The following is a 143,771-nucleotide window of genomic DNA, read 5'->3' as shown; positions in this document are numbered from 1 at the left end:
CCAAAGTGTGTAAAGGTACAACCAAATGTGTGTTTTTTGATTCAGAAAAGACTCACTTTTTGTGAGTGTTATTATTTTTTTTAAGTTAAGTGACACTTAACTTAAAAAAAATACACTTTTGTAAACCTAACTTTTGTGACATTCCCAGTGCTCTTTGAGGCCCTCTGCTGGAGTGGAGCTCTAAGCAACTGCCTAGTTCTCATTTGCCGTGGGTCGACTCGGCACTCACTTTGCCAACAGTAAATTTAGTTCCCTACTTAGGCTAATCACAACCTGCTAGGTGGTTGCTGCATCATCAAAACTGCCTCTAAGTGGTAGCTGAAGGGGCCCACAGAAGCCTAGGGTCTCCTCTTGGTCTCAATCAGACACATTGTAGCTCCAGATTGTTGAAAATATGCATTCGGAGACGTTCAAATAGCAGTCAACCAGTTTCACGGCTATAGAAAAAGATTTAATAACAACATGTCTTTCACGTTACTGAGCTGAAAGTTCAATTTTCAGTTCAATTTTACATTGATTTCTGCGTGCATTATGAGGTGAATCACCTTGAGGAAATGGAGAGGTGCATCTCTCCCTCTCTCCACTCCCCACCGTTTCCCCACCCTGTTCATCCCCTTTCTCTGTAGCAGTGGAAGGGAAAGCTCTCCCTGCAGATTCCTATCAGAAACAGTAACAGAGATGGTTCCAGTAATATAAGGGAGATGCAGAGAATAGTTATAGATTTTAGGGCTCTCAGGTGCATTAGTCTGTATTACAGCCTCCCCACAAGACTACTTAACACTTGCAGTGGAAACAAGCAGGCAGAAACAGAGCATGTATGTATGCATGGACACATGCACTTGTTGAGAGCACTTGACCACTGATGCACACGTTTGAATCATTTAAAACGTGCAGGAATGCTACGTTGCTGGTCTGAGGTCAACACACTTATCAAGGACATAAATATCAAAATAATTTGGCAATTCTAATAACTTATTTGAACTGATGTGTTTTTCCTTGATGGAAACGGTGATGGACTAGTAGACATCCTGGATTTGCGTATAATTTGTAAATTTCCACTAGGGTTGAGAACTGGGTCATAGCAGAATTTATAGTCAGCTTACTTTATCAATTTCCAATTTTTAGTGTGTTTTTGGGATAAAAATTCCTATTCTAGGTTTCAACATTCTAGCTGTTGATTAAAGCTGAGTTTGTAACATTTGGAATGTGCTTCTTCTTCATTACTTCTGTCACTTTGTGTAATGCACCAGTTAAACTGGCAGTAAAGCAATCCCTCAATATCATGCTGCCCCCATATGTTCTTAATTTGGAGAGCTTCGCTATGACTCCTTCAAATATGTGTTGTGATTGTGGCCAAAAAGCTCAATCGTTATCCCAGAACATGTTATCCAGAATACGTGCAGCCTTTTCATTTGGGGCTTGTGCTTCTTTTTTTGGTTGGTACCCTCTCAGTCCATGATGGTTAAGACAATAACACTGGTCTTCAAGTTTATGTAAGGCTTTTGCCTTGCTTGTTCCTGGGCTCTTTTCATTAAAGCACCCTATTCTCTTTCATCTGAAGGTGACAGTTTGGGTCTCATGGTCGAAACTTAGTCGTACCAGAGGTTTCAACAGGAAAAACACATGTTAGAGCTGGGTTTGGATTGGATTAGGCATAAAGCTTTTGGCTATGCCCACAACTATCACCCCCATAAGAAAGATTTTTGTTTAGGTTATTCAAGAACACAGGAAGCCCAAACTCTGAACTATTATAGCCTTGAATGTGCTGGAACGCCAGTGTCACTCTCGAGAGTGAAGTGAACGTTTTCATCAGCGTGGACTGAGAGGTTGCTGATCAAGACAAAAGAACCTGCTCCAAAATTAACGCTTTCGATCTTGACTGAAATTTGCAATTTGCTTCACAGACAAGTCAAATTGCCCTCTGGCGAGAGGTGTTGTCAGATGAGACCGACAGGGCTATTTAGCCTTAGTGTCAATAAGTATGCTTAGAGGAGTCAAATCACGGTTTCCAAACCTAAGAAGACTGTGCCAGCTATCAAGCATGGTGGTGTTAGCATCATGTCATGGAGCTATTTTGCTTTCAGAGGCACTGGTGCACTTCACAACAGGGAAGGGATAATGGAAGGATTACCTCAAAATTCTTCAACAGCAGCAGGCTTAGACACAACTGGACATGAAGCTTGTAATGACCACAGCCTGAACCATGTTGAAAATTTGCGTACTATGATTAAACATCAGTTGGGTGGCAAAAGTTGATGATGTACTTGAGCTTTACAACTTTTAATAAGAAGAGAGGGTGAATATTGAGCCAGAATTGTGCAAAGATCTTGCCGATCCCTAAAAAATTATTTGGGGCATTTATCTTAACATTGGTGGTGATGTGAGTAAATAGTTGCACCTTTATGCTTTTGACCCTGTGTAAAATAGAGAAATATGCAATAAGTAAAGTTCTAATTTTCTGCTGTATAACCTACTTCTGCAATAAAAGTTCAAATGTTTCAATAATTGCCCAAAAACAGTATGATTTTCATGCCCATGAGTAGGTATGATTCTGCCACTGTATATAAAAATACAGCAATTACTTCTGCTTAAGCATGGAAAAATCACCAATTTGAGCTCATGCAGAATTTACCATATAAAGCAGGAATGAGCAACTCCAGTCCTCAAAGGCTGGTGTCCTGCAACTTTTAGATATGTCCCTGTTCCAGCAAACCTAAATCAAATGGCTGAATTACCTTTTCAGTATGCAGCGAGTTCTCCAGAGTCTTGCTAATCATAAAATTATTTAATTCAGGTGTAATGGAGCACGGACACATCTAAAGGTTGCAGGACATCTGCCCTCGAGGACTGGAGTTGCCCATCCCTGATATAGAGAATCTGTTGGAGAATGATTGACTTTGCTCACCGTGGTGACGCTGTTGAACCATGGAGGCTCCCTAAATGAAGAAAACAAATGGAGAGGAACTGAAAGACGATGGTTATCAGATCCCATCAGACACCTGCGTGCCTTTTCTTCAGAGGCAGGAGCCGCTCTGAGGACATAAAGTAGTTTTTCAGGGGGGGAGTGTTGACCGGGCCTCTAAAGTAGGGGATCTATTTATAATGGCCTAGTGCTGTCTCTGGAGCTGTCCAGTGCTGAAATGGATGGGGATTCATGCTGTTTCATTTCAACCACATCTCTTTTCTTCCTCCTCCGCCTCTTCCTCCTGACTGAATAATTTCTTTCTGATAATACTCAGATTCTTTATATTTCTCACCCCTTTCTTGTTTTCTTTTATCTCCTCCCCTCATTTCCCTTCCATACTTTTACTCTCCTGTGGATTCTTATTAATTTGGACTGATTTCCTCCCCACACTTTCTTTGATTCAATTCACTTTGTTTCCCTCTGCAGACTCGCTCCATCTTCCTCTTCCACCGAGGACACATTGCAAAAAGTGGTCATCTCAGTTTTGTGGCTCTCTCCAATTATGTTCTTGTTCACAAGATATCCTTCGGGATGCATGAGTGCACACACACTCGAGACTTGAGGGCAAGGCAACATGTCGAGAGGAGAGGAAGACATGGATTGTTCTTCTTCTCCACCAATCCACGGATGTCCTTTAAAAATCTTATTAAAGCTACATGTTGTTCTCATACTCCTATGGGTCCCTGAATGCATGCTTAGGTTCCTTTAGGGGTCTTCACCGGCCCTCCCAGTGTTTTGTTACTAAGGAGGCTCAGGCATGATAGAGAGAGGAAGAAGGACATGCAGCATTCTTCTAGTAAAAGGAGTGCTACGTTTTTTACATTTTGACATACTATAGTATACTTGCAGTCAGACTATGTTGGCAGATTAGTGTACTTAATGTTATCTATTTTGAAAGAACCATTTTTGTAAAGTATATTTTAATTTAACTTAAATTGTGGTATATTTATTTATTTATTGTAAATTTTTGTGTGCAAAAGTGGATCAACTGCAAACATAATAAAGTAGTAGTGCATGGCTGTTTATTTAAATATCTACTTTTTTCTACTGTTACTCTTGCTTTTAATTTGTAAGAAATATGCCTTGGCAGCACTTTATTAAGGTAATAATCTAGCCTTTTATACCTGCACCTCATTCCAGTTAAAGTAAATTTATACTTCATTACCTAATTACTGATACACTTCATTACTTAATGCATTATTTAGAGTTTAACAAAAAATATTACCAGTACACTAAAGCCAAATGGTACAATTTCCCTGCCAATATGATGTATAAGTAGCTATTTGCATACTCTATGCATGTGTCTTGAGACAGTAGTAAGTGTGCTTTTTAAAGTAATACATAATTCTTTAAAATACAATGCTGTGAAAAACTAGTTACCTCCTGACAGATTTCTACAGCATTTGCTTTTTTGCTATACATGTAAATAAAAAAAAATGTATTGTCAGACAACGATAACCAGAGTAAATGCAAATGCAGTTTTCAAATTATTTCATTTATCAAGGGAGAAAATGTTATCAAAACCAACTTGACTCTGGGTGAAAGAATTATCAACCCCATTGTAAAAATCACGATTTTTGCTGTGATGAACCACATGAATTAAACTTTCGTTTAATTTTATTCACTTCAGTGAACCACAGTAAAATACATTATCCACAAATGAAAAAAAACATGGAACAAAGGTGGTGAATCTACGCAGAAGTGGCCATTGTACAAAAGTAACTGAAAGAGTGTAAAGATGACTTATCAAGGGGATCTTAAAAGAACCCAGACAAAAATTCTGAGGTACTGAAAGCCTCACTTGCATAAGTCAGAGTTCATGATTCAACCAATCTGTTTAATGATCTGAAGCATTTAACTGTGACAATAAAGCAAAATAGAGGGCATTTATCAGGAGGCAAATACTTTTTTACAGCCCACTATGAAGAGTAGTAACAACAGTATGTATTCTTTTAAATATACCGAAATATTCTTAAAATACACTTAAACAATTGTACAGAATTTTAGCTTAAAGACTCTTTGCAAATATTTTAAAACATAATACAATTACATTTTAAATGTGTTAAAGCAGATTTATTTTCAATAGGATTTTTCTATAAGAATAGAAGAAAGCAAGTAAAGGAGGAGAGGGGCAGATGGAGGGAGGGGAAATAAACAGACTGGCTGTGGGAGAGAGAAGACAATGAGCAGTGGGCATTTGAGGTTTCATGAGATGTGGAGGAGGATGAGGACGGCCAGGAGGGCAGGTGGTTCTGTCATTAGCTCCAGATTAAAGCAGAGGGCAACTCCAGAGGACTCACCTCTGATTCACACAGTAGTTCTGCAGGCAAGGACAAGCCTCCTGGGAGACACTGAACACATGAACACATGTGAGCGCACATGCTGGAGACGCTGTAGTGATTCATAGGATTACCCACAGGCCCATGATTACACACATAAATACACACATATAGCTACAGAACACCCCCTCCTCATTTACACCGTGACTCACAAGAACATGTTGACTCCCACACACACACATGATCTCTCACAGACACACACATCATTGCACCACTTAATCAAATCTCCTGTTTTAATTAGGATTCAAATCAGTTGCCATGGGAACCTTGCCCCCTTGGAGTCTGAAAGGTAAGGCTCTGTTGTTTTTTCCCCCACCGCCTCCAGTGACTCTGCGAGAAGCTGTCCGAGGAGGGGACGAATACATAATATCTACAGTGATTGAGCCGGCTGCGTTCTCCAATACATTTTGCACACGGACACAATTTTTCTGAGGGGGCCTGAGGTAGCAAATCTGAACTTCAATTTGGCCTCAGTCACAAAGAGGTGCAGAGGAATGGGGGAAAAATACACGGAATTACGATGGCTCACGCTGCTATTCCTGATGATACAACATATTCGCTCATGAAAAGGGCATGCGCTGGCATTAAGAAGAGGAGGGTTTTGGTTTGCAGAGGCTTGTCCAATCAATCGGTGACACTCTGAAAGTTTTCACATGGCAGGGCAGATAAAAGCCTTTTTGCACAGCTCATATAGGTTGGTTTTCCTTCCTATTACAGCAGCCATGCTTTCAACAAGCTTTGTGCTTGCATGCATGTCCTACAACTTGGCTCTGCAAAGTGTGAGAGGCTTACTGATCAAAAGAATGTGTTTGACAAAACCTTATACAGTTCACTTCAAGAATATTCACACAGTTTGAACTTTGAACTAGAGTGTTACAAATTCAATTTTTTGTGTATTTTTGGGGGTTTTATGTGATAGATATACATTAAATAGTGTGTAATTATGTTGTGGAAGGAAAATTATTTATGCTTTTCAAAGTCATTGTTCAAAAATTGGAAAATTGTGACATCCCTTTAAATTCTGATTCTTTTATTCTAGTAGTCCTAAATAAAATAAAGTCACTGGTTGCAAAGCATTCTTTTGATAAATAAAGCTGTTTTGTGAAGGCCTCAGATCAAACATGATGCCACTGCATTCTGCTGTGGGGATATTTTTTTCTGTTCTTCATGGAAGCTGGTCAGAGTTATAGGAACATAAATTCAGCTAAATAGTGGGCAATCATGGAAGAAAGCCTTCTAAAAGCCCAAAAACACTTCAAACTGGGCAGAGGTTCACCTTCCAGCTGGATAACATCCCTAAACATCCAGCCAGAGCTACAATGAAATGATATGAATCAAATCACATTCATGTGTTAGAATGGCCCAGTCAAAGTCCAGGCCTAAATCCAATTTAGAATCTTTGGCAAGACATTTGATCTTCACAGAATCTCTTTAGCTAATCAGACTTAGCTTGAGCAGTTTGGCAAAGAAGAGTGGGCAGAAATTTAAGCCTTTAGATGTGCAAAGCTGGTGCGACATACTCCAAAAGGCTTGCAGGTGTGAAACTTTGTATTATATGATATCTCTTTAGCTTGTCAGCAGTTCTAACATTCGTGTTAATATTAATCAGACTAAGGAAATATTTATTCAGTGACTAATGCCAGAGCTCTGTTTAAAGCGATGTGGAGGCTTTAGTGTTAACACTAGTGTTTCATCTCACTTGCTGATAAGACGAGCCAGAGGCTTATCGTAAAAAGACTGGATGAGAAAAGCTCAAAGTGCAGCCGAGCCGTGCCACCTTCATCCGTCCCGAAAGCCGTAATATCAGCTCAGGTGAAGGCTGGACGTGATGAATTAAACGAGGAGAGGATGCCAAGCGAAAGCCATTAGGATACAAGAACTCGGGCGTTTGTCTGGCTTGCCGGTTGTCATGGTTGCAGTGTTTATCACCTCTTTCTGCCAACACCGGCCCAGGGGCAAATCAGATTGGCTTCAGACTGAGAGAGGGAGAGAGAAGGAGACGGTGAGTGAGGGGGAGGACATATTGGCACAGCAGAAGGGTGAAATGCCAACACTCTGCAGAGTGAAGGCTGAAGAAGAGCACTGGACAAATGTCAATGTGGCTCATTCATGATAAGAGTGTGTTTCCATCCATTTGACTCAGATTTGAGGATTGAGACACAATTTGTTTACTACCCCAAAGGCTCTTTCCGTTTTGCTGAATTAATGCATTTACAGATCTTCAGCAGATGTGGAAACGCTTTCTGGAAGATCTTGAAGTTCAATGAAAAACAGCATTATTAACCTATTGTAGATGTACAGAGAGCAATCTAATAGGAAAATAAAACCTCCCATCCCCTGTGGCTTATGCCTGCCACCTACCGGCCAAAAAGCATCCAGGCCTAAACCTTTGACAAATGTAAGGAAAAGGTCTGGAACAGAGCATAACTGTCAGTTCCAACAGGGGAAATCTCACAACAACATTAATATCATCTTCAACTCTCCCAAGCTGATTCAGATTCCTAAAGGATCAATTATAACATTAACCGGGAATGACAAGAGGCCGGCAGGACATTTTCAATCAGGCATCCATAATAGGTAACAGATGGCATCGCCTTGTCGCCGCTGCCTGTCCCATCTCTGAGCACTACAATGACACCACTGCTGACTGCCAGGCGCACACGTGGGAACACATTAGCCACGCCCCCTTTATTCTGTAAAGCCAATCGGTGTACGTCGTCAGATGCTCTCAGCCAATCACAGCGCTTCTTATTGAACAAACCGGAATTGACATGATGCCGACATCCTGCTAACAGCAAGGAGGAAGGTATGGATGCCTTATCAACACGCTGGCTTGGTTAATCGTATAAAAGTTCTTATTACTGGCCAACAGTTTTTCCAGTAGTTTTTTTTTTTTACATCTGTTTAGCTTTCTCTCCAAGCAGAGGTGTTGCTTTTGGTACACTAAGCTACATCTCCTGCTCTGTGTTGTGTGTTTTTGTAGCGCAGAGGTGGGTGGTTTGTTTCAGGGCGGTCAGGCTGGGTTGGATTTTAGCTGACATCAAATTGAATAGGGCGAAAGCACCAGACAGCCGCTTTGAATAGCTGAATTGTGCTGGTAGGTTTGGCTTTGTGTATGTGAAAGTCTAGGTTTCCACCTTTTATCTCTTATGTCATATCAAACGTCCCGTTAAATGTTTCTGTTTACATTATTTTTATTTGTTTGTTATTTTTTTTTTAGCTGAAGGGTCTTCATCATTGCCCTGTCCAGGCTGACACGGCTTGTTGCAGCGTTTAGAGCTAAATCCCAGTTGACAGCGAGCTGTCCTGTTGTTTACAGCCGCGCTCTGCTGTCAGCCCGCTGTGCCAAAGCCTCGCCACCTTTGCCGAGGATGCCGCAAACAAAGAAGTCAAGAAACAACCCGGCGGCTGACTCTCCGGGCTTGGTCCAGGCGGAGGCCCTGGCTTGCCGTGAGGAGAGCGGGGCTGCAGGGGGTGATGGAGGAGGAGAGGACAATGTTGGAGACATTGAGATCATCAAGTCACCCAGCGACCCTAAGCAGTACAGGTACGAAGCTTTTCTGTGACGTTTTCTCTTAGTGAATTGCAGCATTCCACATCACCATAATGAACCTTTTCCTATTTTTGTCGTGCTACAACCATGAATCTCAATGTATTTCAGGGCATAGACCAACACATAGTGGTTATGCATTTGCATTCATTAAGGAAAAGCAACCCACAGCATGATGGTGCCACCCCTATGTTTCACTTTGGGGATGGTGTCTTTAGGTAGATGTGCAACATAGTGTTTTGCATAAAAGTCAAAAAGTTGGTCTCATCTGACCAGAGCACCCTTTACATCTGTCTGCTGTGTCACCAGCATGGCTTGCTTCAAATTTTAACTAGGACTTCTTAAAGCTCTCTTTCAACAAAAACTTCATTCTTGCCAGTTGTGCTACTTTCTTCTGTTCAGTCCATCTTTTTCGACTGATGGACTGAACAGAGCTGTGTGGGATGTTGAAAGCTTGGGATATTGCTTTAAAACCTTACCCTGATTTAAACGTCCTCAAAACTTTCTCCTTGACCTGCCTGCTGTGCTCCTTGGTCTTCATGATGCTGGTGGTTCTTTAATGCTCTCTAACAAGCCTCTAAGGTCATGACACCTGTAGTTATTAGATTAAATTAATTAAATGGATTCTACTACCTTAATATGTGGCTACTGAAGGTTGTTGGTTGCACTGGTTGCATTTTATTTATGGCTAAGAAGTTAAAGTGGCTGAACACAAATAAAAGCCACATTTATGATTAATATTTTTTAAAGAAATAAATAATTTAATCTCTCTCTCTCTGTGTCTCTCTCTCTCTGTCTGTCTGTCTCTGTCTCTCTCTCTGTCTCTCTCTGTCTCTGTCTCTCTCTCTCTCTGTCTCTCTCTGTCTCTGTCTCTCTCTCTCTCTGTCTCTCTCTGTCTCTGTCTCTCTCTCTCTCTCTGTCTCTCTCTGTCTCTGTCTCTCTCTCTCTCTGTCTCTCTCTGTCTCTGTCTCTCTCTGTCTGTCTGTCTCTGTCTCTCTCTCTCTCTCTGTCTCTGTCTCTCTCTGTCTCTCTCTCTCTCTCTCTCTCTCCTATCCTATATTTTGAGGTGAATCACATCAATGCTGTGCTTTAAACAATTTGTCCTATAGACAGGACGTGCAAATAAGCAAAAGAAGATTTGGTTTGGGCTCAGCTGACTGACCTTTTCACCCCATGATAGTAGTCTGCCCTAGGTAGTGAGCCCAGACCTCACACCAAGCACTGCCTCTGTGTATAGCTTTTAGGGTTTTAGTCTATTTCCTGTCACAATGTTTAATTTAGTTTTATATTCCCTAAAATCTATCAAGAAGTGTTATTTTCTCTGTTCATAAATGTATTGACAAAATAACCCAGGTCTAACCCCAATCCACAAATGATATTCAGCTTCTCCTCCAGCTGGATCAGTATGTTGTTATTATTGTTCTCTGATGATCTGATTTCATGCTTAAAGCACACATCAGTGCCCCAGGCCTCCATAGTGCATAGTCTGAAAATGTGCTACTGAAAAAAAAGTGCCGAACAACCCTCAAAGGGTTCAAGATGCATCCTTCACAGTAATACATGATTTAACAGCCAGCTCAAAATCTGACAAGAGAAAAAAAAAAATCTACAAAAGCGTTGATGCTGTAGTTCCTCAAAGGTCGTTGTGTGGTTTAACCTTTTAGTTTTATTCTCCTCAGATACATCGTTTTGGACAACGGCCTGCAAGCTCTGCTCATCTCCGATTACAGTGGGCCTGTGACATCAGAAGATGATGACTTGGATGAAGAAGAAGAGGAGGATGATGAAGAAGAGGAGGATAAGGATGAGTCTGGTGGTGAAACAGGGGATGAGAATGATGAGGATGAGGGCAGTGAGGTCGAGGAGGACTTTAAAAAGAAGAAAGGAAATGCGGAGAAACAGGTACTACACTGGTGTTTTGCTGGAGAGCCTCTGTTAGGCTTTAGCAGGCTGAACAAATGCTGAACATCCCTTGAGTTTTCCTTTAAAGGGCATATATAATTTTACAACTCTTTTCAGCTTAGTTTGTGAAAAACAAGTGTGAAAGAGGAAAAACTGAGCACAAGCTAGCAGAGAAGACAGCTGAAAGTTGAAGGGGACTGGCAAAGTTTCGCTTTAAATGCCAAACTCGGGCAGGAATGCATAATACATAACCCAAAACTAACGTGGTGAAACCAAAGTCTCCATTTTGAATTAGATTTTATAAAGATTAGGATTTATATGACAGTTCATCCAGTGATGAGGATGAAGACAGATGTTGTATTAGCATTAGCTTGGATACCTAACAAACCGGTATCCTCTGGAGGGATTTAAAAGTACCCTGTTGCTAGTCACTAACTACGGTGCTAAATGACAGCTTGTGACAACATTTCTATTTTGATCTGGAATCTTTCAAATAGATTAAATTATTTTCCTTTTCTGACCAGTGTTGTTTGACTGATGTGCAAAAGGATGCATTTTCATGTTCACTTAGCGAACCATGCAGTGATTGTGCAAGTCTCACTTTTCTCCCCCTAATTAATTCATGTTTTATTCATGAGAGTTAGATGCACTACAAAATGTAGTTATTAAGTCATTATTCCAGCGACGTCTCACACACCTCAAATCCTATTAGTCCATCTGGAGTTAGCTTAGGGTATATTCACACCAGGAAAGTCCTTTGGTCCGCTTGTTAGGTCCGGACCAAAAGCGAACTTTATTTTTCTCATTTGGTTCGGTTTGTTTTCACATTGTACTTTTTGCAAGTGAACTATTACTTGTAAACAAAGCCTTGCGGGTGACGATCATTGTTCCCATTGGACAGACATGACGGGGGCGGGACAGAGCACAGACCTGGAAATTTAGGAAAACAGCTGTAGATGTGTACCTCTGTTCTGCATATGTATGCTGTTATTACAGCTGCAATATTATTGTGAGAGTCCAGAGCAGCTCATTCAACTCAGACTTTGAGACGTTCTATTTATAATTTTGGAACCCCGTCGGAGAATGCGTGCTGAATGCCGACGTTCTCTACGTGCCTTGTCCCACAGCAAGCCAGTAGCGTTGCTAAGCAACACACAGCTTATCAGGTATGATTACCTTACAACACACACCTTTGCTACCAGCTACGGTGGCTTTAATTTTATTTAATTTCCCTTTGGGATTAATAAAGTATTTTTGAATTTAATTGAATTGAATTTTTATGTCCACGCTTTTTGTAGTTGGTTCGGATCGGGGCCGGTTTGTATTCCGACCATAAGCGAACCGCACCAGAGTCCGTTTGGAAGCGGACCGAGACCACCTCAAAACTTGGGTCGTTTGGTCCGGACCAGGGTTCGCTTGAGTGTATTCACACCTGCACAAAAGGCCCGCACCAAGGGGGGAAACGAACTCTGGTCCGTTTAAAGCCGACCAAAAGTGGCAAGTGTGAATACACCTTTAAGCACATGTCATTTTGCCATAAAAGTTCACATAAAACTGAAGCTACACATGTGATGGGAGAAAGGGAAATTAAAACACTGCAGTCAAAAATGCTCTCCTTCATTTGGCTCAGACACAATGGGAAAAAAAGACTCAGTTGAAGCTAAGCAGTTAATTAAGGCCAGAGAGATTATTGATTTAAGATAATCTATGAAGACGTTTTGTACCACATACTGTTTACTTCAATCTCAAGCCACCAATCCTCGCTTACCCATAATTCCTGTATAGATGACCTTAGTATTAAAAAATGCTCACTCCATCCTTTTCCAGTGTTGCGCAGCCAGTGAAAAAGATCATTTTGTTTTTGATCTAGCAAACAGCTTGTCATTTGAACAATAATCAGATACTCGGGGCATTCAGATGACACACCATCATCCATATATGGTACTACCTTTCTTCAAGAGAGGAGGGGCTTCAAGGCTGTTTTCTTATAAATTTACTTATCTGCTTTAAAAAAACAAAACAATGGGAAGGCTGATTATGATTTATTCATTTTTTATGTTTTTCATAGGTTGTTTATTCACAGGTTTTAGGGCTCTTAAATGTAATATTTACCCATTTAAAAATATGTATTTTGAATAAAATTAAGAACAGACTAGAATTCATTTGACTGTGCTTATAAAGAAAAACTGTTCATGGCATTGTTGATGCAGAATTCCTAACTTTCCAACTTTTCTGCAGCTTTGAGCTCCATTCTTGTTGCTTCTTAAAGTTCACATTATATTTTTAATTCCCGCAGTGGGTCCAATTAAGGCCCCTAATGCATAATTCAACAACTCCATTTAAGTACTTGTTTGAAAAACAACAGTCAGTTCATGCGGTGCAAAATTACTCTGAACAATGAAACAAAAGAACATTGAAAATATGGTCGAAGCTCTTAAGACACAGAGATTTCAACATTTTCCAGCAAATTTCAAAAACTGATCCTTAAAAGTGAAACCTGGCAGCCATACATGAGACTAGTTCTGTTTACCCTCGGACCAACACTGCTTCCTAACTACATTTTTGAATTAATTAAAGATGCTTATCTAAAACATTGGATGAATTTTAGCAAACCAAAAAAACAGCACTTTTGGTGTCTAGCCTTAAACCATGAATATAAATTGCCATATTACTGTATTTCTTTACTTTAAGGTAAAGTCAGGCATTGGGTTTATACTAAAAATGTCACAAAAATAATACGTTTGCCTGGGATCACTTGTAAGAATTTTAACACGCTGTGTTTCGCTGACAGATGATGCAACATGTGGCTCCTTGCAGAAAAATGTTTTTTATATTTTTTTGGACCTGAACTGTTATTGAGGATTTTTCTTCTTTTTTTTCTTTAACTCATCTTTTTTTGTTGTATTTCACAGCAAAATTCAACAGGCAACAAGAATTGGGTGCACATGTTTTAATTTTATTGTAGACTTTCTCCAATGCACATGGGGGAAAAGTTTACATGCAGGTGGAAATCTGTTCATACTACACTCCCTTCATTATTTGATTCATTGTCTTTTAGGAAGTTGCAGACAAATGATGTTCTTTTTCTAGCGATCAATAAAGTTTTGGCATAGATCATGCTGGTGGGTAAAGGTCCTTCAAATTGGTTGGTGTCCTGGCAAGGACTTTGTTTTTAAGTATAGTCAACAAATTGTCAGGATGGTTGAGGTCTGGGTGAAACGGGCCCATAGCATGATGCTTCCACCACCATGCTTGACAACACCTACAGGTTTTAAAGCTTCACCTTGACTCCTCCAAACATTCATCGATTATTGAGCCCAAATTGTTTAATCTTTTTCATCTAACCAGATTTTGTTTTCTCCAGAAGGCATTTGGGTTTTGGATGGCTTACATTAAGGCCTTCCCAACTTGCCAGCCTCCGTCTCATTAAAAATGTGTTGGCTATGCTTTAAAGTTGGGTCTGTGGTAGGAAATCTAGGCTACCGTTTCTGATGGGAGGAAAACATGAAGCCAGAGTTACACTAGAAGATTGTCGATGGCTACCTAAAGCTTGTGGTCAAGTTGCAGCCTTCAAAGGGATATTTAATCAAATATTGGTGGGGGTGTATGTAATTCTTGCTGGGTCCTGAAAAATCATTCCTATCCACCGTCACTGTGTGCTTGCACAGGGTGAATTTCCTGCGAAATCAATAATTCAATGTAATCAGCTTGGCTTCTTTTTGTATGGATACCGTTTTACCAACTGGCATAAGCTGAGTTTGACTGCATTGTAATATAACTGGTCAAATTGGAATGTATGTAATTGAATTTGAATATGTCTTCATGATTGGAATGTGTTGCATCGATTTTACAGAGGGCCAAAAGGGACAAAATTAAATGAATATATCACGAAATAAATAAATGTACCATTTATTTAATACGTCATTAAATAATGAAATATCAGGGATGCACAATATATCAGCATTGACATCTTTATCGGCCGATATTAGGCATTTTTTAACATATTGGTATCAGTCAGATAAGAAAAACTGGGCCGATATTAATAACCATATATTTAATAGAAATGCATATTTATTACCATGTTGTTGATGTTTGTATAAATGTTTCTGGAGGGGGAGGCGGTTGGCCATGTGGTATATGTTTGGGCATGTGATAGTGATGCAATGCAGGACTGTGGGGTGTTTAACTGAAGCAGAGAAGCAATGTCAGTGCTGTGGTTGTTTTTTTATGGTGTTGAAAGGGTAGTGAGATATACAGGTCCTTCTCAAAATATTAGCATATTGTGATAAAGTTCATTATTTTCCATAATGTAATGATGAAAATTTAACATTCATATATTTTAGATTCATTGCACACTAACTGAAATATTTCAGGTCTTTTATTGTCTTAATACGGATGATTGTGGCATACAGCTCATGAAAACCCAAAATTCCTATCTCACAAAATTAGCATATTTCATCCGACCAATAAAAGAAAAGTGTTTTTAATACAAAAAACGTCAACCTTCAAATAATCATGTACAGTTATGCACTCAATACTTGGTCGGGAATCCTTTTGCAGAAATGACTGCTTCGATGCGGCGTGGCATGGAGGCAATCAGCCTGTGGCACTGCTGAGGTCTTATGGAGGCCCAGGATGCTTCGATAGCGGCCTTTAGCTCATCCAGAGTGTTGGGTCTTGAGTCTCTCAACGTTCTCTTCACAATATCCCACAGATTCTCTATGGGGTTCAGGTCAGGAGAGTTGGCAGGCCAATTGAGCACAGTGATAACATGGTCAGTAAACCATTTACCAGTGGTTTTGGCACTGTGAGCAGGTGCCAGGTCGTGCTGAAAAATGAAATCTTCATCTCCATAAAGCTTTTCAGCAGATGAAAGCATGAAGTGCTCCAAAATCTCCTGATAGCTAGCTGCATTGACCCTGCCCTTGATAAAACACAGTGGACCAACACCAGCAGCTGACACGGCACCCCAGACCATCACTGACTGTGGGTACTTGACACTGGACTTCTGGCATTTTGGCATTTCCTTCTCCCCAGTCTTCCTCCAGACTCTGGCACATTGATTTCCGAATGACATGCAGAATTTGCTTTCATCCGAAAAAAGTACTTTGGACCACTGAGCAACAGTCCAGTGCTGCTTCTCTGTAGCCCAGGTCAGGTGCTTCTGCCGCTGTTTCTGGTTCAAAAGTGGCTTGACCTGGAGAATGCGGCACCTGTAGCCCATTTCCTGCACATGCCTGTGCACGGTGGCTCTGGATGTTTCTACTCCAGACTCAGTCCACTGCTTCCGCAGGTCCCCCAAGGTCTGGAATTGGCCCTTCTCCACAATCTTCCTCAGGGTCCGGTCACCTCTTCTCGTTGTGCAGCGTTTTCTGCCACACTTTTTCCTTCCCACAGACTTCCCACTGAGGTGCCTTGATACAGCACTCTGGGAACAGCCTATTCGTTCAGAAATTTCTTTCTGTGTCTTACCCTCTTGCTTGAGGGTGTCAATAGTGGCCTTCTGGACAGCAGTCAGGTCGGCAGTCTTACCCATGATTGGGGTTTTGAGTGATGAACCAGGCTGGGAGTTTTAAAGGCCTCAGGAATCTTTTGCAGGTGTTTAGAGTTAACTCGTTGATTCAGATGATTATGTTCATAGCTCGTTTAGAGACCCTTTTAATGATATGCTAATTTTGTGAGATAGGAATTTTGGGTTTTCATGAGCTGTATGCCAAAATCATCCGTATTAAGACAATAAAAGACCTGAAATATTTCAGTTAGTGTGCAATGAATCTAAAATATATGAATGTTAAATTTTCATCATGACATTATGGAAAATAATGAACTTTATCACAATATGCTAATATTTTGAGAAGGACCTGTATATGATATATAATATCTGTTATCTGCCATAACAGCGATATCATCCTGAATTTTGATATTGGTGCATCGTTATTATATAATATTAAATAGTTAAATATACCTTTTTAAATAATTAAATATCTTTTTAATATAAATTCATAAAAATATATATATAATTATTTCACTCTATTTCATTGCTCCCATGCAGCACTGTCATAAAGAAACAATTGAAAATGTCAACCTGTCAAGCTCAGCGGGCGGTGCTAATGCTGATCCTGTGATCCTGTGGCAGCTTCCTCCACGCAGGACTGCAGTGAGCTCTGTCATGAACTGGTTAGAGATATTTTAGACCAAACTAGGGATATTGAAGCTGGAATTAACATGGCGTCTGTGCATTATGATTGTCTGTACTGAAACTGTAAATGACCAATGACCAACATGAAATCACTATTTAGGAAAAATAATATACGCTATTATACACAACAAGATATGTGATTACATTCTTTTTCCACGTTCACAATGCTGTTGTCTCTTTTTGTTATTTGACAATCTGACAATCAGGAGAAGTCTCTAATATAGTTTGATTTCTCTGTGTTTAAGTCTGCAGCAGCTCTGTGTGTCGGCGTGGGCAGCTTCAGCGACCCTAGCGACCTTCCCGGCCTCGCTCACTTTCTGGAACACAGTAAGTAATTAAGGCTGAAGAGTCCAGTCGAGTCTTTTCTTTTCTTTTCAGTTCCCCAGTACAAGCCTAAGACAGGAAAATTAAGGACTGATTTAGTGAGAAACAGTAAATCAGAACAGTGGCTTCTGTACATTTCATCCGCGTCATCAGTCAGGACATTTAAAACCGAAGTATCTTTGGTTTTGTGAGGCTATTATGAGATTTGGTCGATTCCGCCATATGTGGAGAAGTGAGCCTCAGTGCTTCCTTTATCAGGTTTATTTAATGTGAACCTTTCTCATTGAAGTGAAAGGTAACCCTGTCACATAATCCTTTGCTGCCACCACATTCAAAGCATTTTAATTTTTGTTCCTCCACACCTATTGGCAGACATGCAAATTAATATGGAGACTTGTGTCTACAGTTTTACTTTTGTGGCTTTTTGTGTTTTTATTTCTTATTGAATTATTATCTAGATGAAATAATTCATCTTTAGAACATATCTGTAGGGCCAACACTGCAAACCAGCATTAGATCCTTGTGTGAAATGTCAACTTCTCTTTGTTCAATGATTGCCTTTAAGGGTTTTCCTTTCTATGTTTCCTAGCCTCAATGGAACGTGTCATGGGTTTGTGGAAATATAGCACAGCTACTTGTACTTTAAGCAGATAGGAGGTTGCATCGTCTATATATTCTATAATCCCTTTGTTATGATGCCACTGACCCCAATTTTTAATTTACTCCAGGTAGATTTTGTTCCTCTATGTTGTAGTGCACCTTGTAATCCTGTTTTGTCAAGTTCAAGATCAGTTAACAGTATGTGACAACTCTCAGAATAACCCTCTCCTGGGGCCATGGTCATCCACTATAGGGGGGGAGGGTGTACGGGAGTGGGGTTCAAAGGGCATAAAATTAGCTTTCGGGCTTTTGTTGACCCACTTTTTCTGCTGCTTTTATTTGCATTCAACTCTTTAACTGCAAAAAACCAATTTAATACTCACAGATGCAAAACAATTTAGACAAAGTAAAAAAAAAAAAATCTTCATGTTTTGTTACAATTTCAAACCTCAGTTGATTATTTTGGGATATTATGTGACATGGCCAAGAAAAAAAATCTTTAAAGAGCTTTCATAGGTACAAATCTGAAAAGTGTGGCATGCCTATGTTTCATTTTCTCTGAGTCAAAGCTTTGTGAAATCCCCTTTTGCTACAATTAGTCTTTTTGCACAGAAGCTGATCGTTTTGACCATCCGTTTTTGCACAATAGCTCAAGCTTAGTCAGATTGGACAGTAATGTTTTCAGGTCTTGCAACAGGTTCTTAAGTGGATTTAGTTCTGCTGTTGGTCAAAGCACAATACAAATGCATAATCAGAGCTGTTTGCATTGCAACTTTGCACATAAAATGTAGCATTTATCTACTTTTGAAAACTCTCCCTTCTTTGCACTGCAGTCTGCTGTGGATGAGCATAGCGCAGCGTCATCGTTGCGGTTTGCAGCCTTTCTCTACAGGGTTCACCGCTGGGTCCCCCTGAAGGCTCAGCGATTTCTGCCTGAATGCCACATAATGCTCTCCTTCCTCAGCCTGTCACTTTAGGTTGAGTATACATTAGGGGTCATGTTGGCCTAGACCACACATACTCACTAACTGCTTATGTGATGGACCAACAAAAGGTATGCATAATTGTGAAGTGTAGGAAAAGTGATAGAAGGTTCTTAAATGTTGCCTTTGCAAGTCACCTTATAAAGCGTTGGCTGGATGGGTAAGCAGATTTTCTGATTGATCTTCTCTTTGCCCAGCCAACTTTAGTTTACAGCCATGTCTCTTGGTAAATTTGTCACACTCTTTCCATTTTTGGATAATGGACTGAACAGTGCACTGTCAGATTTAGGAAATGATCTCAAAAACATGAAATTATGGTCAAATCAGCAATGTTCTCTATATAATAAATCATTAATTTAACGCTAATTCTATGATATACATTTACTAAGGGTAATGGAAGCCATTATATCCTACTTTTAATGTGCACCAGCAAGACATTTTAGAGTCTGAAGAAAAAGCTGGTGTAGGCCAAAGTGCCACACATCTTTTGGATCGCTTTCTATTACGGGGCTGCCGTCAGCAGAGAATGCTGAACATTGTTCTTAGGACATTAGTCATAAAGGAAGCCCATGCTTACTTTTAAAGTTTGTCATCCAAACTGTCAACAAATGCTTAAAGCTTTATTTAGAGCTATGTGAAGAGAGACAAAGCTATCATTTTCTGAAACACATTGTCAGACTGTCTGTTCTTGGCTCATTGTCCAGGCAAACAAGAGGACCCATAAATAAAATACACATCTTTTTGAAAGCAGTTGTGATGAGTTTTTCATTTATGCTCTTTTATGTATGTATTTATTTTTTTTCTTTCATTGATGTACAGTCACCCATCACATTTGATTTCCTTGTTGTATTCCAGTGGTGTTCATGGGCAGCGAGAAGTACCCGTCAGAAAACGGCTTTGATGCTTTCCTCAAGAAGCACGGAGGGAGCGACAACGCCTCCACCGACTGCGAGAGGACAGTCTTCCAGTTTGACGTCCAGAGAAAAAGCTTCAAAGAAGCTCTTGACAGGTTTGGAAACAAGAGATTTCCTTTTGTCCCTTTGTGTTTGTTTTTTTGCCGCTGTCGCCCTTCAGAGGGTAACTTATTGAGAGCTATTGCTTGACTGACGGATGAACATAAGAAAGAGAAACAGAAAAGGAGAACATAATTCAAAGAAGCCATTTAGACACTGTAAACGGATGTTTATACATGTTTTACTACATCTACTTAAACATTGTACAAAGAAAACATATTTGTCAAAAAGCATCTAATTATACTAACCTTGAAACCAGTAATGTGTTGTCAAAGCGATGTGGCACTATCTGTGTTCAGGTGTTGAAGAGTATAAAATCTGTTGCTGTCTTGAACACTTCGGGTCATGCTTAGGAAGCTAATTTCTCCCTACGTTTGTGCAAGCTACAGTTTGTATTTTTGTTCAGTTTGCAATCTGAACTTTAAAGAAATCTAGGTTCTGAAAAAGCAGCAAGTTAGTGGAAAGGCTCCCATATGTCTGTATATGTGTGTAAAGCCAGAGCAAATAACGCCACATTGTCAAAGACCAGTGCTGTTTGTTGCACACAGATTGCATAAAATAAAAAAAAAATAAAAAAACGTAAAATCAGTTTTTATCTTCCCCTGATCTGTGCCTCACAGTATTGTAAATTATTCCTCCTATCAGAAAACTTCCCTGAGCTGTATTAAAAATTCTTAATACACACTTTATGATGATCCATCATTCCAAACATTGGCCACCCACACTCCTGCACAGTACACCCTGCTGCACAAAGCAGGGTGTACATCCACCAAAGTGAAGCCACATCCCAATCAACGCCGCACACTGCCTGGCCAAGAACCCCTTGCCGAAGCTTGGCGCCCCCCCAACCGACGGACCGGGCACTGAAGCTAGGGACCGAGATCCAAGGAAATCCAAGCGATCACGAGGGAGCCGGAGTGCCAGCCCCAGCATCAGACAACGCCCAAGACACGAACCCCAAACCCAGCCCAGATCCCAGCCTTCTGGTCGGGATCCTGGCCTCCGACCCCAAACGGCAAACAGGGGTGTGAAAAGACCCCAAGCCCACTCAGATGTGGTGTGGATGCGTTTTGTTGTAGTGTGCAACAACACTACATTTCACCCCCCCCCCCCCCCCCCCCCCCCACACCAACCCCCCCCCCCCCCCCCCCACCCTTTTTTTTTTTTTTTGCATGTTTCCACTTGTATATTAATGATTTGTCTTTGGTGATGAGTGTTTGTGCACTAATAGACACATTTCACCAGTCACCAATTATCCTTTTGTCTGTATGCCATGCACGCAGGCTCCTAATAGAAATTCTGTGTGATGTTTCTTGTTTTTAGGTGGGCACAGTTCTTTATCTGCCCCCTGATGATCCGAGACGCCATTGACAGGGAGGTGGAGGCCGTTGACAGTGGTGTGTCTTACTGCTACTCAATATTACCTGCTCTGTTCTGAGATGATAAATTGTAGCTCATCTGTTTTGGGTGGTATACATTGAAGCTCCTCGTGTAGCTCTTTTATACTCCATCTATTATTGTTTTTTTTCAACTCTCTTGTCTCTTCCTCTTTTGTGTTCTTTCTTCTTACTTTTTTTTTTTTCCTCTGTCAGAGTACCAGCTGGCTAAGCCATCTGACTCCCACAGGAAGGAGATGCTGTTCGGCAGTCTAGCCAAACCTGGACACCCTATGGGCAAGTTCTGCTGGGGTAAGTCTGAAAAAACCACCACTGGGACACTTAATACACAATGGGCCTCCTTGGAGAAATGTACAGCAATAACAAACAGGTGTGGTGAATAAAATGCCAGGTTTCTAGCCTATATCATTGCATTCAGTCTTTGCTGTTCCAAAACTATCCCTAATTGCTTGTTAACTCGTCATAAATCTAGGCAATGCAGAGACACTGAAGCAGGAGCCAAAGAAGAAGAAGATCAATGTTTATAAGCAGCTGCGTGCCTTCTGGAAGAAGCACTACTCTGCCCACTACATGACTCTGGCTGTTCAGTCAAAAGGTCAGGAAAATCCATCCCATTTATTATTCATAAAGAGCCATTTAGTTGAGAGAAATGAATTTGATTCTATATGTTATTTCATGCAGCGAAACAGATTCCTTGAAAAGGCAATCTGCAGTTTCATAAATTAAACTGGCATTCGCACAAATAAGGTTCCTCTTCATTCGTGTGCAGCCAGCTCGAGATAATTGCTGTCAGATAAAAATTATCCAACAGATTTTCAGGGTTTCGCAGAAAATGTCACGCAGGTAATTAACTACTTTATTCTAGTAAAATATTGACAAGTGTTGAATTTTTTTGTGCTTCGTACTATCATCCTCATTAAACCAATGAGTTAATGGTCCTCAGTATAAATATATTCCCTTCTTGTTGGGAGTGTTTTTTTTTCCCTTAAACTAAGGCAGCGGAAGGTGAAACAAAAGTGTCACAGTCGTCTCTAATTAGAAAAGCAGGAGATATGTGTTAGACAATAAAACACCTACAAGCTATATTGGTAAATGGTAAATGGAATGAACTTATATAACACTTTTCCAGTTATACAGACCGCTCAAAGCGCTTTACACTAGAGCCACATTCACCCAATCGCACTTACTAACGCTCACACATTCATACACCGATACGCAGATCGGTAGGCAACTTGAGGTTAAGTGCCTTGCCCAGGGGCACATCGACATATGGCAGGAGGAAGCTGGAATCAAACCCACAACCTTCTGATTGCAAGACGACTACTCTTCCTACTGAGCCACAGTCACCTTAAAATGCGAATACATTCACGTTTAAGTGTTTTGAACAAGCAACATGTTTTAATTATTTCATTGTTACGTTTGCTGCACAGCTAAATGTTTTTGTTGTAGCCTGATAATTGTATGAAAAACATGATGTTTTATTGATTTAGATATTTTGCAGGGATGGGCAATAAATTATAAATTTTACTACAAATTCTTCATAAAATGTATAGTAGTGGTGATATGGTATGACTAAACTCAACAGTGTTTTTGGCTATAAAGTGCTCACTGCATGCAGTCTAGAGCATCATAAACATAAACACACCATATATTATTATTGTCCTCATGGAAACAATATTGAAAGAATAACTCAAACAGCAAAAGTAATAATTCCAGCTATAAGGTCGGTGTGTGATTTTCAAGCATCATCAAGTAAACGTTTATTCTTATAATCTCAAGATGAAGAATTATTGTGAATGTGTTTTTTTTTATTCACTTATTTTTTTGCAGCACTAGTGGCCTTTATTCTTCGTTTTGTCCAAGGTAGGCAGACAGGAAATAGGGTGGCAGACAGAGAAAAGACATGCAGCAGAGGTCTCCAGGGATGGGACTCGAACCTGGGACGCTTAAGGGAAAGAATAGCGTAGTTATGCTGAATCAGGATTTCAACCCAAAAGAAGAACACACAAATATAATGTTTTCTTATTGCTTTTGTTAAAAACAACCTGCCACTCAGCTCCTGGTCTACTAAGTGTAAATTTAAAACTTTTACTGTAATTGTTGGTGCTTCTTTACTTCCTATGCCTCTCTTATGACTGAAAATATTTCCAAACAGTCAGATTTATTTCTTTTGAGAGAGAGAAGACTGCTGTTCCTTTTTTTTCAAGCGGAGTGACGGACGGTCTCAAGCAGCAGGTGGGGGAGGGGAAACATTGCAGTAAAAATGTCAAAGGGTTTTAAACCATTAGAATGGCATTAGGGAAACCTTTACTGGTTTTGAAACCAAAACTTTCCAAAACCTTGTCATATTGAGTGGCCCAGGCCTAATGTAAGGTAAGTACATGATATTGCTCATCAACAGCTAATGCTAACAGCAACAGTCTATAATGTTAATGGTGTTACTGAAGGTTAAAGACTGAAAGTTGGTTCAGGGAGATAGATAGATAGATAGATAAATAGATAGATAGATAGATAGATAGATAGATAGATAGATAGATAGATAGATAGATAGATAGATAGATAGATAGATAGATAGATACTTTTTAGCAGATAACAAGAAGACTGAGTGGAGTTTTGTCTTTTTAGGCTTTGAATCTTTACATGTCACAAAACATGCTGGATTTAGGAATGCGGGCAGCCTTTTAAAAATCTTAGTTAAAGCAAAGACTGTTGTTTACAGATACTAGATGCTAACATATGATGCTAACTCTGTAATCATCTTTTTCTTTCTTTTAAAACAATAGTAGAACAGCTGCTCTCTTCCACAGCTGTATGACATCGCATCTACTCTGAAGAAAAATAAGAAAATGATATCTTTTATATATTATCTTTATTTAAGAAAAATCAAAAACTGCTTAAATCTCTACTAACAGGCCAGAGCATCACCCAACGCATGATCAAAAATCTGTTACAAAACAGATCAGTACATCTCTAACTTTAAGTTTATAAAGTTTGAGATGTGAAAAGTCATGTGCTTATCCCTACGCTTTATCAGAAATGCAACAAAAATGTGATTTAAATCTTACATCATTGTAGGGTATCCACAGATTGAAAAATGTTGAACAGACTCATCCGTAGTACATGTGGCTAAAAACCCCAGAATTAAGTCAACACTATTGAGATTTACTGGTACTAAAATGTATGCCCCTTCACTCTGTGGGTCTCTTAGAGAAGCTGGACACTCTAGAGGAGTGGGTGAGAGAGATCTTCAGCAAGGTGCCAAACAAGTGAGTATCGGAGAAGAGGCTCTCAGCAACTGTGAGGAGGTGCTGTCGTTCTATAGATTGAGTCTCAATATCCTTCTCTTTAACTTGAATGTCAAATTGTCCTCTATCACTTTCTCTACACTCTTTGATTAATGCATTGGTCTTTATTTACTAATAATCCTGAAATGGATCCATTTATGTGACCCAAATGTGTTCTTATATAGTTCCAATTCTCTTTGCTTTATAAGTCATCGGCTTCCCTTTTTTAGCGACCCAACGCACGCATCGTTGTAACATGAAAGCCACATAACCCTCCTCTTTTAAAGGCTTTCATTTCGACTAAATGATGACAGGATGCTGTATTTGGCTAATTAGATTTTTTTTCCCAACTCTGCATATAAAAAAACCCTTTCATGTGATTTCAACTCTTCTGGCTGAACTAAACTCGTTTTCATGTGGCTTGAATACATGAAGACATTTTGGAGTTATGCTTTGGAGTTCTGTCAAGCTATAAAAATATTCAGCCTTTATTATTTTCAGAAAATGGTGAGACAAAGTTTCTTGGTATGTGTTTTGTTTTTGTGTGTGCACAGTGTTGGCTACATTTATTGGCTCCCTGGGTAAAGACGTGTGAATGGCCTTAAACTAAATTCAGTAGTTGTTTGGGTAACGTAAAAAGAGATGGGGAAACAAAGCTTTAATTTGACTTAAAATTCATGATGATGAATAGTTGCTTCAACGAAGTAAATAATGATGCAGTTATTGGTTCCCCTGTAGTTCATGCGCTGTACAATCCTCTATTGCAAAGCACTTGGGTTTCACATATACAGTATCATTTCACAAGGTTGGAGCACACCAAGAGGGATCTTTGATAGTTCCTGACTGCACAATCTCACTAGATACTTGGTCTTCTCAGATGAACTCTCCCTGCTCCTCACCCCACAAGGTTTACTGTAGCAATTGGATCTAGAGACCTATAAGGCTATTGAAGAAGGCTGGTTTTGTGTCTGGACCATTTCTTTGTTGAATTTGCCAGTTCAGGACCGTTATCTTTTTAAAAGACCCTACATTTTCACTGGTAGAGGCTACAATATTTATATTTAAAATCCCCTGGTCGTCTATGGGGTTTGTGGTGTTGTGTATTCTAAAATGCAGAAACGGGCCCACAGCATAACAGGTCCTCCACTATATTAAGCAATGGACAGAGTTTTCCACATATTCATCCTTTGTTTCATGCCAGGTCCACACTGTTTGTTACCGAAAAGCACACGGTTCCACTTAAAGCCAAAGTAGAGTTGAGCAAACACCGTTTGTGATGGTAGGACAGGAAGTGCTTTTTTTCTGCCATAACTCCCAAACAACTGTTTGACTTGTAGATGAAGTCTAATATTTGTTATTGAGGCTTGGTGAGGCCAAGATCTCTCTCTAGGCAGCTCCTAGGGCCTTTGGAAGACCTAACAGACCCACAACATCACAGATCCTTTATTGTACTTCATAGTGGGCATGATCTATTTTTCCACATATTGATTCTTAGTTTAAATAACACCAAACTGACCAGGTTTGGTGTTAATTAAACTTCAGTAGGGTTGAGCATATGCCTGTGTTTAAGTTTGAATAGAAAAAGGCCTTTTCTTATGGTTGTTATGAAGACCAAGATGCCACTTGTTGCTGCAGTTTTCTAAGAGTGATCTTTTTTTTTTTTTTTTTTTTCTTACCTCTCTTACCATCCTGCTTGTTATGCATGGTGGCAATAGCAATATGACTCCTCATTCAGCCTAGTGGCCGGTGGACATAAGAAATGGATTTCTATGTCACATATTCATACTCCAGGGAAACAGAAAAGTCATGGATTACCAATTTGAGTTTTCTAGGAACTCGGATCAACTTCAAAAGTAAAGTCAGTCAGTCAGTCATTTTCTACCGCTTATTCCATAGTGGGTCACGGGGGAGCTGGTGCCTATCTCCAGCAGTCTATGGGCGAGAGGCAGGGTACACCCTGGACAGGTCGCCAGTCCATCACAGGGCAACACACAAACAACCATGCACACACTCATTCATACACCTAAGGGCAATTTAGATTGACCAATTAACCTAACAAGCATGTCTTTGGACTGTAGATTATTTGGGAGTCGGTGATACTACCATTGGTGATTTATTTATTTTTTTTAGAAAAAAAAAACAAACCTTACTTCACGAGATTTTTTTTTTCCACACTGAATAAATGTAAATACATTAAATGTTAGGTTTCTTGTTAACTTTCTGTTATGCTATGAAACTGCAAAAAAATGTACTTTAAGGATTGTTGACACATTTTTACCAGGGGTGCCAATAAATGTGGTCGACACTGTTGATGTTTGAGCAATGTTTAACTAATTCTAACTTCTATATATTTACATATTTTGTGCCTACAGTGGTCTGCCTAAGCCAGATTTCTCTGCTTTGCTGGATCCCTTTGACACCCCAGCCTTCTGCAAGCTCTACAGAGGTACTGATCCACTTGGTTGCCGACGCCTGCACACATCTGGCGTGCTCTCCAGCTCAGCCTATAAATAAGTCTTGACAACTTGCGAGATAGTTAAAACAGGTTGATGGTTGACTTAATGATGGTGTGTGAACATATGCGAACCGACGAGCCGTTAACCTGCTCAGTCTTTCAGCATCTGCGTTGCTCTCTCCCATTGCAGTTGTTCCTGTTAGGAAAGTGCATGCCTTGAACATCACCTGGGCTCTTCCCCCTCAGGAGAAATACTACAGGTGAGCCCCAGTTCATTACTGACAAAGCTTTCACCTTGTTTTAGAGAAATTGCATGAAACCTGTGACTTTTTTTTTTTTTCTCACGCTGTGCTGTCTTCCTGCAGTGTGATGCATCTTCATGTAAACATAGAATTACACCAACCCAAAAATGCCATGTATTGCCCTGATTGTAGACAGATTGCATCAATGTGTGAGTGTGTTTTTTGTTTTTTTCTTTCTGATTTTCATGTTCTTTGTGCTTCTTTTCAGAGTGAAGCCTCTCCACTACATATCATGGCTGATTGGCCACGAAGGCACAGGAAGCATCCTCTCAGTGCTGAGGAAGAAGTGAGTGTTATTGCTTTGGTCTGTTTGTTTTTGTGCTTACAGGGCACTCCAAAATGCAATTAAAACCTCCTCAATTTGCCGGGTTTATGCGATCCTTTTCTTGCTCCGAGTGAGCTCAGAGCATTTGAGCCCGATCTTCAAAACTATGCAGGCCGCCACCGTCGCACTCGACAGCGTGATTCATACGTTTTCATCCTTGGATGTGCCTGCACGAGAGCAATTCAGCCTCTCGTTGCTAAGTGGCTGAGTGATTTGCCAAACCTGGTGGAGTCCCACAATACCGAGAGCCCATCCAATACTCCCCTTACCATCTGCACCGCTTGGAAAGCTCTTTGATAAAATATTCCTGTTTATTCTGTGCGCGCAGTTCACTTGTTGATAAATGGTGGCAATGAATTTTGGAGGGCACTCACTCTCAGCTTCTTGTCAGAACAAACCACTGATACAGAAGTGTGGCTGAATTTAAATGAAAAGCCGAGAGGGTGGTTCAAAATTGGGCAGATGTTGTCCTATTTATTGAAAATGAGAGAGTGGTGCATCTTAATAATGTAGAATATCAAGGAAAAGTTCATTTATTTTAAGGGATCGGTTCAAAAAGTTAAACTCGTGTTATGTAGATTTGTTATACAATAGTACATAATTTTCTGTTGATTTTGATGTCTAGACAGCATGACTTATAAAAGCCCAGGCCCTTTATAATCAGGCAAGAGACAAACTGACCATGGAGATCAGGGCAGCCAAGAGAAGCTAAAAAGCAGCTGAAGTTTGCAGATGACACCTCTGTCATTGCTCTGATCCAGGGCAATGATCAGTCTGCGTACAGACAGAAGGTGGATCTACTCGTCCACTGGTGCAGTCAGAACCACCTGAAACTTAACCCGCTCAAGACTGTGGAGGTGACAGTGAACGTCTGGAGAATTTCCCCCACACTGCCTCTTCTTACTATCCTCAACACTACTGTATCTACTGTGTATCACTTCTGGTTAATGGGAACCACCCTTCCTCAGGTCCTGAGTTGGTCCCAGCAGAGACTGTCTGTCCTGCAGCAAGTCAAAAAGTACAACCTTCCACAGGAGTTGCTCATCTTCTCCTCTGCCATTATTCAGGCTGTTATGTCCAAATCCATCGCTGTGTGGTTTGGCTCATCCACAAAACAGGACAGGTCCAGACTCCAGCGAGCAATTGGGTCTGCAGAGAGGATCATCAGGGCTGACCTTTCCTCCATCCAGGAATTGTACAGGTCTAGGGTCAGGAAAAGGGCAGCTAACATCTCTTCAGACCCCACACACCCTGGACATAAACTATTTAGACGTTTACCTACAGGTTGGCGCCACAGAGCACAGTTGGCAAAAACCAGCTGCCAAAGAGACAGATTCTTCCCCCAGGCTCTGTTTTGTGTGTTGTGTTGTCTCTGATCAACACTATGAACACCTTACAGCCTGAGTAGAAAGCTACTCTGCTGTGAATAGAACTATCACAACTTGCCTTTCTTTGTTTCTGTCTTTTTATAGAAATGGCTGTGCATACACATACTTGTAAATACAATTGTGTTTTATACTTGTCTGTTTATACTTAATTTCTGTACACTGTGAGCACTTAAACCGAAAGTCAAATTCCTTGTTTGTGCACACAATCTTGGCCAATAAAACTCATTCTGATTCAGTGCATTGTATGGGCTTTGCTTCAAATCCTCTCCAGGGTACTGCTATCTCTCTTTCTAGTATACCTTTTTTTTTCTTCTGCTCAACTTTCCATTGATAATGGATGGATCAGCTGTGTGAACAGTCAGCTTCTTTAGCAATAAACATAGGGACTTTCTGCCTTTGTGGAGGGTGTCTGTCTGCTGGACAGCTGTGAAGGCAGAAATCTTCCACTGCCATTGTTTTAGACATAATGTGCACGTAATATTTAGGCATTAAATATATTTTTTATCAATTTATGTAATATACCAAATTTTAGGTGTAGCCATAATTATCTCATTAACAGCAGTACATACTTGAACTATATCACTCTCTGTGTAATGAATCTTTTTCCAAGTTTGAAGTTGTTTTCCAATTTTCACTGCTAATAAAATCCTTCCCACTAAGAAGGGCGAATAGATAATGGTATGACACATCAACTGTCTGAATTTTTAGGTTGTTTTTTTTTTCCCAAGTCTCCTCACTGCTCCTGCAGGAAGGCAGCCAGGAAATGTGAAGTGATATTTCTGTCACTTAACACCCCGCACACATTTCAGCACTTAATTTGATTATTGTCAAAAAGCTGTTTGCAGCTCTGTGTGAATGTGTGCCCGACATTGTGTCTCTCTCGGTAGATGTTGGGCGCTGGCTTTGTTCGGGGGAAACAGTGAGACTGGCTTCGACCAAAACACCACCTATTCCATCTTCTCAATCTCCATCACCCTCACTGACGAGGGTTTCCAAAACTTCTATGAGGTAAAGAAAACTGCCTGTTTTCGCACGTTTTATTTCCTGGAATAGAAACGCTGTATTTAAGACATGCATCTTCAGTTTCTTGCTTTTGTTGTCAGATCCTCAATTTTGTTTCTATGACACCAAATTGTTGAGATGTTCATATTTAAACCAATAAAACAGCAGGAACATGGCCCTGCTGCCTTGTTTGTCTTGTTTCCACAGGTATTCTTAAGGAAGCTAAATGCATTATCAGTTGCTATGACAACTAACCTGTTAACCTCAGACAAAGTGGATAGTTGTTTAGCAAGATCACTGTTTTCCTCCCTTTCTTTATAAAAAGAAAATGTATCAGGCTGCAAACTTGCATCAGTAACTGCTGTGTAAAAGATAAAACAACCTTGGTAACATTTATTTTCTTACTTTGAACGAGTAACACTTCATTGTTCTTGCCTGGTTAACGCGACTCCTGTTAATGACATAGTTTTAATGTTTTCCTCACCGAGGCTCTCTTCATATTTACAACCCCCAAACTTAACCCATTTGTTCATGTTATAACCACAAGCTTTATTAATTTTAATGAGATTTATGTTAAAGACCAACGCAAAGTAGGAAACAGTTGTCACTTTGGAGTGGGAATATGGTCTGCATTTCTATTCAACCCCTTTTACTCTGATGCCTCTGAATAAAATCCAGTCACAGTATAAACACAGCTGTTCTTTGAAAGCTTCACAAGTTTGAAAGAGAATATTAGTCAATTAACAAATAAATGGGTCAGGGACAATGTTGAATTATCATTCAACTTTTCACCTGAACATTGGTGTGAAATTTGGACAAAAACAGGATGTTCTGGTCTACACAATCTCTGGGGATCAGGCAGCTGTTAGTAGGGAAGTCCCAGTCCAGCTGCCCGGTTGGCTTAGCAGCCAGACCAGCCTGTAAGCGGAGCTCCACTGCTCCGAAAACTCAAAAAAAGCATTTTCATGTAAGATCATTCTGGATGAACTGACTGCACAGATGAAGTTTCTAGGTCAACGTTCTCGCTTAAAACATCTTTAAACTACTTTTTGTGACAAAATAGTGGTATAAAAGCAATTAATTTGTATAGTAACCTCTGCCTTACTGAAACTGCTGGTGCTAAGCCTCACTGCACCCTTTAATAAATCCCAGGTAAATCTGAAAAGACCTACACCAGAGTAGGACCATTTACCCATGAAAGCCCCACAAAAGCCCCCGGGAAAGTGAAATGAACCGGGTAAATTTGTATCGAAATGCTTTGCAAAAGCCTAGGGCTTTCTACAGGCAATGGAAAAGGGCTATTTTAAATATGAATATTTCAAGATCCTGTTATGCTCTTTGTACCCACCCACAAATGGGTTGTAACTGGTGCTCTTTGTCCATGCTTTCACTCAGTGTAATTACCGGCACCCCGATGTTTCTTGAGTCTGCAGGAACTCATTATAAATATGGGAGGTTTCATCAGTTGTCATCAGTTTCTGCCTTATTGTTGATAGCTAGAGACACCATTAGTATTATCAGATTATTAGCAGAATGAGAAGATGCAGCTGAGGGATGAGAGCGGGGAGTGGTTCTGTACAGAGACCTCTGAAAAGTTATAATCATCACAAAATGCTGCTTGGACTTGTTGCTCCTCATCATATTTTAAATTTGAGCAGCAGCTGAGGAACTTGCAAATTCCCTTAGGCTCCCAGCAACCTATTTGCGCAAAAGTGTGAGCGCTTTTCAATCATGCATATCGGGAACACACAGAACACATCTCCAAGACCCTTTAGAGACCATCCAGGTTCTGACTTGTTTTTGATGTCTTCTACCACTCTTCCAAATGTTTGGGATACTTTTAAGACAACCCCATTTTCTCAGCTCTGGTTTGTTCTAGGAAACCTAAAAGCTCTAGATTTTGGCAGGTGTAGGACAGGTGTTCTGTGCTTCAGCTGCATAGTTTACTTGCAGTCAAGAAGTTATCAAAACCTTTCCCCGTTTTGTACGTGTCTCAGGTTGCTGCTGAGAAGTGCTGAACTTGCTCCCCATACAAACACAGGATTCAAGTCAAGTTTATTTATATAGGGCTTTTCAGCAACAAGGCACTCAAAGCGCTGTACACGAGGAAAAACATTACAATGATACAGAAAATCAAACACAAAAAAACAAATCAAATGACATTAATAATCCTTGACGGTTTACTGGTAAGAGCTGGTTCTAATCCAATCTTTCTAACAGATAACAGGTAATTAGCTCATTAAGTCCTCTGTGGTCAGGAATTCATCCTGTGCTAGAAGAAAAATTATAATATTAATCCTTGAGGTTGCTGGTATGAGGCAGCTGTGGTCCCATCATTCAAATAGTAACAGTCATGGGCACTCATTGAAGTCTAAGTAGAGAAGCTGGATCACTGGTAGGTCCAAACCTTTTAAATACTAATAATGTTTGGCTTTCACTGGTATGAAATTGTTGTAATAAAATCCTTCTAAGAAGTCTAAAAATCTTTTGTCATTGGTGTAAAAACAGCTGTAGTAAAATTTTCAAATACTAATAATATTTGCTTTTGCAGGTAATCCTTCTGAGAAATCTGAAAATCTATGGAAAGTAATGAAATCACTCATTTAGGTAAAGTAAGATAGGAGGGGAAAAAAAAATCATATTTCAGACTCTATTCTTACGGTGGAATCTTGAGGGTGCAAATGTAAGTCTGAGTGTGTTTGCAAGAATTAAACTGTCAACACTGATAGAAGCACCATTGTCCTTGAGAAGAGAGGTGGAAGTTTTATCAATCGGCCGCATAGTCCTATCAGCACACAGCTGGTAGGGGAGTGCTGGGGAAGAACGTCGTGTTTATATAACATCCAGGAGATATTTTGTTAATAGCCAGTTAGCAGACGTTCCCAAGGCCACATTGGGGAGCCAGATTTAGAAAAACAATAAATGTTGTGGTTCAGGCAGTTTTGAATTTTCAACCACCTTAAGAGTTTTACTGGTATGTCTCAATTGCAAATCCAAATTGCCAAATTTCTGGTACTTTCTGCAGATCTGGAGCATACAACGTCTCCAAGATTAATCCTTTAACCTCTGAGTCCAACCGCTGCCAGGCTGTGATTCTGTTCAAGAATCGTGTCCAGCTTGCGATTCTGCTCTCTTAATATTCCAGTCTGAGTGTCAATCGCTCTACAGACTCCACCTAACATCGCAGGCAGCTTCGAACAGTTGCCCACGTTTTGCAAATCACTCGATAAGCCAGGTAACCACCAACTCCAAAAAGCAGAAATCCTGTTATCATAAGTCCAAAGATGTGCACATTTTCTATGTCCTCGACTGACATCGTAGTCAGGCACACAATCTTCCACTGCTGCCAAGAATCCATTATGTATCCAGAGAAGAACGTCCCGTCTGGACAAGAGGGTCTCCTTTACCATGTCTTCCCGTCGAAAAAAAAAACATTTGATAAATTTCGTTGAGAGACCAGCTGACCAAATCCATAATTTACAAGTTTGGAGGATATGCAAATCGAGGCTCTGAGAAAAATACAGACAAAAAGCTGAAGCAGGGATCAGCAGGGAGGGAGGGAGAGAAAACGTGTGTGTCTTCTACCGAAAGCAAGAGAAAAGATTCACTTCATTCCTTTGGCCTCCAAGATGCGTTATTACTGTGTCTACTGATATTTCACAACCAAGGCAGCTTTGACTTAATCTATTTCAGACCATTCTAATTCAAGATGATTTTTTTTCCTCTATTTTATTTATTAAAAGAAATGCATTTCATTAATTCAGGCCTTGACCATAATGCCTATGCATGTTTTTAATTATGCCTTTTTTGTTTAATGGATTTATGTTTTGATTGCATCAATCAATGTCTATTAAAATATACATGGAGGATTTGCATATCACAAATATAGACCTTTTTTTGGACCCTTATGTCTGAATAACGGAGATTATACAAGAAAATAGCCGCACCAAGACTGTAAGTGATTTTCATGGAATGTCATTGTTTCATTCAAGTGAGTTTGTCTTGAAAATATTGGGAGAGCATAGGTATTTAATTTCATCTAGTTACCTGGCATTGCACAGCCATAGATAGTTGAGGGACTGTAGTGTTACTGTACTAACAGGACAATATGATGAACATTTTTGCATTTTAGAAATTGTGGTTAAAGTCTTTGAATAGGAAACCAACTCCTGCCTAAAGAGCCAGAGAACATTACTGAGAGTCCTTCTTTTAATTGTGCAGAGGGTAATGATGTTCCTCTGTATAGTAGCACATTGAAGAGAAAGGTTGAAGGATGTCAAGCACATGAAGAAAAAAATAATTATCTTTAGTTTTCTTGCAAATAAATCTTGTGGCTGGCTAGTTTAGATCGTCATGGTTACAATTTCCACTTCAAATTTTTTCATGTTCTTGATGACTGTAAAGCACTCCCCTTTTTAACCCTAAAATATTACCATTCACTTTTTTTGTGTGTTTTTTGCAGTGCTTTAGAAGTATGGAATGCAGATAATATTTTCTGAGGTTTTATTGAAAACATAACAGCTGTAGATGTTATTTATTCTGTTTCCATTTGAAGGGCCGTCAGTGTAATGATTGCTGTGGTAATTCTATAATTTCAATTGTTTAGCTTTCTTAGAGTTTGCGTCGTGAAACAAATTAATCCACTGAATTTTTATAGTCTTGCCACTGTTATTAAATCACTTCACTGTAGGGAATATTATCTTTCTTGTCTTTTACATTTTCTATCTTCATAACAAGGTCAATGCCAGTGACCTTTCTGTATTTCTCTGCTGGTTGCCTGGTAACTGGTGTTGGCCAAGAAATAGTCTGGTACATAACCCCTGTGTAAACACAACATAATGTGTTAATTAGAGAGACTGAAGGGTTCCAGGTCGTAAAGATGGTTCAGCCAATCAGCTGCTGGTAATTGCTGCATGCCTTGCAAACTGACAAATAAACGGTGTCCATCTCCACTTTTAACAAGACACAAAGTCAGATTCCCAGAAAGTGCTTTCTTAGCCAGGTCGTGCTGAAAAATGAAATCTTCATCTCCATAAAGCTTTTCAGCAGATGGAAGCATGAAGTGCTCCAAAATCTCCTGATAGCTAGCTGCATTGACCCTGCCCTTGATAAAACACAGTGGACCAACACCAGCAGCTGACACGGCACCCCAGACCATCACTGACTGTGGGTACTTGACACTGGACTTCTGGCATTTTGGCATTTCCTTCTCCCCAGTCTTCCTCCAGACTCTGGCACCTTGATTTCCGAATGACATGCAGAATTTGCTTTCATCCGAAAAAAGTACTTTGGACCACTGAGAAACAGTCCAGTGCTGCTTCTCTGTAGCCCAGGTCAGGCGCTTCTGCCGCTGTTTCTGGTTCAAAAGTGGCTTGACCTGGGGAATGCGGCACCTGTAGCCCATTTCCTGCACACGCCTGTGCACGGTGGCTCTGGATGTTTCTACTCCAGACTCAGTCCACTGCTTCCGCAGGTCCCCCAAGGTCTGGAATCGGCCCTTCTCCACAATCTTCCTCAGGGTCCGGTCACCTCTTCTCGTTGTGCAGCGTTTTCTGCCACACTTTTTCCTTCCCACAGACTTCCCACTGAGGTGCCTTGATACAGCACTCTGGGAACAGCCTATTTGTTCAGAAATGTCTTTCTGTGTCTTACCCTCTTGCTTGAGGGTGTCAATAGTGGCCTTCTGGACAGCAGTCAGGTCGGCAGTCTTACCCATGATTGGGGTTTTGAGTGATGAACCAGGCTGGGAGTTTTAAAGGCCTCAGGAATCTTTTGCAGGTGTTTAGAGTTAACTCGTTGATTCAGATGATTAGGTTCATAGCTCGTTTAGAGACCCTTTTAATGATATGCTAATTTTGTGAGATAGGAATTTTGGGTTTTCATGAGCTGTATGCCAAAATCATCCGTATTAAGACAATAAAAGACCTGAAATATTTCAGTTAGTGTGCAATGAATCTAAAATATATGAATGTTAAATTTTCATCATTACATTATGGAAAATAATGAACTTTATCACAATATGCTAATTTTTTGAGAAGGACCTGTATATATATATATATGTGTATATATATATATATATGTGTGTGTATATATATATATATATGTATATATATATATATGTATATATATATATTAGAGAGAGAGAGATCAGCTGTAAGTAAGATATAATTTGCTTATAATATTTTAACAGAGCTTGTTTTCAAAAATCCTGAACTATCCCTTTAATGTCCGATTGCATTGTCTGTGATTGTTAACAGGTCACTCATCTGGTGTTCCAGTATCTGAAGATGTTGCAGACCCTCGGACCACAGCAAAGGCACTTTCACACTCATATGCACAAAATCACACGATAAAGTAGTTTACGTGACAAAAATGTTTTTTTTTATCTACAGAAACGAACTCATTTTTAAGATTTTTGTGTGTCTAGCTTTCTAGTATATTTTGGCTCTTGATCCAGGATAAAAACGTATTTGCTGCATATTTTAAGAGGCAGTCCTCAACACTAATAATTAATGCGTTTGGTTTGCTGTCTGCTCATTTGTTTATTGCTTTTATTTGCTTTAATCTAGATGATGTTTGCCTTGTGATGTCTGAGGTTTTCTTTTGGGCAAATAAAAGTTAGAACTTTGCTTGTTTGTTGATGTCCTCAGAATATATGAGGAGATCCAGAGGATAGAAGCGAACGAGTTTCACTATCAAGAGCAGGTAAGGATATTAACACACAGAGGGTTATGTACAAATAGCAGGGCCTTGAAATATTGTGTTAGTTAAGGAAAATAAACTGTTTGCTTTCCTTGATGTCAGATTGATCCCATCGAGTATGTTGAGGACATCTGTGAAAACATGCAGCTGTTCCCTAAGGAGGACTTGCTGACAGGAGATCAGCTTATGTTCAAGTACAACCCTGAAGTAAGTAGCTCAGTTGTTTTGGGATTTTAATTCTGAATGGCAGAATTTCCCTTTTTAGACAAAGGTGTTAATGAAACGGGTCACGCAGATGTAAAAAAATTATTTATATGATAATGAATTTGCAGTGGACATCTTTATCTCGGAAGTAAAGCTGTTGTGCACCTGTCTTCTGTTGTGGATAGGAGCTGCAGGTCCAACAACTGATATGTTAGATTCTTCACACATACAGTGCCTGCCTCGCAGATGAAATCATTCTCCTTAATTTGTTTTACATTTTGTCAAATTACAACACCAAACTGTATTTTATTCACATTTTTGTGCAAATAAAATTGGAAAGCGTGACATGCATTTGCATTCAGCTCCACCCTGGGTCAATACTTTGTACAACCACCTCACTGCAATTACTGCTAAAATCTTTTGGGGATATATTTCTGCCAGCTTTGTGCATTTAGAAACTCAATATCAGTCAGATTTGGTTAGAGGCCATTTTGTATATGAAAATCAATTTTTCAAGCTTTGACTAGGCCATTCTAGCACACCAATGTGCTTTGTTATAAGCTATTCCTTTGTGGCTCTGGCCATAAGCTTAGGACTGTTGTCCTGCTAGAAGGTGACCCCACCCCATCACACATACACACACACACACACACACTCTGATTAGCTTCCCTGTCCCTGCTAACAAAAAAAGAGCATCACCCCAGCATTATGCTGCCACCACAATGTGTCACTTTGGATTGGTGTTTTCATGGGCTGTGAAATGTTGGTGTTTCCGCCACACTTTACATTTAGGCCAAAATTATTTGGTTTTATCTGACCATAGTAGCACTAAACCTGATACAGGACTTGTAATGTATTTCTTTCAGTAAAGACTTTCTTCTTGCCACTCTGCTTTAAAGGCCAAATCTGTGGCGTATCAACAAATTATCCCACTTGAACTGTGTATTTCTGCGGTTCATCCAGAGTCACCATAGGTCTCCTAGCTGTTCCTTTTCCCTGAATTTCTTTTTTTTTTTTTTGTCCCTACCTGTTTTTCTTTTTTGCTTCTCTCATTATTGCTCATGCATGGCCTAGATTTATGGGCCAATAAAATCCATTAAAGTTACCTGACAAAGTTTGTTTAAAGTTCAAGGTGCTATATTGTAATACTTTTCCAGACACTGTAAACAAATATTTTTGGGACCTACTCTAAAATGTGCTACTTGATCTTGTTTTCACGTGTATTTAGGTGATCGGTGCAGCTCTGTCCCTGCTAACCCCAGAGAACGCTAATCTGATGCTGCTGTCACCAGAACACGAAGGCCTGTGTCCCCTCCGGGAGAAGTGGTTTGGCACACAGTACAGCGTGGAAGGTGTGTGCGATGTTATATTTTAATAGACTGAAACGCACGGGGTAAAACATAAAGTCCATACAGTGGTGGAAAAGCCAGCACAACATAGTTAGAACATTTTCGTTAAAATGTGTACAGAAGGTAGAGGTAACACCCTTTCTTTGTGATTAAACAGATTCATTTTTTTCACCTACCGCACATTTTGTGCTTACATGCTGATAAGTGTGTGAACTTTACACAGACATACAGCAGAGCTGGATGGAGCGATGGAGTGGAAACATGGAGCTGAACAGTGACCTCCACCTTCCTGCAGAGAACAAGTTCATTGGTGGGTGACTAAGCGTCTTTGAGCCCAACAGAGTGAGAAAGTGCCCAGTTATGTGCTACATAACAAAGGGTCAGGAGTAAACAAGATTGTGCTTTTGCTCTTTATTCGTCCATCCAGTAAATACAATAATTACTACAGTTTGTGAGGAGCTTTTTTCATGTGTGACTCTGTTGTTAGTAGTGTTGGGATTCAATTCAATTCAGTTTTATTTATATAGCGCCAATTCACAACACATATTATCTCAAGCCACTTCACAACAATCAGGTACATACATTCCAATTAATCTTAACAATTGAACAGTGCAGTCAGAGTTAGTTATTTATTCAAATTGGATAAAACGTTTTTCTATCTAAGGAAACCCAGCAGATTGCATCCAGTCAGTGACTTGCAGCATTCACTCCTGGATGAGCATGTAGAGACAGTGGACAGTCACTGGTGTTGACTTTGCAGCAATCCCTCATACTGAGCATGCATGTAGCGACAGTGGAGAGGAAAAACTCCCTTTTAACAGGAAGAAACCTCCAGCAGAACCAGAACCAGGCTCAGTGTGAGCGGCCATCTGCCACGACCGACTGGGGGTTAGAGAGAACAGAGCAGAGACACAAAGAGAACAAAGAAGCACTGATCCAGAAGTACTTTCTATGGGAAGGAAAAGTAGATGTTAATGGATGTAGCTCCTTTAGTCGTTTCACCTAGAAAGAAAGAACAGATAAACTCTGAGCCAGTTTTCAAGGTTAGAGTCTGAAAGAGAGCACATACAGTTAGTTACAGTTAAGCTCCGTCAATCGCCATGTCTAGGAGAGAGAAAGGGTTAAACACTAAAAGACAGGGCCATGTGGATCATTGGTAGAGGGTGAGCATTAAGTTGTTGCCAGCAGAAGCTTGGACGATGCCCCTCTCCAGAAAGGTGTCACAGGTAGACACAGAGCCAGGCCAGGTGTAGCTTCTAGGAAGAGAATAGAGAGAACAAAGTTAAAAACTGAAATAACAGCAAATAATGCAAAATTGGAGAGTAGTGTGAGAATGTAGCGAAGAGGGTGAAAGGGGTCATTATGACCTCCAGCAGCCTAAGCCTATAGCAGCATAACTACACAGATAGTTTCAGTTCAGATTCTAACTAAAAGTTGTGAACTCCTAAATCAAGACAGTTATTTTTGTAGCGATTTGGGGGACTTGGTGTTTTTTCTTTTTTTCTCTGATTATTCTGCAGTCAAATGGATTGATGTTGTGAGTTTCAGCTGTGCTTTGTTAAAGACGGAGGAAGATAAAATCTGCTCTGCTCTTAGATGCGATTGGACGTATTATCCTGTAGACACTCAAATGATTTTCAGACCCTTGTACAGGAGAAGAAACTTTCCAGACCTGTAACTTCCAAGACTGGACAAAAGGGTCAATTTAAGAAAAGAAAATCAAAATTTACACAATTCTTGTACATTTTCCTTTTTATTTTCTTTTTTTTTATGTGTTAGTTTTTGGGTTACTTTGTCCTCCAGAACGTAGAGGTCAGGTAGAGCCGCACTTTGCTACAACAGAAGTATAAACAACACACCCCTCAGTCAGCTTTCAAGTATTCAAAAATATAAGTAAAACAAATATGTCACCATCTTTTAGAAGACAATGTAGAGATGCAGTGATTAGAGATTTGGGGGCGATTTGCAATCTCTGCTTTTTGTAAAAATGTTCATCCTCTAATTTTAGCCAGATCAGATTTCTTTTTTGGAACTATATATAACAGCGTTCAAAATATTTTCTGTAGCTGTCCTGATTTGAGCGGTCAATATTTATTTACAAAGGAAGCAATAAAAAAAAGAGTAGCTGCAAAACAGGGTTTTGCTGTTTTGAAACAAGGATGACACAATTTTGATTTTCAATTTCTTTTAGCATGTTTTGTTATTGATCAGCAGCATTAATCTTTTTAACTGTAAAAATCTTTCTTCCTACACAATAAGTCAGACTTCCAAAAGGCAGCCAACGTTTCCAGATTAACTATGACCCATAAAAGACAGATTAAAAGCTCAAAAGGATAAAACAGAGCATCTTAGTTATTGTACATTCAGCCTTCCTGTTATCTGCTGAAGTTGGTTCTGGACTTTAACAGTTTAACAAAATGCAAAACAAAATGTTTTTGTACCCACAGATGTCGGGTGTAGTTTCACCATTGCCTAGTAAATTCACTTCAAACCAAGCGTATCAAAGGTCGGTTACAAAATCACCAAAACTGCAGAAGGATAAAGGGTAATAACATCCAGGATTAGGGCTGCGATGTTGATAATACTGGTGAATGTTGCAGTGAGGAAATTACTTATGATAAATAAAGAAATTCTTGACATAACAGTGTTAATCTCCTGCTATTATTTCATCGCAAGCATAGACTCTTATGTAAGGACTCGAAAAAGCTTGAAATATGTTACTTTCATCCCAACAACATGGTGCTATTGGGAAATGTGCTGTTTTGGTAATGATGCCAATTGTGTGTGGCTTTTTAATTATTTTACCAGAACATCTTAATGCTCTCTGCAGTCCAGTTCTGTGCCATATTGATATTACATAAAGTGGTATTGTGTGATTATTAGATAAGGAATGTATTGAGCAGTCCTAACCAGAACTCGCCAAAATCAAGATTTTTCCTGTAGCAGCCTGGTCAAAATGCCTCCGTAAAAAAGAACTTCCCTTTTAAATTGCTTCTCACATTGTTGTTCTCCCTCTGACTTAATTTAAACACCCAAATGAAGAGATCTACTTTGAGTCTTCTTTCTTCAGTTACAACTTGGCCTGAGGAACGCCACATCTTACCAGTTCAGTTACCAGTTCAGTTAAGACTTTCACACTGAAGAGTGTTTCATAAGAACAAAGTTTAGTGTAGTTCCTTTGCAGAAATATCCGTTTTCTTCATTAGGGAGACGCTGATGTCATTTTATTACTGTTTAGTGAGTTCTTTATTCTTCATTCATGCAGTGTTTTTTTAACATGTCCTGGTTGTGATGGTCATCAGCTCTTCTCCAGAAAGCCTCACACTTTGAGAACCACTGCTGTAGGGAAACTGAGTATCTTTAAGTGTCTTCAGTGGGATTTTCTTGCTAGTCTGTGACAGTGATTCAGGTTCTGAAGCAATAATATACATCTTGATAATTACATGACGGTATTTGTTCTAGTTTGTGTTTGAACCTTCTTGCTTTTATTTTGTGAATGCATTAGGACTGCTGTAGGTTTTGGATAAAGTATTGCTTTTGTCGTGACTTCATCCCAACATTTGAAATTAATTAAATTGTGAAAATATGTCTGTGTTTTGACAGACACATTAGGGCAATACAGTTGTGCTTTTCTTGTTTACTTTATTTTGAAGGAATAGTAAAGAACTAAAGATCACACATAATTTTATGGCATATTTTTTCAAATTTTCCAGATCCACCCTAAGGGAACTATAATTTAATCCATTTAATTAACTACGAGGCCTTCCTATTTGACAGGAATTGAGTTTTCTTTTTTCCCCTTCTGCCCTTTAATAATTTTTTCACACATTAAAATTATGTTTAAGAGTTGTTCATCTGTTTGCTTTAAGCACAGGAGCAATATATGACAATCCAGCTCAACATTTTGCAGAAGCTGTAAAAAATGTTGGTTTTTTTTTCTTGTTTGTTTTTAAACTAACCTAGTGCTTTGAAAAAGTATTTGCCCTCTTTCAGATTTTTCTCACCCACTTAAGGTGATATTTTCATTCATTAAGAGACAAAGCTATCCAAACTAACCTCAACGTGTGCAAAATTCAACAGAAGCAGCTGCAATTTAGCATTTACAATAGCTAGAAGCCTGTGAAGGAATTTTGCCACTCTCTTCTTCATATAGAGGTGGTTATATTCACATAGAGCCAGGCTGATTTAAATAGATTTTATTATTTTAATAAATAAGTCTCCCTTTGGAAATAGTTATTTGTATTCATTCAGTTTATCTTTGGGGATAGAATTTGCTTGAGCTGAAAAATTTAGGGGGGAATGGGGCAGATTCTTTTTCTCAGCAGTGTACAGCACAATTTCTCAATTTTGACACACTGAATGTGTAACCATGTAAGGGTATCATATAGGGATACTGCTGGGATTTATATTCAACAAAAGTTTCCATCTTAAGACCCAGGGGAAGCCAGTTTATGCTACGTTAGTTGAGGATTTTCAGCAGCTCCCTTTAGGGCCAAAAAAAGGACTTTATCATATTTGGAAATTTGCACCGCATGTTGTCACCTCACTTTGACAGGTAAGAGTGGTACATTACCTCCTTAGACTTGACATAAAAGCTGCTGGAGGTGTAGCTCATCTGATTTTTACCTCCGTTTGGAATTGTTAAAGCAGCTCCTGTAATGTACCAGTGGACAAAATGTCAACATGGTTTATTTTTACGTGTTTTTCTCTGTTGTATGTTCATACCCAAACTGACGACCTGACATTATTTGAGTCTGTTCTGACCGGATGGATGATGAACTGTTGTTGTGTACCTTTATTCAGCCACTGACTTCACCCTGAAGCCCTCCGACTGCCCAGACACAGACTTCCCTGTCCAGGTAGCCGACGGCGACAAGGGCTGCCTGTGGTACAAAAAGGACAACAAATTCAAAATCCCTAAAGGTGTGCAGAATCTTGCACTGCTTATTTTTTCATGCGCGATGTTTCCATAGATACATTTAGCATCAGCAGAAATGTGCTGAGACCTGTTTGCCCTCTCTCCTGCTGCAGCCTATGTCAGATTCCACCTAATCTCTCCAATAATCCAACAATCTGCAAAGAAGTAAGTTCAGACTCAGATATGAGCTTGGAAAAGTAACTATGGATTCTGCTTTTATCTACTTTATCACCTGTCAGCCTCTCAGCATATCTTACTGTTTATTAATATTTTCTTTAACCCTTCTGTAGATTCAGTTTTGTTTATCCTTTTTGCCTTTTTATTGATTTATTCTTACCCTTGCTTTATGCTTATCTTCTCGGTTTCTTTCTTGTTTATATCTGTCCTCGACCTTCACTTCATTCCACCTTCTGATGCTTTTCTTATTTTTTTTTTTCTCTGTTCTTCATCCTGTTGGCCTCCAGCATAGTCTTGTTTGATTTGATGGTCAACATACTGAGCCACAACTTGGCCGAGCCGGCCTATGAGGCTGAAGTGGCGCAGCTGGAGTACAAGCTGGTGGCCGGCGAGTATGGTCTGATCATCAAAGTTAAGGGATTCAACCACAAGTTGCCTGTGAGTGAACTAACCATCCGTATGGAGATATGTGTCCATTGTGTACTTTTACAGCGCCTTTTAAAATAAGCTTATTTCATAGTGTTTCACATTTTCTTAAGTTCCAAGACACAAACCTCAATGTATTGTTTTAGTAGAGGGAAAGGGATACATGGTTTTTCTAAATATTATGCAAACAAATCTGTTGGGTGTGCAGGGTAGTTTTATTTAGCTCCTCTGAGGCAATACAGCTGTAACTACCAGCTTTGAACGTCTGAAGACAAAAATTCTTCATTGCAAAGTCCTTAAACATCCCAGATTGGTTGGAGAGCATCAATAAACAAATTTTGCTGCAGATTATCAGTTTGACATGAGTTTGGACTTTCACTGGGCCCTTTTAAAACCTGAATATGCTTTGAGCAGTAGTCCTTTGCAGCCTCTAACAGGATTTCTACCAGGCTCCAGTCTTCCTCCTATGAGTTCCGATCTGCTTCCTTGTCGCTGCTGAAGAATAACATCCCTGAAGCATGATGCTGCCACCACCATATGTCGATGGCGTGTTCTGAGTGATATGAAGTGTTGGTTTTCCTCTGAACGTAGTGTTTTGTATTTAGGGCCATAAAGTAGAATTTTGATCTCATCTGACAGGAATACCTTCCTCCTCTGTTTGCTGTGTCTTTTAAACAGGACTCTTTAAGGCTTTTTTTTTTTTTTTAAATGTCTTCTCCTTGACACCTTTCAATTAATTCTAGATATTTAGGGTGTGTATTTACTACTTGTCACATCAACAGATACTTCCACCTGAGCTGTGGATCTTTGCAGCTCCTCCAAAGTTACCATGGGCCTCTTGGCTGCTCTTGGAGTAAAGGTGGCTGATTACAAATGCTTGTCACATATTGGAGATTTGTATTAGTAAAACATTTCCAAAACAAGGTACTATTTACCTTTTTACAGATATGTTACTTTGTGTTGGTGTATCACTTATAATCCCAGTAAATACATTAAAGTTTGTACCATGTTCATCCCTGAACACAAAGATGGATTGATGAAGAATCTCATCCTCACTCTCTAACCACGTTTCTCTCTACAGTTGCTGTTCCACCTGATAGTCGACCACTTGGCCGCTTTTTCTGCCTCCGAGGAAGTCTTCAGCATGTTTACAGAGCAGCTGAAAAAAACCTACTTCAACATCCTCATTAAACCCGAGAAACTCAGCAAGTACGTTGTGTACCCTCTGCCCCCCCCCTCCTGTGTGAATCTTACCAAGTCTGTGTTGCCTTCTAGTGGTGAAACGTGTGACAGCCCTGAATAGGAAAGCCCTCCACATCTGTCTTACCTTTTATCTTCTATGACATTCCAAGTCCTTGTGTCCTGTTTATCTCAGGGATGTGCGTTTGTTGATCTTGGAGCACTCTCGCTGGTCCATGGTGGAGAAGTACCAGGCTCTCATGGCCGGCCTGGCCAGTGAAGAGCTGATGGAGTTCAGCCGGAGCTTCAAGGCTGAGCTGTACACCGAGGGGCTGGTGCAGGGGAACTTCAGCAGTGCCGTGAGTCAGCATTCCTCGAGACACAGACAACCTGACTGACAAATCTATTGACTGATTAAGATAAATCTGCTGATGTGATTTGCTGAGTCCCTCTTATCTGTGCCAGTTCATTACTCCTTGTTGCTTCCATCACAGGAATCTGTGCAGTTCCTACAGTACATCACTGAGTAAGTTCAGCTTTTGTTTTGAATGTGCCTCTTACCATGTGATCAGACAGATTTGTTTGCAGCCACCAGCTTCACCCTCTCCTCTCTATTCCTCACCTCTTTATCTATGTCAGTTGCTCTGCATTTTCCTGGCTGATCACCTTTTACCTGTTGTTACTCATCTGACAGTAAGCTGCAGTTCTCCAAGCTGCCAGGGGAGGTTCCTGTGACGTTCAGGGTGGTGGAGCTTCCTCCAAAGCATCATATCTGCAAAGTCAAGTCATTAAATAAGGGGGACGCTAACTCTGAGGTCACTGTGTACTACCAGGTAACACATTCGTAGCTTGTCAATTAGTAATTTTTCTAAAAACATCCAGTTTCCTGCTTTCCAATGCAGATTACTTTACATTCAGTATCTTTTCATTCCATTTTTCTTTTAGTCCGGGCCCAAGGCTTTAAGGGAGCACGCCCTGATGGAGCTGATGGTGGTACGTGTTTAGAGAGACATCCTTTCATCTTATCAGCCCACCTGGTCTTCAGCCCTCTGGTACTTACCAAGTTCTTGTTTTTCAGATGCACATGGAGGAGCCCTGCTTTGATTTTCTCAGGACTAAAGAGACTCTGGGGTGAGTTTCTGGAGCAGCCTTAAAACGCTTGCATGGTTTGCAGTCGAACTTGTCAAGAGAACACCTGGAACTCCAATTCCACATGCAGTTCTTCATGCTTTTTATTCTATCCAGTCATTTTGTCTGCAAAATGCAGGCGGAAACAAAGCTGTTGCTAATGTTCCACAATAAGCCAAAAAAGCAGAACTATTTCTGTAATACCTTGAAACGTCTCTGATTGTTTATGCTATATTTAGCAGAAATCTGACTTGCTTTTGATTACTAATTTTATCAAATATTTCAAGAAGACCCTTAATGTAATAGTTTGTGGCACGACTTATTGCAGCAATCAGCACCAACAAGCAATCTAGCATATCAACATCTCCTAACATTTAGTTGGCCCACTCTTCCTGAGCAAACTGCTCAAGCTATTTCAGGTTTATAGGGGGCCTTTTCCACATGGCAGGTTTCTGATCATTCCATAGATGTTCAATAGGAGGACGATCTGGGCTTATGGAGGGCCATTTTCGAATAGTCCAATGTTTATGGGCCGACTAGTACAGTGGTACCATGGTCACTATAGCAGACAGGTAAAACAGTACCAAGTCCTACTGGGAACTGAAATCAGCGTTTCCATAAAGCTTGTTGGCAGAAGGAAGCTTGAAGTGTTCCAAAATGTCCTGATAAATGGCTGTGCTGTCTTTGGACTTGATAGAACACAGCAGACCAGCACCAGCAGATGACATGACTCTTCAAATGATCACTGACAGTTGAAACTTTACACTGGACCTCAAGCAACTTGGATTTTGTGACCTTGATTTCCAAATGAAACACAACATTTGCTTTCATTTAAAAAGAGGACCACTGAGCAACCATTTTTTTTATCTTAGTCCAGTTAAGAAGCTTCTGATGTTTCTGGTTCAGGAGTGGCTTAACACAAGGGACATTGAAGCACAGCTGCAGTCCACACCTTGAAAATCTCCCCAAAACCCTCTGGTCTTTGCTTTACAATCCTCTCCAGCTTGCCACTATCCATGTTTCTTGTGCACCTTTTTCTGCCACAGTTTTTCCTTCCACTGAACTTTCCATTAATATGATTTGATACAGCACTTTGTGAACAACCAGCTTCTTTGGCAATGCCTTTTTGTGGCTTACACTCCCTGTGTAAGGTGTCAGTGAATGTCTGCTGGACATCTGTCAAGTCAGTACTTCAAATGATGTCGAATTTTCATTTCATTTCTCCTAATGTAAAATTATGAGAAACTGCATTTAGAGGTTTCATTAGATTTAAGTCATGATTATGATAATTAAAATTTAAAACTGCAAATATATCACTGTGTGATTGTTTCATGAATGAAATATCTATCCTTTTCATGATATTCGTCTTTATTGGGATGCACCTGTACATTAGACCATGGGTTTTTATGCAGATTCCAACAAATTTGTATGCATCTGCACATCCTGTTTTATTTTGTTTTACTCTTGGAAGGAAAATAAGCTAATAATATGTTTAAAGCTGTATTAACTGCTGCAATAACACCAGAATGGTGTTTTTCATAAGTTTAAAGACTTGGATTTATGTGAGAGTTCAAAGCAAACGTAATTTACTTCTCAACCGTTTCTCTCCAAATCCTACCTGCCATCTTTTGTGTCCCCTCTGCAGTTACCATGTCTACCCCACCTGCAGAAACACCTCTGGTGTTCTGGGTTTCTCTGTCACCGTGGAAACACAGGCGACTAAATTCAAGTGAGTCCGCAGCACAATTTTTACCCTTTAAAGATCCGATCTATCTTAACCACTTTCCCCGGATCCGGGATATGATGTATCTGACTGTTCACCCGTTCCCCAGCTACAATTTATCTGCGTGTCGCTGGAAATGGAGGAAGTGGAACTGATAAATGACTAACGGGATCAAATTCATCCCACAGCCTCTAATATCTTCTCGTTCTCATCTCTCCCCCAGCTCTGAGTTGGTGGAGTTAAAGATTGAGGAGTTCTTGGTTTCATATGGAGAGAAGCTCGGTGCTTTGACTGAGGAGGCCTTTAACACTCAGGTCTGTTTGTGTTTGTGTGTATTTTTGGAGCTTCTAATGTTCATAAAAAAGCTACAGAAAGTTAGATTGACTGACGTAAATTGGTGCTTTTGTCTAAACACATTTTATTCAGCTAGATTTTTTATATTTGTGGAAACCATTGTGTGGATGAATTGTGGTCTGTGCCCTCCATGCAGGTGACTGCTTTAGTAAAGCTGAAGGAGTGTGAGGACACACACCTGGGGGAGGAGGTGGACAGGAACTGGGCCGAAGTGGTGACGCAGCAGTATGTGTTTGACAGGCTCAACAAGGAGGTGAGAAGGAAACTAACCAACCATGTGTACATTTCTTCCTTATTTTTCTCCTCCCCTACCATGCTGTTGTTTCAATAACCATTTCTGTTTGGAAAATCTCAGCTCTGATGGACCAGTTTGGACTTCTGATCTGTTCAGGATTTTTGAAACTTTGGTGCCATCTAGTGAACCAGCTCACATTTCATCCAGTTTTTAGACAGGCCATTGTTCTTAAGTTGGCATCAACACCCTTTATCCTCCATTTCCAAGACATGAAAACACATGCTGATGTTTTTTTTTTCTAACAGCCTACTTCTGGGGTTTGCTGAGGATCAATTTCTGAACTTTCTTTTCTGTTAAATGAAAACATTTTTGACATGCACATTCAGTGTCTTGCAAAATTATGTTTTCACATTTTGACCCAGTCCCACAATAAACGAAACAACAACCAAAAGTAGTGCATAATTCTGAAATGAAAGGAAAATTATGCATTATTTTCTTTTTCTTTTTTTTATGAAAATCTGCATGCATTTAGTCTTTTACTCTGATACCCTTAAATGAAATCCAGTTCAACCAATTGCTTCCAGAAGTCACCTAATTGGTAAATATAGCTTTCCTGTATGTAACTTAAGCTCTGTATTAATCCAGATGTTCTGTGAAACCTCAGGGGTTTGTTAGAGAGCATTAATGAACAACATCATGAAGATCAGACAGTCCTGGGTCAGGGAGGAAGTTCTGGGGAAATTTAAAGCTTATTACGTAACTGTAATTCTACCAAGACATGGCCACCCACCTAAACTGACTAAATATGGGTATGAATACTCTAGCAACACACTGTGTGTGTATAATGTGAATATAATCAACACCTATATAATTTAGTTTGTGAATAAATGTCACCAGTAGAGGGTGATTGTGTGCCTAACTTATTGTGCTGTTTTTAGATCGATGCTCTGAAGCAGATGAGCAGAGATGAGCTCATCTCCTGGTACCAGGAACATCGAGGTGCAACCAGCCGCAAACTCAGCATGCATGTAAGGAATGCTGTCACGTTCAGGTTTGAGAAAGGGACGAGACATTTTCACTACACTGCTCACACATTTATGCCTCTCTGCCATTTTATGAAGGTGGTTGGATTTGGTGCTGAAGAGAACGATGAGGAAGGTGGGGGTAAAAACCAGGAAGGAAAAGGAGACAAAGAGGAGGATGTAAGCAAATCTACGTATGGTGAGGTGTCAAAGCTCACCTTCCTTCCTGCCTCAACCAAGATAGAGGGCGCCATCACCATAATGGACATACCCGCTTTCATCAAAGGCCTGCCCCTCTTCCCTTACCACAAGATACTCGAATGAACGTGTGCTCAAACTGTGAGACAGACAGTTGGCTGAGCTCTGCCTTTCACTGAGCCGCGCTCATGGACTCTGCCCCTTTAGAGCTGCAGGCACTAAATTTCAATGTCAGCTGCTCTCCAGTTCTGGACCTTGCAGGTTTTAACCACACTGTGTGCATCAGAAAAAAGGCTGAGAGTGATGATTGAGTTTTATTTTAACTTACCGTTTTGCATGCTGACAATGCAAAATGAAAAACCACTGCCTGAAAAATATGATACAAATTCTACTTACGATCTTCCGTTTTCCTTTAAGGTGCCCTAATTCAGTTGAATGCATCAAAAAAAAAAAAAAAGTATTCAATTAATTGAACTATAGATGTTTTAATTTGAGTGATTGTGTGCCGCTGTTATGTTGTATAATGATAATGTTGGAAAATATCAATAAATGACGAGTGAAGGAATTACACTGTTTAAAGTCAATTGACAGGTTTAAACAAAATCTTGAGTTGCAGTTTACAGAAAGGTAAGAGAATTTTAATTAGTTTAAAAACACTATGTGGAAAATAATCTAACACTGCACATCATCTTGAACTCATTACCACTGTGAAACATGGTGATGGTGGCATCATGTGCTTTTCTTCAGCAGGGGCAGGTAAGTTGGTCAGAGTTGATAGGAAGATGGATAGAAGGAGTTTAATACAGGGCAACACTGGAAGAAAGTATGTTGGACGCTACCAAGACATCCAGCAAGACAACAATCCTTAACATTTAGCGTGAGCTACTACGGAAGGATTTGGATCAAAGCATAATGATGTGTTGGAATGGCCTAGTCAAAGTACCAGCCTAAAGCCAATTGAACATCTTTGGTAAGACTTGAAAAATTGATGTTCACAAATGTTCCTCATCCAATCTGACTGAGCTCGAGATATTTTTGCAAAGAAGCATGGACAAAAACTTCAGTTTGTAGAAGTGCAATGCTAGCATGGACTTGCCCCAGAAGACAGGCAGCTGTAATCGCAGTGAAATCTCCCTCTACAAAGTATTGATTCAGGGGAGCTGAATACAAATGTACGTCATATATCGATCTCATAAAATAGAAATAAAACAAATTGAAGACTGCGGCTGTAACCAGACAAAATCTGGAAAAGGTCAAGGGGTATCAATATGAATAGTAGATGTTAATTTGTTTATTTAATAGTAAGAGAAAACAATGAATCCATGCATTGCTAATGTTATTAACCTAAGATAAGACAATTCATCCAAATTAACAGCAACCTTTACTCAACACATTTTCCTTCTCACAGAGCCTTGAAATGATCTTTCTCCTCAGCGTGTGGTTTAGACATGTTACCCTGATTCATTCAACACATATAAGGGTTAGAAATGATTTTTGTGGATGACTGGATGTAAAAAAAAAAAAAGCTTCAGAAGAACCAGAAAAAAATATTAAATTGAGCTCGGAGCCAAATTTCAAAAACTTCATAATTAATTGAGAATTTGAAGGGGTTTTTGGTCATGTCCTTTTAATAAACAAGATCATTTTTTTCCAAGTCAATGAAGACAGACAGAATTTGCTGAGCTGGCAGGACATTGCTTTCACAGAATGGAAAAAAATCCTACAAATAAACTAAAGACTGTTTACTCGACATCATCCATGCCAAAACTGGTGTGCTGTTACCACAAACCGTGCAAGGTGGCCAATCTTCATCTTCTGTGCCAAGTTTTTTATTTTTATATTCCAACACTGCAAAAGACAGTGGCACTTTGCCCTACAGGATGTAATTAAAATCTGATCAAGAGCCAAGCAGAGCATGGTAACACAACTGACTAATATACCCAGGGGATGTCTCCCCTGGTAATACGGTACAAAACAGGCCGAAAATAAAAAGTGCAGGAAAAATGAAGCCAGATGTACCTGTGGGATCGATGCTGAAGCTCCTCTTTCTACTGGTTCAGTGTGGAACTCATTTGACAGCATTCTGGCATATGGTTGTAACATGCTGCACTGCAAAGCCCCAAAGAGCCTTCTTCGTGATGACAAACAGATCTAATTAGCTCTCAGCTTATTGTGATCTGAGCCGCTCCTCCCTGATGGATCAGCTACAGTCATATCCTCTGGAGACTACAGGATATTAAGCATGGGTTACTTGTCCTACATTACACTGCGTAGACCTGAGATACTGTGGCTTTGATGGTAAAGATGGAAGAAGCGAGGTATGAAGCAGCAGCTTTTTAGCTCAAGGAAAGCAGTTTTGTCTTTGTCTCCCGCTATTGCTGCTACGTCCTCGTGGACCACAATATAAAACCCACCATCTTATTCTGCATTCTGCACTCACTCACCCTGCAGCACTCCAAAGACAGATTAACTCATCATATTTAAAGCCTTTTAAGGTACTTGACTTTATTGTATTGCTTGAAATGGCATCTGAAGAAAATTCTGCCTTTTACACAGTGGTTAACATTTACCTCAACATGGTTTCATCATATTTTCAATTTCCTATAAATGTTTTGTTTGGTTCCTATTTATGAAGAGTAACCCTTGTTTTAAATAATAGGCTATCGCACATGAATTTGAAAATCTTTGAAAAGTAAATTTTTTTAATAAAATCAACTCAAAACGTGTAACATTATAAAGATGGATTACACACAATGGGAAATATTTCAAAGGGTTATTTTTGTTCATTGTGATGATTATGTCTGACACCCTATGTTAGCCTGTTTGTTTTTCCAACCCACTTGTGGATGTGGATATTTAATAGGAATTTTAACAATACTGAGATATTCAAGTAATGTAAGCGAACAAACATGTTTTCTGTAGAATTTAATTATATGTTTTCTGGTTAGGAATAAATTTTGACACCCCACTAAATTGACCAACATTACACACATTTTTTTACATAAGTGCTCAAGATTAGTACATTATTACTCAGTTTAAAGGGGATTTGCTCTGTTTTAACCTTATTCTTTCAGTTTGCTGTTTCTGACCAAAGCAGTCAAAGTGAACACCAAGCTTACCTGAAATCAGACCGCAAGATGCTAAAAGAAGACTCCAAACACCTTAAAATGTCATCATGAGACCTACAGCAGGCACTTGCTACTGTTGATATGAAAGTACATGACTGTCAAATTAGAAAGTGACAGCACCAGTTTAACTTTCATAGGAATTGTGCAAGGAGAAAACCATTCCAGATAAATGACCTCAAACCAGCCGTGAAGCACAGAGTCGGACATGTCATTGTTTGGGGATGTTTTACTGTAGCAGGACCTAGCCAGCTCACCATAATGAATTCTTCCAAGTATCAGAGGGTGCTTAAGGAACTAGTAGACCATCTGAAAACAAAAAAATTATAGCTGATATGATAATGGCCTAAATCATACCATTAAATCCACAAGGGACTGGCTAAGAAGTAAGAAATGGATAGTCCCAGATCTTGATTTCATTGAGGTGAGGTGGGGCGAGTTAAATGGGCTATACATGCAACAAACCCTTGAAACATCTCACAGCTTTTTGTTGATATCTTTTAATGCATAAAACGTAGCTAATTTTATTCAAATGACTTCCTTTTCTAGAGATAATTTTAAAAGCCAGAAATGTAAATGTAAACATTTCTTTTGAAAGAACAGAGTTTTTAATGGTTGTCAAGTGAGAAATAAGCTATGAATTTCAAAAGGAAATTACAGCATTTCCACAAATCATGACTGCAGGATATTTTTGTCTTTGTCGTCTTGGTTTGGTTTATTAGGGAAGCTGAAATATGCAGCTGCTTCTGCTGCTGTACCTCTGGGGCACGCCTACACAACGGAAGTACAGCAGTGACTGAGCACACCAGATGAGAGAGTCATGATCCGGTCTTTGAGGTATGCAACTATGTCACTAGTTGTTGAGCGCCTAAATGAACTCGGGCTGCACTGTCCACAGTAACCAGTCCTGCTAAAAGAGCCATTGTGACTTTGTCCCAGAGATCTGTGTTCAAGCTGTGTTCCCCGTCAGAAGCTATTCTGTCCCCTCATACTAAAATGAAGTGTATTACAAATGCATGCAGACAAGCTTGCTCATGAATCAGCGAAGATTAGATTTGTTCACTGGACACACACACACATGTACATGCTCTTGATTTCACCCCTTGTAAGCTTCCCGCTGCTACACTGTCATTCCTGTTGTCTTTGTAATTTCATCTGAGGAACCCTGCCAAGGCCCTAATGAACTCAAGTCATGAGAGGCCGTGGTGGAAAGTGGTGACGTGCAGCAGAGAGAAAAAGAACAAGAAGGAGGCACAGGTGGTGTTAAAGAGAAGGTTAACACGACTCATTTGTGTGATTTGTGTTTGTGTGTTTCCATGAGCCATGTGTAAGGTTTGTAAGGTTGTCCAGGTTTTAAATTAATCAGTGCAGTGGGGTGGATCATCTAAGCTGGTGTAATGTGTCGACTCCTTTATTCAATTTGAGCAGTAATCTTAGAGTTCCCCACTGGCGCTGCCTTAATCAGCCCCCTGCTATAAAACCAGCTCTGCTTAGCTGCAACCAGACCGAGGCAGAGAACTGCTAAAGGGATGAGTCATTAACACGATCAGGGTAAAACTTAAATAAGGGAAGTCATGCAGACTAAATCTCCTCATTATGTTATATTATTATGGTCAAGAAGGACCTTGTTTGCATGAGCAGTTTGAGCTCTAGAGGGAATTAAATAGAGAGGGGCAGTGCTACTATATTTTATTTTAAGGATTTTTAACCAGGATTACAAGTATTGCTGGTAATGTGATTTTTGTCTCTGTGTTTACCCTGTTTTAAATTTTGACCTAAGACAAAAGCACTCCATTAGGCCTCCTTCATACCACCCTTGGTACTTGGCATACTGGTAACTTTCTGCTACTTCCTTGACCATCCAACCACAATGCTATCAGCATGGGTAGCACATTGTACAAAGCTGTTTCCCATCTTTCTACAGAATTTGGGTAAATATGACAGGCTTTCGCACCTCTACCATCGGTTTCATGTACTGTGGATAAGATGAAACATTATTATTACTTGACTCAGCAAAGCCGAAGTCACAATGTATTTTACGGTCTCTAAACAAACCAGCTGCAGCTTTGAAATGGCAACCCGACCATGTCCTCAAAGCATGTCCTACCCTTTTAGCCCACTGGTACTAATGTCAATACATCCAGACAACAATTCCAAAACCATATCATTAATCCAAAGGGTGACTGCCTCTGTCATATCCTTCTCCTAATCATAATGCCTAAGCTTCACTTTCACAGCTTGACAAATATATTTGCCATTTTAACTGCGGCCCACAGAACCCACAACTCACCTCGACCACACGGTAGCCTTATGCACAAGTTGGAAGTGTGGGTGCTTCTCCCAAGCAGGGGACCGCCAAAACAGGTGGGGAACCAATAGAGAGCACACTACTCTGTTGGTGCACCCCAGAACACCTTTCCAAGACCCTGCACAGACCATCAACGTTTTCGATTTTGCAAAACAAATTATATCCCACATGATTTGGTTTTATTTAGTTATGCAGAGGACTTGACTGAAAATAGTTCGTTATAGTTTAAAATGCCTATATGCTTTTCAAATATAGACATCAGTTCTTTGTCAGATTTTAATGCCCCAAGAGCTTTTCCTGATGCCTCTACCTTTATGAATCCCTCAGAAACTCAATTGGAAGTTTCTCTGCTTGGTAGTGTTATGACTGCGGTTGAAAGGTATTTGTATTTCCTTTTTCTAATTATGTAAATTTGAGTGTGCCGGTGCCTCTTCGTGATTCGTGGATGCAGAAGAAGGATCCATATGGATTGGTTACCTAGAAGGAGATGGCACAAAAGGTGACGCTGCTGCAGGCTGGTGTTATCCATTCCTCTGCTCATCCCAGCCAGCCATGTCTTTGTCTGAGATGTCCAGTAGATGCCAATACTTTGAGGAGTTCATAGGGGGGAACTGCCTTGTATTTTTATTCCAGTTTTCTCCTGTGTATTTTAGTTAGGGAGGTGAGTTAATGTCATTTGGTTTATTTCTAAGAAGGTTAGTTCATTTAAGATTTGAGATAGTTTCCTTTTGTTTGTTATTTTGGCCTAAAGTTCACCCTGAAATCATTCTGCTCCTTCCTCAGTGTTTAACATGTTGGTATTCACATCATTGTAAATAAAATCACTGTATAACTGCACTAACTGTGTTGTGGCTGCTTGAGGTCTGACCGAGGATGGATCATGTCTGGCCACCCCTAGACAGGTCATAACAGTTGGTAGGCTTCAACAGTTTTAAAAAGTTTTATCTGTAAAATCTTGTCCACCTAAAAGAGGTTATAGTTTTGTCGTGACAGTTTTTATCGGAAGAGTGTGTTGCATTGATGCAGCTCACTGTAATAAGTGAAAAGCATGGAGAAAAAAACAACCATAAGACTAAATCTGAAAAAACATTTTAGATCCTGAAATAGTTTTATTCATTATATTTAGCTGTCTGCATTCGGATTCTTGTTACAGGTTATATAATGAGAACAACTGCATGAAGTTTATTCACAGCAACATCCTCTGATTGCAAACATTACACTTTAGGCAGCTTACTATATTGGTTTAATTGATGCAACGATAATGGAGGAACAGCCCACACCAGAACATGAAATGTCTTTTTAGTCAATTATCTAATTAAAACTGAACTCTGGAAAAACAGCGGCCAGCATACTGAACAGCAATAACGCCCCACCATTTCATCCAGTTTCAAATCAAAGCTGTGAGAATTAACTTAATACCTATTCATAGGTTCTTGTTGTTTTTTCATAGGTTCCTGTTGTTTTATACAGACTTGGTGCTTTATGTGCTTTTTGCATTAAAGGAAAAGAAAGGGTTCCACTTCCTTTATTAAGTTATCCACTGTATGTGTCTCTTAAAGTCAGACATCCCTCTGCTCAGCAGCACTTTGCTGAATTGTGAAGCCTTCCCAGGCCGGAAGGGATTTATAAACTCTTTTATAAAAATATCACATTTGCATGACACTGAATGGACAAATTTTGGCTGGCTGCATCAGCTTTGCAGCAGACTGGCCTTTAGAAATACCAGGATAATTTCTGAGTGAACTGCTGTATGAATAGACCAATAACCTATTATAGCATTAAAATAAGTTAAAAAAGCAGCTCAGAATTGACTGATTTGAGAATTTAGCAACCGAGTGTGGGGCAAAAGTGCTCCGTTTTAATGAGTGGGGTGGTCTCCCTGACTCCAGGCTTGGAGCAGGTACAGACCCCTTATTATACGGATGTTAATCAATCTGAAACGGAAAGTAACTGAATAATGGCACAAACCATGGTTCCTAAAAATTCAATAGATCAAAAGAAAGGAGCCCTAGGAGCTGCACTGAAGTTCTAAACATCACAAATATTTTGGTGGTGCTGCTACTTCTACCAGCAGGAGGGGGAATAATAGGTAGGATAAAAGTCTCAGAGGGCCAATTGCTTTGGAACAGACAGCAGAGATAACGACAGTCATCAATTAAATAAGCTGATGACGCCAAAAAGCTCCTTCAGTGATTTACAGAAGGGCCTAAAGGCTAAGTGATATACAGTGCCATGAGAAGGTAATTTCCCCTTACAGATTTCACACTTAATGTATTTTCCAAATTAGGATTTCATATATTATCGGTAAAGAAAAGCCACCCTCACTATACATAAAAAGTAACTGACCCCTAAACCTGTTAACTGGTTGTGCAACCAATGGCGTTCAGAAGAACCATCGAGCGTTTGAGATCATCTGCAATAAGTCTTTTACATCACTGTGAAGAAATTGTGTGCTGGAGCTTAAGGTCATGATCTAATGCCTAGACGTTTTTCATCAGGCTTTTCTGGCAGAGAGCAGAATTCATGGTTTATTCAATTATGTCAAGTTGGCCTCGTCTTGAAGCAGCAAAGCAGCCTCAGAGCATCACACTACCACCACCATGTTTGACTGTTCGTATGATATTCTTTTTCTGAAATGCTATGTTAGTTCTGTTATTTTCTTTCACAATGCCACAGAAAATTTTCCCAAAAATAGTGAAGATCATGAAGATGTTTTTTCAAATGTGAGACAGGCTTTTTTGTTGTTTTTGTTTGTTCTTCCTTTTCACTCTGGACCACTCAGACTTCCAGTACAAGTCAGAGGCCTGTCTTTAGAAATACTCGGATGACTCTTGTAAGGATTATGAATATTGATTAATTAATATTTATCAAGAATTATAATTTAAAATCATAATTTGAGAAAAAGAACAGTTATTTCTTAACCAAAAATCCTTACTTATGAATAGAAATCAGAGATGTCTTCTGGTGTTGTGATCATGGGCTCAAAGCTTTTTAATAATTACAATTAGCTATTCATCATTAATAATTGATAAATTATTAACCAAAACCACAAAATGTCACTGTTTATTCAACCGCTGCACCAAAGGTGGGGGAATTTCCACCTTGTTTTGACAGATAAATCACTCTTGCATGAAATAAACACAAACGCTTCTCTTAATTATATATATGAGGATTTATTGAAGCCAAATAATTCTGAAATACCATCATTCTGGTCCAAAAAACTTCACCTAACTAACAAGCACTATTCTACACAAAGGGGATAAAAATGACTACCTAACAATAATAATAAAAGAAAAATATTTACGCATCGAGTGTCTATGAAGATTAAACTAGCACTTTTATGGACAAAATGTGTAATTTGGGTTAAATGGAAAGAAATCCTCCTGTCTTGTTGATGTCTCGATTGCAGAGATCAGCTGATGAAACGGTGGGGCCACGCCCCTTTAGTCTCTAGCAGCTGATCGCCCCAAATCTTGAACAAAGAATCATAAACTCTGAGGCAGGAACTCAGTGGAAAAACTCCAGCAATAAAACTGGAACAAAGAGTGGTCGGGCGAGGCCCAGACTGCAGTTACTTTGAATGAAAAACTTTTAAAAGTCCAACTTCTAACTCCTGGCTGATTTGGGATCAGCCGGACAAACATTAACCACAATTCAGCAGCGCTTGCGCAGCAAATCAAAACACAGCTCAGCATAAAATACTTCAATCAGTATTGCATGCAACAAGTTAATACTTTACATTAACTACTGGTGATTCTAAATCACCTTAATTACCTCATCCTGCCCAGACCTCTAAATGCACCTATCCGGTTTAATATAAAAAGAACGAAATTACTTTGACTTTGATTTCTTCTCTCCACAGGTTGAGGATGGATCAAGTCTGAAGAAAAATGAGGGGAGGGGGGACCACGCGTCCGTGATCAAATCATGAAAAAAGAACGGTAACTTCTTATCCATCCAGGAAGGGAAAATTAAAACCGTTAGTTGACTGAATCACAAGGAGGGAAACTCATCTCCTTGGAATTAAACCCCATGTGGGTTTCACCTGCGCCGGGTGTGGCGTGGTCTTCAATCGGCATGAATAAACCTGCTGACCTTCTTGTATCAGACAGATTTCCAGCTTTCAAGCTCTTCCGGGAACGGCATTGTGGAGCAAAAGTTCACCTGCAAGCTTTTGTCTCTCTAGATATGCGCCTCCGTTGCGCTGTCCTGTGAGACACGCGGGAAATGGCCACGAAACTCTCCATCTCAGCCGGTTTATGCTCCCAGTGACGTCAGAGCTGTGACGTTTGTTGAGCTTTTTTTTTTTTTTTGTTCTTTTCAAAACCTCAATACAATCAAAAAGGATGACAGATTACAACAATAGAGAACAGAAAGCTCTCATTGGACAAGGTTATATACAATTATTCCAATACATTTCTGGTATCTTCCATATCCATCTTCATCTTTCCTCATGATTTTTGCTGTCGAAGTCTTTCAACATGTAATCACTTAACAAAGTTACTACGCCTTTAACAACAGTTTTTGCTGGTATCTCATATTTTCTAAAGACTAAAACATTCCTTGTCTTCCATAACATGTCTTTGATACAGTTAACTAGAGCCCACCAGCGATGATCGTTTAATGTCCAGTTTTCATCCAGCAATCCATAAATAATCCTTTCACATGATAAATATATGTTTAAGTCATACAACCAAGGGGATAACAGTCCCCACACCCTTTGAGCAAAAACACATTTCCAAAAAAGATGTTGGACCGACTCTTCATCCCCACAATATCTTCTTGGGCATTGTGAACTCTTTGCCATAAACGTTGAGCAGTCTAATTTCTGTTGAGCTGCGTGTCAAAATGTGCAACCAAAATGGATGGCCCCAACACTCTGCAATCATCAGGGGTATCAGAGATGGACAAGAAGCTAACCACAGAGAGCTGGTGGACTGCTTTTTGGCATGGTGTGCGAACAATCATCTTAAATGTGAATCAAACACAAGAGATCATTGTAGATTTCAGGAGAAACATGAAAGAGTCAAACACTATTTCCATCAGTGGAGAAGAAATGGAGGTGGTGGAGTATAAATATCTAGGTGTTCACCTGAATAGATCACTGGGCAGGTCACTCTTGGAAAAGAGATTTTAAACTCAATGACTTCTTTTTCCTGGTTAAATAAAGGACATGAACAATCGAACACACTGGAAACGCAACAGTGAAGCTGTGTACAAGAAAGGAGAGAGCAGACTGTACTTCTTCAACAAGCTTAGACCCTTCTGTGTTTGCAGCAAGATGCTGCAGACCTTCTATAAGTCTGTTGTAGAGAGTCCAATCTCTTCAGCCAGGTGGTTGGTTCTGTTCTGATAATGACTCTGGAGCCTCCAGAGATGATTGTGCCAAGAAGTGTGTTTTATTAAATGATACACATAAAGGGCTTCCCTGTGCATCCTCTTCATAACTAATTCATCAGCAGAGTATCCAGAGTCATAGGCTTCTTCAGATCCACTGTAACACTGACAGCTACAGGAGATTCTTGCTATCCACATCCATCATCATCTAAAATTAAATATGAAAGAATTTTAATAATATAATGGCTGTCACTGTGGTTCACTGGAATCCCAAAGCCTTAGAAACACCCTTGTAGACCATTTCCAGACAGCCTTTCTCATTTTTCCTTGCATTGCCTTAGATTGGGGTATGATTTGTTGCTTTTTGAGATCTCTTATCCTACTTCATGCTGTCAGACAGGATGTATGTAAGCGATTTCTTGATTCTACAGGTCAGACAGTAATCAGGTAAGGCTGTAGCTAGCTGAAACTGAACCAAGAAAATGCAGATAATCAGAATTAATGTATGATTCAACAAGGGCCAGTTATATTTTCACACAGGACCAGGCTGGTTTGGATAGATTTCTTCCCTTAATAAATGAAATCATTATCTGAACATTACATTTAAACAGGTTATTGCTGTCTGCAATGAACATTTGTTTGATAATATGAGACATTAACGTGTGACAACAGAGCAAAAGCAGAAAATATCTCTAAGGGGCAAATACTTTTTCATGGCACATTAGCTATCTATACTAGACAAGAATAAATTGCTTTATGTCACATAATATAGTGGTGTTAGGAGGTGATACTTCTGTAAAAGAAAGCATTTTCAGTTTGTCTGTGACAGTCTGAGGACAATGCCATATAAGGAAATAATTCAGCATGACCTTAAAGACGTATTTGTGGCTGTCCATCAGTCTCAGTAGGGTTATAAGGTAGTTTCTAAGCAATTTGAAGTCAGTCTATTTACAGTGAGAAAGCTCTTGTCAGCGTAAGTGTGCAAAGTTTGACAAACTACCAGAGTACTGGGCTTTGCCCTTTGGGCAGAAAAGACCAAAATAGAGATATTTGGTCATTATGAATAGTGCCAACTTTCAACCACACTGGCAGAGGGATGATTGATGAGATTTATTTTGCTTTCACATGAGCTTGGCCAATTGGAATCATTTGACCAACCATAAGTTTTCCAGAGTCAAATCTGAAGCCATCTGTCAGACAACTGAGGCTTGGGTGAAAATTGGGAATAGGGAACACAAAGGGACAGTGTTCAAAGTACAGCAGTAATCCCACAACACAATGTGTGAAAAAAAGAAAGAATCACATGTTACAATTTGGCCAGACCTCAAGCTGATTGCAAGGCTTTAGGGAGGATAAAGGGACAAGTGTGAGAACATGTGCCATAGACCTCAATTAACAGAAGCATCATTGGAAAGAACACTTCAAACTTCATCCTCAAGGATGGGAAAGTGGATGACTACTTTAAATTGTTGCTACTAGAGAAATTTTGCAAGCTATTGAATCCTGTGTTTGTGAATATAGTTTTTACGCTCTGCTTCTCTAATTACGAATTTGATCAAAAATGACAGAAAACAACAATATGTTTCCTTTGACCATGAAAGAAAAAGTCAGTGGTTGTCAATGTCAATGTCTTGGGGATCATCAAGATGTTTTTTGGTTTTAATGCTGACCTGAACTGAGGTAACCGAGGTCTGCAGTGCTTTAGATGTTGTTCTTGGTTCTTTTGTGACCTCCTGAATGAGTTGTTAATAAACTCATGTAGTAATCCTGAAGGGCGGGAAGGGTCCCCACCGTTACGTGTTTTCTCCAATTGTGGATCATGGCTCTCTCTGTGCTGGAGTCCCAATGCTTAAGAATAGGTCCTTGTAACCCTTTTTTATACTGATAGATGACAATCACTTTGTTTCTTACATTTTCTTATATTTGTGTAGATTGGAGTGTGATGTGTCACTTTTTAAGATATTTAGCCTACTTCATGTTGTTATACAGGTTCTATTTAAGTGATGTCTTGATTCTACAGGTCGGGCTGTTTTAATGCTCAGGGTGTGGCAAGGGAAATCAGCTTTCCACTTAAATCTGGTTACATTTTTGCATTTAACATTTGGAGAATTACATTTTTACATTGGGTCAGATTGATCTGAAAATATTTTATTCTGAAATAAATGACATCCGCATTTGAAAACAGCTTTTTGTATTTGCTCAGCAGTGATGGCATCACTCACAAGTGACAAGGTCGTTAAACAGGGTGATTGTGTTAATCCCGCCCCTCCGGGACCGTCGGCAGCGGGTGCCAAACCTCCCCTGCTCCATGCCGAGTTGTGACGCTCTGCAGCCGGGCTGCTGCTGCTTCTTCTGCTGCTGCTGCTGGCGCCTCCCCGTCTTCAGCGCCTCACGCTCAGGGGAACTGCCATGAGATCTCCCCGCGCTCCTCACCGGCACCTGGATGCGAGAGAAGCGTGCGGAAAGCGCGGCTAACCGGCCGCAGATCATGACTTCATAGGTTCTGGTTTGGAAAACGGTCTCCGGGCATCTCCAATTACACTGACCAGTGCTGGGGACGAGATCGCTGGAAGTAAATGAGAGCGGAGCCGGACCTTGGGTAGTTCTGAAAGAAGCCGTCACTCAAACAGGTTGTTAGGATATTCTTCATTCTAAGAGGTAAGCTTTAAGTTGATTAGAATTCATTCTTAATTAGGTTCAAATGGGCTTAATGAGGGCAATGTAACTGACCTGTGGCAGCCTGTTCAAACATTATTTAGAAATGCGATTAATTATGCAAAATTATAATTTAAAGTGGCTTTTACTGTAATTATAATGATGCAAGTAGATAGGTCAGAGAAATTATTGCAATGCATTTTTGATTTATATATATATATATCCTATATATCCAATAAGATATATATATATCCTAATAGTAAATGTGTAAGAGAAGGACGGTTAAATGCAAAGCTGATAAAGGACATGAAAGTGATAAATGAAGGGATGCACTCCCCATCTTAATGAAGACAGATCGATGTATGTGACTTTTGGTCCCCACCTTGACTCATTTCGGCTCATCTACTCTTGCTGTTGGGGTCAGAGGTGTCTCTTGACATCATGGTTAAATGTGATCTCATCCCTCTTTCTTTCAACCCTCTCAGGGGCCTTCGGAGAACAGCCAAGGATGCTTTCCCACAGATGGTGACTTAAAAAGGTAAAATTTGTTGGTGCATGAATGATATCTCTTTCAAATGCATTCACAAAGTTGAAGGTGAAAACTGGATATATTGATCCATGTTGTTTTTTGTTATTGTCTGCTGTCTTGTTATTTTCTGATGCTGTAAGGGAAGGTGCTTCTTCACCCCATCAGCCATGATCTAAACAGCTGCTTCAGCTTTTGGTGTTTTCTTTGTTTTAAGGCATAAAATTAAACCAAAATGACCCATAATAAACTAAACTTATGTAATAAGGACAGGAAAACCTCTGTCAACATCAAACAACTAAGCTCAATTGCATCGGTTACCAATAATTTGGTATTAAAAGGATGAGTAATTCCAAGCAAGGAGTTTGAAAATGAACGCTCTCAGTTGTCATCGCACCTCTGTCTCATTCCTGCTGGATTCGACTCCGTGTTCTCTGGCAGCAGGTGTCTCTGTCCTAGATGGATCCTCTCCTCACACACCGAGATGAGTGCTTTCAGCGGCGGACGAGGCATAAAAAAGTTCACATTGTACTACCTGGCTAAATTGCCCCAGTGATGGAAAAATATTGTTCTAGGAACAATACTTGAATAATTGAAGCCTGCAGGCTTTAAATTTTGCAGGGGCTCGCTGTGATTTCCAGCAAAAAGTTGGCCACCTCAACAAAATATTCATATTATTATTTAAGAACGGATATATCAGGTCTCTTGCTCTCGTAGTCCGCCTGTATGTTCTCTGTGTCCCACCTGTCACTGGTTGTAAAATCATCTCCCCATTTCTTTTTGAAAGGAACTAACTCAGCTTTTATAAAATTTGTTTAGGCAAAGGGAAACAGTTTTGCAGTATTTACTTGAAAATTTAAAACAAAAGTGTTTTGTCCTTTAAAACAGAAAATAAACAAATTTCCATTATTGCTGCAATTATGTCGTATTAATTATTACATTTAAATTATGAATAATTTGTAATTCTTCTTATTTTGACTGTGATAGATTAAAGCCATTCGCCCTAGGTCAATTTGTACCATTCCTAAATGTGTGTCACATTTTATACCCACGTTTTTCACTTTTTTTCAATTTCATTGATGTAAACAATCAATTTTTATGCCTACAGGTACCTACAGAATGTAGAAAAAACATTTTGTATTCAGACTTTACTCCCTATTACATTGTCCAAATGTTGTGCCTTTCCTTCTCCACTTTCTTTCTTGTGACCTTCCTTCCTCCCTCTCTCATTCCCTATCTTTCCTTCTATTCTTCCTTCATTGTGTCCTCCATTCATTCTTTATGTCCCTTCTTTCTTCTCTTGTTTTTTTTTCTTCTTTTCATTCCTTTCTACATTTTTTTAACCTTCATGTGCTCTCTCTTTTCTCCTCTGTTCCTTATGTCCTTCCTGGTATCCTCACTTCCTTCCTTCCTACTATCTAACCTTATGTTCTGCCCTCCTTCTTTATTTCCTTGCATCCTTCTTTCTTCTCTTTCTTTTTTCCTAATTCCTTTTCTTTCATGTGTCTTTCTTTCCTTTATTTCTTGTGTCCTTCATTCATTCATTCTATCCTCCTTCTTCATCCATTTCTTCCTTGTATCGTTCCATCCCTCCTTTTTGTATTTACTTTCTTTCATCTCTCCATGTGTCCTTCTTTCCTTCCATGTGCCCTTTCTTCCTTCTGTCCTTGTATCCATCCTCCCTTGTATTTTTCATCCTTTCCATCTGTGTTTCCAATCAGATGTTTATCATGAAATCAATTTATTTCTTTTGATAATTAAGTGTTTCCAATCAATTATGGGGATACACTTTAATAAAAATGCATAATATTTTACTTATGTTAAATTGGCATATTAGTTTTTGAACATCATATGTAGCACCATATTTCCAATGATTGTGATTCTGATTTCTTTTTGGGCCAAATAAATTCTTGAAATTTAAGAGTTGTGATCACTGATGACACTAAAATATCTCTAACTGACCTCCAGTCGGTAGATATTATTTTTTTGAGTCAACTGACCTAATTTCCTGACAGTAGATCATAGAAATTGGTTGGTATGAAACATCTTGTGGTAGAGGAGTCCTTTTTGTCCCCGAAGAGTTCTGATGGAAAACAACCAAAACTTTAAAAGTCTGAAATGGCAAAGAGCTGAAACAACCAGCACCCAAAGCAAATGTTCCTGATGAATTTGATTGTATTTCTCAATTGCCTTTTTTGCAGAATATTGTTCATTTTTGTTATTCTGCTCTTTTTTGGGTGTTTTTCATATCATATTTTCCAAGAGACAAATTTGTCTGGTAACAGGGTAAAGTGTAGTAGCCTTTGTTCAGCCAGCTGACTGGCAGTGTGCAGCAACATGTGCGGAAGGGCAGCTCCTCATTACTCTACTCTCTAAACAGCTGGAGAACACTCTGCCCCCTCCAGCATGAAGCGTTTTTACTTCTGTTAAATACAAAGACTTCCTAGTTTTTAAGAGACTGGAAATAAAACACATCCTACAGGAAGGTACTTTGCATTAATGCTCAATCACTTCTTGATTATGCTTATTTGTTCCTGCCGATCAGCTGCTTAAGAAAGACTGAACCTTAAAGCTAATTGGTCTTTATTCTGGTTTCCGATCACCTATTTCCTTAAAGGTCACTAATGTCACTTTTCCATGGGTTCTACTTTGGCCGGCTCCACTCCACTCAGCCCGTTTTGCAACCGTTTCCATTACTGGCTTTTCTGGCACGGTACTGGCATTTTTGGTACCTACTCAGCTGCTGGTCTTATTGGGGCTGAGTAAGGGCAAAATGGGATGTGAACAGATTGCTGTTCACTGATTGGCCATGGGCGAGAAATGAGAAGGTGTACGCCGAGGTAGCTGAGTGAATGACAAGTCACGGATTTTACTGCACAGCGCAACAGTGAAAAGCTAATAACACTCAAGAGTGACTATAAAAATATTAAGGACCACAATGACCGGAGTGGGTCAAACCGAAACCCGTGGTTCTGGTTCAGAATCATGGACACATAATGTGCAACGTTAAGCGTTTATTTTACTTTGCACAGCACATGATGTAGACAGCTGGAGGTGGAGCTTCAAGCCACATCTCCAGCCTTGAATTGAAACACAACAGGTTTCATGATGAGTAGAGCGAGGTTGAGTGGAGTGAAGCTGTGTGGTGCTGAAACCCTAAATGGAAAAGAGGCATAAGAGAGTCATCTCCAACACTTTCATGTCTATTTAGTATTATCACCTACATGATTAGATCATAATGCAAATGCACTGGCCTCTTGCTGTGTGAATCATCACTAAACCTTTAGTCCCCGGATCACTTTCGACACCCCTCTACTAGGAGTTTAAAAGCAAAATGCATGGAAAAGAAGCTCTAAGGATTATCCAGAAAATATTCTATAACTGAATAAAACATAAGGTTTGAGCATTTTGTTACCATTTATTTTTATAATTCTTCAAGATTCTTCAAACTGGCCTGCAACTAATGGTTATTTTGGTACTAAATTATTAATATTTTTTCCGATTAGTCGCACAAATCAACAATTTTTTCATTCCATCTCTACTTTATGTGGGAGCTCCATCTGTTGTCAGTAGCAGTTTATATTTTACTGCACCATTTCATGTCTGCATATGTATGCAGGCCTCTACAACATCATACATTATGATAGTAAATTAAAGTAATGACTTATGAAACAAAAATTTGGAAATACTTTTCTTTGATCAGTTTTAATTCAGAATATTTAAGTCAAATTTTAAATGTTTTATTCTTTGCTTATGACAGATGCTTTAAAACACAGTTTGTGATTGGTAAAGCCTTTATTGTATTTTTGGGGATAAAATGAAGTGTTTGATTCATATAGACCTCTTAAATGAAGTCAAGCATGGAAGCTGCTTTAAGATTGAAGCTAATGCGGGAATAATATACACCAGGCAGACTCTTTAGCTAACTTAAGAATATGCTAAGGTTCATTGTCCATCTGGAAGACCAATTTGCACCAAAGCCTTAACTTCCAGGCTGATGTTTTGAAATGCTGCTACAATTTGTCCACCTAATGTTCTTTCCTCATGATGCCATCTATTTTGTGAAATGCATCAGTTCCTCCTGTAGAAAAATACCTCTAGAACAAGATGCTTTTTTTTGGAATTATGGCTTTTTTTCTGAGTGACCTTTCAGCCCATGTTGGTGTTTCACTGTGAATAATGACATTCTCTTACCAGCTTTGGCTAGCATCATCAGAAGTTTTTTTTTCTGTGGTGAGATCCATATTTCCTTCCTAAACACGTTTATTTGAGATGCAAAACCCATCTCCTTCCTGAACGATTCGATAGTATGACATTCCCATGCTGTTTATACTTCGGTCATCTGGAAATTGTACTCAAGGATGAACTCGATTTGTACAGGTCCGCGAATCCCATCCTGATATCTTCCATGATGTCCAGGAAGCATGTTTGAGCTGTTGCTTTAAAATACATCCTCAGATGTGCCTCCAGTTAACATAAATGCTGTGAATTAGCCATGACATCATCATTGTCTGGGCTTCCTCAAAATGTTTAGGGTACGTACACTTCTGAGTTTTGAAGTAAGTAATAAAACAACTAATGGATCTAAAAAAGTTTGTTTATCTCTTAATTTTCTGTCATACTGTCAAATATTCGACTAGTAATTACTGTACTTTTGGTGTGCGCCGTAAGGCTAAGAGAGATTATACTTTTGCTATTTAGTGAACTAATGTGTTATCTCTTCATACCTTACTCAGCAGGAGTTCAAACAAAATTTTTACCTAAATGTAAGAATATTCCTTTGCATCTTTAGGTTTTCTAATTACATTTTCATTTCAAAGCTTCTCTAATTTCCATTGCTCATTCAGGGATCATCTGGGAGAAGAACCTTCTAAATTCAGAACACAAATCAACATCCCACATAAAACCTATGAGAGAGGCCATGTTCTTTCTTTTTTTTTCTTCTACCCCCTCACTGTTTGAAATGTGTGTGTGTGTGTGTGTGTGTGTGTGTGTGTGTGTGTGTGTGTGTGTGTGTGTGTGTGTGTGTGTGTGTGTGTGTGTGTGCACAAGCTACATGTTAGGTCTTGGGAATGCAGCTGACTACTGCTAGGATTGTTTCATATTCCACAGAGAAAACGAATTAAATTATGACAACTTTCTCTGCTGCCTCTCATCTGCTGCTTTTCACTCTGTCGAGAGATGACAAAGCCGCTAAATATAGGTCCGCAAGTGGAGTGTGACACCTCTCCACCTCTCCCTGCATTTATGTGGGTATGTGGCAGTCGAAAACAAGAGGGCTTCGTGGTAGCCAGAACAAAGGTTTAATCGTCTCACAAAACAATGTGAAGTGTGTTTTTGGAAGAAGGCAGAAATATGAAATGTAAAAGAAAATTATTTTAAGTCACTATATTTATTTGTGTGCTGATGCAGAGGGAGGACTGCAACAACAAAATAAATAGAAATAATGTTTGATGGAGATTGATTTCTTGACAGCATTACTGTTACAGGTCCTTCTCAAAATATTAGCATATTGTGATAAAGTTAATTATTTTCCATAATGTCATGATGAAAATGTAACATTCCTATATTTTAGATTCATTGCACACTAACTGAAATATTTCAGGTCTTTTATTGTCTTAATACAGATGATTTTGGCATACAGCTCATGAAAACCCAAAATTCCTATCTCACAAAATTAGCATATCATTAAAAGGGTCTCTAAACGAGCTATGAACCTAATCATCTGAATCAACGAGTTAACTCTAAACACCTGCAAAAGATTCCTGAGGCCTTTAAAACTCCCAGCCTGGTTCATCACTCAAAACTCCAATCATGGGTAAGACTGCCGACCTGACTGCTGTCCAGAAGGCCACTATTGACACCCTCAAGCAAGAGGGTAAGACACAGAAAGAAATTTCTGAACGAATAGGCTGTTCCCAGAGTGCTGTATCAAGGCACCTCAGTGGGAAGTCTGTGGGAAGGAAAAAGTGTGGCAGAAAACGCTGCACAACGAGAAGAGGTGACCGGACCCTGAGGAAGATTGTGGAGAAGGGCCGATTCCAGACCTTGGGGGACCTGCGGAAGCAGTGGACTGAGTCTGGAGTAGAAACATCCAGAGCCACCGTGCACAGGCGTGTGCAGGAAATGGGCTACAGGTGCTGCATTCCCAGGTCAAGCCACTTTTGAACCAGAAACAGCGGCAGAAGCGCCTGACCTGGGCTACAGAGAAGCAGCACTGGACTGTTGCTCAGTGGTCCAAAGTATTTTTTCGGATGAAAGCAAATTCTGCATGTCATTCAGAAATCAAGGTGCCAGAGTCTGGAGGAAGACTGGGGAGAAGGAAATGCCAAAATGCCAGAAGTCCAGTGTCAAGTACCCACAGTCAGTGATGGTCTGGGGTGCCGTGTCAGCTGCTGGTGTTGGTCCACTGTGTTTTATCAAGGGCAGGGTCAATGCAGCTAGCTATCAGGAGATTTTGGAGCACTTCATGCTTCCATCTGCTGAAAAGCTTTATGGAGATGAAGATTTCATTTTTCAGCATGACCTGGCACCTGCTCACAGTGCCAAAACCACTGGTAAATGGTTTACTGACCATGGTATCACTGTGCTCAATTGGCCTGCCAACTCTCCTGACCTGAACCCCATAGAGAATCTGTGGGATATTGTGAAGAGAACGTTGAGAGACTCAAGACCCAACACTCTGGATGAGCTAAAGGCCGCTATCGAAGCATCCTGGGCCTCCATAAGACCTCAGCAGTGTCACAGGCTGATTGCCTCCATGCCACGCCGCATTGAAGCAGTCATTTCAGCCAAAGGATTCCCGACCAAGTATTGAGTGCATAACTGTACATGATTATTTGAAGGTTGATGTTTTTTGTACTAAAAACACTTTTCTTTTATTGGTCGGATGAAATATGCTAATTTTGTGAGATAGGAATTTTGGGTTTTCATGAGCTGTATGCCACAATCATCCATATTAAGACAATGAAAGACCTGAAATATTTCAGTTAGTGTGCAATGAATCTAAAATATATGAATGTTACATTTTCATCATTACATTATGGAAAATAATGAACTTTATCATAATATGCTAATATTTTGAGAAGGACCTGTATATTAAAAACAAAGCCAGAACTGGGAGTCTCCTAGGTAACTCAGAAAAACACATAGCTGCAGCAATGTTGAATGCTTTGTCATTTCAAATAGTAATTATCCCCACATCATACAGTGAATGAACTCAATATTTTACTGTAACACTAACCCAAAGAGCCAGAGACATTCCACAGCTCCTTTAATTACTTCAGAGGGCACTAGATATTTGTTCAATGTAATAATTACTTTTTATAAATTATTGAGTACTTAATTAGTCTTTAAAGGTCAATAGATTCAATAAATTTCTTGCATAAGACACTCTGGCAATTCATTTAGTTGTTTTTGTGAAGAAAATGTTACCAAATGTCTCCTTTACAGATATCTTGTATTTTTGCACATATATATATATATATATATATGTTTTTTGTTTTTGCTTACACTTAAATTATTCAGCTTATTAAACAAGACGAAGATAACCCGAGTAAAAAAAAACACGAAAAACTGTTTTCAATTGATGGGTTCAGTTATTAGGCGAAAAGCGCTTTCCAAATCAATCTGGCCGTATGTGAAAAGTAATTGCCTCTTAATAACCTAAACCCAAGGTCATAGCTGCCTTTGTGGCAATAACTGCCAGCAAAAACTTGTTACAATCAGCAATGAGTCTTTTACATCGCAGTGAAGGAATTTTGGTCAACTCTTTTTTGCAGAATTGTTTTATTTCAGCCACATTGCAGCGTTTTTAATCATAAACGGTGTGCTAAAAACCATGTCACAGCTTCTCAATTGGATAGGAGTCTAAACTTTGACTAGGCCACTCACAAATATTTTCTTTTCTTTTCAGCCATTCAGAGGTGGACCTGCTGGTGTCCTTTGGATCATTGTCCTGCTGCATAACTCAAATCTATTTAAGCTTAAGGTCACAAAATTGTGGCTGGACATTTTCCTTTCTGGATTTTCTGCTAGAGAGCAGAATTTACGTTCCCATCATCCAGCTTGGGGTCCAGGTCCAGTAGCAGCAAAGCAGATGCAGACCATCAAACTACCAACACTATGTTGACTGTTGGTATGTTGTATTTCTGAAATGCTGTGTTAGTTTTGTGTCAGATGTAATGGATGCTTTACTGACGCAAGTGAGCTCTGCAGAGCCATAGATGTCCTGTTCTTGGAACCAAACATTTTGGGCAATCAAAGTTAAAGGAGGATTTAACAAGGGAATTTGTTACTTTTTCACATAAGGCCATGTTGGTTTGGATAGCTTCTTTCCCTTAATAAATAAAATCATAAGTTGAAAGTGTTTTTGTATTTACTCAGATTATCAATGTCTAATAGGGAAATTTGTTTCATGATCTGATTTTGACCATCTTTATAACTACATTTCTGAATCTGGCAGAATCTATTAGTCACATAGGTCACAGATAGGTCACATGCTTCCATCTGGACAACTCAGATTTGCTGCTAAGCTTATTTGCTGTGGCGTATATCTGAGCTAAGACCTGAACCAGTAATGGTAATATTGGAGACTAGCAGCCATTGGCCAGAACAACAGTTGGTTACCATGGAGACTGAATACAGGGTTTGTGGATAGACATTGCTTAGACATAGGAGTGCCATTGATTTTCTTTTGAACAACTCCTCCTGCTGCTTGGGTTTGTTGAGAGCTGTGTCCGGTGCTGCTCAACTCCCATATGCTGTTTGAGCTTCTACTTGAAGATGACTTTATCAATATTCTCTGGACAAGAGAAACACACTATTCAGTTTTATTTATTTTTAAGATATAAACAATAACAGACTGCATGGTAACACAGTTATTAACACTGTTGTCTTGCAGCAAGAAGGTTCTGGATTCAAATCCCAGCCTGAGATCATCTGCGTGGAGTTTGCATGTTCTCCCTGTGAATACGTGGGTTCTTTCTGGGTACTCCGTCTTCTTCCCATAGTCCATAAGCATAAATGGTATGTTAGTTTGTCATTCTAAGTCATTCTAAGGAGTAAATGTATGCATGCATGGTTGGCTGTCTTGAGTGTCTCAGTTTGTCTTTGTGAACTCTATCTCCAGCAGTCTGTGGACTAAGAGTTCTTAAGTACTCTGAAGTGTTTGAAAAGAAGTCCACCTTTAAATTTCTGATCTGGTTTCCTTATCACTGCCGTTGGTTTTTCAGAATCAGATACTTTTCCATTATTCCATCAATTTACTAAAAAGTGGGTTTGGTTTCTGCTAAATACATACATATTCCCTCAATTAAAAGGGTCAAACTGTGACAGCACAGAGAGACACTGCTTGATTAGCCTGAGGGAAAAAATGTGATTTAAGTTGATCTGCAATCTCTGGTCGGGACGTGTTTTGTGTGGGGGAAAACACAGTCTCTTAGTGAATCTGGCTGTCTGTCAATAGTTTATAATTACATGTAAATGTCCGGTGCTCTTAAAAAAAATCTTGTCACATCTCCAGTTTAGCAGCTGGTGGGATTTCCAGTAAAACCTTCTGACCTTTCCAGGGCACACGTTTTATAAAGTTTGCCGTATTTCTTTCTTGGAACTTAGTGTTTTTCAGTTTTATCTGTTAACACGGGACACACTTAAGCTCACACAATAACTATGCTGGCTGAGAATACACTGACTGCAGATGAAATCTGTCCTCCAACCTGTGTCTTTTTGTGTCTTTGTCTCTCCATTCTGTTGGAAAATCTCTAATTTGAGCCCTCACCTCAGTTCTCGATTTAACGCATAATCTGGTGGCATGTTAGTCAAAATTACTTATTGTTGTTTCTGAAATGGTTTTAGTGCTCTGTCTTCGTTGATGAACATCAAGGATGACCATATTTTTTTTTTATAAAACTGTGCCACTAGTATTTTTACACAGGTCTCAGATTAAAACTGATGGAACAAGAAAAGAAAGATGTACACTTCAGTGAAAAAGGATTGAGCAATTAAAAGGAAAACAAAAATAAGGACTAAGGAAAAATATGAAGGATGGAGGAAAGAAAGAAATGGGGTGCAAGCATGACCTCACTTCACTTTTAACAACATTGTTGTGTCGCTCGTGTGTATAATTTAGTACGGTGATGCAACAGAGAGTACTGCATGGTGAGCTTGTAGGGAGGGGAGGCCTGCATGCTCATTTAAACTCAGTGCCATAGTTGCATTTCTTTCTCAGATTTTTTTACACCATCTTAATAAATTGGAACTATGCAGTCACAACGTGATGTCTGCAGACCCTGGGGAATTTATTGATTTAGTCTTGTTAGATGTTTCAGCAGTCTTTGACGCTGTTGATCACACACATCTTAATTGACAGACTTAATTGTTTGGCGGGGATCTCTAGGACAGTTTTACAATTAAATTTTTTATTGGTCTGATGTAATATTCTAATCTTAGGTATGTGTGATATTTTCACTAGCAGTAAGCAGAAACTCATAATAATGTACCATACATTTATATATAAAAATCACTTAGGGCATATAAAACTGCATTCATAGCTTAATTCAGAGAGGGAGATTTTATAAAATCAAGGGCCTATTATAATTAAATGTTGCTCTTCAGCTGAGAAATCTGCATGTTTTAGTTAATCAAGTTGAACAGTAGATAAACAAAATTGCCTGGTGTTGTAATTACTATAATGGGAGCGTTTAAAATTAATCATTCTGCCTAAAGTGAGCGGCATGAATCATTCTAAATTAATGTCAAAATCATTTGTTTTACATGCTGATTTAAGGGGTCATCCTTGTGCCTTGTGTTGGTGTTCTGAGATATGATTTATGGGTATTTGATGCTTCCCTGTCATTCCTAGTAAAATTGAGATACACTTGTACATTGCCTTGAAAAGCATTGATACCCAACTAAGATTTTATTTATTTTACATCACAACCACAAACTTTGATGTGTTTTATTGAGATATTTTATGATAGACCAGGAAAGTGGTGAAAAATTGTGACTGGATGAAAAATAATATATAGTTTTTAAATTTTCTTTAGAAATAAAAGCCTGCAAAGTGCGTTGTGCAGCTGAACGCCTCAGTTTTGTTAGAGACCATTAGTGAACAAACATTTACAGTTTTCCACAGGTGGTTTAGGGAAATATGTAGAGGAAGGTGCTCTGGTCAATTGTCCCACACGGAAAATGCTACGAGTATTTGTTGGGAAACTGACACTGTATATTGCTTTGCACACACAAGTAGTTAGCGGCTTCATGTTGAATGCTTTTTTCAACAGGGGAGGAGCTAGTCAGATTTAATGGGAAAAGGGATGAAGCTAAATACAGAATAATACTGAAAGAAAACTTGTTAGAGGCTGCAAAGCATTTGCGACTGTGGCGGAGGTTCATCCTCCAGCATTATAACTACCCTAAACATACAGCCAGAGCTACAATAGAATAGTTTAGATCAAAGGCATAGTCCTATCTATCTATCTATCTATCTATCTATCTATCTATCTATCTATCTATCTATCTATCTATCTATCTATCTATCTATCTATCTATCTATCTATCTATCTATCTATCTATCTATCTATCTATCTATCTATCTATCTATCTATCTATCTATCTATCTATCTATCTATCTATCTATCTATCTATCTATCTATCTATCTATCTATCTATCTATCTATCTATCTATCTATCTGTAAAATGATGATATATTAGTTTATCTATTAATAACACACTATCTCAACAAATGTAGATCGACTTCTCCGGAACACGACGTTTGAGCTTTCAGGGTTACCGTAGTTCCCCTGTGGTGCGAGCACAGTGCGACGGTTCCGAGCCTGCAACAAGCACGCGCCTTTTTTGCCGCCTGAGTGGCAAGGAGACGCCGGGGAAAACGTATCTGATGGGGAAACGCGAATTTACGTAACACCTGCAGGGGTTCCCCTCTGACATCATAAAAGAGCGCAACAAAATCGCAAAGGAGTAGCCTGGAAATGCTATTTTAGTGAAATATTTGACAATATATCTCAACAACCGTTCATTTCAGTGGCATGAATTCACTTTTTAAAATATTGTATCAGTGTTTCATTTCCATAAATGTAATTGGATTTATCACGAGAATGTGATGTCACAGGCACTTTAAGTGTAAGACAGCTTTGGTTTTGATGGGTTTAGGCCTAGAAGACACATTGGTTTAGATAAAGTTGGTCTTTTTAAGTTAAAAAAGCTAATTATAACGGCAACAGTGTAACTACAAATTGAGTTTTACTATAACAGCTAAAACTAGTGAGAGATCACTATCACCAGTTGGGAGAATGCTATTAATTTTCTCTTAAATAGTCTTAGTGTTTTTAATTGCTGTTAAATGATTTTATCTCTTATCAAAGATATGACTTTTTTGCTAAAATATAACCTGAGGCAGATTGGTGTCATTTAACTGTTGATTATTAGTAAGAAATTGAACCGTATAATCTATTGCAACCTGTTTCCAGAGGATGTTTCTACTTTTTCGAAGCCAGTTTAAAATATACGCCGACCTCCTCTAAATTAATTACTTTCTTTTTCATGAATCAGTCACAGTTGAGCTTCAATGCAATAGTTACACTTGTCATATTTGGTATGCTGGACCTGCAGTGCATTATGCATATATAACATTGTGTTCTATGGGTGGTGAGCAAAGTTGGTGCTGATGCATTCAGCATGTTAATCTCATTCAGAGCTATTCTATTAGAACTAAGCACATATTGTAATTGCAGCTTTTAAATATTCTTAGGCGAGTGTAATTATTTGCAGGGCATGTCTATACTTTTGAATTTCATTACAAGCACATACCTTAAGGGCATATTTCACCTTTTTTTCCTGGGTGGTCTTTGCAGTGTCTTGGTTGAATATGTTAATGAGTAATTTCATAAAGTTAAGTATAACAAGGTAGTTTTTCTTATTATAAACTCAAAAGGTGCATAGCTTAAATGCTGATTATAAACTCAACGATCTTTGATAGTGAACGGCTCCTGCGGTCATAATGTTCTTTGGGGTGAACCAAAGCTGTTTCATGCAGAACAGAAATTTGCTGTAAGTTTTAAGGGTTTCAGACTAGGAATCTGAGAGAACCACATTAATAAAGTGAATGACAAAAATAAGAGGAGCAAACAGCAGTAATGAATTACTTATTCACTTTTAAAACATTATGGCATGCTCACAATGAAAAAGTCTTTTTTTTTATCAACAAAACAACTCAATTTCTGTTATAATCTACTACAACCCTAGGCTGTTGTGCAGTACTGCTCCATGCGACATCTCCTCACTGCATTTATGGTAGAACAGATTCTGGTTTTTACAGCCCAACTTCAAAGTTTATTTTTGTGTCAGAAAGATAAATCATGAGATTAGCTCTTTGCATTGAAAAACTGTAGAATGGCTGAATGTGTATTATTTGCATTAGTATGCTTATTTAAATTGGTTATTAATTCATTAGATCTGCCCTTTAATGTCAGATGGTTACTTCTACACTGTAATATAAAGATTACCTCTACAGTAATCTGATTGATATTCGTGAAGCTGTTTTGATAAAAAGCCACATAGGTTTGGTGTAGTTGCAGGATGACCAAAATGAGATTTTCTACAGTCGTTACAATGGCAGTATTTAAAAACTGAGACAGCTGATTGCCAATAGTCCAGGACAATTATTTTCATTTTATTTGGTTAATATTTGTTGCCTACCAATCTGCGTATCGGTGTATATATGTGTGCGTGTTTGTAAGTGGTAAGTGTCATTGGGTGAATGTAGCTCTAGCGTGAAGCGCTTTAGTGGGTCGTGTGATTGAAAAAGCGCTACATAAATGCAGTCCATTTACCATTTATTTTTTCCATACCTCTTCCGACCTGGAATCAGAATTTTGTCTATTTCTTTGGGCATGAAACATTCGTATAATAGTTGTGTTAAAGGAGCTGGCTGACGCAGCTGCTTCATTCCCTTGCTGTGCCTCAATAGATCTGGTAGTGGAGATATTACAGTAGACTGTATAGATCTGGTTTACCAACACACCAAAAAAGGGTGCCGATAATAACATTGGATCACCTGGCTTTGAAACCTTCTGTTGGTCGGAGATTGTAATCCTTTCACCCATAAGGCTTCCTGTTAGCATTAGCTTCAGCTTTATAACTACAGACAGAGTGAAATTTGCTTCTGTATGTTTAATTTCTGATTATTATTATCTGATATTATTTTAGCTGCTCCATTTATACATCACCACAGCTGTTCTTCTGCCTCCATGTCACCACATTCCTGATGTTTTCCTCTGTCACACCAACTATCTGAATCTCTTTCGTCACTACATCCATGAACCTTCTCTGTAGTTTTTCCTCTTCTCTTCCTCTCTAGCAGCTCCATTTTAACATCCTTTGTTTAGCATATGTACTGTTCTTCTTCATGTGTATAAACCATCTAACTATTATCTTTCTAATAGATGCATCGATCAGAGTTTTGAGGCTGAGTTTATTTTGAAAAGTTCATGATGTACATTCTGTTAGGCTCAGTGCAGCGTAGGACCCCGATATGCAGACTAGCAGGCAGCATGACGGTAAGTGAAAAAGATTTAATGAATAAAAATAAAAACTCACTCACGGAGGAGGCAGGAACAAAACAGAAACAGGCAGGCGAGACAGGAATGGCATGATCCGAAAAACAAGACATCATGATTTGAAAAAACAAGACGAGCATGATCGAGAAAACAAGACTTGAGCATGATTTGAAAATGATTCTGTGATGAATAACTGAACAGGTGTGTATTTATGGAGCGTGAACCAGGTGAAGCAAGGAGACAGATTAGCTTAGTGCAGGTGAACCGAATAACATTAATTGACAGACAGAACACAACGTGACGGGAGCAAAACATGGCTTGAGCAGAACGCAAATCCAAGGATAAAAACTAATAGAAATACAACTAGAAAAACATAAAACTAGAAGACAAAAACTAAAGCATGACCAGGAAAATAATAAACAGAAGCATGATTCAAAAACTGTGAGAAACATATAAGAAAAAACACCAGAAACCAAACAACCCCAAATCATAACACATTCAATTCCTGTTTGTCTCAAAAACATTTTTCTATATTTCCTGCTGTGGGTGGTTCTAAATTATTTATGATAGGAGCAGAGGAGATGTCACATTGTGTATGATGTTTGTGTGTGTATCTTTGTGTGTGTGTGTGTGTGAGAGAAAGAGAGAGAGAGAGCAAGAGAATCACTGTGAAACAGAGTTGTACTGATATTTTAAAGCAAAAACAAGATTATGGCCTTGAAATTTGAAACGTTCCTTAGCATCTAATATTTTCAAGGCAAGCGTTAATAATTGCAAACATTAATCTCTGTATTCTTTAGAGAATGTAAACCTATGTTTAACGTCAGACAGAGGCTGAATACTCAAAAGAATCAAACAGAGCGACTTTTCTGTAGCACATTTAGCTTTACTTTATATTTAAAAGTAAAGCCTGAGGGAACCGATCAAAAGCCTCCATAGAAAACATACACCTTTTGTGTTTTCTCTCGGTGTGTTTAGAAACACTATAGACATGCTAGAAATAGCGAACTTAAAATTTTCTCACCACAGTAACAGCTTCCACACCGAAAAGTGTTGTTATGACGGGATCTAGCTCTGGTTTATCCACTGACTAGAAGGAAGAGGGATTTTTCAGTTTCCATCTGATCGGTTACCATCATTGCCGAGCCAGCTGATAATCTTTTTTTTGCAATTGCCACTGTCTCCGTGCTATACATAATATGAGGTTCCACAACCATCTTCCAGACCTTCCTTTTAACTCCTGCAGCTATCGTTATGTCACAACCCTTGTCTCCATCCACGTCACCCTGTCTGTCTTTTTCTGTGTTAATTGGTAGGGAGTGTTACAACCCAGATACTTTAGCTCGTCCACTTTCAATACCTCTTCACTTTGCAGATTATGTTTCCATAATGAAAAATAATAACATTTCAAAGTCAATGGCCACGTAAGCTATTCTCTCCTGCCAATTAAACAGTCTCTTAAGTTGCCTAAAGTTTTTTTTTATTTTTTTTTTAAGATCTGTTATTTATCTTTAGGATTTTGTTCCATTGTCCATACCAGCATAAAATAAATAAATGTAATATGCCTTAAAGCTAGTGAGTCACCCCCTATTAAAAGCTAAAGACGTTAGCTTGCTTTTTTCCTTTTTTATGTCTTTGCTTGCATCCCCTCGAGCTTGATTGCCCCTGACCAGCAGCTGGCTGGCCAGGAGCTCAAAAATCCCACCTTTTTCCGATCTGTTAAACCACCACACTGGTGCCATCAAAACTCTTCGATGTGGAAGTGGTTACTAAGTGAAGAAGACTCAAAGTTGGCTACCTCACTAAAATTGAACTTATAAATTCCTTTATAAGGAAAATCTATTTTTGGCTGCAAGGATTTCTCTAGACAACACGAACGCTGAATGAAGTACAGCAAAGCTGCTCTGTTGTATCCTTTTAAACTTTCAACAACCGTCTGTCAGGCAGCATGCTGGCTTTGGAAACGTTGGCAGCGTTTTGGGAATCTTAGGTTCTCTTGGGAATAAACATGGAAGCTCTTGTTTTGTAATGCTAGCTATGCTAATTGCAAACATAAAATGCTATTGACAGTTTAAAATGTCAACTCTGAAATAGATTTTTAATATCTTAGTAAAAAACAACAGCTACTCTCTCACACAGTAGTGTGGCATGACCTTTGGTCCCAATAAAAATGACTGCTCACAGTTAGAAGGTTAGATATAAAAAGGTTTTTATAATTCCTTTAGAGAAATAAGAACTGTTTAATATTTGTATTGGCAAGTTAAAGCAATTCAAATTGAAAACTAGGAAAAGGCCAGGAATATCTGATATTATCCACTTGGTATGCTCCTAGCTACTAGATTCAATACAAAAGTCTTCACTTTTCTAGCCCCTTCGGCATGATGATATAAAGATCTATTGTGTTACTGTTTTTAAAAGTCTCTCGAAGAATGGAAAGTTTCATGTAGTAAGAGTTACCCTTAGCGCTGATTGTATACCTCAGACTATAGCTGTGGGGAAAGTAAGTTGTAGAGACCTGAGCTAGTTTTGCACAAGCAATTACAGCTCTGAAATGTTCATGGGAGGATCTGCAGGTGAAATTGCAGCTATCTGCTATTTGCTTGTGGCTTTTTTGTGGTAATTTTCCAAGTAGCTAAGCAGGAAGATTTTTTTCTCAGTGAATACAACAGCATAAATCTAAAGTGCTCACCACAGATGTGTGTGTGTGTGTGTGTGTGTGTGTGTGTGTGTGTGTGTGTGTGTTCCTGTCTTGGCATCACAGTGAGAACCATTTTCCCGATTTCACCATCAAATTGAGGACCGTTTCTACCAAAGTGAGGACATTTTGCTGGTTCTCACGACCTATTTTGCTAACGGTTAGATTTAGGACTAAGGTGTGAATTGAGTTTAGGTTAAGGTTAGGGTTAGGCATGCACTGGTAATAGTTAGGTTTAGGGTTATTGTCAGGGTTAGGGCATAGAAAGGGTTGAAAATGAATGAAAATCAATGGAAGTCAATGGGAGTCAACAGATGGTCCTCACTACATATAGCAAAACAAGTGTGTGTGTGTGTGTGTGTGTGTGTGTGTGTAAGTAAGAGTTATTGCATCATTCTCTTTTCTACTGACCTATATAATTTGTTTGACTCATTTGTTGCTGTATTGAGTATGTCCAAATACATAAATTCTCATAAAAAACAGTGAGGTTGTGCAATTAACAAGACGATGCAGTATGCTTTGTTTTTGCATCATGTCTAAAAACATCTGCCATTCACCCAAGCTTCCTCAGGGGGAAGCTTTCATCAAGAATTACAAAATATTTTCCATCCATCCATCCATCCATCCTTTATCATACAACAATAGTATAACATGAGGCTAAAAAGGACAGGCTCACTCAGAAATAAGGGTTTTGACTATACTAAATTATAATATGACTTGCACAGTCACCAGGTCAAAATCCAGTGGGAATACAATGTAAAAGTTTGGACCAAGGCCCAAGTATCACAAAAACAACACAATGAGGACATCTTTTTAAATCAGATCAGTTCATTCAGGCAGATAACCATAACCTCTGGGTATTGTAAGGAAAAAGTAAACGTTTTGTCTTAACTCTGTTCATTCCAGCTAACAGACTGAAATAATCTTCATACATTATTGTCACTGTTCTGCAGATTATCTGTGAGCCTTAATCAGACATTATTACTCATCTATACCCATAAAGCTGAAAAAAACTTAGTTTTATTCAGTTATATAACTTAATATTTACAGCATACTCCATTATTTACTGTTGCTTCACAGTGGGAAAGCGAGAAAGCTACTTTTTCCACATGTGCATTTTGTTCTTGTATGAAAAGATAGTCTGCAGCAACGTTTTTGGCAATGGTCACTGCATTTCTTCTCTTTCTTATGTTCATATATTGTATTCTGACAAGCTCAGCTTTTCTGTTTCTCTTTGTATCTTTAAAGGGTTGGATGGAGAGCTGGTCGAATGTCAGCGGGAACTATCGTTATAACCGGAGGAATTCTTGCTGGGGTGATACTGCTGTGCATTGTAGCAGTTCTCTGTTACTGTAGACTCCAGGTATCTAGTAGTTACACATGAATGCATGTCACTCACTCTTTAAAAACAAAGAGAATATTTAAAAAAGAGAACTTTGGGAAAGCTGTTTTACTTTCATCTGTAAAAATAATCAGTGAAAGCCAAGAAATATTATTTCTGCCACATTGTTGGCTGTTTCCAAGACAAAACGTTAAAATTTACCTTGAACAATATACAGATAAACTTGGATAACTTTGCTGACCTCCCTGGTAAAGATGTGTAAATATCATGTTTTATTGCATAACTGAAAATTTTGTGCATTCAGTGCATGATCACAGAAACACTTTCTAAATTTTTATATGAGACATTTAATCTGTTTGTGCATAATAACGTAACTTAAAGACTAAATGAGAAGAAGAGGAAAAACTGTGATTATTAAGATGGTTTCTGATTCACGGTAGTGAAGTTCAAAACTAAAAATGTTCACGTTTTCTTTACCACAAGCTTTAAAGTATTTTCTCACATATGCGTCATTGAGTGAAAATGATTGAGCTCACTTCCTTTTCCTTCAGTACAACTGATTGTATAATATGTTCTCCAAGGAAAGTGTCTGAATATCTCTCCCCTTCTCTCTCCTGCTGTGTTTACTGTCCACCTCCTGCAGTATTACTGCTGTAAGAAAAATGAGTCTGAGGCGGATGTGGGCTCGGTGGCAGGAACTGATCCTCTGTCTCATTTTCCCTGCAACGCGTGCAACGCCCTCGCCATGGATGGGAACGACATCACCCCCGTCTCACTGGATCAGCTGGACTCAGGTTCACACCACAATCCCTGCCCCACGTGTTCGCCGTACCCCATCCGCTCTGGACTCGCAGACGACATGCATAACGGAGGGGAGCGGCTGGGCTTCCACACCTACTACGAAAACCCATCTGTCTCTCTTCCCCTACCTGTCAACCCACAGAGCTCTTCCCCTGTGAGCTACTACAACCCTACAGACGTTTTCCCTCCACCGCCACGCCCCTATAGCACCGACGTCTAATTCTCTATTCACTGGAAATTTCTTCATACACGTATACCAACACATTTTACTTGCACATGCCCTTTAGAACTAAAATCAGGTAATTTATTAAAACACGGCACAATGACACCTAGATTATTGCATCTGGCTTTAGTCACAGTCATCCACAATCTCAACCCACTGACAGGGCTCCTGTGTGGGCAACAAATCCATGCAGCAGCCCACCAACGCTGCAGCAAGAACATCATTTCCTCTCCAGTAAGTGGCACACAGCTATAACTGGCATTATACAGGGCTAAATCCCATGTTACTGATGTGGTAACTGCATTGGGAGTATGATCTCTGTACCAGTACAGATGTAAATGTATTCAAGCCACATGTAAATTCATATCAAAAATAAAACATTTTCAGAATTATAAACTAATAAATTCCAAGGATTTTCTGATAGAATTATGTCTGGAATATAAGGATAAATTCTTTGAGCCAACAAATAAATCATCTATTTCAAGTTGTATTTTTTCTGTAAATCTGTTCTAAATAACGCAGATGTTCCAGAAAACTTTACTTGAGAACATGCATTTTTTACCCTGGCACCACCTCATGATATTTCTAATTAACTCATAAAACTACAACATAAAAATACAACTCAACATGGCCTACAAGACCTCTATCAGTCACTTTTTTGCTGCAACCTGTAGCAATATGCTGCAGGCCTAGGAATATCTATATAGTGCTACAAAAACATGGGCTTCCACTACCACTAGAATTATATGTGTAAATCATTCATTGGTAGAGGTGCACAGATTGGAGAAACCTATGGGAGCCATTTTTGTGTTTTCTGAAAGAAATTGCAGAAAATTTGTGTAAATAAGGTTGAATGGAAGCAGTGTTAGATCTGATGTATGTGTCACTCTTCTTCTGTAAAACTAAAAGCATATTTAGTCCAGGAAATTCCTTTCTCTCAGTTCAAGCTTAAATGACGAATGAATTTTCTTTCCTCTAGTATCAACATCAAATCGCATGTGATAAATTCTGATTAGCAATGCAATGAAGAGCAGTTGAGGCACATGATATATCTGCGCTCATCTTATAAAGGACTTTTCTCCATATCACCCTTTCAGTTCAGTTTCTGTGATTCTTTTCTCCTTCCCTTTCCGAATGTTAACCGAGACAGTGAAAGGCAAGTGTGAACCCCACCCTCCTCCACCCTACAACTTACTGTACATGAGGGCTAACAGTTTTCTTTTAGGAACGGTTGTTTGCCAGTAATAGAAACTCCAAATGGAGTTTTGTCCAGAGATGAAACAGGGAAGGCAAAGGGGAGTTTTTATGCAGTTTTGTGCATCTCGCAGTTTTTTTGTCAGTTGGTTTCAGTCAACAAGGAAAGTCTCACATGTGTTTTAGTTGTGATCTCTATTCTGGTAAACTGTAAGAAAACCAGGCTATTAAAAGGGGATGTTTGTTTCACGGTGTCTGCTTTATAAGTTGGTGCTGTGAGCCTTTTCTTGTTTGTGAAAGACGAGAGAAAAACCTTGGAATTTGTTAAATGAAAAAGACAAAAAAAATCAAACAGATACTAAGATTATGTACCATATTGTAATGATTTTAAAGCCATCCTGTCTGCCATGGTACAGTAACAAGATCCAGTGTTATTACACAGTATATGCTTGAATTTCTATTTTTCTGTGAAACTTTAGGTGAAATTTGGTGTTATCTTAATTTCTCCTCTTCTGTTTTATGTTCTCTTGTATTTTTACTGTGAGAAAAATACAGTACTGTAGGTAGGAACAAGAGATCTCTGTTTAGAGTTGGAATTTTACATGGAAGTCATTCCTAAATTATGATAAATGCTGTTCAGAGATACAAATATAGTATTGCCAAGACCTTTATTTAGGAAACAGTATTTAGTCACAATAGAGTGCCTTGAAAAAGTATTCATACCCAAAATAGGTTAATCTCTGTTAGATTAGATATCAGTAAACATCAACTCTCAAGTACCCCCACAGATTCTCAAAGGGATTTAGCTCCAGACTTTGACTAGGCCATTTTAACATGTGAATATGCTTTAATCTAAACTATTCCCTTGGCTCCAGCTTTGTGTTTAGGGCACTTTTCATGCTGGAAGGTGTATTTTACAGCCTCTAAGAAGTTTTCTTCCAGTCCTTGCCTTGTATTTAGCACAACCAACTCTGAGCATCTTCCCTTTCTCTATTGGAAAAAAACACATCCCCACAGCATGATTCTGCCACCACCATGTTTTACTTTTAGGTCTCCGCCATAGCGCTTTGTCTGTAGGCCCTCAATCCACAACACCTTCCACATGGCTTCTCGGATTAGTGCTCTCCAAGCCTTTTCGTACTTCCAAGCCAGTGTAGGTGGATGTGCTACTCGTGGCAGGTTTGCAGTTTTGCCATCCTCTTTCCATTTCAGATGACGGATTAAACAGTGCTCCTTGAGAAATTCAAGGCTTTGTCATGTTGGGTTCTGAACCAGGAGACTCTAGAGCAGCACACCAGAGACACAGGAAAGGTTTAAACAAGTTGATTGAAAGTGTGTTTTTGGGCAGTGTCAGGATTCCGTGGCCAGCAGGCTTCAGGGATCGGCTCACTAGGGAAAACAGAGCGGTTACTATCAGACAGGTGGTTCTTAATGTTGAAGGTAAGAGTTCCAGGCTTATTTGTAGATGTGTGTGCTGGTTCTGGAAAGAAGTGAGCAAGCCACGGAGACTGAGGCTGACAGGCAAGCGTGCTGTGCGAGTGAATTCCTCCAAATGGTGAATAGGGTTGGAGGGTGGACAGGCAGGGCAGGTGAAACGCGGGGCGATTTTGCAGTCTGATCTTGTGGATCCAGAGCGGTACTTGGACTGAGGTAAATTCACTGAAGTATTTACCATTCGGCAGGAAGCTGAACCCAAAGCAGGTTCTCCAGGAAGCGGGTTTGCTGACAACCAGCAAGGTAAAGCCAGAACCACAGAGGATTTATCCAGACCAGGGTCTTGCTGTCAGCAACCTTCAGGGAGGAACAGAGCTGGGGTTAGCAAAGGCAGGTCAGCACAAAGGCAAACACAGAGCAGAGTTTATTGGTCTGATTACCACTCGGCAGAGTAAACAATCCAATGCCTCCTCCAAGATCTCAGATGCTTAAGAAGCTCGTCAATGATTGCTCTTGATGCAGTGCAGCTGTGCGGCTGCACCTACCTGTCACACCCTAGTAAAGGAAAGGAGAAACAACACTCACACAGCAAGACAAACCTGCACACAGCTCCGTGGCCTGACAGGCTTGGAATAATATATAATTTCCTGATGCTGTTTGTTCACTAATGTTGTGTAACAGACGTCTGGGACCTTCACAGAACAGCTGGATTTATCCTAAGATCTTACGAGATAGTGCTATTTATCAATTGGGGAACTTTAGAAGATTTGATTTCAGGGTAGCAGAGTAAAGGGGAATGAACTCATATGGTCACCAAACTTCTCAGATTTTTCATTGAAAACCTGTTTCCTTTGGACTTTGTTTTTATATATGACTTTGTGTTGGTCTAGTTTGTGGTTGCAATGTGACAAAATGTGAAAAGGTGTTGAATACATCTGCAAGGCGCTGGACTATTATTAATGTCAACACAGAGCTTTATCACATCCTCTACTGATCAATGTTTTGATGTCCCACATCAAATCAATATATACAATAAATCATTCTTGTTTTTTTGCTGTTTCAAATAAGCTTTTGTGTTTACATGACTATGACTTAGCCAAAATGATATTCCCATTGTCTGGTAGAAGATGCTTTGTGCTTTTGTTGTTTGCTTTGGTTTTATTTTTAGATTTCTGTCCTTTCTTTCAATTGTATTGATAGATTATCTCTTAATACAACCTGTTAGAGTGAGAAAATCCACTTTGTCTCACATATTCCCAACCCTTTTTTTGTTTTGTGGAGAAAATAAATGTTTATAGGTCTCCCTAGACTTTTTTGTGCGTCTTCTCCGACTGTGACACAGAGGGACGAAACATAATTTGTTGAATTCACAGCTTCTGCATAAAAAAGGAAAATATACACAGTAAATTACAGCAAAAAGTATTGACCACAAAGGGACAAACGTGAAAAAAAAAGTAAAAATCAAGGACAGAAGTGAAAATCACCAACACTTAACCATGTGAAATGGGAAGTGAGAGTTGGAAAAAAAACAATGCATATCTACAATTTGAAAGAAATGAAACTTCACAGCCAAACGAGAAGTTAAAAGAAATTGCATTGTCACGTTAAGGTGAGAAAAAGTGTGGGCTACTTACAGGTGGAGCAGCACAGACCTCCTATTCTGCCGGCCTGTTTTGTTATGCATTGCCTCGCCTGCTGGACCTGTTTGCTTTTCCTGTCAGGTTGCTCAGCCCATGACAATAATAGAGCTACTGCATCAACACCACCTGGGAGAAATATCACAGATGCCACTTCATTTACTTCTTACACGCACAGCAGGGTTGACTTGACAAGTCTAGCAGGTTCACACAGCAGTGTGTCAGAGTGTGAATAAAAAGGGGGGGTGAAAAGGAGAAAAATAAAGTTCACAGCACAAAAACGTACTATGTTTCCTTGTTATCCCTACATAAATTATTCTTTTAGCAGGTTGCTTGGTTAAATTGGCCTTTAAGGGATGTAAACTGTTGGATTTGATTGTCAGAGAAGAAGACATGTGAGATAAGAAATGTAAACACAACTGTGGGTGTGTCCAAAGCTCTCTTTCCTTTCTCACACTGTCAGGTCGTATATAAACCCTGTTAAACCTGGTGTTGCCCACACACCTGCAACACACATATCCACTCTGCACTTCACCTGTGTCTGGTGTTGCTGTGTGAACATTGTTCACCTTTGGACTTTAAACAAAGTTTCCTTCCTTCCGGGAAACTTGGACTTCAACCTCACCTTTGCTGTTTAAGCTCTCAGGTTGGCGCTGTCTTCTTCTGAGGGAGTAAAACTGGGGGACAGATTCTTTCTGAACTAGTCTCACATCTTGTGAGTCACTCAAGCGTCTACAGGTGGATTATCTTTGCTTTTCTGGTTGGAATTGGAGGGGTGGAAGCGCTGCGACTGTTTCGGTCTGTGTGGGTGGGAGCTGTCCCATTGGCCGAAAATCTGGGCAAGATGATGCAGGAGGTGTCCTTGGTGACGGCCTATGATGCCCATGCTTATGAGCAGATGAGTGAGGAGGAGATCCTCGCCTGTCTGGTCGCTGAAACTGAACCTACGTTCAACGTAAGATTCATTCACTCTTGAATCATTTGTTATCATGTATAAAAATCCACTACAGAACACATTTTTCATCCATTGTAGGTTGTAAATAGTTTAATTTAGCAAACTATTTTAATTTTGTCTGGGTTTTATTGCCACTACTTCTTAAACCTTTTATTAGACTTTATGTTAGAGAAGAATATTGCACTAATCAGGGTCATTCAAATCAATGCCATGTATAGTTGTGTCCAAGGTAATAGCAGAACTTGGAAAAAATGAGCAAAGTCCATATTCTTCTAATAGCTCTATTTCATACACACAAACGCATTTGGAAATACTGCAGATTCTATTTCCATTCTATTCAAATTATTTGGATTAAATGTGGTATCAGAACTACAGAAATTGTGGGAAAAAAAAGAATATTAGGGTACTCAAAAGTATTGCATTTTTCTTAACTCCAACATTTACTGTATGAACGGAAACATTTTTGAAAATTAAGCTTTTCTGTGAACCACTTAACTAATATTTAGTTGCATAACCACTGTGACTTCACACCAGTGCTGCATGGAGTCAGTTAACTTCTGGCATGGACAGACTAGTAGCCTATTCCAGCCCAAGATGATTGGATAGCAGTTCCTCCTTGGTTTCGCCTCCTTCACATAGGCATCTCCTAATTGTAACAGTACTCACAGTTAACCAGAACCTGTCTGATCAAAGACCCTCTCAGGCCACTCTGTAGACCCTCTCTGGGCATGCTAAATCTGCACATTGGCTGAATCTTTAGCCATTCTGGCTATTCTTTAATCCATTTAAATTTTCTGCCATGTTTTTCTGGTTTTAGTTTGTATTTTAAAACATTTTACATCATGTAATGTAAAATGCCTATAATGTTCTGTGTTGTTTTACATGTTTTCCCCTCTCCAATCAAATTTTAAATCAAATAAACTGTTCTCCTGCAAAAATGCTTGGAACAGCCCCCAGGGTTGTGCACCACAGTCAGCTTGTCTACACTTGCTGCCTTTGTCCTCAAATAAAGGACTGTTCAATTAAGGATTTTATGATGTCCTGCAAAATGATGTGGGCATGTTCTCTGTCAGCACGCCCCTACAGAACATCAAGATCTTTAAAACTGCTGGCCTTTCAGCATAGCTCGTGTTTGATCAGTGAGTAATCCCGATCTTCTAAGGATATTGTATCTTCACCAGCTGCAAACAAATCTAACAGTTTGTAAAATATGATCCACATTATTTTAAAATCAAATATATATAGAACTTACAGCAGCTTCAGCATTGGAAAACATCCTAATTTTTGGAGAAAAATAACATGTTTAGTCATATCACAGGTACCTTTCACATAGCTTAATTTTAACACATACTTTACAGCTTACATTCCTAATTATCTTGATTAAAGTAGGGCTGTTTTAGTGTCGAAACTGTTGTTTAAGTTTAATAGTTCAAATTAAAGCCTCTAACCTGCTGTTTTATTTTGAGCAGTAAACATCACCTTAATGGAGTGCGCTTCAGTTCACAATGTCTCTCTGCATTCCTCACATGAGCTGTTGCTGACTGGTCATGAGAAAGCATAAAACTGAACACAAAACATATTCCTCCGCAAGTAAGATTTCTGATTTGCAAAACCCTGAAAAGACTGCAGATTCGTCGTTTTAGATATTTAAGATATGAAAACCCATTTCATGCTTTGCCATAAACCCTTCCATCCCCCATAATTCCCCAAGATGCGTTGTAGATTACCATGTCCCCCATGTACTTGGCTTTATCTTATCTTTGATTTACCCTTGTTTGGATCTCATTCTGAGGCATGTTCTTGATTTGTCAAGCTCATCATCCTACAAATCTGTTTCTGGGAGAGATGGATTTCTCCATGTCTTTAAAACATGTCAGTTTTGCCATACTAACAAGCCATGTCTTTTTTTCTTCTAAGGTCCCCACAAAGAAAGTGAAACTTGGGGCAAGTCGACTTCAAATCATGGACGATGACCCTTTGGACGAATACTTGGTCACAATTGACTCATATCTTCCTCTTTTTGTGAAATGACTTAATTTTCATTCTTCGGCTACAGAAACTAAATGGGTTTTTTTTCTGCAATTCGCAGAAAGAAAACCGTCGACTTCAGCAGGCCAGCCTTCGTCTGGAGCAGGAAAATGATAGTTTGGCCCACAGACTAATCACCAGCAAGGTTGCATTGAGGAATGCTCTAGACAAGGTACTATTAAGACTCTATCTGAGAAAGGAGCAGCTCATCCCTAACAAAGGTTTAGCATTTTAAGCTCTCATTTACACTGCATTATGGTGTGTTGAAAATGGTGGAATGATGGATCTAAAACTCTAGTTAACACTCTAGTGTCATGTATGCACCCTGGCAATATTTAGAGTAGGTAGCAAAGGTTTTAATACCCCTTCAACATTTTGTCATGTTACAACAACATTCAGTGTGTTTTATTTTGGTTTTATGTGATAGATTAGCACAAAGAAGTGCCTAGTGGTGAAGTGGAAGGGAAATTGATACATGGTTTTTCCAGTTTTTTACAAATAAAAATCTGACAAGTGTGGCATGGGTTTGTATTCAGCTCCCCTGTGTCCATACTCCAGCTTTTAAGGGGATGTGTTATCTAGACACCAGTGACTGCTGGTTGGCGATTACAACACAATCATAAGCTCTACTTGAACATAAAACCATCCACGGTCACTTGACTCCTGCTGGATTTTTAGGTCTGGTCAGTAATATTCCTTTATCTACTATTTTCCTCCACCAAAAGCCTTGTGAAAGTAATACTTTGTAAGTTAATCACCCGAATTTTCTTTAATTTCGCCATTCTCTACGTCATTGTTGTCTGACTCTTTTGTTTGCACCTGTATATTTAAATGGCATTCACACCATAGTATCTAGGCTGCCACGGGCGTGACTTTCATTGAAGAGGTATCATGAATTAATCAGACGGGATGAAGCATGACACAAAAAAGCTCTGATTCACCACTGGTGCAGAAAGCTCCGCCCAGAAGAAAATGTTTAAGGAACCAATTAGAAACCAGTACGGAGATACATGGAGGCCAGACGTTTAAGAACCTACATACACACTAATGTGGACAATGAAATTATGTTTTTATGCCGACACTTGAAATAACCCCAAATAAACCCAAAATGGAATGGTAAAAAAGTTAGACACATTTTATGAGTGAACTGATGGGATAATAACTTTTTATTTAATCACTTATTTTTACTGTCTTTGTGCTTTTTTCCTGCAATTTTAAAATGGACAGAGCACTAGCGCCACCTATTGACAAGTCGCCACTGTAATGTTTATCCATTCTTTGCAAAATAACTGTCAGATTAGATGGAGGAAATCTGCGAACATCAATTCTCAAATCTTGCCACTGATTATAATTTAGGTATAGAGACCATTCTAACATGCGTTGATCTAAACCATTCTTCTGTAGCTCTGGCTGTATGTTTAGGGTTATGATCCTACTGGGAGGTGAACACCCCATCCGCCTTAGTTTCAATTCTCTTGCAGCTTCAAACTGGTTTGCTTACAAGATCACCCTGTTTTACTCTATAAATCTTCTCATGAATTCTGACAACCTTCCTTGGCCATGCTGAAGTGGAAATGGTGTGTCCAGGGTGTCAGCTTTTCACCACACATGACATTTTTTATGTACCACAAAGGTTTCTGGTCTAATTTGGCCAGAGCACCTTCTTCCACATGGCTTTCTATTAACATAAAAAAAAATGTTGCCATATCTCTATAAGACATAGATTTATGCCCAACTCATAGTTCTTTCAACAGATTCTCCCACCTGAGATTTGGATCTTTGTAGCTCTAGGCCACTTTGCTGCTGTTGGTTTATCACATAAAATCCCAGTGAAATACATTGAAGTTGGTGCATGACAAAATGTGAAAAGGTTAAGAGGGTATTTTCACAGGGCCCTATACAGGCATAGCAAATATAATAACGTTTTTGATAACGGTGAGGACGTAAGTATATTTCTACATTTTTGCAGGCAGAGGACAGAGTGGAAGAGCTAACCAAAGACCTTCTTCAGGCCCATCATCAACTGCAGGCCACAGAAGAAGAGAAAAGAAGCAAAGAGGAAGAAGCTGCCATGGTAATAATACATTTTTTTTTAAAGTGTCTTAAATTATTATGTCTGTTATAAGGAAAAAAAATTTAAAAACAGATCTTTTTCTAGCAGAAGGAAGTGTTTCAGAGAGAGCTGGAGAGGGCTGAGCAGGAGATTAAAAAATATTCTGGTGTCATCTTAGACTATAAACAGGTACTGAGAATTCAATTCAATTCAGTTTATTTATATAGCGCCAATTCAGAACACATGTTGTCTCAAGGCACTTCATAACAGTCAGGTACATACATTCCAATTAATTCTAACCATTAAACAGTGCAGTCAGAGGTAGTTATTTATTCAAATTGAATAAATAGTTTTTCTGTCTAAGGAATCCCAGCAGATTGCATCCAGTCAGTGACTTGCAGCATTCCCTCCTCCTGGATGAGCATGTAGAGACAGTGGACAGTCACTGGCGTTGACTTTGCAGCAATCCCTCATACTGAGCATGCAAGAATTGATGACACTATTGTGCAATCACAATGTATTGCTATAGATAGATGTGAACGTAGGTGTGATTGGAGCAGGTTTTATTTGAAGAAGTTTAAACAAGATGCTTTGTCTATCAGATCTGCTCTCAGCTGACGTTGCGTCTGGAGAGGCAGGAGGCCGCCCACAGAGAGGAGTTGGAGGCACTCAAGGTGAGTGTAGCACTCTTGCTGCAGACGGCTGCTTCTTATTCATTGCACTCATACATTTTAATTTTAGTGTACATTCTCTTTTTCCTGCTTCTTCTTCTTCTGTTCCCTTGTCATCTTCTAGAGCACAATAGAGGCTTGTTCCCAATGTCGACACATTTCAGAATCAATCACGGCAGGCCATAGCTCTGAAACAGCAATGTCTATGGAGGGCCTAGAGGTGACTGAACAAGGCAGGCAGGGGTTCAATGAAAGACCCCCACGGGTAGACCGCATTAGGGAGAACCAGGAGAAGGAGTCACTAAAGGCCCAGATCACAGAACTGGAAAAGGAGCTGGCCCAGACTAAACTGCAAGTGGTGGAGACCAAATGCAAGATTCAGGTAAAATCTTAACATATGTAAATGTTTAGACTAGCTATGAGCCATTCCCAATGTCGAACCAAAGTTTCAAAACTAAACGTCATATGATTCCTACGCTATGCAGCTACTTTAAAGAGATGCCATGGAAAGTTCTGGAGTGATCTGAGGCTATTTGAAGCGTGGAGAAACGCCCCTCCCCCACTTGTTGCACACGGACACCTAGCTAGCTGAAAGACAGCTCTTATATTTTTCCTTTACAACAAAGACAAAATTGGTTGTTTGTAAACATATGTGTTCCTAATAATATGGACAGCGAAAACTAAGAGAGCACCACCCCTTACTCTTATTAAACTAATATTTTAAAACTGTGATTAGTAAAGCTACGAGTTGTTTATGTTGGTATAGTTTACTTAAGTAGTTTATTTGAAAAGTGGTTGGAGAATAAAAGAGTAAAGGACGCAAAAATATAATAGAAAATAACAAATAAATTACCAGATTGTACACCAGTTACAGAATCACAACCCAATGATGTTTCTGAAATGGAGTAAGAAGAAGTGGAAACTTCTTGAAACCTCCCACAGTTTCTCTGTGTCAAAACTGTTGTTCGTGGTGGTGGATTCATCATTAGCCATTAGGCAGTGATGTTTGGACATTCCTGTGTGTCCACACAGATACTTTTTCACAGTTCCACCCTATAGATAGAAACATAAAATATTTTCAGAGTTCTTGTAGGCACCGATAATTTTCAGGTTATATTTTCTTCTGAGACATTCAAACATTTTCTGTATATTCACATGCAGAAGGTTGTGCCTTACTTTATAGATATTTGTGAAATTTTGTATTTAAACAGATTCCCGAACAAAAGCTAAGATAGCTAATGATGTTCTACCACACCTCTACACAGTACTCCATATACGATACTATAGTGAAGAATTAGAGTATTTTGATTTACTTTTGGTTCAAAAAGAAAATTGGAATTGTTATTGATAATTTAGAGCTTGAATTTGCTAGAAACTGCATGTCTGGTTAAAAAATAGTTTTTATTTTTAAAGTGAGATTCTAATCAGTAATAGTTACCTTATCTGTCATAAGACGGTATATAGCAATAGGTTTGTTGAAAAGATCAAAGTATTGGAAGGCTAATAGCTAGCCAGTCCCATGCCTTGGTGATACAAACATTTTATACAACAGCATCAATAATCTAGGTCAAATTTCTGATACATAATTTAAATATATAAATATAAGGAGGGGAAGTTTTTAGATGCATATGCAAAAAAATATTTATATAAACTACTATATACTGTATACAGGCTCTTTTCATATATTAGGGAACAAATAGGAAATAGACAATTCAGCACATATATAAGAAACCAAAACAGAGGAAGTTCAGACTCAGTTTCACCTTCAGTCAGGGTTTGTGCCAGAAATTCTGACCTTGCCAAATCTGAACTACAAGAAATGCCTGATTTCCAGGAATAATCTTAATTCTTGACCTTTTTACAACAAGTATATACGGTATTGTTATCGTGCCTCTTATTTTGCTAAAAACCTATAAAAGGTATAAGCAACCCATATTTCATTTGTTGTTACATTTTTTATTTTATTTTTTCAGAGAAGTCAAAATTTTCTGCAACATTTCATTGTACATTGCACCATACATTATATATGTCTCATTACACAGGAGCTGGAGCACCAGAATGGAGTCCTAGCCAACGATCTCCAGGAAACAAAAAACAACTGGATCAGTAAGGCCTTAACATCACTGCGGACCACCACGGGGGGACATCACAGCATTGGCATGCACAGAGAGGGCCCTGCAACCCTGAATTGGAACCTCCACACTTCCTCCCTTTCAGGATGGACTCCTAAGAAGCTGTCGTGGCCTCACAAAGAACATTCAAAAAATGTTTGAATGGCTGGACTGTGTGTGTGTAGATAACATTCATTTGGAGGATGAGGAACTTTAAAATTCTACTAAAACCTGCACAATCATGAACTTTTAGGTACTGTGTATACAAAAACTACTCTGTATTTCCACTAAATGGCAGCCTAAAGCACCAAAACTTGTCTGAGGAGAGTACCTTGGAGCACACGTGGTGTCACAGGGACTTTCTATCATTTTAAAGCAACTGTTGTTTATTAATGTCATTATGTATTCTCCATCTATCATGCACATTTTGAAATGACAAATCTTTATCTGTAATTATTTCAAAATCAATAAAGTTCATGTGATCTCCTCACTGTTTGTGATGTAAAGAAACATGATGTAGTTTTTAGAGGGTTTCCTGTGATAGGCCACAGTTGCAGTTCCCCTTTCATTTTGACCTCAGGGGTATTTAAGGCACTGACAAGCTGCAACTTTAACACAGAAAATAAAGCTACTGGGGGGGTTGCACTATCTTTATTATCTCCTCATTAAGCTGAGGAGTATAGCAGAACAGAAGTATCAGCAGATATAAGAAAAAAAGAAATTTATATTTCTTAAATTATTTAGACAAAAACCACTGACATACTGATGGCTGGCATTGTGCATTTCACAACTATGGTCGTCATTTTTGGTCTTGGATGTCAAGCATTGGATCTTCTGAAGGCAACTGCAACATTAGGAGGTGAGTGCCGATCTGTTGGATAAAATGTTATGTGTGGTGATAATGTACTGTAGCAATGGCACTGGAAAGTACCAAAAAAGTTATTCATTTTATATTGTAAGCTATGTATGTGGGTTAGTAATAAAAGCAGTTGGGATTCTATTTGCAGGGGTGAAATAATCTTCATCTGTATTGACAGAAGAGGGTGGCATAAGATTAGGAAATGTAATTATTGGGTCATTGGCAGTCTGGTTTATCTGGTGGTCATAATATGGATGTTTTTAACTTGTTTTCCTACAACATAAAAATCAAAAGCAACAGTGTGGAGTTTATTTTTGAGCATTAAGGCTATGAATACTAATAAATATGCCTTCTTAATCTTTCTACGCTCTTTGTGACCAGTTCTTTACTCAGTGTGAATGTTGAATAGAGCCAACATTAGCTTGAGTTAACAACTTAGTAGCTATAAGCCCCCCTGGGGCGGGCGACGGTGGTAGAGGTTCATCCTGTAATTGGTGGGTTGCTGGTCTGTCTCTGCTCTGTCTGTCTCAGTTGTGCCTTTGGGCAAGACACTTTACTGACAGGTGTCAGAGAGCTCGGTGGCTACATTGTAGCTCACCGCTGTCAGTTTGTGAATGCGTGTATGAATGGGTGAAAAATTCATTGTAGTAAAGCTCTTTGGGTTCTCTGGGGACTTGATAAAGCATTATATATATATAGTGCAGGCCATTTATCATTTAATGTAAAAAAACTAGTTCTCTGGTTTCAACTGAAGTCAAAAATACATTCTTCTGACTTTAACATTAAATATACAGCATAACTTATCATTTCTCATGTCTTACTGTTGAAGAGGTTCAAAGTTCAATTAGGTTGTCATGTAGTACAAAGTGCATTTAGGTTAAAGGAATAAATTAATGAAATGAAAAAATTAATAAATATTCCTTGTATCTTCTTGTTGTGAAATTTCTGGAAACAGACTTCAGGATTTTCTGAACAATAGTTCTGAATTACATAATAAAAACTGATAAAAAAAATGAAAAAACAATTATAAAAAATGAGGCAAGAGAAATCATTTTTAAAAAAGCAATAGCAAAGGTGTTGCTCACAAAAATGACTAAAACGTATTTTTCTTGCTTAGATCCTCCCTCCACTCCCACAGTGCACTGCAGGTGTTCCAGCTATCCGAATGTGACGCTTTGCTCCTGGCCAGAACCTCTCTGCTCCCAACCAACACATTACCTTGCCACCTACAGGTAAACTGCAAGCATGCTTGGCCCTATTCAGTAAAGGATTTAAACAAATGACTAAAAGCACTTTTAGTGTAAGTCATCAGATATGTCAATGTTTCTGCCTGACAGTGAGAGACACAGTAACGGCGATGCCAAGATGTGCCACCTGATCCCTCCTAGCTCTTCATCCACCTCTCTAACGACTGAACCATCCTCTTCAGTGTCTGAGCAGGTAGTAGCAAATGAGGGGGTTTCCACAATCACCACAGCTGTTTTCTTTTAGATTAAATGAAACCTAGACTGACTTACTCATTTGCAGAAAGCATTACATTTTATTGCAGGATGATAGTGTAGAAAATGTTTTCCAAAAACTCCAGTGTCTAAATTTCTCTCATTATATTTTTTACTACACTTTTGGGGAGGAAATTATGAGGGTTCATGTAACAACTTCAAAGGTATCATGTACGTCTAAAAGGAACAATTTTACCATTGTGTTTATGTTGTTAAAAATATTACACTTTCTTCCTATAACAGATTGTTGATTTTTGTCATTGTTTATAACGTTGCAAAAAGTATTTAAATTCTTCACATTATCCGATGTCACAACCACAGACTTTAATGTATTTCATTTGGGATTTTAAGAACAAGACAAATTGTTGCATAATTGTGGAGTGTCAACATGCTAAATATTTTGTCTGGCAGAAGACAAGCACTGCACATCTGTCTGTAGACATCATGCCAAAAACAAAAGATGGTGGTTGCATCATGGTATGGGGGATGCTTTTCTTCATCAGAGAAAGGGAAGCTGGTCAGAGTTAATGGAAAATGAGTGGAACTAAACGCAGGGCAATCCTGAAAGAAAAGCTGTAAAATGCTGGAAAAGACATGAGACCTAAGTCCTGAGGTTCACTTTCCATCAGGACAACGGCCCTAAACGTATATTCATTGGTTAGAATGGCCCAGCCAAAGTTCTATATAGCCTGAGTTGTTTTAGAAAGAAGAAAAATGAAAAACCTCACCCTCTAGATGTGTACAGTTGGAAGAGACAAAAGACTTGCAGCTTTACATGCACCATAGAATGGGCCAATGGGGGAATCAATAGAAATGTATGTCGCACTTGTCAGATTTTTATTTATTTAAAAAAAAATTAAAAGCACAAAGCACATAATTTTGCATCTACTTTGCATTCATGCACTGCTGCGTGTTTGTCTAACACATAAAATCCCCCCAAAATGCTTTGAAGTTCGGGGTTGTGATGAAATATGGACAGTTTCAAGAATTATGAAAACTTTTGTAATGCTCTTGTTTATACTTTTTATACTTTTTCATGCATCTCTTGATATTAATGTTATTTATATTTAAGATCATAACTGGGTCTATACACAGTTGAAAGTGGATATGTACATATACCTGAAAAAAAAGACACATAACCAATTGGTTTTCACTGCCTGACATTAAGTCGGACTACACCTTTCCTGTTTTAGATCAGTAGGAACCACCCAAAATATTTATATCTGCTAAATGACACTTTAACGAGACAGAAATCCTTTTAGAGAACATTTCATTACTTTCATCAAATTAAAATCCAGATGATAATGCCATGGCGTGGTAAGGTCATGATTGGTTAATTTGCAACATTTTACTTCAAAGGAGGCACACCTTTGGATGTATTTTTTGACAACACCTCAAATATGCCTCCTTGTGTGACTTCCTGGATTAATGAAATGAAATCATAACCAAGCTATAAGTCTTGGTTATGATTTCCAGATGCCCGAAGGTCCTGTTTCAATCTGTTCAGACAATTCTTTGACATTATAAACCCAAAGATCATATCATCAGAACATTATACTGTAAAGGAAAGTGACAGGTTCTTTGTAGCAGAGATGAACAAGTTTTAGAGAGAAATTGGTGAATCAGCCCTAAAACAAAAGGGAAAGACCTTGTCAAGATGCAAACTGAAGCTTGTCATCTTTCATCTTTCGGGTGTTTTGCTGCTGGTGGGAGGTGCAGTAAAACAGATACCAACATGAGAAAAGAACATTATGTGGAAATATTGAAGCAATGTGTCAAGACATCAGCCAGGAAGTTGCATTTTTGGTACAAATGGGTCCTTATTTTGGACAATGGTTCTAATGATACAACCAAATTAGTTACAAAGTGGCATAATGGATGCAATCTGCTGGGTTTCCTTAGATAGAAAAACTTTTTATCCAATTTGAATAAAAAGCTAACTCCGACTGCACTGTTCAATTGTTAGGATTAATTGGAATGTATGTACCTGACTGTTGTGAAGTGCCTTGAGACAACATGTGTTGTGAATTGGCGCTATATAAATAAAACTGAATTGAATTGAATTGGCATAAGGACATAAAAGCCAATGCCTTTAGAGTGACGAACACAAAGAACCAATTCAGTTCAGCAGAAACTATATGGACAGAGCTGAAAGGTTTGTGTAAGGATTATAAACCTGTCTCAGTTACATTAGTTCTGTCAAGAGGAATGGGCCAAAATCGCAGAAAAACTATTGTGAGAGGTTTGAGGACAGATGCCCAAAATGTTCCCAACTCATACAGTTTCAAAAACCAATTCTGCTAAATACTATGGACATGTATACAGTATAAACTTTAGAATTTAAATAAAATAAAAAACAAATCTTACCTTTCTCATTGTTCTTTCACTTAGCATCTTATGTGTTTTTATACAGTGTATCTAATCTCAACTATAAATAGTGTCGCATCAAATCATCAAAGTTTCCCCCATGTTACTTTTTCCTGCAGCTCTGGCACTGTCCCCTACCCAACCTGAAACTTCTCACTGAATACATTCTCAACATCACAGCAGTTCATTCTGGGGGAAGCAGCTCTCATCTAACAAGTTTCATGCTGGAGAATATTGGTAAGAGGAAACATTTTATATGTTCCAGCATAAAAGGGTGTAAAACCATGATAAGTGAATACTCTATTTGAAGGAAAACCAAACTGATGTTTTATAGCTTTGCATCATATTTTAGGTCCAACTGTAAAAATAACCCATCTATATCTATCATCTGTGAAAATCCAAGACTGATCTCTCCACAGTTAAACCAGATCCTCCTGTAGATGTCCGGGTTTCCCCTATGGCTACCAAAAACATTTTGGTGGAATGGTCTCCTCCTCCTACGTGGAAAAGCATGGACATCTTCCCACTGAAATACCAGATACTGTACCAGTGGAAAACCAGGGGCACCACAAAGTCTATCAATGTAAGAATAAAAAAAAACACTCATCATCACATGCTGAGTGAAAAGGTTGTAGCAACAAAAAAGTAAATAAAAACCCAGAATCTGACATGCTGACACATGTCTTTTGTGGAAGTTGAAAATTACCTAACACTTAAGGCAACCTCATGAGATTCAAAAATTCCCTTCATTTGAAAACTCCTTTAGCTGACAACCACACAGTGTTGTAATCATTTCAATACTTGCTTAACTTTTGGCTGAAACCATTAAACTATCATTTTTGAGAAGTAGAAGAGGTAAATGAGAGGCTTTAGTTTTGTTTGTAATTTGTAGGTGATATTTCCATGTCTTAAAAAACACGTTTAAATCCACTTATTCACAGATTTTCCTGCTAAGACTTTCATTACAATTCTATTAGTAATGTCTAATTATAGTTATGCATATTTGTACTAATTCAGCCTCGGCTTCTTCTGTAAAAACACTGTATATATATACATATTTACATAAAAAATATGTTTTTTATTATTTAATTTTTATTCCCACCAAATTGATAAACTTATTTGAAATGTTTGTACATTGGAGCAAAATAGGACAGAAGTCAAATTCCTTGTTTGTCTGCACAACCTTGGCCAAGAAAGTTGATTCTGATACATTTAAATTACTAAATTTAAATTTATTTAGATAATATTTAACCCTTAAAAAATTAACACAATATGGCATAATAGATATTTTACGAAACAAATACCTGTAAAAAAAAAATTTAAAAAAGAGTAACTGATATTACATACAAACATTACTTTTTGGCGAAATCCTATAGCTAATTGGATTACATTTAAAAAGGCTAAAGTAATTCCTTCATCCGCATGTATTATGTTACTAGCCAATATTACATTTCTGGTTGCTACACAGATGATAGGAGGAAACACACAAATTATTAGATGTAGTTTCACCACTGCTATAGAAGTGTAAATTAATATTTTATTGCGTAATCTATCACTAAATATTTAGGAAAATCCAACCTTCAAGTTGAGTACATTTGTTTAGTAGGAATAAAACTCATGTTAAGGGACAATTGTTTTTTAAAAACACCTGTGACACAATTATTCCTCCTACTCTCCCAATAGGACAACACTTAGTATTGTTCCATTAAAATTTCACTGGGTTGTAGCATACAGAGAGAGGGAACTTTGACCCTTCTTCTTTACACAATCTGCTCTCATGCTCTTTTCAGCAAACTGTTTTCTACAGGATTTAGATCTGGGGACTGGAATAGTCATGGAGAAGGTTTTAGTTTTTGTCTGATAAACCATTTCTGTGTTGTTCTGTTCATTTGTTTTGGATCATTATGCCGCTTAAACACCTCATGAAGACACATTTTCAGTTTTCTCGTCGAGGAGATTTATTTTTAATAAAATGTCCTGGTGCTTCAAACAGTTCATGATGTGGTGCACTCTAACAAGGTTCCCAGGGCCTTTTTCTGAGAAACAGGCCCACAGCATCACAGCATCTCCAAAATACTTATCAATAGATATAAGGTATTTTTTCACATATTTATTATTTGTTTCATGCCAAACCCACCTGGATTGTTTGCTCCTGAAAAGCCCAGTTTTAGTCTGAACTGACCAAAGCTCACAGTTCCAGTTACAGCCCCAGAAGGGTTTACATTTGTGCTGACAGGACATAAAAGGCTAAATGTTTTTTTTCTAACATCACCCCAAACAACCTGCTGGCCTGTAGATAATGGTTGGATGGGGAGACTATTTGCTGCAACTCAGCAAGCTTTGGAGATGTTTTTAGCCATCTTTCCATCCTGCTCCCTGTGAATGGAATCAAGATAATGAGTCCTCTCCAGACCATCGGCCAGTGGTTAAAAGACATGGGCCTCATGTCATACCCCAGGGAAACCAAAAGTAATGAATTACCAATTAGAGGTTCCTAGAAACTCTGGTGAAGTTAGAAAAGTGAGTTGTAAATATAGCACATTTTCATTTACCTTTACTTTATAGGCACAGTTAACATCAACAATTATGTCACCAGGGATATTTTTTACAATTGTTTTCCCATTTTTCTGTTCTTGTTATCCTGTTTATATGAAACCAGTTCATTTTCCAGCAGTATGGATCTAGTATGACTTCCTGGAGTTAACTTATCAAACAAAGAGCTTTAAATTGACGAAAGACTAGTGTTACTTCACTACTTTGTGTTCATCTGAATAAAGGTGGTTGCAGAATTAAAACTGACCTAAATTCAGATCTTCACGTCATTGAATGAATAGTAAAGCCTGATATAAATTGCCAATAAACTATCAAACACACATGAATAATCTTTGCAAGTTAAAAGGAATCGAGCAAAAAATAAAGAAACATTTTGGAATTTTGATATTGTCAGTGGTCTAGTCAAATCATAATCATGCACGAGGAATGAAAAATGTGAAACAGATGAGCCTGCCTCTAGGAGAACGTACAACTTTTTTCTGTTTCCTAAAACATCAGAGTTGCTGCAGAGCCATGCATGTTTTCAGGCAACTGCATAGTTCTTTTTATATTGTTTATGTATGGTTATGAACCGATATGCAGATCAGTGCAAAATCTTTTTGTTTGTACCACATAAACAAGGCCAAAGGCAATACAACCAAGGAATAACTTGATTTTATTAAATACTCTTTGGTCGGCTTATTTATATAAATTGTATGTCTTTTTCTTCTTCAGTTGGGTCCATTTGAGAACACCAAGACCGAACTGAAGGGGCTGATCCCAGGGAGGACCTACCAGTTCCAGGTGTGTGCTAAGGAAATGCTGGGCCTGGGCCAGTGCAGCGACTGGAGTTCATCTGTACAAATCACAATACCAACAACAAAACCATAGTAACCTCTGCTCACTTTTGTCTTTATGTATAAACCTCTTTGTAAACTAACAGGGAAGGAAATATTAGGTTCTTTATTTATGATAAGAGTTGCACAGACAATGCAAGTAAGAGGTGTTGATGTTCCGTTTTTTATGTAATGAAATCTATTAATAATATTTGTACAGTGCAGAAATACGATTTATTTTTATACTGTTTGTTTAGGATTGTTACATTGCTTGAAGTGAAAAAGAGGATAATAATCACAGAGTTAAAAACCGCATAAAAAATAAATACGTAAGGATTGTCAAGGTGTGGTCAGTCAATCAGTCACATTCACCACCAGTGGGGTAACAAACTCAGAGTGCCTGATGCCCAAAGTGAAGGACGGGGACTTGTGGAGGTGCCTATAAGTCTTCTCTGGGCTGTACGTGCCTGGACCTGGAACGACCGAGGAATAATTTAGCCTCTTAGTCCGGCTCTGCATTGTGAAAGAAGGCTGCCGCTGCCTGTAGATGTCCGGGTCGGTGCTTCTGTACTGTCCCGGTCCCGGTGTTTTGGAGAGGTCCTCAGAGGGAGATCCGGCTGTCCTCCGGCCTGAGAAGCTGTAGCTGGAACTGGCGGGTTTGTGGGGGACCTGGGGACCCAGGAGATCAGGAAGAGTGTAGCTGGTGGAATGGAGACAGGGTTATTTAGGTTGACAGAAACACTATCTTTGAGTTAAACGATAAGGTTGGCGAAGATAAGACTGTTAATATTTTATGCTGTTTGTAAAACCTTTCAAATAATCCAAGTGTTCTCAATTATTGGGTGACCAAAGCTGTATTCCTCCAGCTTTAAAAGCAGAAAACTACATTTATTAACAGCAACAGACTTTTCTAGGATGTGGCCTGAATCCAAGACGAATCCCTCTGACAGTTTGGAGATTAATTTTAATTCATATCCAAACCATGATACTCCCCTAACCAAAGCAATGAATGCAAACAAATACTATATACAAGGCAGTTGTATTATGGTAGGATGCAAAAACTTTTCCAAAACAATGTTTTTACATGTTCAGAAGAAACCATGTTTGAGATGTGCATAATTTATGGCAGCTGGATGGTATCAAAGGAATAAATTGAAAGCCACTTGTGACTATTTCCAAACCAGAAAGAAAAGAAATCTGAAAATAATCGAGCTAAGGGAAAACAGAGTCCTGGGCTGTTTGCATGCATTACCTAATAGCTGGATCATTTGCCTGGAGTTAATCATCCATGTTTCTCACATACTCCTCTCACCTGTTTGGCGCTGGTACAGGATCCATAGAACGGTATCTAGTTCGTTCTCCGATTGTGTAGGATGGAGGTCTGAGGTGAGCGTTCAGTGGTGGAGCCCTCTCTGGGCTGTAGGCCCCTGGACCGGGAATCTGGAACAGCTCATCTTATGAGCAGGAACAGAAATGTGTTTGGAAATATCCACACATCAGAGTTAAACAAGCTTAGAAATTACAGTGTCCTTGAAAATGATCCATACCTCTTAAACTATTCCATCTTTTGTTACAACCACAGGTGTCATTGTATTTCACTGCGATTTAATGTAATGAACCAAAACAAAGTAGTGCATATTTGTGTAGCATGCTTTAATATTTAACTCACCTGTCTTAATACTTTGTGAAACCACCTTTAGCTGCTGTTAAAGCTTCTTCGGCCTTTGGCGTACCACCATCACGTTTTATAGTTAATACATAGTGTGTTAAGCAGGCTGCTGTGCAGTGCTTTTTTTATTACACAAAGGGTTTTGTCTGTGGGCCAAAAGGTTCAGTTTTGGTGCCATCTTACCAGAGTGCATTTTAGCAGTGTCCCTTTCATATCTGGTGGCAAACCTTAAATAGTTCTTCTTCTTATGGCTTTCTTCTTACCACTCCCCCACAAAGGCTAGATTTGTTGTTGTACAGCCAACCACTTTTATCACTTGGATCTCTGTAGCTAATCCAAAGCTACCTAAGCCTCTTGGATGCTTCTCTAATTTAAGCTCTCCTTTTTAACATGACACAAAAAGCCCTCTTGACATAAATTTCTCTTTGCTCACGTGGTTTAACCCACTTCCTGTTACTATTTTTTTATGAAACAAATGTACCTTCCTGCTGTTTCCTGCGTCTGAGCAACTCCAAAAGCTTGTGCTTGTCTGATTTGCTTTTACCTTTCTTCCCGATCGGTCTGCCTCTTCCTGAAATAGAGTAGGATGGTGTTTCTGTCCGGCCGAACCGGGTAACCTTGCCCTCAATGTAATACCTCGGTCCAGGGCTGGAGTCAATAGAGATCACTAACAAATATAATATCCACAAATTCTTACTTGTTTTTCTCATTCTAGCACTTCCAAACATTAGAATACATGTATTTAAATCTCTTTAACACATTATAACTTCACTTTGAGTACAACTGTATTGAAACTATTTCCATAATTCTCCAGAACTCACTCACTGCATGTCTAAATTTACTGTTCTGAGAGATATGCAGTAAGATTTAAAACCCAAACTTACTAGCACTGCTCATGCGACTGTGGAAGGAGTATGCAGGGCTGCTGGGTTTAGTGAAGTCATGGTTAATGTATCCAACTGTAGGGGGCAGAGCGTAGCGTCCGGGACCCGGGCCTGACAGCGAGTGGGAGTAAAGGTGGAGGAGGAGGAGAGTGATGAAAATGATGCAACAGATTCAGCTCCAAGCTTCACTGCTGCACACACCCAGCACTCTGTGGCTCTGGCTGTATTGTTTCTGATAATTCCCATATGGAACCCTTTGACTATTTTTTTCTATGGTTATGCATTTTAACATTCTTCTTCTGTTGTTTATTTCAAACAAAGTCAGAATCTCAAATAGAAAAGGAGCAGTGACATTGTGATGCTGTGAGAGATTTCATGACAAAACCCAATTCATCTTTAATACAACCCATGTGGATACACATACACACACACATACACACACACACACACACACACACACACATACACACACACACACACACACACACACACACATACACACACACACACACACACACACACACACACACACACACACACACACACACACACACACATGTATAGCTTCAAGATACACAGAGGGATATAGATTTCTCCAACTGACCTCTTTCCTTAGCAGAGATTATTGGTCGCTTCCTTACCACCTCCTCCATACTATTCCAGTCTCTCCCTTGTCCGCTGCTCTTCCTCTTTCCGTCTGCCGCTCTTTCAGACATATCCTTTTCTTTTGCTGTCTTTCAAGGTGAGTTGTGCCCTCCCACGCTGAATTATTCATGCCCTGGAGAAGAGGAAATTATATCTTGACCGTAGGCTTGTAAGTGCTCCCATCTTGCTTTCCACATCTTTCCCCAAGGTTCTCACAGGACAAACGATTGCCTCACATGAGACAAAAATCAGAAATCCAAAGGAATAGAATAAAGAGCCTTGCCAAATATCCTGCATCTTGAGCTTTTCTGTTTGTTTGTTTGTTTGTTTGTTTGTTTGTTTCAAACCTGCAAGTAAAAGAATACATACAATTTGCTGTAATTCTCAATAATTATACATTTGTATGTCTTTTCCAACTTTGCAGATCTAGACACTGCAATTTCTTGCTCCTTCCTCTTTAGATCAACTAAGTCATGCTGGAGAGCATCTGTGAACATCAATTATTAATGGATCATTTAATGAATATGCTTTTTATGCATTGTAGTTGTGGCTGTATGTTTAGTGCCATTGTCCAGCAGGAAGGTGAACCTATAACCCAGTCTCAAGTCTTCTGCTGCCTGTAAAAGGTTTACTTCCAGGATTAACCTTTGATTAGCTCCAACCATCTTTTGATTAACTCTGACATGCTTCACTGTTCCTGTTAAGGAAAAGAATCCCCCCAGCATGATACTGCCACCACTGTGTTTTAGTATGGTGGGTGGTGTAGTCAGGTTGATGTGCAGTTTTTTTGCTGAAATTGAATTGCTGAAAGTTTGGGGACTATTTATTAATTAGGTGACATTTGGTTGCAGTGGATCTTATTTAGAGCTGTCAGAGTAACAAGGGGTGGGGAGGGGGGTACAAACACCCACCACAGTTTTTACATTTTTATTTTGATAAACCTTTAAAAAACATGTATCATTTCCTCGCCCAATGACTGCTAAAGATAGACACTGACCCCCCGCAACCCTGCAAGGATCAACAGGAACAGATGATCGATGGATGGTTCAATTTTCCTTTCACTTGCAGTTAAACAAATAAAAGTACTTGAACTGCACAGCATGTCAGCTGGCTATGTAACAACCTGTAAATTACTATAATGACAACTTTTAAGTTAGATAAGTGCAAGGTAGATACCAGGGCCACTAAGTTATTACATACCTACAGGTTCCTGCTCATGTCTGAAATTTCAGGACAGATTTCAGAAGGAGAGGGAAACTTTTCAATTTCAAAAATTCCCCAGTAACCAATTAGTCTAACATTCATTATTTAAAAAAAAGACCCCATTGAGCAGTAACAGTTTTGATATGACCTTCCTGAGGCTCAGAAAAACGGAATGGAGAAGAGAAGATGGCTTAGTCTCTTTTCTGAAGCCTTCTTAACCTAGTGATTTAACCCTATTACAGAGACAGTTTACTTCTTTTTGCAAGTGGCACAAAGAGAGTGGAAAAAGGTGGACTTCTCCCTCCAGGTCAGGGGTCAGTCTCTGCCTCAAGCTGAAGGATTCAAGTATCTTGGTGTCTTGTTCAGGAGTGAAGGTAGCATGAAGTGGGCGATAGACAGACTGGGGCCTCGTACTGCTTCAGCCTCTGATTAAGAAGCAAGTGAGCCATTTAGTAGTAATCTAAATTCCAACAGTGACCTATGGTAGATATGTGAACATGACTGAAAAAATGAGCTTTAGGATATGGGCAGCTGAAATTTGCTTCCTCAGTGTGGTGGCAGGCCTCAGCAGTTATTTTTTTCTAAAGAAATCATAAACATGTGAAATATCCAGAAAAATGCTTGCTTCTTTAAACATTTTGGGGTAGGATAGTTTAGAGGATAGCACAAATAATCAGTCTCTCAGATGATTTCTGAGGTCGGCTGATTTTTGATAAATTATTACTACTAATATAATTTAACGTGAAATTAAAGTTGAAATGAAAAAGAATAATAATAAAAAGGAGCCACATTGTTATACAAATTACCACCAAGTCATAATTTGTCAAGGATAGCAAAAAAGTTAACAGGAAGGATTAGCTTTTGGCAAAGACAGAGGTAAGTAATGCCCTGTGAGCGAGGCCAGAAGTAAGACAAAGCCTCACTCAGGTTAAAGTTTCAGGCAGCAGTAACTGAGTGGTCACAGATGCAGTAACAAGACTCTGATGTGTCAGCAGAGGGAGATGAATTCACTGCACGGTTGGGCACTGGCAGGAAAAACAAGCAGCATCTCAGGTTTCCCAGACTGACAATGAAACGGCGCACTGAGAAGTGTTCAAAGACCCGACTCAGGGTCAATGGACTGGGATAAGCAGATTTGATTCATTAGGTAGATGTCAGCGGTGGTAATTAGCAGTCATAATATTGCTTTTTAACTAGTTATCTTGCCAGGGTCAAACCCAGAAATAATCTCAGTTTATCACAGAAAGTGCTGCAAACTCAAAATGATCAATTAGCTGAAGCCTAAAAGGGATTCCTTAAGAACACACAGCACGTCACGTGCCAACATAAGCGCACATGCCTCCGAAAGCAGGAAATCAACCCATCACGTAGATATAGTTTTAGTTTTCCACCTACACAGTGCGTGAAACAAGTAACATTTCATTACCCTGAGGCACACTGCAGGTACTAGGTACTGTCAGCAGGTGGCAGAGCTGCATCATTTAGTGAAATTCAACCAGGAGGGCTTCAAGTTTGAGACACAATTACTTCAGATATACTAGAATCAGATTTAAACTATAGAAATGTATATTAATAAAAACATGACAGAAATATACTTTTTAAAACATTAAAGCATTATCTTTAACTTTTGGTTATTGTTTATTGACAAGGCAATGAGCTAACACTATGGGCGATCACAGTAGGAAAGAAATGAGTCGGTATGAAGATCTCAGGGTATGATATTGAGTAAAATATCCTGGTTTACATCAAGGCTTAAAACAAAAAAGCATAACATGATCTGACTGAATGTATTTATACATCTCCTAAAGTAATTCAACATATTGATTATTACAGTTTTGCTCATATATCTATACCCTATTTACTATAATTTAGATTTTTTTTATACATAGACTTGAATGGAAATATAGAATGAACGCATAATAAATGTATTAGCTTGCTTGTGATGAGGGGCATTCCTTTAGTTTTTACACAACTATCTGTTTTTCATGACCTGACATTTTTCCATACCACCAAATTTGGCTCTTTGTAAGCAAGAAATAATTTAACCAGTTTTCTTTCACCCAGCTAACCAGCAGTGCTCAGCAGCATGTTGGGGAGGGGCTGTGCAGCCAGATAAAACTCTTGTCACTCTTTTCTCTTTCCTCACGACGCCATCTATTTTGTGAGGTGCACCAGTCCCAGGGGGCATTTGCAAACTGTATTCAGACTTTTTAGGTTGCTTTTGGAGTAATGACGTCTTCCTCTCCAAGTGGCCTTTGAACCCATGTCAGCACAGGACTCATTGCACTGTGAAAAACAGCTCTCTAAACAGCTTCGGCCAGCATCTGCACAAGGTCTTTTACTTTTGTTCTGGTGTTAATACCCACATTTTGCACCAACTCTGGGGCACAGAACCTGTCTCTTTCCTGATGGCTGGACATTCCCATGCTGTTTGTACTGGCAGTATTTATTTAAACAGGAACGTGGCACCATCATACTTCGGTAAACTTTGACCAAGGATGAATCAAACCTGTGGTTGTCCAGAACTCTCTTTCATTAACTTTATATGATTTCTTTAGATATTTTTTCAGGGTGTCAAAAATGTAGCAGTGTGTTTGTGTTTGTACCTTTAAACTCATTTGGACTTTCCCAATCGGTATATTTAGACACACACACACACACACACACACACACATATAAAAAAAATCAAACCTCATGTTTTCTAGAACACATTTTTATAGAACACAGTTAGATTGATAACAATTTCAGTCATTGTACAGTCTTTACTGACTAAATTTAACTTAAGAACTATAAAACATAGCTTTATACTTTAAATATGCTAGTACAATTTAGTACAAAAATAAAGGCTTTCCTTAGCCAACACAAACACCATCAGTCACATACTGGCACTCAGAAACAGACATATCCTGGGTGAACCAGTTTGGCACACTATCCACCTATATAGCGAAGCACTCGTTAAAATACTGAATCATAATCTGTTCATTTTGTTTTTACACCTGGATCTCAGAGGGGATCATTTGGAGAATTCATGAATGCTGAATAGCCACTAGATGGCGCTTTGGAACGACAAGAAAAACCTCCAAATGCCACTATGAGGCTTTTAGGTGCTTTAGCCAACACTTCAGGTAAAATCGGATTGGATTTGATCGGTTCTGTGCACATTCAGGTGAAATGCATGTCAAATGTCTTTACTGCTGTCCATCATCTTCATGCTACCATGTGGTTTGTGTCCACGTACTTTCTTTTTTGCAGTGTCCATAATGAGTAAAACCGCTCCGTTATACGTGCCCATTTCGACTGGAAGGGATGCAGAAAGGACGTGTTTCCCACCTTTTCCCTTTGGATTTTTTCTGAAGCAAATCGTCTTTTACATTTTCAATATAAGAATGCAGTCTCTTGTCTTGCTCGATTTTCTCATTCACACAAATAGGCAAAAATGGAAAAAAAATAAAATAAAATAACACAAACACAAACTGCATTCACTCAGTTCTTTTCTGCTTGCAGAGCCAGCATGTGCTACGACTTATCCCCTTGGAGAACCTAAATTAAAGACACAATCTGTTAAAAATCAGCTTTTAGAAAATCACTTTCAGTTTGTTTGTATTTGTGTGGATGGTATGCATGACATGTGTGCAATCGCCTGCTTGCGATTACATGGAAGTCGTGTGTGTTTGCGTATGCTTTCTTCTCGGCATTAGCGATGCTTACCTACCTGGTTGCGTGTTTTTGGCGATTTCTGCATATCCACCCTCCACTGGTCGTACAGCTTCATGGACATGCTGCTGCAGCCGTAGGCGTGCTTCTTCACCCAGCCGAGAAACTGCTTCAGCTCCCGCCGCAGGGTGGAGTTGGAGTCACCGCTGGACTTTGAGTCACAGGACATCAGTCGCTCTGAGAGGAGTTTATAATGAAAGGCTTTGATGATTAAATGGGGAAAACTATTTTTACTTTGCTGCATTGAGTTATTTTTCAGAGTTTTAAAGAAAATTGTTGAAGGACAATCTTGAAACTGCTGCTTTTATGGGGAAACTAACACTACAATAGGCATGGATCAATTACTGGGATAAAGGCGTATGAAGGTTTTTAAAACATTAGAGAAAGTAGTGATGAATTTAAATGTTTCTGTTAACGCCATGATACTGCGAAATTGTGTTTTTTTTTATATATATACCAGTGCAAGCCTAGATTACAGCTGAATATGTTTTTATGCCAGCTTCTGCTAGTGACAGATTCAGATAAAATAAATCTGATTTCACCTTCAAACTGGTGTACAAATCATCAAGAATAGATAATAACGGAGCAGAAATTTAGATTTTCTTAAAACAAGAATGCCTGAAACACAATCCTGCAGTACATTAAAATTTTTATTTTATTTTATTTGCATTATCACCAAACATTAGGAAGCTTTTACGTCACAGTGATGATAATAACAGTAAAAAATGGTAGAGCAGATGTCCCTCGTTTCAGGAGTAGTGTATCAATGCAAGGTTTATTACAAAGCCTTGTTTAAACATGTTATAACCAGGTACAAATCTTTATCAAGAATAACATTACAGGGTTTTTATTGTATTCGGTGTTTGTGTCTTAGCTGAGGTGTTTTAATAAGCTGGACCTGTAACTAATAAAACTGATCATTATCAATAATCCATGACCAAACTACAGACAGAATAAAACTGTGCTTTTCTGAGCTGCAACCACCCAGCAATTAGGTTTGGAAGGCAGGCTACTAAAACTAAAATTTTGAATGCCATCCTGTTTTATTTTGGTTAAAACACTGGAATGTCATGATTACGTTATTAACACAGCACTGTCTTAACAGTTAATGAACTCACCTGGTTCCCATTCCTGCAATCTCTATCCCCAGAATATATATTCCTTGGTTTCACAAAGTTCTTGTCAGATCCACCTGCAACCTCCACTACCGGTGTTCACTGGTTTAATTTCTTATTGTTTGCTCACAAAACAAGGAAATATATTTCATTCAAGCTTGAAAAACGTTTGCTCATAATAAATGTGGGAATAATTCCGAATGCCCACAAGCTAAACAGAAGTGTGATTGCTCAGTTTCAGTGCCTGGAAAATGCCACCGTTCAGCATCAGCTTGGTGAAATTCCTGATTCCAGATGCTTTATTTGATGCAAGTTGTCCAAAAGGTTGCACAAATGGTCATTAAGGTTTTTAAACTGTTTCTGTCATGAAATCCATACCAGTTAGGTAAAATGCAGACTTAGATGAAATAGATTTCACTGCACCACAAAGAGCATGAAAAAGGCAGCAGGCCAGACAGGAGCAACAAATAAAACTGAAAACAGAGAAGGAGCAAAGCAGAACTTATTTCTCCAACTAAAAGAGGACCCTTTTTGTCTCTCCTTGCTGTAATAAATACTTTCTGAGCTTTCCCCTGAAGAAACCCTTACAGAAAAATGTGAGTTTTTATGAAAAGAGTTTTGTTTTCATAACTGCGGTCTATTCTGTGACCAGTTTATGATAACATTTTATACAGCAGTTACCGTATTCCTGAGTCTGGAACAATCTAACCGAATCCAGGATGACAAACAGCACAAGTGCTCGTGAATTTCTGACAGTTTTCGTCTCTTCTCTGCCAGTAAATGATCTCTTTTGCTGTCTAAAATATAGTAAATAGGTCTGCTTTTCTTGAGATTTGACTCGCTCTTACCATATTGGATAAATAAATATGACCAATGAATCAAAACAAAACAGACTGAAAAACTGGAAGAACCATTATCTGTCTCTAATAGCAGCTGCAGAGAGATGCTGGGTGCATGGTACACTGTGATATGATAAAAATGCTTCTTTATGGAACAAAATGCTCCCAAACTCTGAGATCAAGAATGAAAGAAGCTCTTCTAAGGGGACCCCTGACAGTGAGCCTGTCTGTGTATGACTACGTGTGATTGTTCTCACCACTGTGGGGTGTGGAAGCAGCTGTGGGGTGGCTCCACTCACTCCAGATCCCAGCTTTGCGAGAGCCGTAGATACCCACGGGGTTACACCGAACCTGTGGAAAATACGACGCAAATTAACAGGGGCCGAACATGCAGGCTAAATATACAGTGGATCTCAAAAAAGTACATACCCCGTTAAAACCCATTTATTTTACCTGAAAGGTTGAGACCATAATAAATCATTTCCAAAGTTTTCTTTAATGTGACAAAAATTTGCTTTTAATTGATTAATGTTTTCTGTACAATTCAGTGGAAAACAAACAAACAAATCTCTTAAAGGGAATATTGAAAAGAATCTGTTCAATTAATTTCAACATTCAGTCCTCCTTTCAATTACAGTGAATCTGATGAACCAGAGACACAGCTTCAGCTGCCCTTAAAGGATCTTCTTCCCATTTGTGAAGAAGAAGTAAGTAAATTTTGGTTTGGCTGTTTATTTCTTTGTTGAAAGAATGTTTCTTGGCAACAAATCTTATACCACTGGAAGGCTCATTAATTGGTACGTGGATTGCAATGGTGAAAAGCTCTCAAAATCCTATCTGCCAGTGCCAAACAGATTAGTCTGCTCACTGACTCTTGTTTGGTGTCACAACCACAACATCCTGGCACACTCCACCTCATGTTGGTCTGCAGCTTGGTCACACATTCCTGTGGGACAGTATCCCATTGTTGCACCAGCATTTATTGGAAGTAAGCAAATGTGGTTGTGTTGGTCACTCTGGCATGAACAGCACGCCCAAGATGATCCCAGAGGTGCTCAGTGGGGTTGAGGTCAGGACTGCAGGCGGGTCATTTCATTCTCTCCACTCCACAAACTCTAGTAGCCTCTGATAAACCTTTACACTCTGGGGTTGAACTCTGACTTCTTGGATGATAAAGTGTAGTCCCTAACCGTGCAGTAGATATAACCAGTAGATATGGTTGCAGAATCTCATCTTGATATCTCTCTGCATTGATTTAACATTCAATGAAGATAAGCCTTGCTTTTCTAGTAAGGAACATGCTGCCCCTCACCATCACGCTGCCTCCACCAGACTGTCAATGCTATTTGCCACTGGCAGAGAGGATTTGGCAAAGTTTTCATGGGCACAACCCACATACTCAACTATGCTGCTCAACCAACAAATCCAGTTTCCAAATGTTGCAGCATTTAATGGAAAATAGACAGATCATTCCTAGGGTATAACATTTATTGCCCAAAAGCATTGTTACAAAAACAAAAATACCAACAAAACACAAATGCTCCTACTTTTTTCTATACTATGATACAGTTTAGACAGTTATGTGGGACCACACTGAAATAAATTGGATGTTTTCCCCAAAATGATGGAAACACAAGGCTGAAGCTAGTCAGGGTCTCTGCTAAGAGCCTAATAACAGTGACACAGTACTGGTTGTGCTTTATCTGTGACAACAATCTGCTGTATTTCTCAATATGTCTAAACAAGGAAGTATGGTTGCGAAACAGAAGCCCTTAAAACCAAAGACAACAAAAAGCGTATGGAAAAATGTATGTTGGTATGAAGGAACCAAACTCAACCAAGTTCGGGCCACAGTTCCCAAAGGTGTGTTTGGCACCATGTTGCACACTCTAAAACATGGGAGCAGTAGCATCATGATCTGAGATTACCTTTCTTCAGGTGCCGTTTCTTTTGTCAAAGTGTATAAAAATGTGAGCAGCTTCAAACAGAAACCAGTTTTGACCCACAATGTTTAGATGTCTGCTGGAAACCTGAAGAAGAATATGGATTTATTTATTTGGCCTCACAGTGAGTCCAAGCACTCCGCCACATCAACAAAGAAACGTCACGAGAAGAAAATTACAAATTTGGACTCGCTGAGCCTGGAATTAAAGCTGACAGAACATATGTGGGGTCCCTTGAATAGGACAGTTTTTAACTGATAGATATTGAGAACCTCTGCAAAGTGGAGAGGGCAAATATTACCTCATCAAGATGTGGCAATCTGACTTCTAGCAAAGAAGACTCATATCTGAAGTTGTCATGATCTTTGTTAGGTGTTAGTGTTTTGAGTTTCTCATCTGTGTCTTCTGCACTTTCTTTTTTAGCTGCTGTTAGATTAGATTCCTGATTCATTCTTGTGTTTAGATTACTTTCTTGGATTCCACTGTGTTAGGTGTTTTAGTTTGAATGTCCTTGTAGATCTGTTTCCTCCCTATTTATGTTCTTCAGTTCTTCCCATAGTTTACGTATTATTTGTATTCTCATACATTTAGAGTTCTGTTAGATTCTGTCCAGTATTTCTCCAGGTCCCTGCTCTTCTGTGTTAATTAGCCTCCCTTCTTCTGTCGCCCTGCGTTCTTGCTCTCACCAGCTGCTCCAGATTTTTCCTGATTAGCTCCCCTTGTTCACTAGACCATTCTCCACCCTACCTCTGTACTTTCTTTACTCTCTGGTTTTCTTTGCTTGCCACTGAATCCTCCTGATTGTCATGCCTAGTCTATGTCTGCTGTCTACCTGTATGCAGCCGTTCCTCCATTACCTACCGCTATCTGTACGTTTCCAGGTCTTTTATTAAACTTTCAACTCACCATGTGGCTCCCTGGCTCTTGTCTGCATATTGGTCCACCAAAAACCCAACATATCCTGACATAAATTTAATCAAAAGTGGGTTTCATCTAAGTACTAGCTTAAAGGTGCACATACCTCTGCCAACATGTTATTGCCGCTTTTTAATATTATTAAATCTTCCACTCTAACAGATTTGTCAGTTTTTCAGTTGAATTTTACAGGATGAAGGTTACATTACCTTTGGAAAGTTGGGAAATGATTTTTCTTGGCACCAATTAGTTTAGTCTCGAAAACCTGGAACTTTAGCAGGTGATAGGTAGACTTTTGGGAACCACAGTTCATTCACACTTGACTGCAGCCACATTGGTACACATTCGTCTTACCTGGACAAAATATACCGTTCCTGGTCTCAGCCCTGCCAGTCTGCACGACGTCTGATTTCCGACATCATTCATCACCTAGGCAGCGAAGAAAAAGCACAAACACAGAAGAGCTGAGCGCTGGAGGTCCGACCACAGTATTAAATACCAATGGGCATAAACTAAAACACAAAGCAGAATCAAGATGCAGAAAACACAACCGCAAACCATGTACAGACCAAAACACCACATTGTTTAGTGGCTCCTGATCAGCATGTTTATGAAAGTATTTTAACGTAACCGTGCCTGCTGGCTAAAATCTGTTTCCTATTATTTATTACAGACTCGGATACACTGACACACACACACACACACACACACATACACACACACACACACACACACACAGGTACTCACACAAACAGAAACTGAGGACAGGGAGATTCTTTAAAACAAGCAAGAAGCAAACACATGCTGCAGTTAATAATCTGGTCTAATAATCCTCCACTTTCTCTCTGGCATCCTGTCTGTAAACACTGTTAAAGACAACTCCAACAGAAAGCAGAACATGTAAATTACAGGCATCGGAGAGCTAATGATGTGATGCACAGGCAGCCAACTAAGAAGAAGTTACAGCTGAGTGTCTTTGCAGCCATATTGAAGACATTAACAGCTGAGATGTTTCCCCTCCGTTCCCCAGCATGACCTCATGATTAGGGCCGCTTCAGAGGCGCTTTGTTTCCACCATCAACCCTTCAAGCCACTTGGATTCAGGCCTCTCCTGTCTCCTCCTTTGTATGGTATCACCCCGCCGCTGTGCTGCACCGCGCCGCGCCTCTCTACTCCTCCTCCTTTTTTTTTAAACATCTCCACTTTGCGAGTACGGACTTGCGTATATTACAGCGGTGTAATTCCTCCCTAATTACAGGAGAATCTTCCCTCCTATCCTGGGGAAACTGATTTATCTGAAAAACCATCTGCATGACAAACTGTTTGCCGCTGTATTTCTGCTTTGTAGAAGCCCTGTTTACGTACATCTTCCAATATTTCAAACGGGAATTCTACAATTTCTGCAACCCATGTTTACATCTCAAACTATTACCTCAAACCCTTTAGTTTGTTCAGTTTATTTGTGCGTTCCTTTAGAAATGCCCTTAAATTTATTCTTTTTGGCATGAAAACAGAGAGAAACATTAGGAGAATTTTCTTTCATTCAAAATACAATTGGGAAAAATAAAATAAAATAAAATGCATTCTGAATAATGTTAATTACATTTAGGACAGCTTTTACCCAAAAATTGTTCAGGACAGAGACATCCTAAGGTTTAGGATTTTCTTGAGGACTTTCTATATGTTATATTAAATTAAATACCTGTGTAGTTTTGTAGTTTAGGTCTTCGGACTTTACCAGGTACAAAACGCCGTGTGAAGTTTCGTACTGGCCATTCATCATGTGGGGATGGTTTGTATCTGCTTTGACATGTCTTTTTATAGTCAACTGTAATTAAACTATACATGAGACCTGAGTATTTTTAATACTGTTTACCCCCAGATTTCATGAAAATACTTAGCCACAATAAAAAGTAAACCGATTTGCAATAGTTTGCGTACATTAGTAAGAAATGGTTTGCTTACGTGAATGAAATGCTGGTAGGAAAGGACAAAATGGCATAGTGTAGATACAAAATGGGCACAGATTAGGTACGAAGTGCCAAATGGGAGACCTAACCCAGACCCATGGCTTAGAGGGAGAAAAATCTGATATTCTGGGGGGGGAATTAATGAAAGGGTAAACAGTAACACTGACCAACATTACTTGTGAATACAGTAGTTCTTTCAGTTTGGGTCTAACAGGACAAAGGATTATATACACTGTAAACCTGTAGTTCATGCTTACTGTGAAGCTGTTAAAAAGTGATGGAAGGACAATAAAATACAAACCCATAATAATAATTATATATATACATACTATATATATACACACACTACCGGTCAAAAGTTTTAGAATGCCTTTCTCATTTAATGGTTTTCTTTATGTTTATGACTATTTACATTGTACGTAGATTCTCAATTAAGACATCAAAACGGTGAATGAACACTAATGGAATGTTGTAGCAAACCAAAAATAATAAACTAAGTTTATATATTTATTTATTGATTTATATAGATGTTTTATTTGTTTATTTATTCATATAGATATTTATATAGATATTCCTTACCTTCCAGTCTTGACTCTCCTCCAGCCTGTAGCGGATCTGGTATTTAGCCTTAAACAGGAAGTCTTTCAAAGCCGGTGGTGCCTCCCAGCGAACACTAAGCTGGTCCTCCAACTGGCCAACGCGATTGACGGTCACACCTGACGGAGGGTCTGTGGTCACTGTCGGGAGAGGAAACGTAGCATAACATAAAAATTCTTTCAGCATCTAAAATGAGGAAAAATACTGCCATAAGGCAGCCAAGAGGGTTCTGCAGAAAATAGTGAGGGAAGCTGAGACAGCCATTGTCCCTATCTTCTGTCACATTTTTGTACCCCAAGCTGATCAAATGCTGAACTGCACATTTTATGTTTGATCTATTTTTTGTTATATATATATATATATATATATATATATATATATATATATATATATATATATATATATATATATATATATATATATATATATATATGTATATATAGATATATATATATATATACAGGGGTTGGACAATGAAACTGAAACACCTGGTTTTAGACCACAATAATTTATTAGTATGGTGTAGGGCCTCCTTTTGTGGCCAATCCAGCGTCAATTCGTCTTGGGAATGACATATACAAGTCCTGCACAGTGGTCAGAGGGATGTTAAGCCATTCTTCTTGCAGGATAGTGGCCAGGTCACTAAGTGATACTGGTGGAGGAAAACGTTTCCTGACTCGCTCCTCCAAAACACACCAAAGTGGCTCAATAATATTTAGATCTGGTGACTGTGCAGGCCATCGGCAATGTTCAACTTCACTTTCATGTTCATCAAACCAATCTTTCACCAATCTTGCTGTGTGTATTGGTGCATTGTCATCCTGATACACGGCACCGCCTTCAGGATACAATGTTTGAACCATTGGATGCACATGGTCCTCAAGAATGGTTCGGTAGTCCTTGGCAGTGACGCGCCCATCTAACACAAGTATTGGGCCAAGGGAATGCCATGATATGGGAGCCCAAACCATCACTAATCCACCCCCATGCTTCACTCTGGGCATGCAACAGTCTGGGTGGTACGCTTCTTTGGGGCTTCTCCACACCATAATTCTCCCGGATGTGGGGAAAACAGTAAAGGTGGACTCATCAGAGAACAATACATGTTTCACATTGTCCACAGCCCAAGATTTGCGCTCATTGCACCATTGAAACCGACGTTTAGCATTGGCATGAGTGACCAAAGGTTTGGCTATTGCAGCCCGGCCGTGTATATTGACCCTGTGGAGCTCCCGACGGACAGTTCTGGTGAAAACAGGAGAGTTGAGGTGCACATTTAATTCTGCCGTGATTTGGGCAGCCGTGGTTTTATGTTTTTTGGATACAATCCGAGTTAGCACCCGAACATCCCTTTCAGACAGCTTCCTCTTGCGTCCACAGTTAATTCTGTTGGATGTGGTTCGTCCTTCTTGGTGGTATGCTGACATTACCCTGGATACCGTGGCTCTTGATACATCACAAAGACTTGCTGTCTTGGTCACAGATGCGCCAGCAAGACGTGCACCAACAATTTGTCCTCTTTTGAACTCTGGTATGTCAACCATAATGTTGTGTGCATTTCAATATTTTGAGCAAAACTGTGCTCTTACCCTGCTAATTGAACCTTCACACTCTGCTCTTACTGGTGCAATGTGCAATCAATGAAGACTGGCTACCAGGCTGGTCCAATTTAGCCATGAAACCTCCCACACTAAAATGACAGGTGTTTCAGTTTCATTGTCCAACCCCTGTATATATATAGTTTAACTTTTTTTGCAGCACTAGAGGCCTTTTTATTTTTTTGCAATTTTTACGACAGTAAGCAGACAGGAAATGAGGGAGACATGCAGCAAAGGTGACCTGGGCCGGGAGTCAATCCCCCAACAACTGCATGGAGGACCGAAGCCGTGATTATGGGTCACGCGATTTACCCCTGCTATTTGATATTGATTCCAGTTTATCAGATAAAATTACGAAAAGTTGCGTTTAGAGTTCTAGTGGGGACACTAGAATTATGCAGTACATGGTGAATTATAAAATGTCCCAAATCGTGTACAAGGCATCAAAAACCTCCCTGTCAGGTAATATTCAAAATGTATTTCAAGATAGAGATGCTCATATTGAATATAATCTGAGAGGAAATAATAACTTATGTCAGCCAAAAGTATGTACAGCACTTAAATCGCCGTGTCTTTTGGTGAAGAAAGTCCTATTTTGGAACAGCCTCACAGAAGTAAGTAAGTAAGTAAGTAACATTTTATTTATATAGCACCTCTCAAGACACAGATCACAAAGTGCGTCACAACACTAAAACAAATTACAATTGGAATAATATATTTATATATGTAAAATAAAAGAAGATAAGATAAAATCAAAAATAAACTAACCAAACGCAAGCCTAAAAAGATGAGTTTTTAGCTGTTTTTTAAAAGACACCACCGAATCCGCAGTCCTTATATACAAGGGGATAGAGTTCCAGAGTCAGGGAGCTACTGTTGCAAAAGCTCTATCACCCTTAGTTTTCAGCCTTGCGTGATGTACAGCCAGTAGGACTTTATCGCATGACCTCAGAGACCTGGGGGGATTGTACGGATATAAGAGTTCACTGATATAAGTTGGGGCTTGACCATGAAGACCTCTATAAGTCACGACCAGAATCTTAAACTGAGCTCTGAAATTAATGGGGAGCCAGTGCAGCTGGATGAGTAACGGTGTGGAGTGGGAATACTTAGACGATTTTGTCAGAAGTCTAGCAGCAGCATTCTGCACAACCTGGAGACGTTCCAGGAAGTTTTTGCTAAGGCAGGTAAATAAAGCATTACAGTAATCCAAACGTGAGGAAATGAATGCATGGATAGCAATCTCAAGTTCTGAACGTGACACAATGGGACTTAACTTAGCAAGGTCACGTAAATGATAAAAACAAGAGTGAACCAGAGATTTGATGTGGGTATCTAAGGAGAAAGCAGAGTCAAAGGTTACACCAAGGTTCCTGATGGAAGATTTAGCAAATTTGCCAAGAGGACCAAGAGCTTCGATTATCCTGGGTATAAATCTATCAGGGGCACAAACAAGGACTTCAGTTTTTTCATCATTAAGTTGGAGAAAGTTATCAGCCATCCAACTTTTGATAGATTCAAAACATACAATCAGCAACTGTAACTTAAAAACATGTTCAGGCTTAAAGGAAATATACAGCTGAATGTTGTCGGCATAACAGTGATAAGAAATGCCCTCAAAAGTGCTCAGGATATGCTGTAAAGGAAGCAAATACAATAAAAATAACAAGGGCCCTAGGACAGAACCTTGGGGGACACCACAAGAAAGGGAGGCTGGAGAGGACCTGTACCTAGAGGCAGCCACACAGAAGCATCGTTCAGATAGATATGAAGTGAACCACTCTAAAGCAGAACCAGATACACCCACCCAATGTCTCAGCCTATCGAGCAAGATTTGATGGTCAACAGTATCGAAGGCAGAAGTAAGGTCCAACATCAACACAACAGAACACTCTCCTGCATCACAAGATATCGCTAGAAACTCTAACAAGAGCTGTTTCTGTGGAATGAAACCTACGAAAACCAGACTGATATTTGTCAAGGATATTGTGTTTGTCCATGAAGGCTATCAGCTGCATAGACACAACCTTTTCCAGAATCTTAGTTAAAAAGGGAAATTTGGAAATCGGTCTATAACTGTTGAAAATAGAAGGGTCAAATCTGGAGGTAAAATCTTCTCAAAACTTTGCTCAATTTGAAATAAGGTTTAAACGATATGTGATGAGTAAGTACTTGGAGAAAAGTGACTGAAGTTCTCATAGATGGGTACATCAAATGCATCTGTAAACAGGCGCATGCTCACCAAGTGTGTGCGGGTGACTGGGCATGGGTGATTCCCAGCCTTATAATTTATAAAATATTTTAGAATATAAATGTCTTTGAGAATACAGGTTTCTGGTCATTTTTTATGGGAAGTGCATATAGTAGTGTATTTCAGATGTATATTGTGAATGTATAGTATTTACATTGAATAAAAACATCATGTACTCACAATTTACTCTGAGTTGAACTTATAAATTACTCATGTCTGTTTGATATGAACTTTAAAACGAGCAGCTGCAAAGCTTGTTGCTCTGGCTTACTCCCTTTTGGTATTGTGTGTTTTCTGGGCCATATGTTCTGGGGGGAGAGATGTATGATTGGCCTGTGTTTGGGCCTGTCTTTGTCTTTGTTTGTGTTAGTATTGATTGTCATTGTGAATATCTGTACCGTTGTATTGTGTTTTGTTTATGTGGTGAGTCATGTGGAGTTGGGGGTTGGAACCATATTAGCATAGCTTCTTCTCCATCAACTTTTCAAATCATGTAAATGTATAATTATTGAGAACTACAGCAAATTGTATGTATTCTTTTACTTGCAAGTTTGAAACAAATAAACAAACAAACAAACAAAAACATAGCTTGTAGGGTTTTTTGGGAGTTTGGGACAATTGATTTTTTCCATAGATATTTTCCTTACAACAATTGCATAGTTTTAAGCCTGCCAACAAACAATTTCTCAAAATTAGGGCAGAAGGCTTGCACACATCTTAAATGTTTCTAAACAATATTTTTGTCCACTTTGCCTATCAGGTTTTAGATAAGCAGTTGACACAGAAACCTCCCACTATTTTCTGAATGAAGTGAAAGGAATTAATCAGTGAACTAAAATCACTTATGAGACGCAGAGATTTTTATCCTATATTGTTTCTATTTTGAAACCTTGAATATTACAAAGAGTAGCTTTTAGTCAAGAAAACTGCTCTAAGCTACAGCTAAGAGGCTTTCTGCACACTAAGCAACTCTTTCAACTTAAATGTGTAAGAGTCATGTCTTTCTGTAACGCAGCACAAGGTACACTTTATCTTTCAATGACTTGTGTAAGACTTTTATCATCTGATAGTAATTATCTCTTTGACAAACAAGCATTCGGTGACAGCCCACGGTCTTAATCTTACTCTCATTCAGGTTTGGGCTTCAGAACCTGTTTTAATATGAATTTAATTTCTCTTTTAGAATGTCATTCCCTAACGTAACGAAACGTAAACAAACCCCGAACAGCTCCAACTGCGAGATGTGCTGTCAGAGTTGCAGGACAAAAGGCACAAAGCACATAATGAGGCTTTTGAGAGCTTTAGCAAAGCTCAACCGCACTGTAATTTGAATCAGGAAAGATGCTGCACACATGTATGTTTCTTGAAAAAAAAAAAAGTATTTCATAAAAACACTCATATTTTCCTCTCAAACACCTATCTTGGGAATAATCAGAGCAAAATTTTCAAAGCACATATAATTTAATGTGAATAGATATTTTAAAGCAAAATAAATACATCAACAATATGTTACATTGGTGAATTTTAAAGGGATAGTTTATTATTTCTGAAATGTGGTCCTGTTAAATGGTTTTAAGTAAAAATGCAGAGATCAGGTTTCTCCTGGCCAAAACTGATTTTTAGGTTTTTTTTAGTTCTGACCTGCCAATTACAATTTTAAGTTAACTCATAGACAAAGTGGTTTTGAATCCAACAGCAAGAACAGGTATTACAAGATTTATGCATTGAAGCATAACAATTGTTACACTCCATTAAATATTCAGTTCTTTGTTTAAAAATGCTTCCATCTTGATGTCAAATCGTTTTTTTTTTTCTCTGGAGAACAAAGTGATTTGATTGGGAGAACTTGATTGGAGACCTGTGCACGTTGGCATGTTGTTTTGAACATCCTGCACCTGCAGATTATTTTCCATACAGTGGAATGGATGATTATTAATTTCTTTTGAGACCTGTTTAAATTCTTTACCAGACACATAAGCTGCTACAATTTTGTTTCTGAAGGCCTCAGACCGGTCTTTCAATCTCGCCATGGTGTTCACTGTTTAAACAGTGCAAGCCTCCTTCAAAATGCTGAAAAATGATTTTTTTATTGTGTGCACCTGATGTGATACCCGTGTAGGTAATTTTTGCCATTTCAACTGCGTTTAAATGAAGGGGTGTCCTAATTAGTTCCTAACAAGAAATAAAACTTTTTATTTAAAAAAAGGTGTTATTTCTAGTTTATTTATATTACTTGAATTTTCTGTATTTTCAAGACTGTTAAGAAATTTCCATGTCAAAATTCTTAGTTAAATGTAACAAACACACAGACTTTTTTAGGGTGTTCTCATTTTTATTAAACTCAAAATAATGCATTGTGGTTGATGCGTTTATAGACCAAAAAAATTTGGTAGTTTTTGGTTTTGATAACTTTTAATGAATAGAAAAGAAATATTTTTTCAGTATTGTACCTGCTGATTACAGATTAGACGCAATGAAGATGTAACTGGCTAATTCTTAACTCTGGCCAGCCTGCTGTTAAATGATGGTGCACCATTAAAAATCTTCCAGTGTGAAACACGTACTGAAAACAGAACATGTAATTGCTATATAGTCAGAGGACAATATAAATGCAAAAGGCATTATAAAAACTAAAACAGTTCCCATAATAATTTTTTCATCACCTTACATTAATATCAGACAGTAACTCTGACTGAAAACGTTGTAAATGCTCCCTTCTTAGTACAAGTTTCATACCGGAAAAGTATTGGCGCACCACCTCCAACCTCAATTTTCTGTGTAAATAATCATTGTTTTCTGTGTAAAGAAAGGCTTAATGCAAATATGACAAGGGTATAAAAGTTAATAAAACAGTGTTTTCATAAACTGGTTTGATGTTTTTGAGATTAGAGTTGGTTCAAGACAGTAGAGGCCCGTTTTGGTCTTGGTCCCTCTTGTAAGAGCCTTCAGCTACAGCCATGAGACATGAGACAGGAAATGAAGATGACAGGGACCTCCCTTGCAGGTACTCCTACTGCAGGTAGGAGTACTTGCAGTAGATACTGCAAGATACTAACTGCTTAAAAGCTTTAAACAGAACCTTACTTAAAAAAATCAAAACCTTTTCTTCAAGGCAAGGTCTATATTGTTCCATGTATCATGGAAGCACACAAACACAGCAATCAAAAGAAGAAAACCAAAACTGCAAATTACATGCAAGTGTATATGTAGACACTTGAGACATGACACACTGGAAATGAATCAGTGTTTGTATATGTTGTGTCACCCCGCAACACGTCATCACCTCCAAGTCATACACGTACAAGTTTCCTCTAGCCTCCTTCGTTCTTCTCTATCTCCTTGCAAATGAGGAATGCGGGAAAACCATAGGAGTTTCCATCTCGCCTTCAGGACTGATTGGACCTGACTGGAGGTGTGAGTGACTCACACCACCTCGGCACAGGTGTGGTTTCTTTATGACCCGCTTCTGCTGTGGAAGACGCTTGAATGAAAGCAAAGGCTGGGTCAGTGAGACACGAGAGAAAACCCAAACACGGCACTAACTCACGCAAATCCTGAAAACGCCCACTCCCGGATGCCCCTCTGTTTCTACGCAAGGCCCTGCCCTGCCCTCAAGGCGTGTAAACAGGTGTGTGCTTGCATACATTAATAAGAACAATAGGATTAAGGTTTGATGGCCGCTTGTTTCCCTGCCTCTGGCAAGTCCGGCCCAGAAACTCTATTCTTTCAGAACATTTTCCCAGAAAAGTTCAAAGCGTGCCAGGAGTCACCAAGGTGAGGAATTCCAAGCTTATCAGGTTGTATTATTTCAGGTCCAAGTCTTAAAGCCTCAAAGCCCGGGTTGCTCAGGCCTCGGGGTCTGCAGCTGCCTTGGAGACAGGATTAGGTTCGAGGATCAGCATGGAACATTCCATCAGTCTCTCTGTGTGTGTGTGAGTGGGTGCGTGAGTGTTTCTCTGTGTTTATGTCCACCAAGCATGAGTAAAGAGAAAATGAGCTTGTCAGAAGAGACACTGCTTTGAATAGAGTTCAAAGACAGCACACAACAAAAGTCATGTTAGGGCGCTTTACAATGAGATGCACCCAAGAGTCAAAACAAAAGCATAAATGTCCAGGTTGGACTGTATGTCTGGCATGGTGAGAGTATTTGATTTTGTTACTTGTTCCTTAACTCCTTTAAGCTAGACAACAGACCACATAACATAGCTTTAAAAGGGAATGCAACTCAGTTCCCATCAGTATGAAGTCAGATGAATACTTGTGAAAAACCTTTGCCATGACACTGGAGCCATGGAGAAGTACTTAATGCCCTGTTTTGTGCTACCACAAAACTAGATTACAATGTAAAGTAATGCTAGGAGCCCCAACATATTGCTGTTACTGGTAAAATAAGGGCAATTTGATTTGTTTGCCTTTCTTACTCCTCATACAAGCTTAAAGATATTATTTTCTTATTCAGTTCTGAAAGATATTTTTATAGAGACAAACCTTCTTCCCCACCTGTTTTTCTTTATAAACGCACACTACAACAACTCGCATCAACACCACATTTCAGCGGGCGTAGGTAGGCTTGGGGTCTTTCCACACCCCCATTTGGGAAAGCATGTGGGCTGGTTGTGTCACCAGCATTTGGCTCGGCTGGGCAGTGAGAGTGGAGCTGAGCTGGTATTTCTCTCTGGGCTGTCGTTGCAGTGGCATGGGCATGGTGGGGGTCGCCGGGCCCGTGTACGTGCCGCCGACCGGGGACCTCTTGCCGGGTGAGTTTGTCCCGTCTTGGTGTGGGGTCGGGGGGTTGCGCGGGGCCCTGCCTTGCATTCGCGGTGTGTTGTGCGCCGGGCGTGCATGGAGCGGGGCTGTGTGTGCAGCTTGCGCTGTGTGGATGTGTCTTTACCGAATTTTTGAGGGTGAAGCTCATCTGTGGGAGTGTGCCCCTGTGGGAAAGGAATTCGTTGGGTTTGGGTTCAAGAGCATGTGTTTGATATCTGTGTCCTGGTTGGGGGTGGCCCTGTGGGGAAATTCATGTTGGGGTTCATGTCGGGGTGGGGGGCTCATAGGGTTGAGATCTGAATTCTTTGGGGAATAGGGATTGTTTCGTCCCAGAAAGGTTCTGGTTGGCGGGCTCGTTCGGACCAGGTAGACCCCTCTTTTTGTTTGTAGCCCCCTCCCTGGACTGGGACGGGGCTTGCTGTGTGCTGCGTTTGGAGTGGGGGATCTAGGTCTGGGCCAGGGGCGTTCGGGTTTGGGCGGTGCCGGCACTAGTCTGGGCTGGGGCGGTCTGCCTATCTCCACTCCGGAATGAAGGGGACCACCTCCTGGATCTGGGGGCTAGTTGCCCCTCTGGGGTATCGACACCTGGACCTGGGAGTATGTATGGGGAGTGTGAGTGAGTGAACAATCTCCATTGTTGTGTGTCTTTATGTTGGGTGTGTGGGTGTGATATGTTACAAATATAGTTAAAATGGTATAAAATCAAAAATAGCCTAATTGTTACACTGCCAATTTTCAAAACCTATGTTTAACTGGATTTTTGATTTAAAAAGGGGTTTTAGTGACTGTGAAATACACTGAATATTCACAAAAGACTTGACTTAAGTGGCTTTTAATGTTGCTTTGCATTGTGTGCTTTTAGCCAGGTACATCGGAGATTGCCCCACTTCCAGACTAAATATCAAAATGGCTTAAACAAAGAAAAAATTTTTAATTTTTGTAATTCACCTCTGGACATCTAAAGAATGCCTTGAGTAGATGTATTTGTTTCATTTTATTGTCACGACCAAACCTATAATTGTTCCATCTACTTTGGACCTTTGCTGCTGCAATACATCAGCAGGATAAGACATCCTTTTAAGAACAAGAATAAGGTTTACCGTATTTTCCGCACTATAAGGCGCACCGGATTATAAGGCGCACCTTCAATGAATGGCCTATTTTAGAACTTTTTTCATATATAGGGCGCACCGGATTATAAGGCGCATAGAATAGAAGCTACTGCAGTCAAACGTTTGACTGGGGTTGCGTTATGCATCCACTAGATGGAGCTGTGCTAAAGAGAATGTCAACAAAACAGATAAGTCAGTCAGTCAAACTTTATTAATACACTACAAACCAGCATTCTGATAACTCCATTCACTCTCATGGTAAGGTCTCCTCTACATAGAATTATATTGAATAGAGCTTTCTTGTTTCTGTCCCCTGACCGTAGTCTGATGACACAGGGGAGACGCTTTCTCCAGGGCCGAAGTTACTTCGGGGTTAACTCCCTCACTCATACGTTGCTGAGTTGAACATGAAGAAACGGCATCAAAACACTGAGTTGTTGACGAGATTCGGGGTTCTTTTTAATGACTTTGCAGCAGGTAAAAACACAGGGCTTACAGACTCATACACCGCTGCTCCGGTCGCCGTCTCTACCCACCCCACACACACAATAATACCGACGTCACTCCTTCACTCTTGATTCTCAGGTACGGCAGCACACAGCGCCACCTCTGTCCGGAGGAGTAATGTCAACATCTTCCATACACACACATGAAACATACACCCCACACACTGAGCTTCTAATCACATATAGTTCAGGCAATTCCTGCAACAGTACATTCAAACGTTATACACACACAAGTGGTGTTGGACTAGGAGTAAGCACAGTACAGGTGTTTACCGCTATTACTTCGGCGACGCCCCTGACTACGGTAGCCGTAATGCTGCAAGCGGTGCGGCTTTGTAGTTTACCAGTCGTACTGAAACATTTTGACAGAGCGCCGTGTACAACCAGTATGGATCAACCAATTAACCAATTGATCCATATATAAGGCGCTCCGGATTACAAGGCGCACTGTCATTTTTTGAAAAAATTAAAGGTTTTTAAGTGCGCCTTATAGTGCAGAAAATACGGTACTTAAACTTCCTCTATCGGCAACCATGTCTTAACACATCAGAGACGTTTTGTTTTCATAAATTGATGAAACACATCAAGAAGGTGCTGTTAAGAACCTCACACAACATCTAGCAAATATGCTGTAAGGTTTCCAGGCAGTTAAATGACAAATGAGAACACTCATTCACATTCCACTGAATGTCTGCTGAAAAAAAAGCCCGTTAGGCAAATTGCATCATTACCCATCTTTCATTTGTACAATTATGTTAATTACGCTCTTAGGTTTGTCAAATCAAGATAGATGCTGTGCTGCTTAGGTGAGGTTAAAAAGTGAAAACTGATAAGGAGCTAACCTGACTCCATACAAACTATGCTGGCTAATTACCATCTGATAAGCACAGGTAACAAACCATTAAAAATTTGCTTTGGATTTGTAATGATTTTAAGAATGTGGCAGGTGTTAACAGGAAGTTTTATCTTGCTTGGAGCTATGAAACTGTTTAGCACAGAGACGGCAAGGTACTTCCACTGAAACAATTAACTGTAATCATTCACCTACAATAATTCTGATTTACCAGGTAACTAAGATGAATGATTAAAACTGACCCAGAGGATAAAATGCGATCCCACAGAAGGCTAAGCAAATACTATCTGCAGTTAGGGAACGCTGCCAGATATTGTTCACTTTAAAAGCTTACAGGCATGAAAAGCTGGCTGTCCACTATCCAGGGAATAAAGCTGGAGGGCACAATGCTACAAAGACAACATCAGATAAAAGCAAGAGGGCCAAAGCATGTTTCCTCTCTCACTCACCCACATCTAGGATGTCAAGGATGATGATATCGGAGGTAGCCCGGCCCAGCCGGTTGGAGGCCTCCACCCAGATCTCATACGGCGTGAAGAGGTGCAGGTCCTGGGTGATGCTGCAAGAATACGGCTGCATGTGGCTGTAGTCCTCACACTCCTTCTCGGTACCGTACCATCTGAGGGGAGAACAATGATGAACAAAAGGGAGGTTTTTTCCTGTCAATTAAGTTTTTATGAAAGTGACTTATACATTTTATTTAAATTTAGTTTGCATCATGTTAAATCTTTTTTATTTGATAGTTTTTAAATATCGTCATCTGCATAGTTTCAGTCTCTTTTTACCTGAGTTTGTACTTAAGCCTGTACTGTGTGCTGATATTAGTCTCTCCTCTTCCTCCAGGGGCCCAGCTGCACGTCAGGTCTTTGGTGTTCCGGGACCAGCAGGTCAGATTGACCGGTTTCTCTGGAGGCACTGCGACAGAGCCAGGTGGGCAGAGAGCAAAGAGTTGAAGACAGAACGTGAGGAACATGTAAATAAGAAAATGGGATAAAACAGAGAAGAATAAAGGGGCAGTGAGGTTAAGTCCAGTGTCTGCTACAGCTATATATTCCAAAGTTATTACTGATGTTCCTCAGAAATACAAGATTTTATTTTCTTCCTTCTTAACTGGTGTGTGCACTGTCCAAGTCTGATTTACTTTTCTCAGAGGAACGCGGGGTCCTCCTCAGTACCAGCGTCACAGACAAATCATGATATCAACGGCATCTCTGTTAATGTGTTGGAGACAATGTCATGAGATCTCTGTTTATGGTCTACGTTGTGTGACTCTCCAACATCTTTCTTCCTCCCCTCCTCTTAGTGAAAATGGTAAACAAAGGCCTGACGATGCAGGCACTATGGAGATGGTTTCGAACTGATCGGAGGCTACATTTAATACCACCAGCTTAAGTGATTGAAATATATTTATGTCTAAAATAATATTACTAAGCAATCTGTATAATATGGGTGTTTCTGTGAGGGAACACCCATATTATACTTTGTAATTTACTGTTTTGATTGTTTGGTACTCACACACTCTTCACATTTAGCTTTTTATTTACAAAGAGAAACAATTTCACATACTATTTAAAAAGGCAGAAAACATTTTGTGGTTTATCCAAACACTATCATCAGTTGTAATTTGTGCAAACAGGAAATGTCTCTGGCGTTTAACACACAAAGAAGGAATTCCCATGATCTCATGAGGTTGGCCATATCCCGTGTTTACTGATTCAAACATTTCTGAAGAAGCTCACTACTACCTGGATGTCTAAATGAAGCTTCACAGACATTTAAAACAACTGGAAAATGTTGAAATAAATCAGAAGCGCAAGGGAATTTGACGCTGTGCTTTTTCTAACCCATAAACAAACCATTTAATTTCCACATATTTAAAGCATGTGTGTCAGCTTTTCTCCTGGAAGTGAAGTGTTTGGCTGAATTACGTGGATAAATATTCAGGAAATTGCTTAAATGTCACATATCATTGAATTGAAGTCAGATGTACAATATTTTGTTAGGACTTCTTGTTGCACCTCCCTATTTGAGGAAGACATTATGATTAATGATTAAACCAAAATAACCTACTGCTGGTAGATATTGGTTTAAACTAATTTCTTTACAATGGACTATTGGTAAATAATAAAACGTTACAATAAATCCTTTTTCTTCAGGTACAAAATGACAGGCAGGAGTAATACGAGTGATTTTCATGTCGTGCTTTTTTGGTAATTTCTTGGCAGACTTCTTGTCAGTTCATACATGGGATGGACGAAATGTACATAAAATTTGATCTCGATATTTTGTTGCATTTTTTTTTTTATTAATCGCAGTATTTACTTGGAAACACCTTATGCAGTCAGCACCCTCCAAGCACAAAGATAGGTCAAAACAAATCTTTACCGCTGAACAGCACACAATGCCTACATTTATTGGATTTTGAAGTATATTAATGCGTATTGATGTTTTTATGGTACTAACAGTGGAAAAGATGGTAAAATTCCTACCATACTGATTTTTCTGGAGTTTGTAGACATCTTTAACCTTTAACCTTTCGACGTCGTCATGACAAATCACTATTCTCATCACTTTCACATTTATTTCCAATCAGGATGAACAATTGATCCCTGATCCATACCCACCTGGGTGAGGAATCGTACATGCTTTGACCTCTGATTTAAAGTAACTTTCTATAATTTACTCAGTCTTCAGTAAAGAAGTGTTGCTATTTGACTCCAACAAATATTATCTACCAGCAGGAGGTTGCAAAGAGTTATTTTTATTAGATCAGGAGTCATGATTTCTCAAGTCTTATAAAAACCGAGCTGCCCAGACCGGGATCCGAATCACAATCAATGAAAACAGGGAGAAATATAAAATCTCCAAAATTCTTCAATGGTTTGTTTAAAGGTATAAAATGGTAGTAGGTGGGAACAACATAGCGACATGTGGATTTCAAATGGAGATACTAAATGGCGAAAGGTTGAAGTGACCCTTAGCTTTCTAAAACAAAAACAGCTACAAAACTCACAGCTACATTTTTTTTTATCTTTATTATTATTATTGTCAGTATAAAGTAGTGGTATTATTACTGTTATGATCTCGGTTTTGTTGTTGCTGTTGTTACCCTGAACCTCCAACCCTCACCCTCTTTTGTTCTTTCCCACCTGTGTCCTCCTGTTTCCAGCGGCCCAATCTGCATGTCGTGGCATTAATTAGATAAAGTCAACAATGCAACAGAAGGAATTTCTAATTTCCCTCTGATTTAGAGCAAATCTGCCTCTGACACTATAAGACCTCCAGACCCACCATGCTGTTTGCCTAAGCTGCCACAACAGGACACACACACACGATAAGCATGACTTTGCCCAACCAAGATGATTTACTTTTTCCTTAACTGACACAAACAGCTTTCCCCCACAGTACTACCACAGTCACACCCTCTTTATGCTATGATAGAGACAGGGTATTCCTTGAACGTAAGATCTCGTAAGAGAAAAAATACGGTTATATTTATGATAAAAGTTAGGTGAATGCAGAAAAAAGGTGGTAAATGCTCGCTCACACAAATTCAAAATGTAAATGCTTTTTATCGGTGTGTAAAGGGTCAAGCCTCTACAGCAACAGTGGACCACACAGATGGTCAAAGCATCACTGAGGCCTCTTACTGGGTCTGAAGGTAGTAATAAAATGGATAAAATACAACTTCAACTGTGCAGGGACACTTAAAAATCTACCCACTACTTCCTTGCTCTCCCCTTTATTCCCATTTCCTCTTCATTCTCCTCATCTCTTCTGTGTATTACTCTATCCAGTAATCTGCCATTTTTTCATCTAACAAGCATTTAGAGCATTTAGAAATTAGCTGTATTTACAATAAACCATATAAACATATAAACACATCTCACTGCCACACAAGTGTTAAAAAAGTTAAGATTTTTTTTAAGCTTTAACTTACTCCCAACGTACAGACAGGAGCCTGCTAATATGTGTCCCTTGTGGTTGTGGCAGACCAGGTTGTCGCCGGAAGTTTGCCTGGAGGCGTTGAGCCCGACCAGCGTCAGGCTCAGGTTGGTCGGGCTCAGTACTTTGTAAAGGGAGCCGGGAAGCTGCTGACCGTTCAGTGTCCAGAAAAGAGAGTTGGCGTGGAGCCCGAGGTCAGGGTGGATCCAGCAGCTGGCGGTCAGGTTGGACCCCATGCGAAGCACAGGGTCCTGGGGGTAAACAATTGCTACATCTGCAAGACAGAAGCCAGTCGATGGCATTGGTATATGTTAGGAGGAAAATGGGTTATTGGTTTGGTTAGATAAAAGAATAGGATTTAGATCCAAGAAGGAATAATATATACAGTAGCTAAAGATGAAAAAACATTTCAGGAGAACACATGAATGATCTCTATGTAACAACCATTTTACCTCCATAGAGTCTATTTGAAATAATATCGTTTCAATTATAGAATATCCTTGGACATCTTTTTCTGGGTGTTTCAGGCTGGTGTTTATTTAGCCCAGAAAAAAAAAACTGAAGGTCAGTTTTTGAGGTAGCCCAAATTGAGGAAAAACCAACCTTTCAATTTTTTCCCAACTTTTTAGCCACACGTGGGCATGAAAAGGGATTGGACTCTGACATCACTGACATAACACTGTACATACAGCCGGAAAATTGTTTTAAAGCTCATCATTATCATAAACAGTGCTCTTGATTGTTGTTTTATGTTCATAGTAAAACATAGACTTGGGTGTTACATTGGGTGTTTTTGTGCTACGAATTTGAAATAGAATACAAAACAGATCAATTATATGCTCAACAGAGAGATTGGTAGTAGTTTGATAAGAGTAAAAACTAAAATATGTGATGTAGCATCTGGCAGTCCATTCCCTAGAGACATCGACCATGTTCTTAGTTTTCCCAGAAGCAAACATAATCTTTATAAAGAAAAACAGCATTTTGTGGGTGGTGTTTCATTTTTCACCTGTATCATATGATTCTACATAAATCCCTGTTTTTAGAAATCCTCTACTCATTTATCAGTTCAGTGGGTCTCTCGATTCTTGTAAGGCTGAGCCAGTAAAACGGTGTCATGGTTTGTGGGTCTATTGTCTTCAGGCTTTGACTTTGTGGCCTTTCTTGGTTGCTGCAATGCGGGTGTTTCTTTGAAGTTTCCAAATGAAATTGGGGTAACAAAAAAAATTATAATTTGCTTGTTATGGAGTATGAGCTGGATATGCTGAGGAGGCAGCCATTGGACCGACCTGACCGAGTAATTATGGACAAAACGCAATGTGCAGAAACGGAGGTTTTACAGCAGAGCTGTTAGATAGCCATGTCTTTAAAGTTGACTTGCAAGAAACAGGTACACCGCTGCTAATTTTCTATTAAAAGAGTGTTTTTCTAGTCAGGACATGCATATTACAACATTTAATGTTTAAATTTTTAAAATCATCTACTATTAAGGGTTTTTAGGTGTTATCCATTATAACACAGTTTTCCTATTATTTCCACAGTCTTTCACTCACTTAATTTTCAGTCATTTTTAAATCTGATTAAGCTAAACCATGCCTTGTTGATCCTTAAAAATTGTGATTGATGCTTCTCTATCTTTGCTCAACATAGTTCACAGTGTGTCCATTTAAAAAAACAATTTAAACGCAGCAATGTGAGCTTGTAAATACAAACCTACTCATCTTTAGGCCATTCACACCATTTCATATAGTAAAAGCAACAAGTCCTGGGAACCTGTTGCTGGTTTATCAAGCCTACCATTGTCTTATAAGTAGGTTTGATTTTAGCAAGTTTGGCTACAACTAGCAGGAGTCCAGACCCTAAAACACTGAAAGATCGGGACTGTGGTCACAAGCTTACTAACAGATAATATATTCTGACTGCGGTAGGACTGTCTAAAGGAACACATCCACCAAACTGAACCTAGAGCCCTTGTAGGATTCTGCTGTCACGATAGGCAGACAATTCCTGATCGCAATGAGTCTGGTCATCTGTTTTACGGTTCTGTTCGTCTTTTGCCCCTCACATTGAATGCAGATGAGCCTGGCCTGCAGAGGACGTTCGCACAGTTGCCTGCAATACCATTAAAACTTTGTCCACACCTCTCAAGTTTGGACACGTCAATTTCAAACTAACTTCCAGCTGAAGGCCAGTTAAAGAATGTCCTACTGTTTCCTGGAAATCGACCGTAGAAATGTACCGTCTCTATGTCATACCTCTTCACTCCTTTGTGTCTAGACTCACTGCTATCTTCTTCTCGGAAGTGAACAGCTTTTGTTTAGTCTGATGCGAAGGCAAAGAACAAGAAACAGAAATCTATAACAAAAATAACATCAACACCACTAATAATTTTACAGTACGTTTTAGTCATTTTATATATTATTTCATTTTATATATTATTTAAATCAGACTTGGCATTACGTGTTACTCGTCAGTACAAATTAGGAAAGTAAAATCGACTTACAAGTATGTTGAAGAAACCCTGAAAGCTCCTTTGATTTGGCTGTTTTCATTCACACAGCAATATTTTATCAGGATCCCCTGACATCCAAAATCAAAGCAGAGGGTTTTGATGCATAACTAAATTAAAAACCAGAAATTAGAGATCCTCGATCTGCTTTCCTGGTTAAATCATTTTAATGACTCATATAGGAGTCCATGACCATCCTCAACATCTGATACCTGTTGTTAATCTTTTGTCTGTAGGCTTGCAAAATTATAGAGAATAAACTGAAATAATCCTGGAATTTAAAATGTAAAAGATTGGCCCCTTGCAGGGATTTTAAATACAGTTGGGGAAATTATTCAGCATTTGACCACAAACTTGTGTAAAAACATCCAGTTTCTGCGGAAGTACACTTCAGTGCATCCATGCAAATACCCATCACACGCATCCTGCTTATTGCAGGGGTATTAAGGGCATGCCACTTACATGCACTGAGCATGTTCTGATGATTTCTAGACGCCTGGGCAACAGACCCCAAATTCTTGAGCCCAGCAGGGGTGGGCAACTCCAGCCCGAAGTTTTTAGATGTGTCCTTGGTCCAACACACCAGAATCAAATGGCTGAATTACCTCCTCAGAATGCAGTCAAGTTCTGCACAGGCCTGATAATGAGCCATCGATTTGATTCAAATGTGCTGAACCAGGGGGAACATCTTCTAAAACAGAGGTGGACAACTTCAGTCCTCAAAGGGTTGGTGTCCTGCAAGTTATAGATGTGTCTGCTGCATGTGTCGAGTCAGATGCTCGTGTTATTTGTGGTATTTTACTGTATTTTAAAGCAACCGTTTTAAGGAATTGATAGCATTGTTTTTAACATGTTAAATGACTCGGATCACATTAGGGATAAATAAATCCTACCAGAAATGCACACAGAAATGTGTCTGTCTGCTCCAAACTCTTTATACAGAACGGTTGGGAAACACTGCAGAATGAAGGGACCCTGAGGGCTACAAATCAGCATGTATTGATCCCATAAAGACAAGAGGTTCATTATTTTGTGCTTAAATACATAGACACTTTAAGATAAGCCATCTTTTATAGTTTTGTTAGTATTGGTTAACATTTTAAAGAAAGAGTGGAGTCTAAAATTAGTCATCCCAAATACTAATAACAGTCAAATAAAAAAAGAAGCTTTTGATCTCACAGGTGAACCATGCAATAAAAAGGAGGATCAAGGAGAAAAGATGAGAAGAAAGCATTTTATTTTCTAAAGGCTGCAAGATTCTAACAAAAAAACACAAGGTTTCTACCAGTGTAGAAAGCAATATGAACACATCTGAGGTGGTTTCTATAAGGGAATGACTGAGCAGCTTGCAAGCGAGAGTGTTAACACGGTGTCAGACCACTATAAAATCTGGGCCTGAGGCCACGTCTATTCAGCAGCCAGCCACCTTACGCTGAAAGACATTGTGTGGTCTTTTATGGCAGAGCCGCCTTTGAAGACACAAGCTCATCTGTAACTCCACTCCTCTGTTAATATCATTGAGTCCTTCGACACGACACTTCCACACATGCATGCTCACATACGAACACAAACAAACCGATGCAAAGGGTCTGTTTGTCTTTGTCACTGGATACAGTGGACCAAAGGTGGCCATGATTAGCCAGTAATATGCCGCTCCAGCTGAATAACAATCGGTGTTTATGTATTCCAGGCGCTGAGGACGGGACATTGCCCCGGAGCAGGTTGTGAAGCCCTCTAACGCCCATTTCTTCACAGTCCAAACACTGCAAAGCGAGACACAATTACTGCTGTTTATTGTCTCACCCCGACACGTTCACTGGAGGAAATGGCTTGTAAAAAATTATTTGTTTGGAGAGACGGAAGCTCTCATCACGCCTGAGGATGAGTCCAACATCGTGATAATGGACGAAATCAGACTGAGAAATGAGAAAATAACTTTTGTTTCAAGAATGCGGACTACATTACAAGTCTGAAGCAGCTGAATTCTAGTCTGTGGTGGTCCTCAAAGACACGTCACATCCACTGTTCCCGCATTTATTCTGCACTCGTCTAGGCAACAGCGGAAAGGGAGCTTTCTCCTGGGCTCCTTAACAACCGATGCACATGAGCCATTTGGAGAATTTTGAGGAAGTCACGCAACATTTGGTGACAATGAGCCATGCAACATTTTCTGCAAAGAGGTTGAACCAGCAGAAGCAGATCTGATTTCTTCTTGAGGAAGTTGGGAAGGAGTTTAAAGCAGGACTGGGTTGTAAAATATGATTCCAGGCACCATTAACACACCAACTTCAATGTGAAACTTGGTGGTGGCAGCATCATGCTGTGGGAATGCTTCTCTTTAACAGAGGTAGGGAAGCTGGTGAGAGTTGATGGGAAGATGAATGGAAGTAAATACAGAACACTTCTGGGAGAATACCTGTTAGAGGCTATGGATGACTTGAGACTGAGGTGGAGGTTTACCGTTTAGCAGGACAACGACCATAAACATACAGCCAGAGCTACAGGGAACAGTTTAGATCAAAACTGTGTTAGAATGGCCCAGTCAAAGTCCAGACCTGACTCGGTGATTAGGCTTAATATTTTTATGTTCACAGTTTCTTCTCCATTTATTCTGAGTGAGCTTGAGTCACTGTGCATAGGCGCACTGGCAAAAATAATTAGCTCTATAGATGTGCATAGCTGACAGAGACAGACCCAAAAATGTGCAGCTGTAATAGCAGGAAGAGATTATCTGCAAGGCATTGATTCAGGGACGTGAATAACTAACCTTTACAGCACAAGAAAAAACTTTGTTTTGGTCACATGAAATCCCATTACAATCAACAAAAGTTGGCGCTATTAAAGTGCGAGCAGAGTGAATACGCAAAGTAATGTAACTATGGCATTATTTGTTCTTTGGCCATGGGATGCAATAAAAAACAGCTTAATTCTGGTAGCAGATTGTGTGAAGGAGATTCATGGCCCATTATAAAAGTTAGTGAAACACTAACGACCATTTATGTTGTGGAATAAGAACAATGAAAGCTTACATTCAGGGCTTGTTATTCCCTTTAAAGCCCAGTCCAGACTTTCTTTTATAATGCCCTTTGAAAAAGGATACTGAGGAGCTGCTGTTTACTAGGGAGCTCACCATTAAAACTAATCCAGCCTCTTAGCGGCTGAACCGGACATAACAATGATTTATTTACATTATTGTGCATTAAGCTGGTGCTCCTGCATTCTCCTAAACTCCGAGCAAGTGATGTCACCGCTTGTTGCTGTCCATAAAGCCCCCATGCTCAGCATGTGCTAAACGAATTATGGCCTGACTTGTTGAAATGCAGCCTCCCTGGAGGGGAGCTCTCTCTCTCTGCATGGGATACAAGCAATGCAACTGCAGCAGGAGAACATCAATAATCTTTGCTGTCAGAAAGACAAAATGGCATTTGTTCCCTTAATTCCCCCCTAAATGTGTCCACAAATCAAATGGAACACAGTGAGAAAGGGTCCCAAGTAGGCCTGCGCCGGTTACTGCTATCAAGGTTTGATCAAGTCTTTAAAAAGTTATGATCTCAAAACCTCTAAAGTTTTCTGTCTCTGTTTGAAGTCCTTGCGTGAGATGCCAAGAGAAAGTTTCTTAGCGACTGGAGTTTTCTTCAGCTGTATAAAGCCTAGAGTAAAGCAGCATTGCTCCTCGCCCACCTGTTGCTGTGCAGCATTGCTCAGGTGGCTGAAAGGAGGCTACAACTTTTTTCCTTTACTGTTTGGAAATAATTCTGGCAACAACAAAAAAAATGTGAGTTGTGCTGTGCAAGCTAAACGTGCATCAAAATCAAAATAACTATAAAGGCAATAGATTTAACTGCAATAATTATTATGTTTTATTATTTTAGCGCCGGTAAGGAAAACTGTTGCACCACTTGCTGCCTTGATGTGATGCCATGGGTTTTCTCTACATTGTTAGTGTTGCAAAGGCAATATTGCTTTTCTTTACTCAGACCTTTTCAGTCCCTGAAAACTGCAAATTTCTTTGCAAGAAGCCTAATCTGAAGTAAACACAACTTAACATGTTTGGCCAAGATGACTGAAAAGTCAGTTTATAAACAATTTCACTCGTTTCTTGATACAAAAAATCTGTTTAAAGTCTTCCAGTCAGGTTTTTGACCGAACTACAGCACTGAAACCACGTCGGTAAAGGTTATGAACGACATATAGTTAAGGACAGATTTGTTGGTACGCCTGGTCGATTTCAATTTCTAATTATTTTTATTCAAACAAGAAGTTTGTCTCTGATAGGAAATGAGACGGACATTTCTGAAAAGAAAATAGTACAATGTGAAAGGAGGATCAGTTTTGAAAAAATTTATCTGTTTCTATTTACATTTTATTCTTAAAAACTAGGTGGCCCACAATCATTTATACCTTTCTTATTTAGCATTACTCCAATTAAATCCTTTTTCCATGTTTCCTCCTGTATTTAGATGATTTATCGTTGGTGATGAGCTTCAAGTCTTTTAGGTTGGATGGACTCCTTGCCATCGCCCTAATTTTTAGCTCCCTCCACAGATTCTCTTTCATATTGAAGTCAGGACTCTAGCTTAGCCACTCCAAAGCATTAATATTACTTCCAGGCAGAAGAAACATGTTGGTAACATTACAAGATTACTGGAAACCTTAATATGAGTATGGATAATTGTAGGCTTAACGGAACGTCTTGTCAGCGATGAATCTAAAACTTCTGAATAGTTTTACTGTTTCTCAGAGCAGCTGATCATTACATCTCGGTTGAAAGAAATACATTTGCATCTGTTTCCGGGCGTATCGTCATAATTTTAAAGGGCTATGTCACAGTTTTTATTAAGAAATTACTGCATTGGATCCTCTCTAGTTTATATTCTAAAATCTAAGTGGATAACTCTAAAGTGAACAGAGATTCACCTTTACTCTATGTATCAGCACACAAACGGGTCCAATACTTTTCTTGCTTTTGGATTGCTTGAGAACTAGCCAAGATTAGAAACTTAATTGTATGTATTAATCAAAACTGGGCTGAATTATTGTACAGTGATTAGAGATTCTTAAAAAAAAAGCAGTTGGAATTTTGTAAAACCTTTATTTATTTGAACAAATAACTGGGATTCCTAAATCCCCAATAAATATTGCTAATATCTTGTCTCGCCTGGTGAACCCAATATCATGTATGGTCTAGTCTGATCGGGATGCATTGTTCCACCCCTATCTGGGGGTGTGCTAAACTGGTTTCAATCTTACCTCAGACTGGGACTGTTTTATGTCATTTGGTAACTGTTATTTTTTCTGTTTAGAATAAAAACTTTTAGGTTATGTTATGAATATCTTGATTTAATTTTTTTTAGTAAGCTTAATTAAGGTTATCATTCTGGCTCATAGTCCCAAGCATACCTCACAAGAATCACTATTATAACTTGATTTGAAAATAAAATTTAAATGCATTTTTATTGCGTTCATAATATGTCATATGATCTGGAATTGCATAATTACATATAATATATTTTAATAATCCACATCAGTTAAATGTGGTTGATATCCTAATCTTCACTGACTCAAACCGATTTAATATGTGATGTAACAGCGTAGTAATCCAGTTCTGCAACAGGTTTGGCTTTAGAATCAAACAGGACCCAATCACACGGTGCCGTCTACACTCAGATCATCTGCCCACACTTGGACTGAGCAGATCTCCGTGAGGCAGCCTAAATCAAGCACTTCCCCGCTGCAAGAGTGGGACTTTGCGCATCGATGGACATCTGTGTGCAACTTACGTGTGGACAGGGACAGCACGCCGGGAGAGTGCAGCGTCAGGAGGACCAAGCAGAATTCCAAGGCGGCTTTCATTATGTGGGATCCTGGTTTTGCCGATCTCCAAGCGGTATTCCCGAAGCGAATCCGCGTCCCCCTGTTGTTGTGGTGTCGCCTTTATTTTATTTTTTTCGAGCCTCCACACACAAATTACACCCAGCGCAAAGAGAGAGAGAGAGAGAGAGAGAGAGGAAGAGTGAAAAACAGTAAAAATCCGGATTGTATTAGGAAGACAAGTCTCCAGAGTGAGGGACCGCAGCTGAAAAAAAATGTGACCCGGTGGGAAAAGTCCTCTTCTGAGGAGCCAGAAAGGAACTCGTCCCTTACACTGTAAGATTGAAAGCTGCACGTCCCGTTTGCAGTGTTTTTCCTTCTTAATGCTTCCTGCAGAAATCATACACAAGTTCATACTTTTTAAGTCCCGCCCCTTTCTTTCTCGGGCTCTCTCTCCTGCCTCACGGTCGCCAGCCTTCCCGTCCTCTCCCTGCCCTTTTTCCAGCCCCCCAGTACAGTGATGGGTAGGAGTCAGAACCACTCACTTTCACTGAATCACTCTGTGTGATAGTTTCCGAGCCTCGGGTCTCGGTGCATTTTCACAATAGGAGGCTGTTGAGTCACAGTGTTACAGGAAGGTTGCCAACTTATAAAGACTCCTTTCACTAGTTTTGGTCAAAAATTCATAGCAGTATAAAATCAACTTTTTTATGTGAAAACTAATTTGCCAATAAATCTAGTGTAGTCTTAGATGACAAGACTGAGTTGTACTAAATCCATTCCTATAGACACAGTGATGTAAGTGGATTACCTTCTGCTTTTTTGTCCCACCTATATGTTTCAGATCATCAAACTAGTTTTAATTATATTAAATACAGAAAAATAACAAAAAGTAGTTCAAATCTCCCCCTGTTTATCATTTACCACATGTTTTGCTCCAGATTACCGCCAGACCCGTAGAATCAATAAATCGATTAAATATATCCTGTCTGGCAGAATGAAGTAGGATAGAAAATCGTAAATATAAACATTTCATGCCCAGATCTGAAGGAAAAGAAATTCTCAGTGACAGTAGGAACAAATGATGAACACTGACTTCTGCCATTCTGAAAGAGATATGAAGCTATTTTTAAGACGTTGGGACTCCAGTGGACCACAAGCCACAGTGCCATGGTGAACTTTTCCAGGAGTGAAAGGCTAAACAATGACTCATCCAGAAGGTCACATAAGAATACTAAAAACATCTAAAAAAAACTGCAGGCCTCAACTCCATCAGTTAGGGTCAGAGTTCATAATTCAACAATATGAAAGTGAAAAAAGCATCCATTGGGGAGTGAAAACAATGGTCTATCTCACATCTACCAAAAAACATCACTGATACCCGAGACTAATGAGACAAAAGTGTAACTTTTTGGATGATAGTGTCCCACTACATCTGGCATTGAACTAACACAGCATTTTAGAAATAGCAGTGGCTGCTACCAACAGTCCAACATGGTGATGATAGTGTAATAGCCC

General features: G+C 39.3%; 6 protein-coding genes and 1 long non-coding RNA gene across 19 annotated transcripts in view; 5 read left to right on the top strand and 2 right to left on the bottom strand.

Annotated features, from left to right (window-relative positions):
• The window catches only part of LOC124884881, a 6,205-nt gene extending 2,241 nt beyond the window's left edge, over positions 1–3,964 (top strand). The window contains exon 3 of the long non-coding RNA XR_007042540.1: positions 3,392–3,964. This is a non-coding gene — a long non-coding RNA (uncharacterized LOC124884881). The remainder of the gene's footprint in view (positions 1–3,391) is intronic.
• A 4,033-nt stretch (positions 3,965–7,997) lies between these two features.
• On the top strand, positions 7,998–50,208 carry nrd1a (nardilysin a (N-arginine dibasic convertase)). 4 transcript variants are annotated; one of them, XM_047345316.1, is made up of 32 exons: positions 7,998–8,110; positions 8,525–8,851; positions 10,534–10,756; positions 17,201–17,282; positions 19,718–19,871; positions 21,199–21,272; positions 21,468–21,563; positions 21,745–21,867; positions 24,481–24,538; positions 26,929–27,002; positions 27,202–27,271; positions 27,522–27,599; positions 29,914–30,034; positions 36,286–36,344; positions 36,679–36,733; positions 36,833–36,937; positions 38,163–38,286; positions 38,507–38,593; positions 43,087–43,206; positions 43,315–43,366; positions 43,666–43,816; positions 44,886–45,013; positions 45,180–45,342; positions 45,478–45,509; positions 45,678–45,816; positions 45,929–45,976; positions 46,062–46,114; positions 47,757–47,840; positions 48,058–48,148; positions 48,325–48,441; positions 49,362–49,451; positions 49,545–50,208. In XM_047345316.1, exons 2-32 carry the CDS (start codon positions 8,676–8,678, stop codon positions 49,767–49,769), a joined length of 3,252 nt encoding a protein of 1,083 aa, XP_047201272.1. In that variant the 5' UTR covers positions 7,998–8,110; positions 8,525–8,675; the 3' UTR covers positions 49,770–50,208. The 4 variants fall into 4 exon arrangements, with proteins under 4 accessions (XP_047201272.1, XP_047201274.1, XP_047201273.1 ...); XM_047345318.1 differs by having other exon boundaries at positions 8,092–8,110; positions 8,624–8,851; XM_047345317.1 differs by lacking the exon at positions 7,998–8,110 and adding an exon at positions 8,117–8,401 and having other exon boundaries at positions 8,624–8,851.
• A 12,592-nt stretch (positions 50,209–62,800) lies between these two features.
• Positions 62,801–87,160, top strand: LOC124855639 (protein FAM163A-like). Of its 3 annotated transcripts, XM_047345634.1 has the most exons (5): positions 62,801–63,071; positions 63,554–63,606; positions 71,510–71,731; positions 82,114–82,228; positions 82,851–87,160. In XM_047345634.1, the coding sequence occupies exons 4-5, from the start codon at positions 82,136–82,138 to the stop codon at positions 83,226–83,228; spliced, it is 471 nt and encodes a 156-aa protein (XP_047201590.1). In that variant the 5' UTR covers positions 62,801–63,071; positions 63,554–63,606; positions 71,510–71,731; positions 82,114–82,135; the 3' UTR covers positions 83,229–87,160. The 3 variants fall into 3 exon arrangements, with proteins under 3 accessions (XP_047201590.1, XP_047201589.1, XP_047201592.1); XM_047345633.1 differs by lacking the exon at positions 71,510–71,731 and having other exon boundaries at positions 62,803–63,071; XM_047345636.1 differs by lacking the exons at positions 62,801–63,071; positions 63,554–63,606; positions 71,510–71,731 and adding an exon at positions 72,280–72,621.
• On the top strand, positions 83,253–95,804 carry LOC124855635 (rab GTPase-activating protein 1-like). Of its 4 annotated transcripts, XM_047345627.1 has the most exons (9): positions 83,253–83,307; positions 83,395–83,465; positions 90,369–90,443; positions 90,541–90,651; positions 92,449–92,553; positions 92,638–92,721; positions 93,135–93,206; positions 93,328–93,585; positions 95,246–95,804. In XM_047345627.1, the coding sequence occupies exons 3-9, from the start codon at positions 90,414–90,416 to the stop codon at positions 95,474–95,476; spliced, it is 891 nt and encodes a 296-aa protein (XP_047201583.1). In that variant the 5' UTR covers positions 83,253–83,307; positions 83,395–83,465; positions 90,369–90,413; the 3' UTR covers positions 95,477–95,804. The 4 variants fall into 4 exon arrangements, with proteins under 4 accessions (XP_047201583.1, XP_047201580.1, XP_047201582.1 ...); XM_047345624.1 differs by lacking the exon at positions 83,253–83,307 and having other exon boundaries at positions 83,331–83,465; XM_047345625.1 differs by lacking the exons at positions 83,253–83,307; positions 83,395–83,465 and adding an exon at positions 87,281–88,451.
• A 125-nt stretch (positions 95,805–95,929) lies between these two features.
• On the top strand, positions 95,930–106,894 carry ebi3 (Epstein-Barr virus induced 3). Of its 3 annotated transcripts, XM_047345632.1 has the most exons (7): positions 95,930–96,173; positions 97,291–97,405; positions 97,511–97,616; positions 100,159–100,276; positions 100,459–100,622; positions 103,307–103,375; positions 106,703–106,894. In XM_047345632.1, exons 1-7 carry the CDS (start codon positions 96,080–96,082, stop codon positions 106,724–106,726), a joined length of 690 nt encoding a protein of 229 aa, XP_047201588.1. In that variant the 5' UTR covers positions 95,930–96,079; the 3' UTR covers positions 106,727–106,894. The 3 variants fall into 3 exon arrangements, with proteins under 3 accessions (XP_047201588.1, XP_047201587.1, XP_047201586.1); XM_047345631.1 differs by lacking the exon at positions 106,703–106,894 and having other exon boundaries at positions 97,511–97,613; positions 103,307–103,750; XM_047345630.1 differs by lacking the exon at positions 106,703–106,894 and having other exon boundaries at positions 103,307–103,750.
• odf3l2a (outer dense fiber of sperm tails 3-like 2a) lies at positions 103,623–106,643 on the bottom strand. Of its 2 annotated transcripts, XM_047345628.1 has the most exons (5): positions 106,565–106,643; positions 105,961–106,071; positions 105,621–105,743; positions 104,720–104,861; positions 103,623–104,107 (listed from the first exon to the last, which is right to left on the bottom strand). In XM_047345628.1, exons 1-5 carry the CDS (start codon positions 106,611–106,613, stop codon positions 103,762–103,764), a joined length of 771 nt encoding a protein of 256 aa, XP_047201584.1. In that variant the 5' UTR covers positions 106,614–106,643; the 3' UTR covers positions 103,623–103,761. The 2 variants fall into 2 exon arrangements, with proteins under 2 accessions (XP_047201584.1, XP_047201585.1); XM_047345629.1 differs by lacking the exon at positions 105,621–105,743.
• Positions 106,895–110,505: 3,611 nt separating the features above from the next.
• On the bottom strand, positions 110,506–142,674 carry crlf1a (cytokine receptor-like factor 1a). 2 transcript variants are annotated; one of them, XM_047392994.1, is made up of 9 exons: positions 142,223–142,674; positions 133,929–134,207; positions 130,774–130,903; positions 130,438–130,607; positions 118,884–119,041; positions 116,689–116,763; positions 113,734–113,827; positions 111,517–111,699; positions 110,506–111,348 (listed from the first exon to the last, which is right to left on the bottom strand). In XM_047392994.1, exons 1-9 carry the CDS (start codon positions 142,293–142,295, stop codon positions 111,332–111,334), a joined length of 1,179 nt encoding a protein of 392 aa, XP_047248950.1. In that variant the 5' UTR covers positions 142,296–142,674; the 3' UTR covers positions 110,506–111,331. The 2 variants fall into 2 exon arrangements, with proteins under 2 accessions (XP_047248950.1, XP_047248949.1); XM_047392993.1 differs by having other exon boundaries at positions 111,521–111,699.
• Between the last annotated feature and the right edge of the window lie 1,097 nt (positions 142,675–143,771).

This window comes from Girardinichthys multiradiatus, chromosome 19, assembly GCF_021462225.1.
Source record: "Girardinichthys multiradiatus isolate DD_20200921_A chromosome 19, DD_fGirMul_XY1, whole genome shotgun sequence".
NCBI lineage: Eukaryota > Metazoa > Chordata > Actinopteri > Cyprinodontiformes > Goodeidae > Girardinichthys > Girardinichthys multiradiatus.
Note: the sequence above shows the minus strand (reverse complement) of the source record. Positions and strands in the feature narration are given on the sequence as shown.

Coding starts and splice junctions, on each gene's coding strand:
- nrd1a (XM_047345316.1), top strand. CDS start 8,676: ATGCCGCAAACAAAGAAGTCAAGAAACAACCCGGCGGCTGACTCTCCG. Junction 43,367..43,665: donor ATCCAACAATCTGCAAAGAA/GTAAGTTCAGAC, acceptor GTTGGCCTCCAG/CATAGTCTTGTTTGATTTGA. Junction 45,510..45,677: donor TTCCTACAGTACATCACTGA/GTAAGTTCAGCT, acceptor CTCATCTGACAG/TAAGCTGCAGTTCTCCAAGC.
- LOC124855639 (XM_047345634.1), top strand. CDS start 82,136: ATGTCAGCGGGAACTATCGTTATAACCGGAGGAATTCTTGCTGGGGTG. Junction 82,229..82,850: donor TCTGTTACTGTAGACTCCAG/GTATCTAGTAGT, acceptor CACCTCCTGCAG/TATTACTGCTGTAAGAAAAA.
- LOC124855635 (XM_047345624.1), top strand. CDS start 83,331: ATGACACCTAGATTATTGCATCTGGCTTTAGTCACAGTCATCCACAAT. Junction 83,466..90,368: donor AGAACATCATTTCCTCTCCA/GTAAGTGGCACA, acceptor TTTTCTTCTAAG/GTCCCCACAAAGAAAGTGAA. Junction 90,652..92,448: donor TGAGGAATGCTCTAGACAAG/GTACTATTAAGA, acceptor ACATTTTTGCAG/GCAGAGGACAGAGTGGAAGA.
- ebi3 (XM_047345630.1), top strand. CDS start 96,080: ATGGCTGGCATTGTGCATTTCACAACTATGGTCGTCATTTTTGGTCTT. Junction 100,277..100,458: donor TTTCATGCTGGAGAATATTG/GTAAGAGGAAAC, acceptor ATCTCTCCACAG/TTAAACCAGATCCTCCTGTA. Junction 100,623..103,306: donor GCACCACAAAGTCTATCAAT/GTAAGAATAAAA, acceptor TTTCTTCTTCAG/TTGGGTCCATTTGAGAACAC.
- odf3l2a (XM_047345628.1), bottom strand. CDS start 106,613: ATGGAGGAGGTGGTAAGGAAGCGACCAATAATCTCTGCTAAGGAAAGA. Junction 104,862..105,620: donor CAGACCGATCGGGAAGAAAG/GTAAAAGCAAAT, acceptor CCTGCTCATAAG/ATGAGCTGTTCCAGATTCCC. Junction 104,108..104,719: donor CCTGTACCAGCGCCAAACAG/GTGAGAGGAGTA, acceptor CCATTCCACCAG/CTACACTCTTCCTGATCTCC.
- crlf1a (XM_047392993.1), bottom strand. CDS start 142,295: ATGAAAGCCGCCTTGGAATTCTGCTTGGTCCTCCTGACGCTGCACTCT. Junction 116,764..118,883: donor AGGAGAGTCAAGACTGGAAG/GTAAGGAATATC, acceptor TTCGCTGCCTAG/GTGATGAATGATGTCGGAAA. Junction 113,828..116,688: donor GAACGGTATATTTTGTCCAG/GTAAGACGAATG, acceptor TATTTTCCACAG/GTTCGGTGTAACCCCGTGGG.